General features: G+C 40.8%; 1 protein-coding gene across 3 annotated transcripts; it reads left to right on the forward strand.

Annotated features, from left to right (window-relative positions):
• The first annotated feature begins 18,215 nt into the window (after window positions 1-18,215).
• Window positions 18,216-115,838, forward strand: LOC128657287 (gastrula zinc finger protein XlCGF17.1-like). Of its 3 annotated transcripts, XM_053711570.1 has the most exons (7): window positions 18,216-18,334; window positions 19,907-20,024; window positions 35,024-35,129; window positions 48,820-48,966; window positions 49,213-49,339; window positions 51,195-51,278; window positions 114,393-115,838. In XM_053711570.1, the coding sequence occupies exons 4-7, from the start codon at window positions 48,952-48,954 to the stop codon at window positions 115,232-115,234; spliced, it is 1,068 nt and encodes a 355-aa protein (XP_053567545.1). In that variant the 5' UTR covers window positions 18,216-18,334; window positions 19,907-20,024; window positions 35,024-35,129; window positions 48,820-48,951; the 3' UTR covers window positions 115,235-115,838. The 3 variants fall into 3 exon arrangements, with proteins under 3 accessions (XP_053567545.1, XP_053567547.1, XP_053567546.1); XM_053711572.1 differs by lacking the exon at window positions 35,024-35,129; XM_053711571.1 differs by lacking the exons at window positions 18,216-18,334; window positions 19,907-20,024; window positions 35,024-35,129 and adding an exon at window positions 20,038-20,307.
• The last annotated feature ends 28,341 nt before the right edge of the window (window positions 115,839-144,179 follow it).

Raw genomic sequence — 144,179 nt, forward strand, 5'->3', positions numbered from 1 at the left:
TAGAACACAAGGACCGAAGAAAAGAGATCCATACACAGGAAAACATGTCCCCAAAAAGGACTCGAGGAACACCCTCATATCCCTGACCCTGTACTATACCCTAAGGTACTCCAGGAAAACCATGAGTTCCCCGTTGCCTCATATTAGATCTAGACCTGCACGCTAGACAGCAGAGACAGCAGAATTAGGATAACTATCTCAGCAGTTAGTAACGAGTTCTCCAAAAAGAACATGAACCGTCTGAACAGGAACTCCCAATGACCAGCTTCCAGGTAGAAAGCTGACTCACTGTTGCTAAACCCAAACACCGAAAGGCATTTCAAAGCTTGCTAACATCCATTCAAAGTGCAATTAGCTGTAGCTGGATACACCCTCAAAGTGCAATAGCTGTAGCTGGATTCAACTGCAAACCTTCCAAGGGCTCACAGCCCTACGAATATTGGGCTCCAATGAGCGCCCCCTCCGAGCACCGGACGCCAGTGGAAAAGAGGAGGACATCCACAGACATCCCACAAAGGAGAGAACCGACTCTAAAGAAAAAGGTCAACCCTGCATAGAGTAACTGACCCCCAATCTTCCCTCTAGGATAATGGTCCTAACCCAAAAGCTAGTCAGAGAGCAAAGACAAGAGTCCCAGACTTCCGAAAGAGAAGGGAAGAAGGCCCTCAGACCCTCAGCATCCAAATATAAGAATAGCAGGAGCCCCATAGAGCCCTCTTAGAGTAACACAACTGAGCAGAGGAAGAACATGCACACGCATCCAGACCATATGATCCACCCAAGGCAGGAAGGAAGGAAACTCCGCCACCACAATAAAATGCTTAATAGGCTAAAGAGTCAGCGTCCGGAAGAACATCAAGTTAAAAAAAGTGCAAATCATTAATCACTCAGCACACCAGACCACATAGGTCACACACATCTCCCAACTCCAAAGAATGGAATAATGGTTCTGAGTCCCCGGGACCTGAAGAACCATGATGACGTCTGCAAAAACAGAGCCGTATCCCAGACGAGTAGCCCAAACAACCAACCTAGATTGGCACTCATAAACCTCCGTTCGGAGGGGTTGCATTTAAACCACAGGCCTCATACTTAAGTAGGATCCGAGCCTGGAGTCCATAAAATAGGCCAAGTGACATTCAGAATTCCGCAGGATTACTCAGCACCACAAAGGTGACATGAACCCTGGTAACTGCCGAAAAAGCATCCGACCACTACCTGCCTGGTATAATGACACTCTAGAACTGCCCAAGGTCCAAGAAAATTTGTACCGAAGGATCGATAAATGAACTAGAAAAACAAAATTCTATTATTCAACAAGTGCGCAACTTCTGAGGAAGTACCCACACAACCTAAATCGCAAGTATCTGTTCCAGAGAAGAACGTTTATAAAAACGAAATTCTAACAAACATGAGCTTAAAAAACAAATTAAACACATCCATCCGGATCAAAAAATAAAATCAAAGCTGCACCCATCGTGTGAACGCCCAAGGTGAATGAGGACGACAACGAGACCAGCCGATTAAAATCCCCATGCACCCAAGCTCAGAACTGTAATCGAAAAACATAAAGAAAAAGAAAAACGGTGACGTTAAGGAGATTGGCTTCATCCCCAAATGTCATATCCATTTTGCCATCCCGCTTCTAAGGCCTCGGATCCCTCGGCCCGCTAGGACTGGGATCCTCCAACATTGCCAATACATGTCTTAAAAGAACACGAAGGCGAGCTAGCCTATAATGGAAGGCAAAATCATCCCTCGCCGGATCAGCTGAAGACCCTGGCCCCGAGATAGGGGCCCCTGAAGCCTCAGGGGCCAAGGCCAACCCTTCCCCAGAAGGCTGAACTGAATCTGGTGATGCCACGCTCAACGGACCCTGGTTAATGGAACACAGACAGTATCTTAGAAATATTTCACTTGGGAGATATAAATTATTCAGCACCATAGAAATGGCCATGCGGAACCCTGCCATAACCTCTGGAGGAAACAAGCCACCCTCTGGAGAAGGAGTAAGGCCATAGGGACACCTGCTTGCATAGCCGGGAAATGGACTGGGGCACTCACTTCACGGGTCATGGAAACCTCGGAGGTGGATGGCTCAACGCACTCTAAGCTCCCTGCTTTGGGAGAAGAGAGTACTCTAGAACGGCAATCGGAACATAACTGATGGGCATTGATTACCCTGGCCATTTCATATTCATCACAAGACACATCCTTCGTGTCTCGCATATAAGAATCCTCCATAATCTTGGGATTACAAAAATGATAAAAAAATCTAACTGGCACCCTTTAACACCCCCAATGACTGGGGCACTCACTACCTCCTGTGAACCAGACAACCCACGAGCAAGACTCTCTAGGTCACACACAGTCAGCATACGGAAGTGAGAAACAACGTAACTGCACCCGTCACAAGGTACACCATGCCAGTCTCGAAAAAGGCGCACAATCTTGAAATATCGCGTCATTAATAGAAAGCCGTAATATTCCGTAAAGAGGCTGACACTTCTCTGCCAACCTCCTGTGATGAAAGGCAAAGAATGACTGGGGGATGAGGGAAGTAGGGGAAGTATTTAAGCCTTTGGCAGGGGTGTCTTTGCATCCTCCTGGTGACCAGGTTCTGTATTTTCCCAAAAGTAATGAATGCAGCTGTGGACTCTTCCCTTTCAAGAAGAACATATTTGACACCTTCTAACCTTTCAATAAGCTCTGGTATTAGAGGAAGTGGATATCTATTTTTAATAGTTCTTTTGTTGAGCTCTCTATAATACACTATATGTCTTAATGAAAATCCTCGCCCCTGCAGGTGAGGTAGAGGGTCTGTTAAATCCTTTTCTCAGGTTATCATCTATATATGACTTTAGATGTTCTAACTCAGGTTTTGATAGGGGGAAAATGTTTCCACATGGGATATCTGCACCTGGTAGAAGCTCAATAGGTCAATCATATATCCTATGTGGGGGGAGATTCTCTGATTCTTTCTTATCAAATACATCAGAAAAATCTATGTACTCTGGAGGAATATGTAATTCAGTAGTTTGTAAAATCGGTAGTGAAGAATAACAAGTGTTAACATAATAGTCAGAGTTTAGTTCGATAGATGATGTTGACCAACTGATTTGGGGGTTATGTAAGGTTAGCCATTTTAAACCTAGGATTAAAGGAAAAATGTGAGATGGTATAACATCAAAGCTGACGAATGTGTGCTTGAGTGGAGATAAGTATAGGGATTGTTTCATGTGTAACAGGACCAGAGGAAATTACATTGCCGTCAATAACTCACAGAAAAACAGGTGTCTGTTTTTTTACCAGTGGCATTTTATTAGCGTTAGTGACATTTTTATCAACATAGAGGCAGCACCAGAATCAATCATTGTGTTGGCGTTGACTCGTAGTTGGTCCCACTGCAAGAGAAGTGGAAGAGAGCAGTGATTCGGATTAGATATATGTGTATTCAAACAATCATTATAAATCTGAGTCTTACCTCTGTTTTCACGGTGTAATATGGGACACTCTTTCACTGCATGCTCTTCAGATACGCAATGCATACATAGATTGTTATTGCGTCTTCTTAATTTTTCTTGTGAAGTCAATTATCCCTTTAAGAAGCCGATCTCCATAGGTTCTGAGGTTGATTTATGAGTTTATGAAGTGCTAGTGAAATAAGAGTATTTCTTCACATGAGAATCAAATGGGGTTTTTTCCTGTCTTCTCTCCGTAAGACGCCTATCTAATGTGATGCTCAAGTTAATCAGTTCTTCTAGGGTAGCTGGCAGTTCGGCGTGTACACGCTTACATTTTATGGCATCAGATAAACCCAGGCGAAACTGGTTTCTAAGTGACAGGTTGTTCCATTGAGAATCTTTTATCCATTTTTAAAAATCTGTTATACACTTTTCAACCAGCCGCCTTTTTTGTTTCAGAGATCTCATAGTAGTTTCTGCTGTTATCTATTTGTAAGAACCATTGTATAAATGTGCTAAGATGTTAAAAAATGAATCTAGTGAATCTAAAATTGTATCATTAGTCTCAAAGTAACTGTTAGCCCATATATGAGGTTCACCTCTGAGGTAAGATATAGTTGTCAGAACCTTAGCACGGTTTGTGGGATAGGTATTAGGCTTCAAGGCAAAAAGCAAAACGCAAGCATTTCTAAATTCCCTGAATTGGGACCTATCCCCATAGAATTTATCAGGGGGACTTACATGGGGTTCACTTGAGTGAATTTTTGTTTCAGTAACATCTTTTATATAACCCTTAAGAGTATAATTATCTTGTTTTAAAGTATGAAGTCCATCAGTTAATAAATCTACTCTTTGTGTGAGGGACTGAATTTGGTTGACTAGCTCTGCTGGGTCTATTTTTTGTGGGCTTGGTATTATTGTAAAGAACAATTTTTCTGTAAGATAAAAAATGAATTTTTATGAACCTCAACTGCAGAGGTGGTTTGAATTTGGTTTCTTGTTGCAGTCTGATTACTAAAAATAAACATAAATTACTCCCTTGAGTAATGTTTAATCTCCAGTAGTCAGGAGACAAGTTTATTGTGAGGTTAGGTAAATGTGAAAACACTATGGCTGCCACCTGTGTGTGAACACCAAATACATACAGCAGTGTTTTACATGATCTGTAACCATGATACATATATATTAGTGTGCTTAATCAAAGTTATGCGCATAAGATATATTAATAAACCAAAAACACAATGAAGCTGAAAGGTATAATTTGAATTAATTAAGAAAGTATAACATGAAAAATGAATTAAGAATTAGCGTATATTCTTACTGTGCACAGGTGAGATAACTGGACAATCCTTCAGTTTAATTCCGTTACAGGTAAGGAGAGAAGAGGAGCTGACAGGCAGGTAGATGCTGCGATCGCTCTTCAGCATGTGACGTCACTGCCTGACTGTGTAGGCTTCTGGAATAGCTGACCTGGCAGCGTTGTGAAGATTGGGGCTCATTGCGGTCCACAGCTGAGACTCCAATAGCAGCGGAACGGATAGAATCCGTTATGACTCCAGAGTAGACACGTTCTCCAGGAGAGGATATCAGGAAATACGGTTTAAGTATTAGAAGCAGGCTTAGGCTCAGCAACGTCCTGCTAAAGCTATAACAAGACAAAATACCAAGCAAAGTGCAGTGTAGGAGGAAATTATTTATACAGGAAGTATGTGAGGAGCCCTTCCCACTAGTTAAAGGGCAAGCAAAAGTATGACATGACAAAAGTGTATTATATAACAGTTATGCAAAACTGGGGAATGAGTTATAAAGGGATTATCTATCTTTATAAACAATAATAACATTCTGGAGTAGACTGCCCTTTTAATAAAATAATTTTAACACAAGGGTAAATATATATTTTTTTTATCCTTTCTACATTTAATTTGTTTAACAACTTTAGGTTCAGCTTATCCAGCTCCTCCAGCAGCAGCCAGCAGTTTGGATCTCCCGGGAAATGATGGTGGAGCGCTTGTTGTAGTGAGCCGGGTGGGAGGCTTTCCCTGCGATGCACTCAAAAATGTCATTGATGAAACAAGTTCATTAGTTTAAAATGTCATGTGATATATTTTCTAGTTTATTATTGCTGTATACACAATTCTACATTTGATTGCTCTATCTATAAGTTATCATATAGGGAGGATATTTTGCTATTGCTGATGATACACACACCCTATGCCCCATACTACAGTTAACTGCCTGCAAAGCACTTATAATCAGCACAGGATGAGCTGAGGAGCTGACAGTACCCGGCTTATTACTGTAGCTCTAGGATTAGACAGCTTTGATTAGTAATGCATTATTTACTGCCCTCTAGGCTCACCAACAAGTGTCATTTAATTTTTTTTTTTTTTTTTTTTAAAAAAAACTATGACTGGGTCTATTAATATTACAAGTGTATATATATATACATCTACTTTGTTTGTTGGGAAGTTTAGGAGCCTGTCCTGTCTTTGGGCTGCGTTCACAAGTCCGGAGGGGGATCCCTCTGGTCTGAGGATGCTGGGGCCCCCTGAATCCATTTCCCCCGACAGATCCCTCCTAACCGACAGCCCTAAAGCTGGCTTCAGTTGCAACAAGACGGTACTGCAGGCTGTGAGCCTCTTAACATATTATTAACTACGTGCCTACCTGCCCCAGTGCCCACTCAGTAAAAACACGATTCAATAAGCACCTACACGATAATAGGGAAAGGAGTTTCAAACGGCTGCAGTAATAGAAAAGCTACTACACTTACCAGTTACCTCGCAGTCGCAGACAGTCACAGAGTTCTGGCGGGTAAAAGTAACATTAATATTGCATCTAAAATGTATCAATTTCAGGAGCAGAGCAGCTATTAGCCAATAATTGCAAAGTACTGCACTAAAAATGTGCCGGTTGTCAATTTGAAAGCACTGCACTGGCCAGAAAAAAAAAATCCTGTTGAAGAAAAATCTATGCTTGACGGACCTGGCCATTCTTTTTCTGCAGGCAGGCTCCAGTTTCTGTGATAAGATCGCAGATTGCACTATGTTCTGCCTTGGGGGTCTCTACTGAAACCTTTGACAGGTTAAACTGGACTTTCCTAAATAGAACACTACATCATTTTGGTTTAGGAGAAATAATGATTAAAAGGATATTACACCTTTACTCTGAGCCCACAGCTAAAGTTAAAGCAAATGGGGTGCTTTCTCCAGGCTTTCCGATCTCAAACGGTACCAGGCAGGGCTGCCCGTTATCCCCTATAGTATTTATCTTGACAATGAAATCCTTAGCTTCTCACATAAGACATAACCCAAATATAACAGGAGTACATATAGGCCCTAATGACTACAAAGTATCAATGATTGCCGACGATGTTCTACTCACTCTTTCGTCTCCCACAACATCCATACCGCAACTTCTAACTGAATTTGACACTTTTGGCGACTTATCCAAATTTCTGATTAACAAACAAAAATCTGAAATTCTCAATATCTCTCTCACTCAGCAAGAATTCCAACACCTACAAACTATATGCCCATATAAACCCCAAACCTCCCAATTGAAAAACCTAGGAGTACAATTAACCCCAGACATTCTGCAACTATTTGATAAAAACTACAAAACATTACTCACCTCCACGCAACACACACACTACACACTTGGCAGGATAAACCACTCTCATTGTGGGGGAGAATCCAAGCGATTAAGATGACGGCACTTCCAAAAATACTTTACATTTTCCAAACCGTCCCAATCACGTTACCTAAATCCTACATACAACAGCTCCAAAGACTTATCAATACTTTTATATGGGGATGAACACGTCCCCGTATAAACGCAACTACCATGTACCAATCCTTGAGAGGGGGAGGGGATAAGAGTACCTAAACTAGAAACCTATTATCGAGCAATAGTAATACAACATATATTAGACTGACATAGCAAAAAAGAAGCTAAAGCCTGGGTCTCTTTGGACTCACAAATTCTCAGAGCCCCTAACCCAGGGACCATCTGCTGGATACCTAAAAACCTAAAACCACCTATATGCCATAAGTTACCCTTATATAACCATCTTTAATAACTGTGACTATTTGACCAAAACTGTTCACACCACAATTCACTCTAACCCCAATATCCCCAAACATGGAGTTCATGGGAGGATATGAACCAATATGGAAAACAACAGTATTATGGGAAATACCCGACACCATACCTATCATAAAAGTATTAGACCGGGGGAAATTAAAACCAAGGACTGACATGCAGGATGTTTTAAACAGGGCATTCACCTCTTGGCTTAAACACTCCCAATTACAACACTTCCTGCAAAATAACAACTCTAAACATAATCTTGCTAGAATCCCCACCCTCTTTGAACACCTATGCCTAACAGCTATCCCACCCAGAGGTTCTCTTTCCCTATCAAAAACAATACTTGACGCAGCCAGCCAACCTCAATTACCTCTATACACCTTGCAATGGCATAATGAACTAGGTTCTCAACTAGACGATAAAGAATGGGAAAAGATTTACAGTAATACACGCAAATCCTCCACATCATCACGACTACTAGAATTACATTTTAAAGTACTCCTACGTTGGTATTTAACACCATCCAGACTCCACAAAATCTACTCCACCTCCTCCCCGCTATGCTGGAGAGGATGTAAAACCAATGGCACTATGATCCACATGTGGTGGCAATGCCCTAAAATTACCCCTTTTTGGAAGGAGATTGAGAAAACACTAAGATTATTACTAGGACCAGTGGAAGCTAGCTGAAGACATCGGTAAGCCAATAAAAAAGAGGCATATTTGTGCAGCCACCAATCAGCAGCTAGCTCCCAGCTCATGAGCCTCCCTATGTATACTTTTCAACAAAGGATAACAAGAGAACTAAGAAAATTAGATAATAGAAGTAAACTGGAAAGTTGCTTAAAGTGTATTCTTTTTTCTGAATCATGAAGGAAAATATTTGAGTTCTGTGTCCATTTAGGACAGAATCTTGAGATTCTAAAGTCTCAAGCTGTTTACTGTCCTCTATAATGACTTTTTGTTTTGGATTGCTGAGACACCTGCACACATTAAATGTTTACACAATAAAAGATAAATTAAAAGCTATGAACCATATTAAACCCCTGATGTAGTGTTCCCTGTATGTGACCAACAACTCCACATACACATTATAGTAACTACACTGCTCTGTGCCTATAAACCTTATTAAACCCATGATTTAGTGTTCCTTGTGACCAATAACACAACATACAGATTATAGTAACTTCAAAGCTATGTGAATATAAACCTTACTAAACCCCTGATGTTGTGCTTCCTGTATGTGACCAACAACACCAAATACACATTATAGTAACTACACAGCTCTGTGCCTATAAACCTTATTAAACCCCTGATTTAGTGTTCCCTTTATGTGACCAACAACACCACATACACATTATAGTAACTACAGAGCTCTGTGCCTATAACCAGTGTTCTCTACAGAAACTTTTCCAGCCGGGTGTACACCAAACACATTGCCCACTGGTCCAGGTATATAGACAATATTTTCTTTGTGTGGGATGGTTCTAAAGCACTGTTACATGAGTTTATTATTCAACTTAATACAAATCCTTTGGCTTATATTTGACTATGGCTTCAGATGATTCACAGATAGAATTTCTTGACTTAACAATAAAGAAAGTCAATGATAGTCTGGAAACAGATACCTATAGGAAGCCCACAGCTACCAATAATATCCTAAGTGCAGACAGCCATCATCATCCAAATACTATAAAAAGTCTACCTACAGGCGAATATTTAAGGATACGTAGAAACAGTTCGTCATTAGAGTCTTTCAATAAAGCAGCATTGGAACTCAGATACAGACTCCTATTTAGGGGCTATTCCAGAAAGTCTCTAACAAGAGCTTATCATAAAGCCTTAAACAGAAATAGGCAGGAGCTTTTAAAAAAAACATTGGCGGGGGCAGAGCCAACCACCGCCATGACAGGACGCATCTTAGCAGAGCTCCAGAAATTAGTGTAGTATTTGTGCCTATTATCTAAGCTTATCTGTCTTTCATGGGGCATAACCTACCCAGCTATAAACAGAGGATCCCTACTAAATGCTGGCAGATTTAAAAAACTGTGACTTAGATGGCGGGACGGATTTAAGCCCGACAAGAAAGCTACATGGTGGCTGACAGCACAAGCATGGGAGCCATAGAGGATATCTAGTTTGCAGCCCCTCATTCCTAGAGACCTGTATTGTCTAACGACCTGATCCAAAGTCGCAAGCTACTACGCAGCCTTCTCTCCTTTATGGCAGCGTGAGCCGGGAGTGCAGTATCACTGTCCAGTGTCTATCTTAACGTGGGGGCCGCCGTACGCCTTAACAAAACATTGCTCAAAGAATCTTCAGAATGAAAGACCTAGCCTACCTCCTCGCTGAGCTTAGCTCCCGACTCGACCGGCAACGAGCAGATCTACTTCTCACCCTCAGAGCTGTGGTCAATTGCCCTAACGGGGAAACCCATGAGCAAGACTCACCAACTGGCCAAACCACAGCACTCATAGTGCGCAGCGCTGAGCAGACTTCACAGCAACAGCCACACATCACCCCTACAGAGCAGCGGAACGTGGAGCCGGATCAGGAGCTGTCTCACACTCAGAGCCAGAAAGTTGCGGGAGTCCATGAGGGGATATGCGGCAACGATCCAATTACTCCAGTATGTACTTCGCCTCAGAGGAAGACATGGCCCACGCTAGCTCCAGACTTACTCTCCATACAGGTCATGTTCACTACCCTCTGGAGACCGCACTGCACTCAAGACTGCTAGTCGTGGTAATAATTCTTTGCCTGCAATCTTTAACCCATATGGGGCTCTGGAGCTGTTTGTTAACGGGACTCTATTATAGGCAGACCAGCAAAGTTGGGATCGGCTAAGGTTAAAAGAACTGTAACAGGGCTGCCCACCAAGTATCTACAAACAGAGATACATTCGTGAGACTCACCAGCCCAAATCTAGAATGATGCTCCTTAGAGACTGAGCTTGGAATTATTTGAGAGCTCCATTTCGGGACTTTAGATTTTCACTACTGTTACTCTTAGTTATTGTTTGAGGCCCTACCAGAATAACTTTATTACGCAATGTTCTGCACACTATATTTTCAGCAGAGAGCTCATACTCGCATATGGGAACAAACTAGATAAATGTGATGTGGGTTGGTTGAAGTATATCTTGCTTTACTAGCGAGGTTAGCATGTTCTTTTTCAGATTCATTGTCTCTAGGACATTATATAGCTTCGGTTTATTATATGCTCATAGTTAAATCTAATAATTTATGTCTAAGCATTGTTTCCTATTGAACGTCAGCTTGTATATATTTTTGCCCCACACTATTGGACATATTTAGTGTTGTTAACACCTTCATATAATGTTTTGAGATGTGAGATTATTGCTTATAACAGTATTGTCCATTTACCTCATACACCCTTAGACAAAAATTTGGATGTCATAATGACTATCCTCAAGTGAACATCCATATGTGTTTTCTAAACAATAGAGGATGCCTGCATCTATACTATATGTATACTTATAATATGCTTTACTCAGGTGCATAGGTACTGGACTGTAGTTCGCTCCTAATACCCCTCTCTTCATAAGATAAGCGCTATAATTCACAAGGTTAACCTTTAACCTGCACTATTAGGTTTTATGAAGCTGCATCTTTTTACACTCTGTTCTAGATATTATCACTGTTTTAATTAAGACACTTTTATTATAGCATTATAGTACTCATGGAGGACATAAGATTTTAGCCTCTAGTATTAAGATGCCTAATTAACGAGTTCTTCCACTTAATTATCCTATATAAAGTGGCACCAGGTAGTATCATATTAGCACTATGCATAATGGGACGGGTGTAGATTTCTATATGATTTGACTCCAATGGGATTAATTGGCTTACCGAAACGGTACTTATTTCCAGTCTAGGATATGGATCTAGAGATGAACATATTGTATGCAAGATATTGCCATAACAAATCTATAGAATCTAGCCTCTTCGCTAACTACACTTCATACAAATTATATACAGGTGTTTCTAATAATTAGTTAAACTATTTTAATGACTAAGTTACTGTTTATGGTTATATGTATTCTCTGCATCACTCATTAACGTATTTATATTATATGCTCTATTTTCATCTCATGTAGGTGAGACAACTTTAATCCCTTACAGGAGGTTGCTAATTCAATACTTTAACCCATATATTGCCATGAGCTTAAGTTTATACAAAGCTTTCACACAGTGAGCAAAGGTATTTCCATAATTTGGTTCCCACCCATCCATGCGGTGCCCATATTTTCTACTGTTATGGTTATAGGTAGTGTGTATTACATGGGTTAGTGAACATCATCTTCTCCATGGTCTTACAGAGACAGTCCGTATTACTTCTTGATTGTCATGTTATTTTCATCTATCACCTCCATCTGACCCCTCTCCTCCCTTTCCCGTCGGCATTTATTACCTGCGGGTCATACCCCTACTCCTTTAACCCACATCGCCTATAGCTGGCATCTCCCCAGGAGAGGGGCTCATGTAGCAGTCCTCTACTCTCCATGTATATAAATATCTTCCCCTGTTCGTATCCGTTATAGGAAACTATCCTTACTTTTACATACCCTAGCTTAAATTTACTCATGGGGTAAATAGAGGATATCTCCACTAAAAGTGTACTTGAAAGCCCTGAGATCCAATTGCATTTACAAACTCGACTTGCTAACTGGCTCCGCCCTCCACTCCCCCCCCTACTCTATTTTGATCGGCTCTCGCCCGCTGCATTCCCCCTCCCAATAAAACTATAGAGCTAACTGCTCCCTGGCCCTAATCTTATCTGGATATCCTAATTTACTTTTATATGGCACAGAGAGGACCATCTTTGTTTATACTACATATATGATATTCTATTATAAAACTGAAGTCTCACTATAGATAGCCCAAATTTTATAATAACGCTTGAGATATATAGATACATAATGCTTTCTCTACATGGTTTTCTCTGCCATACCTTTCAAATTATACTATGTATACACTTATCTGTAAATGTTTTGGGGCATACCCTATATTTTGTATTTGTTTATGACTTCAATAAATATTGTTATAAAAAAACAAAACATTGGCACATTTTACAAGCTTATGAACAACTTCAGTCAATTATCCCTGACAAACCCAAAGGTAAAGACCCTGAAGTATTAGACTCTTATCGTCCAATTTCCCTACTGAACTCGGATTATAAACTATTCACCTCTAATATAGCAGATAGATTAAAGATAGTTATGAACCCGTTAATTCATGCGGATCAGGTTGGCTTCATGGCTCAAAGAAATATGTCAGCAAATACGCGTAAAATTTTTGTTTTAATAGACTCCCTTCTAGACTCCACAAACAAGATTGATCAAGACTCTGCTATTTTAGCGGTTGACGCCCATAAAGCATTTGATTCAATTATTTGGGACCATTTGTTTCATGCTATGATGAAGTTTGGGTTTAAAGATCAGTTTCTGAAATGTATTCGTGCTTTGTATAGCAAGGCAACTTCTATATTAATGGTTAATGGTTCAGATACTAGACCTTTTCCGATTTCTACAGGAACACGGCAGGGGTGTCCAATTTCACCACTACTATTTAATTTAGCAATTGAACCTTTTGGCAGTTACTCTTAGAGATAACTTAAAGGGGATCATGACAGGCAATAAGTTGGTTAAACTTTTACTATACGCAGATGATCTGATATTGTTTCTAAACGATGTCCAAAGGGAAATACCCAAGATCTTAGATATTATAGCAGAATTTGGTTCTTTTTCAGGCTTTACAATTAATGTAACTAAATCAGAACTTCTATGGTTGAATAAATATCATCAGAACCAGTATACACCTCCATTCAAAGTAGCAGCGCAATTAATTACAAATTTAGGAATTAAGATTAGTATTAACCCGGGGGATTGGTATAGGTTGAATTATCCACCCTTATTCGCAAAAATTAAAGTTGATTTGATGAAATGGGATAACCTTCCGCATTCAATTACTGCGAGAATTAATCTAATTAAAATGATAATCCTACCTAAGCTCTTATATTTTATGCAAAATATTCCTATGAATATATCAAAAAGGAATCTTAAGTATCTGGATCAACTAATGAGACGATTTATTTGGGGGAAGGGTACTAATCGAATCTCTCTGTATAAATTAACACAGTTAAGACAATTTGGTGGATTGGCATTACCTAGTTTTGCTCTTTATAACAGTATATGTCTTGCAAAAATTGCAATGGACTGGCTTACGGGAGGGAGCTATATGGCATTTAGTGAAGCAAAACAAAGTTTAGTTCATCTTTTTTCCTTGAGTGCCTTACTCCACTGTCCTAAAAGAGAAATTCCAAGGAAAATAAAAAATAAACAAACACTATACCATATTATAGTTGCATGGCAGGACCTACGACGTAGACTATATTGCGATCCCTATATTTCTGACTTGCTTACTATTAGAGGCGATTCACGTTTTTCCCCTGGGTTGTGTAATCAAGTATTTAGGAAATGGGCCAATGATGGGCTTGTTTATTTAATTCAACTCAAGGAAACTGAATCGTATAATATAAACTCATTTGAAAAGAGCGTTTTCAAATGCAGAATCCTGATTTTTACGCATATCTTCAAGTTAGACAATGGTTTCTTGAAATTGTTAAAGGTAGTAAAGCTTCCTGGATACACCCAGGAATAAAAATGGGTCTGGCACTTTATAAGGCAGGTAAACGTTCTATTAAGTTTTGGTATAATATGGTTCTTAGTAAAACAGGAGAATCTAATATTATAGAGATATGTTCAAAATGGCAATTAGATATCCCAAATTTGGATGAAGATAAAGTAAAACATAGTATAACTGTCTTAGATGAGGCCACACTCTCTGCAAACTGGCGAGAAATTCATGTAAAACATCTATATAGAGCGTATATTACGCCAGCTAGAATAAATAAATGGTCATCAGAAGTGTCAAATGTATATCCTCGCTGTTGTTCAACCGAAGATGACCTGATCCACATGTTTTGGAATTGTCCAAAAATCACACAATTTTGGAAACGTGTACAATACTGGTTATTTATTATTATCAAGTATTTGTAGAGCGCCAACAGATTCCGCAGCGCTAATTAAAGTGATAGCCATAAAATTTTCAATAGAATTGCAACATATAATCTTTTTATTAGATACATCTGATAGATCGATTAATAGAGATTTTTTTGATATAGCAATTTTGGGTGGGAGATATTTGATTCTTAAAAATTGCAAGCAGAACAAGGCACCCACCATAAATAATTTAACTTTCCTCCTGCAAACACAATATATAATAGAACAGTTTGATAACGCAAATAACTCAGAGATGCAGCAAAATAAATTTATTATAAAATGGATGGACTTCATTAGACAATAAAAAAATGCTAATATACAGAATCAGTTATTAACACCATTAGAAAATCAGATAATATGACACAAGATAAGTAAGAATAGCTGATTGGGCTGGTCTTCTCTCCCCTTCCTTTTTTTTTTTTTCTTCATTTTTATTTTAATTTTGTTTGATTTTTTCGGGTTCTCCCTCTCCCAATTCCCTCAAGTTAGGAATTTTATAAACAAATCTCTGGTGGTTCTAGTCTTTCAAATAAAATATAGGTCGAATTAGTGAAATTAATAAGGGAACCTGTAAACAAGAAAAGGTATTTGTAATTGTAAATTTCCCTTATTATATTGTTTTGTTTAGTACATAAATTGTTTTATTTATTTAATTAATCTTGATATAGGATTAAGATTCTGTCATTTATTGTTTTGTGAAAGAGAAAAGAAAAAAACATGTAAAATTGGGTATATTGTTGCGATTTGTTGAATGTCAATTTTCTCTCCTATCTTTACATGTTCTAAATGATAAAGTTGCTTTCCTTTTTTCTTTGTACTTGTATAACATGACCTTTAATAATAAAAGAGATATATTTAATATTTTAGAGGTTCCCTCTAATTCACAAATAAACGCCCTCCCCAGTACATTATATAGACACATATTATAAATAAGTTCCCTCTGACTCATAAAGCTACCTCCCCAGTACCTTATATACAAATATATAATATTATAAAGAGGTTCCTTTTGACTCATACACACAAGCCCCTCCCGAGTGCCTTAAAAAAAGATTATATTATAGAGAGATTCCCTCTGTCTCACTCATACACAGCTCCGCATTCTTATAAGTAGAGACTTATTTTAGAACACAGGTCTTCTGGTAAAATGGAAAACTTGTGAAATTAGCTTCCCACGTCACTTCCTGTGATGGGGGATCAGCTGTTTCACAAAGTTTGACAATATTGCGCATGCGTGCCAGCATCATTACATACCTGGCCACATACGTCATTGCTACAGTTTCAAGATCCGTGAAATTCCTGGACCCTCTTTAGCACGCATGCGCGGCATTTAAAACTGTCAATATGTGCCCTGCTTTGCAGTACGTTTATACGCATTCCCATTACAGTTATACAGTGACATTAAAGAAATGAATTGTTCAAAACTGTTTGCTTGTTCATATAATATTGTTTTACACAGGAGCTCCCTTTTAAGCTGTTATATAAAAAATAAAAATCTATAACTGGAAAGGGAATGCGTATTAACATATGCAAATCGGGGGCGGTATTGACATTTTCAAATGCTGCACATGGGTGGTAAAGAGGGTCCAGGAATCTCACAGATCTCAAAACTGTAGCAGTGACGTATGCGGCCAGGTAAGTAATGATGCTGGCACGCATGCGCAATATGGTCAGACTGCGTGAAACAGCTGATCCCACGTCACAGGAAGTGGCATGGTTCGCTAATGTCACAAGTTCGCCATTTTCCCAGAACACCGGTGTAGTGTCGAAATATGCGACCCGACAGAATGTGCGACCGTGATGTCACCACATTCCTCAGCGCACACGTGACTGGTTGATCACCAATCACCTGCTAGAGACACCTTCTTCCGTCACGGTCGCACAGTCCGTTGGGTCGCCTGACTCGCACTACTGTCACTAAGTGACCTACGCATTGAAGGCATCCGAGTGCTCACATTGATCCGGGTGGGAAAATTATACAAGCAAAGGAACTTCACTATTGCATTGTGTTCTTTTATTCTCCTAAAGCAACTTATCTCTAAAGCTCTACACCGGGCAGAGTGAAGATGTTGCTTGTGTATGAGGGTGACATAAAGATCTATAGCACAGAGAGCGGCTGCCTGGTGACTGAGTGCAAGGGGAGAAGGCGACACGAGAATAAGTAGGTGTGTGTAGTAGAGACATGAACCCAGAAAGTGAATATGCAGAGAGATTCAAATAGAAATACTTCAGAGCAGTTCCCTCTGTCTTATGTACATTGCTTTCACGCAATTTAAAGAAAATGGTAAATTAAACATCTCATTAAAGCCCTGTGTATATAAAGTAAGCTACACACGCACACTGTGCAAAAATACAGTTACACACACATTAATCAAATGATTTACTGACCTGGTTAGTAACTGCTTACAGTGAATACGAGCTACCCGTATAGAAAACAGGAAAATAGTAAGGTCTAGATTTATTATAGCTGAGGCGTACAGGGGCGAGTATACGCGCCCCTGTACGCCTCAGCTCGCCTGTGGCGGGCCGAAATTACCCGCAGGTATTTGGCATTGCACACGAGCGCAATTTTGCACTCGTGTGCAATCCCGCCCCCTGCCCGCGCACAGCCAATCACGCGCGGGCAGGAGCTGTCAATCTCCTCGGTCGGACTCGACCGAGGAGATTGAATTTCGCCAGTTTAGAGGTGGCGAACAGCTTAGGGAAGCAGCGGTCTTGTGACCGCTGCTTGATAAATCACGGCGAGCAAGTTCTAGTGAGAACTTGCTGCCGTAGGGCTGCTGTAGGGGCTCCATAAATCTAGCCCTAAGTACTTTTACCCTCAGCAAAAAGTCTGCCTTGATGTCACTTGCATGGGACACGGATAAATGAAAATCACAAAAGAACTACAATACCCAATATGCATATACACACACACACACAGCGTCGACACAAGTAATCCCAACACGCACTGTTGTTATATCTTTCCTGGAATCAGAAGCAATTAAAATACTGGTCATGCATTGCAGCGGCTGTAGTTAGCAGTAAGCGTCCATTGGAGTAATAGACGGGACCGCGAGGTTGATTGACATTTTGGTTCAGTGATGGGAGACTTTGTATCTCTTGCTCCCTCTAGTGGCTGTGCAGTGATATAACGGAATGTGGCTGAATTCTTCGGGGATATCGTATGTGTATAAAAGAATGTATATGGAATAATTTAAAAAACATTTTATTATTAATTTACAGGAACCCTGCGGTGCAGCAACACACTATATATATAAGTAAATCGCATATAATATAATGATATAAGTGTGTATTTATATATATGTGACAATGAAAAAATCCAACCACATATCGTTATATCACTAAACAGCCACTAAGGGGGAGCAGAACAAAAAGTCAATCAAACAGCCGCTGCAGTGTAATACCGCGAATCATGCTGGAGTTTTATTCCGTCTAATTTCTTCAAAAATTTCACAGCAATGTTGTGATAAATCTGTTTTTGTCCACAGATAGTTTTTGTAAATGCATGATGGGTATTGTAGTTCGTTCGGGATTATTTACGTACCCGCGTCCCATGCCAGTGACGTCACAGCAGACATGCTCGATGGGGTTAAAGTATTTTCCTGTGATCTCCCTCCCTGATTCCTGGTAGTTTACGCTCACTATAAACTGTGTAACTAACCAGGCCAGTAACGAAGCCATGATATAATAATGTGTGAGTAACCTTATGTGTATACTGTCTGTATGTAACTGTTTGTGTAGTTTTATTTCATATACAGGGCTGTAAAGATACATTTATTTTGTTCTGCACAGTAAATCATTACGAGAAAGTAATTTATATGAGGCGAACTTCTAAAGTAAGCTGGAGCTGTGTATAAAATAAGTGAGCTATCTCTATAAAATATATCTGTAAATAAGCTACTGGGAGGGGTCCTTGTGTGTTACTCATAGGGGATTCCTATATAATATATATATGTACATAAGAAACTGGAGAAATTAACTGTGTGTGAGTCAGGGTCAACTTATTTATAATGCCATATATTCTGTATGTGTAAGGTACTAGGGGATGGCTGTGTGTATGAGGCAGAAACAAACTCTAATATTAAATAAGTGTATATAAGGTACTTGGAAGGGGGCTGTGTATGTGAGTCTGAGGGAACCTCTCAATAATTTTATGAGGTGCAGGGGGAGTTAGTTGTGTGATGAAGGTAAATAATAATGGTTTAGCTCTCCCCCCACTCACACTGACACCCACTGCAATGTAGTATGCAACTGTAAAGACACAAACTATAATTATTATTAGTGGATTGTCACCAATTATTTACTTAATTCGGTTATCAATGCAAACTTATTTCTAAACAGGCTCAGTCTTTATATGCAGCTTTAATTTATTTATTTTTTAATCTGCGTGGGTAATTCACAGAAAAAAATACTGACATTGATGTTTAAATATAAAGATGTGCCAAAAGTTGGCTCAGAAATATGTTATTAATCACATAAACAATGTGTATTTTTAGAACACAGGTCAGTTTGATTTATATTTTTGATAATCACTGTCTCCTGTTGGATTAGTCAGTTCTATTCCCTTTAATTTCTTTGTGACCAGAGTGACACTGAATCCTGGTCTGTTTATGATTCTTAGATATGGATGCTGGGCATCCACAATTCACGTTTCCTCCTATGACAATGAAATGTACATGAGACCTCTATCTCTCTGGCTATGTTTAGGCTCCTGTTATTGTGAAAATCACGTAGAATACAGATCAATTGTTTGCCAGTAAATAAGAAACATTATAAGAATATCTGACAAAGTTCAGTTATGTTGAACAACACCATATCTGACAAGACCGAGAACCAAACCAAAGATCTTCCTGATGCACACAGAAATAAGCAGGACGTCACGTGAACAGCACCTTGTCAGGGTATCTGTGAAGTAACCTTAAAAAAACTACAGATATATCATAGAATCTAATATTTCATGTTAGCTAAAATATCTAATTTGATATGAATTGGTCTCACTATGAACCCTGCCCCCTCCTTGCTGTTTAAGACAAGCTAGGTACAAAGGGAAAAACATTTGGTTAAATTAGTGAAATCAGATTTCTTCAAAGCAAGCATTTATAAGGAGGAGTTTTTCCTATCTGTAGGCAATGGTCGCTAGTTGTCCCTATGCCTAACAGTAACATATTAGATATGTAGTTGCTGAATTTAATAAGTAGCTATACAGTCAATTTAAAATGTCCACATTATTTCAAAATTAATAACCTATTCTTTTTATTTTTTTCAGGCATCTGACAAGTACATGTGTGGTTGTCCAATAAATTGTGTCATCCCCAAGGCAGAACATACTGCGATCTGCGATGACATCGCAGAAAATGCAGCATGTCTGCAGAAAGAACTGGCAGGTCCGTTGCGCTTAGATTGTTCCTAAACTCAATTTTTTTCTGCCTCACAGTTTATTCCTCCCACCTGTAATTGTCTAACTAACTGATTGGCCAATATTAGTCACTCTGATCAATGATTGGCAGTAATCTGACAAGTTGTTTGCACTCCTTATACTTAGCAACTACCGGCACGTTACTGACAATAAGTTTGGTGCAGTGCAACCAGTGAAGGATTGATGCACTGTTTGTCTGAACTTTAACCGCCAAAATAGGAGGAGTTGCTTTGACAGCTCTGGGATCCGAGGTGAGTAAGTTAGGGTGTTTCATATCACACTGTGCTATAAGCTTACTACCAGTGCACTGTTTGACCAGACTAGCATTGCATTTTACCGGTCAGTCTGCCATGTGCCCCCCAAATATTATTCCTTCTTTAGATCCCTGTCTTGCCAATAATCTTGCAGGAGGAGATGGTGGCCACTAATCATTATTTTAATATCACCGTGCTGAAGCCGTTATGTTTGCAAAGGAGTCTATGTGCACCGTGCCTCCCTTTCATCCCTGTAACATCACAGCTTTTTCTGACATCGTAATTAGGAAGGGAAGTAGCGATGTCCACAGTTCGGTATTAAATAAATGGGCAGCTTTCACTTTCACCGGTAAGTTAATTGTAAAAGGTTTTCGCCTGCTCTATGAACACTTTCAATTAGTTTCATCCGAGAAATCGCTAGGCAATCACAATAATATATAGTTTTAAAATAGCCTTATGTATGGCTGTTATTGCATGAAATTCTCAACGGCAGAAAGGAGAGTCACTGTTATTTGTTATGTTTGTTCTGGGGTAGAATATACAATTACTGTGGTGGCAGGGGCTATTCTCAAACTTTATTACCTGTGTTATTGCTCACAGGAGGGTGCTCACACTGACAGGCTTCCTACTGCAACACTGACTGACAGCTAGCAGAGAAACTGATATTGTACAGCAAACTGCATACCAGCTCTGCCCTGTTTTATTGCAATTCCAGCACACTTTTTATGCTCATTCTATACAGATCGTTATCTGCTCTGAGAGGACACTTTCAGAGTTCCGATCACTCACAACTACAGTGATTTATAGCTGACTACTGGGACTCAGTAAAGAGACTCAGTGTTTTCTTTTTGTTGTGAGTGATCAGAACTCTGAAAGCCTAAACTTTGCAATGGGGGTCAAGTGGATGTCAGACCCTTAAAACACAGAGTATAACCATCTATATACTAGAAGATGGGTGAGGGGTGCTGTAGTAATTTACTTTATGATCTATGTTGCTATAGCAACCACTGACACTGATCTGTTAATCGGCATAAAGGGGCGGCACAATGCATTGAGTGACAGCTAACTCTGTTGCCTGCACGTCTTCAGATAGAGAGGATGAAGCTGCAGATTCACTGATGTGCGCACAATCAGAAATACAGGTCGGTCGTGGACTCAGTGAATTACTGGAGCTCTACAACTTAAATTTTCGTGGGCAGTGGAACTTATATATATTTTTAAAATATCTCAAAATGCCTAAAAAATATGTAACAGATGCATATTGAGAAAAAAAAGATAACTTTAGATGTACAATGAGAATGTTGCAAGAGGAAAAACGACTATAATGTCCCTTTAAAAAACTTTCTTGATATATTAACACCTTGTTCACTGTAATTGTCTTTAATGTCCAAACAAACTATATATATATATATAGCCCAGAGAAGTGCATTTCTGCTGAAAATATGTGCATGATTTTCAACAAAAGATGTCAAAAGAACAAAGTATATTTGATCATAAAAGTGGATTTAAAAGTGTCTTAAAGGAACAGTAAAGTCAAAATTAAACTGTCATGATTCAGATAAGGCATGAAAATTTTAAACAAGTTTCCAATTTACTTTTGTCATCAAATTTTGTTTTGTTCTGTTGGTATTCTTTGATAAACCTAGGTAGGCTGATTTCTTAGCCTCTCCAGGTATGAACAATTTGTGATGCTACATGTGAAAGTTTACCATGTTTTAAAGAAATGTTTTATTTGTTTATTTTGTTCTAAATACATACACGCGTGTTAAAACTGAATTTCATTTAAAAATGACCTGCAGAAAAATTTTCACTACAAAAAATCTCATCGCAGAAAGTGAAAAAAAGTTCTGCCTCGGGGTGTGTCATTATTATTATTATTATTATTATTATTATTATTCTTTATTTATAAAGCGCCAACAGATTCCGCAGAATTGTCCATGGGTACAAAAATAAAAGTACTGTACAATACAATATAAAAGACACCAGACAAAGTTTAACAAACAAATACAGGGAGAATTGAGGGCCCTGTTCCCATGGGAACTTACAATCTAGATGGGTAGGAGGGGGAGAAAAAGGAGGTGGGGACTGCAAAGGTGAGAATGATGTTAGTGTGGAGTTAGATTGGGGCAGAAATTAGGCAAGTGAAATTAATTTGTTACCGAGTTAGGTAATAAGCTTCTGTGAACGGAAAGGTCTTTAGGGAGCATTTAAAGGAGGAAAGGTTAGGGGAGAGTCTGACAGCTCTAGGAAGTGCATTCCAGATGGTTGGTGCCGCACGAGAGAAGTCCTGTAGCCTAGCATGAGAGGAGGTGATGGTAGAAGATGCAAGGAGCAGGTCATTGTTGGATCTTAGGGTGTGGGCTGGAGTGTATTTGTTGATGAGTGAGGACAGGTGGGGGGGCTGCGTTGGTAAGAGCTTTGTAGGTCAGGATGAGAATTTTGAATTTAATTCTACTGTGGATGGGTAGCCAGTGAAGGGACTTGCAGAGAAGTGCAGCAGATACAGAGCGTCGGGAGAGGTGGATTAGCCTAGCAGAGGCATTTAGGATGGATTGAAGAGGGGAGAGAGGGAGGCCAGTTAGTAGGTTATTACAGTAGTCAAGTCGGGAGATTACCATGGAGTGGATTAGCTGTTTAGTAGTTTCAGCATTAAGAAACGGACACATTTTGGAGATATTGCGTAGGTGGTTGAGACAGGAGGAAGAGAGTAATTGGATGTGGGGTATGAAGGACAGATTGGAGTCAAGTTTAACTCCTAGGCAGCGGACTTGGGGTGATGGGGAGATAGTGGTGTCACCAACAATGATTGAAAAGTTGGGAACCGGGGTAGAATTAGAGGGGGGGATTAGAAGGAGCTCAGTCTTGGACATATTGATTTTTTTTGTCATATGTTTTTGTGCACTCAGCAAGAGGTGTACTGAATGTGAAATATGCTGTGTTTGTGTTAATATAGGAAAATAATCAAATGCAACTTTAAATGCATTTTAAAATAATACTAGTATGATGCTAGAAGGATACTCATATCTAATATCTATGAATGCATGCTAGATTATATTAAATGGGATATATATGCTGACCAGATAAGTTTATTAATACAAGAAATTATAGTATATTAAACATTTTAAGGTGAGATATAGTAAGCTGTTAGCAATATTGATAATGAGACTGCATTTCTGGTTGTCTGCTGCCCCCTAGGGGATTAAAACTGGTATGACTGTTTAAAACATATGTTCCCAGTAGGCCAATCAAATGTTTCAGTTTGAAGGGCCAATCAGAGACAAGCACCATGGTGCGTATCCAACATTCACTAATTATTACAAAAAAAGGGCAGGGCCTATCACTTAAAAAGCTCATGCATAGGAGAAAGAAGGGTCTTTGTTTGCTAAAAGTTTGACTGATAACTTTGCTTCCATTTTGGGACACAGTCACTATAAGCAAAATTGGGCTACCTTTTCTTATCCATATTGCAAAATATCTCTTATTTTATGAGGTAAAATTGGACTTATGGGAGAAAGCTGAGACATTCAATTGGTTTATGTGGTTACGTATGACTGTTCTATATTTTTAATATTTTAAACAAAGGTATTCTAAGTATATAGTTAAATTGCAGCTAGTAATTTAAAAAAACATATTTTTTGTTTTAAGATATATCCATAGCCCTGTGTAAATTAGAACCAGTCATAATCGGTGCTAAATAATTTATTTGCTAGACAGGGTTTTACACTCCAGATTTATAAGTTAGTCATTTATAGTTAACTCTTTCTGAACTGTACATAAACTGGTTATTAACTGGTAGTTATTAATTAAGCATAGTAAATTGGTAATCCATATTGGGCACTGAACTAGAGTTATTGGTTAATAACAGAAGATTCTAGTATTTTATTGTGGTATTTTAATGCGATTATTGTGAGTAAAGTTAATTTTAAGGGTATATCTTTTATGATCTTTGTAAGGAATATTATAACAGCATAAGTGTGTATAATCTGATTTATAATCTGGTTTCTATAAATATAATTCAATGTGTTTATAACTTTAACTAATTTTTAAAGAATTTAGGAATAAATATTGATTTTAATTGTTTCGTATATACATTTTAATTGGAGGTTATTTTAAAGAATAATTATTAAATAAATTGTATTGTAACCCTAGTATATACTGACAACCTGGTTTTGTCATCAGAATGGGATAATATTTGTAGCTAATCACCAGAAATCTCATTAATCTTGTCACCTTAAAGGGACATATTGGTTGGTAGTATGCTCAAGGTGTACAAAAGTTTGCACTGATCACTGTTTAAAAACCTGCTTAAGCCTTGTTGTTAATAACAAGATTAAAACAAAGTGCTCATGCCGAGTGTATTTGCTTACATGGGCACTGGTTGGTAAATAAGCTCCTTGCACATGTTGCTGATCTCATCTTTAAAAGTGGCTAAATCAGTTTGTATTTTTGTAACCCATTTTGCATTACACAGTGTTTCTGTGAGTTGGGGTTGTAAAACGCTAGTATACTGCCGACTTCCATATGTCCCTTTAATTACCTAAAACAGTGTTCTCTACAGGACTTTTTAGTGGGTACACCGCCCAGATGATTTTACTGATCACCAGCTTAAAATTATAGTCCATGTTAAGCTAATATAAGATGATATTAAAAATGTTCAATTTTTATTGCAAAAAATATAATTGAATACATTTATATTAAATCATGCTATTAATTTGTGCTTTTGATAGCTAAAAATAATATATTAGAAAATATTACACTGCTTCCACCTGGCTACTTCACAATGACACACCGGCTGGCAAAGTTTTCTGTGGAGAACACTGGAATATTTACAAGTTTAATAAGGTTTATAGGCACAGAGCTGTACAGTTACTATAATGTGTACGTGGTGTTGTTGGTCACATATAGGGAGCACTAAATCAGGGGTTTCATAAGGTTTATAGTCTCAGAGCAGTGTAGTTACTATAATGTGTATGTGATGTTGGTCATATACAGGAACACTAAATCAGGGGTTTAATAAAGTTTATAGGCACAGAGCAGTATAGTTACTATAATGTGTATGTGGTGTTGTTTGTCACATACAGGGAGCACTAAATCAGGGGTTTAGTAAGGTTTATATGCACAGAGCTGTGTAGTTACTATAATGTGTATGTGATGTTGTTGGTCACATACAGGAACACTAAATCAGGGGTTTAATAAGGTTTATATGCACAGAGCAGTATAGTTACTATAATGTGTATGTGCATACAAAGAGAGAAGCGCTCTACCAGGAATGAACAACAGCTCAGTGGCTTGTTCTATGGCGATTTACCACCCGGAGGCAGCTTCTTTTAGACCAGTGTGCTTTTCACAGAAGAAAACTTTCCTGAAGTATATCAGTCTGATCCTGCCAAGTAAGGTCAGTCCAGCCCCGAAATACCAGGCAATTCTCCTCTGAACAAGGAACATGACAACCCCAGACGATCGTTTCGGCCTCCTATGGGCCTCGTCAGTGAGGTGCAGCCACATTCCTCTAAGCACACTGGGCAAGGAGTCCACGTCTGGTTTCCCCCATCACCCATAGGGAGACTTCCCCAGGGTTATAATAATTTGCATACAAAGAGAGAAGCGCTCTACCAGGAATGAACAACAGCTCAGTGGCTTGTTCTATGGCGATTTACCACCCGGAGGCAGCTTCTTTTAGACCAGTGTGCTTTTCACAGAAGAAAACTTTCCTGAAGTATATCAGTCTGATCCTGCCAAGTAAGGTCAGTCCAGCCCCGAAATACCAGGCAATTCTCCTCTGAACAAGGAACATGACAACCCCAGACGATCGTTTCGGCCTCCTATGGGCCTCGTCAGTGAGGTGCAGCCACATTCCTCTAAGCACACTGGGCAAGGAGTCCACGTCTGGTTTCCCCCATCACCCATAGGGAGACTTCCCCAGGGTTATAATAATTTGCATACAAAGAGAGAAGCGCTCTACCAGGAATGAACAACAGCTCAGTGGCTTGTTCTATGGCGATTTACCACCCGGAGGCAGCTTCTTTTAGACCAGTGTGCTTTTCACATAAGAAAACTTTCCTGAAGTATATCAGTCTGATCCTGCCAAGTAAGGTCAGTCCAGCCCCGAAATACCAGGCAATTCTCCTCTGAACAAGGAACATGACAACCCCAGACGATCGTTTCGGCCTCCTATGGGCCTCGTCAGTGAGGTGCAGCCACATTCCTTTAAGCACACTGGGCAAGGAGTCCACGTCTGGTTTCCCCCATCACCCATAGGGAGACTTCCCCAGGGTTATAATAATTTGCATACAAAGAGAGAAGCGCTCTACCAGGAATGAACAACAGCTCAGTGGACTCCTTGCCCAGTGTGTCCAGACGTGGACTCCTTGCCCAGTGTGCTTAGAGGAATGTGGCTGCACCTCACTGACGAGGCCCATAGGAGGCCGAAACGATCGTCTGGGGTTGTCATGTTCCTTGTTCAGAGGAGAATTGCCTGGTATTTCGGGGCTGGACTGACCTTACTTGGCGGGATCAGACTGATATACTTCAGGAAAGTTTTCTTCTGTGAAAAGCACACTGGTCTAAAAGAGGCTGCCTCCGGGTGGTAAATCGCCATAGAACAAGCCACTGAGCTGTTGTTCGTTCCTGGTAGAGCGCTTCTCTCTTTGTATGCAAATTATTATAACCCTGGGGAAGTCTCCCTAAGGGTGATGGGGGAACCAGACGTGGACTCCTTGCCCAGTGTGCTTAGAGGAATGTGGCTGCACCTCACTGACGAGGCCCATAGGAGGCCGAAACGATCGTCTGGGGTTGTCATGTTCCTTGTTCAGAGGAGAATTGCCTGGTATTTCGGGGCTGGACTGACCTTACTTGGCGGGATCAGACTGATATACTTCAGGAAAGTTTTCTTCTGTGAAAAGCACACTGGTCTAAAAGAGGCTGCCTCCGGGTGGTAAATCGCCATAGAACAAGCCACTGAGCTGTTGTTCGTTCCTGGTAGAGCGCTTCTCTCTTTGTATGCAAATTATTATAACCCTGGGGAAGTCTCCCTAAGGGTGATGGGGGAAACCAGACGTGGACTCCTTGCCCAGTGTGCTTAGAGGAATGTGGCTGCACCTCACTGACGAGGCCCATAGGAGGCCGAAACGATCGTCTGGGGTTGTCATGTTCCTTGTTCAGAGGAGAATTGCCTGGTATTTCGGGGCTGGACTGACCTTACTTGGCGGGATCAGACTGATATACTTCAGGAAAGTTTTCTTCTGTGAAAAGCACACTGGTCTAAAAGAGGCTGCCTCCGGGTGGTAAATCGCCATAGAACAAGCCACTGAGCTGTTGTTCGTTCCTGGTAGAGCGCTTCTCTCTTTGTATGCAAATTATTATAACCCTGGGGAAGTCTCCCTAAGGGTGATGGGGGAAACCAGACGTGGACTCCTTGCCCAGTGTGCTTAGAGGAATGTGGCTGCACCTCACTGACGAGGCCCATAGGAGGCCGAAACGATCGTCTGGGGTTGTCATGTTCCTTGTTCAGAGGAGAATTGCCTGGTATTTCGGGGCTGGACTGACCTTACTTGGCGGGATCAGACTGATATACTTCAGGAAAGTTTTCTTCTGTGAAAAGCACACTGGTCTAAAAGAGGCTGCCTCCGGGTGGTAAATCGCCATAGAACAAGCCACTGAGCTGTTGTTCGTTCCTGGTAGAGCGCTTCTCTCTTTGTATGCAAATTATTATAACCCTGGGGAAGTCTCCCTAAGGGTGATGGGGGAAACCAGACGTGGACTCCTTGCCCAGTGTGCTTAGAGGAATGTGGCTGCACCTCACTGACGAGGCCCATAGGAGGCCGAAACGATCGTCTGGGGTTGTCATGTTCCTTGTTCAGAGGAGAATTGCCTGGTATTTCGGGGCTGGACTGACCTTACTTGGCGGGATCAGACTGATATACTTCAGGAAAGTTTTCTTCTGTGAAAAGCACACTGGTCTAAAAGAGGCTGCCTCCGGGTGGTAAATCGCCATAGAACAAGCCACTGAGCTGTTGTTCGTTCCTGGTAGAGCGCTTCTCTCTTTGTATGCAAATTATTATAACCCTGGGGAAGTCTCCCTAAGGGTGATGGGGGAAACCAGACGTGGACTCCTTGCCCAGTGTGCTTAGAGGAATGTGGCTGCACCTCACTGACGAGGCCCATAGGAGGCCGAAACGATCGTCTGGGGTTGTCATGTTCCTTGTTCAGAGGAGAATTGCCTGGTATTTCGGGGCTGGACTGACCTTACTTGGCGGGATCAGACTGATATACTTCAGGAAAGTTTTCTTCTGTGAAAAGCACACTGGTCTAAAAGAGGCTGCCTCCGGGTGGTAAATCGCCATAGAACAAGCCACTGAGCTGTTGTTCGTTCCTGGTAGAGCGCTTCTCTCTTTGTATGCAAATTATTATAACCCTGGGGAAGTCTCCCTAAGGGTGATGGGGGAAACCAGACGTGGACTCCTTGCCCAGTGTGCTTAGAGGAATGTGGCTGCACCTCACTGACGAGGCCCATAGGAGGCCGAAACGATCGTCTGGGGTTGTCATGTTCCTTGTTCAGAGGAGAATTGCCTGGTATTTCGGGGCTGGACTGACCTTACTTGGCGGGATCAGACTGATATACTTCAGGAAAGTTTTCTTCTGTGAAAAGCACACTGGTCTAAAAGAGGCTGCCTCCGGGTGGTAAATCGCCATAGAACAAGCCACTGAGCTGTTGTTCGTTCCTGGTAGAGCGCTTCTCTCTTTGTATGCAAATTATTATAACCCTGGGGAAGTCTCCCTAAGGGTGATGGGGGAAACCAGACGTGGACTCCTTGCCCAGTGTGCTTAGAGGAATGTGGCTGCACCTCACTGACGAGGCCCATAGGAGGCCGAAACGATCGTCTGGGGTTGTCATGTTCCTTGTTCAGAGGAGAATTGCCTGGTATTTCGGGGCTGGACTGACCTTACTTGGCGGGATCAGACTGATATACTTCAGGAAAGTTTTCTTCTGTGAAAAGCACACTGGTCTAAAAGAGGCTGCCTCCGGGTGGTAAATCGCCATAGAACAAGCCACTGAGCTGTTGTTCGTTCCTGGTAGAGCGCTTCTCTCTTTGTATGCATATAATGTGTATGTGGTGTTGTTGGTCACATACAGGGAGCACTAAATCAGGGGTTTAGTAAGGTTTATAGGCACAGAGCTGTGTAGTTACTATAATGTGTATGTGGTGTTGTTGGTCCCAGGGAACACTAAATCAGGGGTTTAATAAGGTTTATAGGCACAGAGCTGTGTAGTTACTATAATGTATATGTGGAGTTGTTGGTCACATACAGGGATGGTTAATAGTTTTTAATTTATCTATCTCTTATTGTGTAAACATTTACTGTGTGCAGGTGTCTCAACAATCCAAAACAAAAAGTCATTATAGAGGACAGTAAACATCTTGAGACTTTCTAATTTTGGGATTTTGTCTTAAAGGGATTTGAAACCCAACATTTTCCCTTCATGATTCAGAAAAATAATTCATTTTAAACCACTTTCCAATTTACTTGTATTATCTAATCTAATCTTAGTTCTCTTGGTATCCTTTGTTGAAAAGTATACATAGGTATGCTCAGGAGCTGGGAGCTAGCTGTTGATTGGTGGCTGCACAAATATGCCCCTTTTTTATTGGCTTACCGATGTCTTCAGCTAGCTTTCAGTAGTGCATTGCTGCTCCTTCTGCAAAGGATGCCAAGAGAACTAAGCAAATTAGATAATAGAAGTAAATTGGAAAGTGATTTAAAATGAATTCTTTTTCTGAATCATGAAGGGAAAATGTTGGGTCTTAAATCCCTTTAAGACACAATCCCGAGATTTGAAAGTCTCAAGCTGTTTACTGTCCTCTATAATGACTTTTTGTTTTGGATTGTTGTTTACACAATAAGAGAGAGATAAATTAAAGCTTGTAAAAAAGATGATGAAAAAACAGGTAGTAGGTTCCTGTATAACATTTTGTTAACATTGATGACCTTATCTATTGTTTCTTCTTGTAGCCTCAGACACAAAACAGAAACCCTCTGATTTTCTTCTCTGTTCTGTTTTTTTTTTTCTTACCTCTCAGTCTTCATGTACAAAATATATGTTTGTATAATTACTTTACAAAAAAAAAGAAGTTTGAATGTGGACAGAGGAGGAAGGAGACAGCAGGGAGCAGACAGGACAGAGGATGCAGCATGAAGGAGGGAGGACAGATGATGCAGCATGAAGGAGGGAGGACAGAGGAGGAAGCATGAAGGAGGGAGGACAGAGGAGGAAGCATGAAGGAGGGAGGACAGAGGAGGAAGCATGAAGGAGGGAGGACAGAGGAGGAAGCATGAAGGAGGGAGGACAGAGGAGGAAGCATGAAGGAGGGAGGACAGAGGAGGAAGCATGAAGGAGGGAGGACAGAGGAGGAAGCATGAAGGAGGGAGGACAGAGGAGGAAGCATGAAGGAGGGAGGACAGAGGAGGAAGCATGAAGGAGGGAGGACAGAGGAGGAAGCATGAAGGAGGGAGGACAGAGGAGGCAGCATGAAGGAGGGAAGACAGAGGAGGCAGCATGGAGGAGGGAAGACAGAGGAGGCAGCATGGAGGAGGGAGGACAGAGGAGGCAGCATGAAGGAGGGAGGACAGTGGAGGCAGCATGAAGGAGGGAGGACAGTGGAGGCAGCATGAAGGAGGGAGGACAGTGGAGGCAGCATGAAGGAGGGAGGCCAGAGGAGCCAGCATGAAGGAGGGAGGCCAGAGGAGCCAGCATGAAGGAGGGAGGCCAGAGGAGGCAGCATGAAGGAGGGAGGCCAGAGGAGGCAGCATGAAGGAGGGAGGCCAGAGGAGGCAGCATGAAGGAGGGAGGCCAGAGGAGGCAGCATGAAGGAGGGAGGCCAGAGGAGGCAGCATGAAGGAGGGAGGCCAGAGGAGGCAGCATGAAGGAGGGAGGACAGAGGAGGCAGCATGAAGGAGGGAGGACAGAGGAGGCAGCATGAAGGAGGGAGGACAGAGGAGGCAGCATGAAGGAGGGAGGACAGAGGAGGAAGCATGAAGGAGGGAGGACAGAGGAGGAAGCATGAAGGAGGGAGGACAGAGGAGGAAGCATGAAGGAGGGAGGACAGAGGAGGAAGCATGAAGGAGGGAGGACAGAGGAGGAAGCATGAAGGAGGGAGGACAGAGGAGGAAGCATGAAGACACAAAACAGAAACCCTCTGATTTTCTTCTCTGTTCTGTTTTTTTTTTTTTCTTACCTCTCAGTCTTCATGTACAAAATATATGTTTGTATAATTACTTTACAAAAAAAAAGAAGTCTGAATCTGGACAGAGGAGGAAGGAGACAGCAGGGAGCAGACAGGACAGAGGATGCAGCATGAAGGAGGGAGGACAGATGATGCAGCATGAAGGAGGGAGGACAGAGGAGCCAGCATGAAGGAGGGAGGACAGAGGAGCCAGCATGAAGGAGGGAGGACAGAGGAGGAAGCATGAAGGAGGGAGGACAGAGGAGGAAGCATGAAGGAGGGAGGACAGAGGAGGAAGCATGAAGGAGGGAGGACAGAGGAGGAAGCATGAAGGAGGGAGGACAGAGGAGGAAGCATGAAGGAGGGAGGACAGAGGAGGAAGCATGAAGGAGGGAGGACAGAGGAGGAAGCATGAAGGAGGGAGGACAGAGGAGGAAGCATGTAGGAGGGAGGACAGAGGAGGAAGCATGAAGGAGGGAGGACAGAGGAGGAAGCATGAAGGAGGGAGGACAGAGGAGGAAGCATGAAGGAGGGAGGACAGAGGAGGAAGCATGAAGGAGGGAGGACAGAGGAGGAAGCATGAAGGAGGGAGGACAGAGGAGGAAGCATGAAGGAGGGAAGACAGAGGAGGAAGCATGAAGGAGGGAAGACAGAGGAGGAAGCATGAAGGATGGAAGACAGAGGAGGAAGCATGAAGGAGGGAAGACAGAGGAGGCAGCATGGAGGAGGGAGGACAGAGGAGGCAGCATGGAGGAGGGAGGACAGAGGAGGCAGCATGAAGGAGGGAGGACAGTGGAGGCAGCATGAAGGAGGGAGGACAGTGGAGGCAGCATGAAGGAGGGAGGACAGTGGAGGCAGCATCAAGGAGGGAGGACAGTGGAGGCAGCATCAAGGAGGGAGGCCAGAGGAGCCAGCATCAAGGAGGGAGGCCAGAGGAGGCAGCATGAAGGAGGGAGGCCAGAGGAGGCAGCATGAAGGAGGGAGGCCAGAGGAGGCAGCATGAAGGAGGGAGGCCAGAGGAGGCAGCATGAAGGAGGGAGGCCAGAGGAGGCAGCATGAAGGAGGGAGGCCAGAGGAGGCAGCATGAAGGAGGGAGGCCAGAGGAGGCAGCATGAAGGAGGGAGGACAGAGGAGGCAGCATGAAGGAGGGAGGACAGAGGAGGCAGCATGAAGGAGGGAGGACAGAGGAGGCAGCATGAAGGAGGGAGGACAGAGGAGGAAGCATGAAGGAGGGAGGACAGAGGAGGAAGCATGAAGGAGGGAGGACAGAGGAGGAAGCATGAAGGAGAGAGGACAGAGGAGGAAGCATGAAGGAGGGAGGACAGAGGAGGAAGCATGAAGGAGGGAGGACAGAGGAGGAAGCATGAAGGAGGGAGGACAGAGGAGGAAGCATGAAGGAGGGAGGACAGAGGAGGAAGCATGAAGGAGGGAGGACAGAGGAGGAAGCATGAAGGAGGGAGGACAGAGGAGGAAGCATGAAGGAGGGAGGACAGAGGAGGAAGCATGAAGGAGGGAGGACAGAGGAGGAAGCATGAAGACACAAAACAGAAACCCTCTGATTTTCTTCTCTGTTCTGTTTTTTTTTTTTTCTTACCTCTCAGTCTTCATGTACAAAACATATGTTTGTATAATTACTTTACAAAAAAAAAGAAGTCTGAATCTGGACAGAGGAGGAAGGAGACAGCAGGGAGCAGACAGGACAGAGGATGCAGCATGAAGGAGGGAGGACAGAGGAGGCAGCATGAAGGAGGGAGGACAGAGGAGGCAGCATGAAGGAGGGAGGACAGAGGAGGCAGCATGAAGGAGGGAGGACAGAGGAGGCAGCATGAAGGAGGGAGGACAGAGGAGGCAGCATGAAGGAGGGAGGACGGAGGAGGCAGCATGAAGGAGGGAGGACGGAGGAGGCAGCATGAAGGAGGGAGGACGGAGGAGGCAGCATGAAGGAGGGAGGACGGAGGAGGCAGCATGAAGGAGGGAGGACGGAGGAGGCAGCATGAAGGGGGGAGGACAGAGAAGGGAGAATAGAGCAGGCAGCATGGATGAGGGAGGAGACAGCAGGAAGGACAGAGGAGGGAGGAGAGAATAGTGAACATGAAGCAGGGAGGACACAGGAGGGGAGGATAGAGCAGGGAGGGAGCCAAGAGGGAGCATGAAGCAGGGAGGACCGAGGAGGGTAGAGCAGGCAGCATGGAGGAGAGAAGAGGGAGCGTTAAGCAGGGAGGAGAGAGGAGGGGAGGATAGAGCAGGCAGCATGGAGGAGAGAACAGGGAGAGTGAAGCAGGGAGGACAGGAGGGAGTGTAGAGCAGGCAGCATGGAGGAGAGAAGAGGGAGCGTTAAGCAGGGAGGACAGAGGAGGGAGGATAGAGCAGACAGCATGAAGGAGAGAAGAGGGAGCGTGAACCAGGGAGGATAGAGGAGGGGAGGATATAACAGGCAGCATGGAGGAGAGAAGAGGGAGTGTGAAGCAGGGAATACAGAATATGGGAGGATAGAGCAGACAGCATGGAGGAGAGAAGAGGGAGCATGGAGGATAGTGGAGGGAGGATAGAACAGTCAGCATGGAGGATAGAGGAGGGAGTGTTAAGCAGGGAGGACATAGGAGGGAGGATAGAGCAGACAGCATGGAGGAGAGAGGATAGAAGAGGGAACTTGAAGCAGGGTGGTCAGAGGAGGGAGAATAGAGCAGGAAGGAGGCAGCATGAAGCAGGGAGGACATAGGAGGTAGCATATGCAGGGAGGATGTAGCAAAAAGGAGGCAGTTTTACCAAAGGGAGGAAGCAGCATGAAGCAGGGAGGATGAAACATAAAGTAGTTTTAGAGGATGGAAGAGGGAGTTTTACAGGAGGGAGGGGAAATGAGGGAGTTTTGTAGCAGGAAGCATGGAGTTTTAAAGGATGGAGGTGGGAGTTTTGGAGGAAGGAGCAAGGATGTCACTATTCGCCATGTTATTATTTCTCCTCCTCTGCCTACAGCTCCCTTTTAAAGGGACAGTCAACACCAGAATTGTTGTTTTTTAAAAAGATAGATAATCCCTTTATTTCCCATTCCCCAGTTTTGCATAACCAACACAGTTATAATAATACACGTTTTACCTCTGTAAATACCTTGTATCTATGCCTCTGCAAATTGCCCCCTTATTTCAGTTCTTTATATAGACTTGCATTTTAGCCAATCAGTGCTCACTCATAGGTAACTTCACGTGCATGAGCTTAATGTTATCTATATGAAACACATGAACTATCACCCTCTAGTGGTGGAAAAACTGTCAGAATGCATTTAGATTAGAGACGGCCTTCAAGGTCCAAGAAATTAGCATATGAAACTCCTAGGTTTAGCCTTCAACTAAGAATACCAAAAAGAACAAAGCAAAATTGGTGATCAAAGTAAATTGGAAAGTTGTTTAAAATTGGATGCCCTGTCTGAATCATGAAAGTTTTTTTTGGACTTGACTGTCCCTTTAAAGCTGTTCTCTTATTTCACCCCTTGACAGGTGCTGATTGGTGAATCTGTATTCTAATACTGGGAGCCGCGATCTTGGAGAATTTTCACAGCTTTATTGTTGGCTTCAAGTTGGCACACATAATACAGAACATAAGGTTTTACATTTTTGCAAATTTTTTTTTGTTTGCCTCTGTGTGTTGTTTCTGGGTTTAGGATATAGATATATATATATATATATATATATATATATATATATATATATATATATATATATATATATATATATATATATATATATACATATATATATATATATATATATATATATATATATACATTTAAGCTACTGAAGGGGGTGCTGTGGTATGAGGCAGAGTGAATCTCTCTATAATATGATGTATCTGTACATAGTATTCTGGGGAGGGGGCTGTGTGTGTTTGTATATAAGGTACTGGGGAAGAGGCTGTATATGTGAAGCACAGGGGACCACAGTGTTATATATCTGCATATAAGATACTGGTGAGTGAGCTGTGTGTGAGGCACAGGGAACCTCAATATTATATATCTTTATATAAGATACTGGGGGGGTAGATGTGTGCGTGAGGCAGAGGGAAACTCTATAATATTATACGTCTCTATATCTTGGCCTTCCCTGTTAATACTTACCAGTAAAGAACCCCTCCACAAAGGGGCGTAGACAGAACCACCACTCCACTGATTTACCTATAAAGGTAAATCTCAGGCACCTCCCTTCCTAGTTGTGTCCATAAGGTGGACAGAGCTAGGAAACTCTTCCTAAGCAAGGCTTCTGAAGATGATCCTTTTTGGTAGTAATTTATGGCACCAGAGGATTTTTATGCTTTATGCATGTATCTGCATTTTTGCACCCAAGGATGTCTCAGGCCACTGGTTTAGTGTGCAGCGTTAAGTTTCTCCATCCAGAGTAACAGTGTAGAGGCCGTCATGATCCGCAATATTACATTGTGGGGGTCTCGCCAGGGGACTGCTCCGAGTATGCACGTGTGTGCTTTAAATTTAGCCTATGCGTGGGCCATTTCCTATTGAGCTAGATGTTTTTATAATCTCCCCTATGAAGATATAATTTGTGAGGATACAGCCTCTGGATGTTTGGAGCCTGTTTGTTCATATCTATATTTTCAGGTGTCAGGAGCTTACCCGGAGCCCCTCTGGTCTTGGCAACTGCCAAATTAATAATATTTTCTCCATCTCGACGTCCCCATCAATGCACTACTTACCCCCTTCACTGCGCTTAGGTTCTGTGCTGTATTTGATGGCATCAGAACGAGACTCCCATTGGAGCCTATGGAAGCGCACTCTTGTGAGCGCAATGCTTCCATGCGATGCAAACGCGAGGTCGTCTTCACATTGCACCTAACTCGTAATACCAGCGCACATTAGCGTGGGCTAGTATTACAAATTGAAGAGCAAATAGTTCTTCAGCGAATGCAATATTTTGCGCTCCACATATAATCTGGCCCTAAGTGATTAAAATGCAAGTTTGTAAAAAGCACTGAGGTAAGGAGGACAGTCTGCAGAGGCTTAGCTACAATGTAATCATAAAAGGCTGGTTGGTTATGCAAAACTGGGGAATAGGTAATAAAGGGGTTATCTATCTTTTTAAAAAATACAAATTTTCAAGTAGACTGTCCCTTTAATGCAATTGTATTCATTAGTCAATTTTGTCAGTTTAGGGGACCTATTTTTTCACTTTAATATGCTATTTATAATGGCTGGACATATACTGGGTACCACTGAACACAATGAGGTAGGATAAACATACTCACAAGGCTTTCCAAGGAGTATTTTCATGGACTTTAAAACAATGCAAATATAGGTAGCAAAACATTTTTTAATGTCACTGTTAATTGGCTGACAGAAATTAGCGCTGCAGAATCTGTTGGCGCTCTACAAATAACCGATAATAATAAAGAAGGCCCATCCTAATTGGCAGCAACTGGATAAATGTACAATATCAAGTGATATACTACTGGCATAAAGCAGCCAAAGTAGCAATCGTATATAGCACAAACCTATTGGGCACTATAGTCATAATGATATCTCTAGAGCAGCTGTAGCCCTTCACCTTGTGATGGAGTTAGTTTTCCTCATGGGCTGTCTTGATTAGAAGACTTGGGACTACAATTAGGTACAACTAAGCCCATCATCCTGGTGATTTGGAGCAATTTGTCATCGGGTAACCTTGAAACTGAACTGATACAAATCACCAGTCTCCAAGTGTCCTGTATGAGTGGTGATAGGGAACAAGCTAGATGCTGGTGAAGTGTTAGTGGGTTTACTGAGGGGGTCTGTCTAGCTGTACAGAGTCTCTGCTGGGAGATGCACATCTCTATGCCTGCAGTACTTGTACTGACAATCGCACTACTCATCAGACCTGCAGATACTTCTAACCCACCATTGGGTTTCAGGCTGTGTGCAAAGTCCGCTGGAGCAGGAAGCCCAGTTCCTCTTTACATTCCCAAGCATGCCATATATATTTATCACAAATATTATGCCTCTGCAGGTGCAAACTTTCTAATTTTGACCGTGGCTGCATGCAAATACCAGGACCTAGAAATCATTGCAGCAGCATAATAGTTTGTTCTGTCTTACTGTTTTGTGACTTATGATATTACATTTCTCTGTTTTGTATTATTTACTTTACCTTAAAGTGAAGGTAAACTTTTACAAATCAGTGCCCGCTTTTGAAAAATACTATTAAAAACACAGGGGCACTTTTATTCATAAAAGTTTACATTGCACCATATTTTGAAAAATACTTACCTTTTATCTTCTGCAAAGCCAGATCGCCGATTCCCCCCCCCCCCCCCCCCCGCATGCAGATCCTCTGTACATACGTCACAAATGACGAAACCAGCTTCCTCCAACTACGGCGTGGCCTCACGAAATGGACACTCTGGGGGGAATCCATGATTGGAGGAAGCCGGTTTTGTCATTTGTGACGTATGTACAGAGGCCCTGGGGGTGTGGGTTTTGGCGATCCAATTCCGAAGATAAAGGTAAGTATTTTTCAAAATACTCTGCAATGTAAACTTTCATGAATGAAAGTGCCCCTGTTTTTAATAGTATTTTAAAACCGAGCACAAATTCATGAAAGTTTACATTCACTTTAATTACCTACATATGCTGACAGGGTAGTCAGTGTTCTGAGGAGATTGGGCGAATAGGCCTTGTATTAATTAAGGGCCAGATTATGAGTGGAGTGCTAATTAACGTTCCCGCTTAAGTGTTAATTGCACTAAGACTAGTAGTAAGCTTTTTGTTTTAGTCGGATTGCGCTCGTATTATTGAATTGAAAGTAAACTGTTTTCATTCGTGTGCTACCCTGACAAAATATATATCTATGTATCCATACAGAGAACATATTCTGCTATGTGCAGAACATTTGAATGCTAAATATTTACAGTAAACACACACTTTATTAAAGGGACATGAAACCCAGATTTATTTATTATTTCTTCTAATTTAGAAAGAGCATGCCATTTTAGACAACTTTCCAATTTGCTTCTATTATTTAATTTGCTTCCTCCTCTTGTTATCCTTTGCTGAAATGTTTATCTAGGTAAGCTCAGGAGCAGCAAAGAACCTAGGTTCTAGCTGTTGATTGGTGGCTGAATATAATATATATATATATATATATATATATATATATATATATATACCGATTGTCATTGGCTCACTCATGTGTACATAAGTATTTATGTGTTTATATGTCTGTAAATTAAGAAGAGGAGATGCTCAATAACAAATTTCCAAAATCTTTATTATAAACAAATTTGTTAAAAAACTTCCAGGAAGAAACAAGAGGGTGTGATATAGCGTAGCACCACAGGCTTACGCGTTTCGGCTTACGCCATAATCATAGCCTAAGGTGCTGTGCCAAACCCACAACTTAAAACAGGGACAAAAAGACCCTATTGGTTAAAATAATATAGGCCCTAGACACACTGGCCAATGAAGGACACGTATGGGATGCAATACATAACGGAAGCGTTGCGACAGTTAAGCAATACCAATGACTATGAAGTTCTGCCTAGGGATCCAACAATACGGTTCAAAAATGAATTTAAGGACATATTAGATGATGGTGGGGAATACTGCTTTCTGGATGAGAAAACAGCAGAATATATGGATGTCAAATTCCCATGGTGGTTCCACCATCTCCCAAAAGTTCACAAGTCCCTAACTGAGATAAAAGGCCGTCCCATAGTCAGTGGTATTGACTCTCTGTTGGAACATACCTATCAATGGTTGGATTCTATTCTACAACCTCTAGTCACTCTTGTTTCTTATATACAAGACACCAAACATGTTTTGAATCTTTTAAGGTTAACTGGAAACAGGGCTCTATATGGCTTACCATAGATGTAGTTTCACTGTACTCCTCGATTCCTCACTCAGAAGGTATCAAAGCTATTTGACTTTTTCTACAGAAATTTTCTGATTATTCAAGAATATGTTATCAGGGTCACGCAATTCCTACTTACTCACAACTTCTTCAAATTTGAGGATAATTTATATCTCAAAAGATGTGGCACAGCTATGGGGGACAAGTTTGCCCCCTCCTATGCCAATTTATATCTAGGCTGGTGGGAGCTGGTGCACATCTTTGGGGATTGAAATCCCTTCAGGTCTTATATAGGACTTAACAAACGCTTTATTGATGACTTGTTGCTGATTTGGTTGGGACCTGAGGAATTGATACCTTGCTTTGTGGACTATTTTAATAACAATAATTTGGGCCTTCGGTTCACCTTTGAACATGACTCAGTAAAGATCAATTTTCTTGATCTTACACTCATAGGTGGTTCTGATGGTAAGGTGATGACAAGGGTGTATCGAAAGCCGATTTCTGGAAATACTCTCCTTCATGCCTTTAGTTGCAATCCCAGGCATGTAACTTTTGCTGGGGCTAAGGGACAGTATACCAGAATAAGCCGGAACTGTAGTGAACTCAAAGATTTTCTTGTAGAAGCAGACAATTTGGAAAAAAGACTTAGGGATAGACAATATCCACAAAGAGATATATTAAGAGCTAGGCTGTCTGTGGAAACTGAGCCGATGCATACCTTTATAAAAGAAAAATGTCCAGATAAAAGTAAAGGAGGTTTTGAGGGTATGCACTTTGTAACCAATTATAGAGCTCAATATCAAGATATTTGTAATATTATTAAAATATATTTTTCTATCCTTGCTGCAGATGATGGTCTTTCTACAGTAATTATAAAGGGTATGAGGTGTTCCTACAGGGAGTGTCGTACTCTAGGGTCCATCCTGTCCCCCACCCATCTAAAACCTATTACTCAATCTTTGTCTTCATGGCTTAGACATTTGGGTATGTTCAAGTGTGGACATAGGAAATGCAAACCATGTGACCATGTTCATGTTACCTCAACTTTTAAATCTGAAATCAAGGGTGAAGTTTTTGACATAAAATCATGTCTTAATTGTACCTCTACTGGTGTGATATATTTGATTAATTGTGTCCAATGTAAGGTCCAAGATATTAATTTGCGCATTAGGGGAGCACTTGTCAACTATAACAGCTGGGAAGTCTTCCACTCCCTTGGTCCAACATTTTGCAACACAACATAACAGCTCTCTTAATACCTTTAGTTGGTGTGTCATTGAAAAGGTTAAAACCCCTAAACGTGGTGGAGACTTATAATTACTTTTAGCAAAAAGGGAGATGTATTGGATTGGGCACCAGGATCCCCTATGGTCTGAACTCCAGATTTGATCTAATACATTTTTCGGAGTAATTTAATATAGCAATAGTTATAACATCATTCAGATGCATTTTTTTTAACCCTTTGTGGCTTTACATGTCACTTATACCAGTTTGACAGTAATAGCTAATTGTAATGTGCCTAGCATCTTATATGATGTGGCGGATTTAGGTTTAAACTCAAATTTAAATCTGGATTTTACATTGTATTACACTGCATGATGGTTCTGAAAATATGCATCAGATATGTTTTTTTGTTTTTTGTCATTTAATTTCCTTATTTTGTTTATTTTATTTTTCTTTAAATTATTTAATTGCATATTTATTTGCTGTTTGGATCTTATGTTATTCATTATTATTATTTCTCTTGTTAAGTGTATCCAGTCCACGGATCATCCATTACTTGTGGGATATTCTCCTTCCCAACAGGAAGTTGCAAGAGGATCACCCACAGCAGAGCTGCTATATAGCTCCTCCCCTCACTGCCATATCCAGTCATTCTCTTGCAACTCTCAACTAAGATGGAGGTCGTAAGAGGACTGTGGTGTTTTATACTTAGTTTATTTCTTCAATCAAAAGTTTGTTATTTTTAAATGGTACCGGAGTGTACTGTTTATCTCAGGCAGTATTTAGAAGAAGAATCTGCCTGCGTTTTCTATGATCTTAGCAGAAGTAACTAAGATCCTTTGCTGTTCTCACATATTCTGAGGAGTGAGGTAACTTCAGAGGGGGAATAGCGTGCAGGTTTTCCTGTAATAAGGTATGTGCAGTTAAAATATTTTTCTAGGGATGGAATTTGCTAGAAAATGCTGCTGATACCGAAGTAATGTAAGTAAAGCCTTAAATGCAGTGATAGCGACTGGTATCAGGCTTATTAATAGAGATACATACTCTTATAAAAGTGTATTTTAAAACGTTTGCTGGCATGTTTAATCGTTTTTTACATATGTTTGGTGATAAAACTTATTGGGGCCTAGTTTTTTCTACATGGCTGGCTTGAATTTTGCGTATAAACAGTTCCATGAGGCTTCCCACTGTTGTAATATGAGTGGGAGGGGCCTATTTTGGCGTTTTTTTTGCACAGCAAAAATTACAGACACAGACATCCAGCTTCTTCCTGCATGATCCAGGACTTCTCTTAAGGGCTCAAAAGGCTTCAAAAGTCGTATTGAGGGAGGTAAAAAGCCACAGTAGAGCTTTGGCAGTTGTTGTGACTGTTTAAAAAACGTTTTTGTCATTTGTTATTCCGTTTTTGGTATTAAGGGGTTAATCATTCATTTGCAAGTGGGTGCAATGCTCTGCTAACTTATTACATACACTGTAAAAATTTCGTTAGTGTAACTGCATTTTTTCACTGTTATTTCAAAATTTGGGAAAATTTGTGTTTCTTAAAGGTGCAGTAACGTTTTTTATATTGCTTGTAAACTTGCTTTAAAGTGTTTTCCAAGCTTGCTAGTCTCATTGCTAGTCTGTTTAAACATGTCTGACACAGAGGAACCTACTTGTTCATTATGTTTGAAAGCCATGGTGGAGCCCCATAGGAGAATGTGTACTAAATGTATTGATTTCACCTTAAACAGTAAAGATCAGTCTTTATCTATAAAAGAATTATCACCAGAGGGTTCCTATCGAGGGGGAAGTTATGCCGACTAACTCTCCCCATGTGTCAGACCCTTCGCCTCCCGCTCAGGAGACGCACGCTAATATGGCGCCAATTACATCAGGGACGCCCATAGCGATTTCCTTGCAGGACATGGCTGCAATCATGAATAATACCCTGTCAGAGGTATTATCTAGATTGCCTGAATTAAGAGGCAAGCGCGATAGCTCTGGGGTTAGGAGAGATACAGAGCGCGCAAATGCTGTTAGAGCCATGTCTGATACTGCGTCACAGTATGCAGAACATGAGGACGGAGAGCTTCAGTCTGTGGGTGACATCTCTGACTCGGGGAAACCTGATTCAGAGATTTCTAATTTTAAATTTAAGCTTGAGAACCTCCGTGTATTGCTTGGGGAGGTATTAGCTGCTCTGAATGACTGTAACACAGTTGCAATTCCAGAGAAATTGTGTAGGCTGGATAGATACTATGCGGTGCCGGTGTGTACTGACGTTTTTCCTATATCTAAAAGGCTTACAGAAATTATTAGCAAGGAGTGGGATAGACCCGGTGTGCCCTTTTCCCCACCTCCTATATTTAGAAAAATGTTTCCAATAGACGCCACTACACGGGACTTATGGCAGACGGTCCCTAAGGTGGAGGGAGCAGTTTCTACTTTGGCAAAGCGTACCACTATCCCGGTTGAGGACAGTTGTGCTTTTTCAGATCCAATGGATAAAAAATTGGAGGGTTACCTTAAGAAAATGTTTATTCAACAAGGTTTTATTTTACAGCCCCTTGCATGCATTGCGCCTGTCACTGCTGCGGCGGCATTCTGGTTTGAGGCCCTGGAAGAGGCCATCCATACATCTCCATTGAATGAAATTATTGACAAGCTTAAGCTAGCTAACTCATTTGTTTCTGATGTCATTGTTCATTTGACTAAACTAACGGCTAAGAATTCCGGATTCGCCATCCAGGCGCGTAGGGCGCTATGGCTTAAATCCTGGTCAGCTGACGTGACTTCAAAGTCTAAATTACTCAACATTCCTTTCAAGGGGCAGACCTTATTCGGGCCTGGCTTGAAGGAAATTATTGCTGACATTACTGGAGGCAAGGGTCATACTCTTCCTCAGGACAGGGCCAAATCAAAGGCCAAACAGTCTAATTTTCGTGCCTTTCGAAATTTCAGGGCAGGAGCAGCATCAACTTCCTCCGCTTCAAAACAAGAGGGAACTGTTGCTCAATCCAAGCAGGCCTGGAAACCTAACCAGTCCTGGAACAAGGGCAAGCAGGCCAGAAAGCCTGCTGCTGCCCCCAAGACAGCATGAAGGAAAGGCTCCCTATCCGGAAACGGATCTAGTGGGGGGCAGACTTTCTCTCTTCGCCCAGGCGTGGGCAAGAGATGTTCAGGATCCCTGGGCGTTGGAGATCATATCTCAGGGATATCTTCTGGACTTCAAAGCTTCTCCTACACAAGGGAGATTTCATCTTTCAAGGTTATCAGCAAACCAGATAAAGAAAGAGGCATTCCTAAGCTGTGTGCAAGACCTCCTTGTAATGTGAGTGATCCATCCAGTTCCGCGGACGGAACAAGGACAGGGATTTTATTCAAATCTGTTTGTGGTTCCCAAGAAAGAGGGAACCTTCAGACCAATCTTGGATCTAAAGATCTTAAACAATTCCTCAGAGTTCCATCATTCAAAATGGAAACTATTCGGACCATCCTACCCATGATCCAAGAGGGTCAGTACATGACCACAGTGGACTTAAAGGATGCCTACCTTCACATACCGATTCACAAAGATCATCATCGGTTCCTAAGGTTTGCCTTTCTAGACAGGCATTACCAATTTGTAGCTCTTCCCTTCGGGTTGGCCACTGCCCCGAGAATTTTTACAAAGGTTCTGGGCTCACTTCTGGCGGTTCTAAGACCGCGAGGCATAGCGGTGGCTCCGTATCTAGACGACATCCTGATACAGGCGTCAAGCTTTCCAATTGTCAAGTCTCATACAGAGATAGTTCTGGCATTTCTGAGGTCGCATGGGTGGAAAGCGAACGTGGAAAAGAGTTCTCTATCACCACTCACAAGAGTCTCCTTCCTAGGGACTCTTATAGATTCTGTAGAGATGAAAATTTACCTGACGGAGTCCAGGTTATCAAAACTTCTAAATGCTTGCCGTGTCCTTCATTCCATTCCTCGCCCGTCAGTGGCTCAGTGCATGGAAGTAATCGGCTTAATGGTAGCGGCAATGGACATAGTGCCATTTGCGCGCCTGCATCTCAGACCGCTGCAATTATGCATGCTAAGTCAGTGGAATGGGGATTACTCAGATTTGTCCCCTCTACTAAATCTGGATCAAGAGACCAGAGATTCTCTTCTCTGGTGGCTTTCTCGGGTCCATCTGTCCAAGGGTATGACCTTTCGCAGGCCAGATTGGACGATTGTAACAACAGATGCCAGCCTTCTAGGTTCGGGCGCAGTCTGGAACTCCCTGAAGGCTCAGGGATCGTGGACTCAGGAGGAGGAACTCCTCCCAATAAATATTCTGGAGTTAAGAGCAATATTCAAGACTCTTCTAGCTTGGCCTCAGTTAGCAACACTGAGGTTCATCAGATTTCAGTCGGACAACATCACGACTGTGGCTTTTATCAACCATCAAGGGGGAACCAGGAGTTCCCTAGCGATGTTGGAAGTCTCAAAGATAATTCGCTGGGCAGAGTCTCACTCTTGCCACCTGTCAGCAATCCACATCCCAGGCGTAGAGAACTGGGAGGCAGATTTTCTAAGTCGTCAGACTTTTCATCCGGGGGAGTGGGAACTCCATCCGGAGGTGTTTGCTCAACTGGTCCATCGTTGGGGCAAACCAGAACTGGATCTCATGGCGTCTCGCCAGAAAGCCAAGCTTCCTTGTTACGGATCCAGGTCCAGGGACCCGGGAGCAACGCTGATAGATGCTCTAGCAGCACCTTGGTTCTTCAACCTGGCCTATGTGTTTCCACCGTTTCCTCTGCTCCCTCGACTGATTGCCAAAATCAAACAGGAGAGAGCATCAGTGATTCTGATAGCGCCTGCGTGGCCACGCAGGACCTGGTATGCAGACCTAGTGGACATGTCATCTCTTCCACCATGGACTCTACCTCTGAGGCAGGACCTTCTAATACAAGGTCCTTTCAATCATCCAAATCTAATTTCTCTGAGACTGACTGCATGGAGATTGAACGCTTGATTCTATCAAGGCGTGGCTTCTCCGAGTCAGTCATTGATACCTTAATACAGGCTCGGAAGCCTGTCACCAGGAAAATCTACCATAAGATATGGCGTAAATATCTTTATTGGTGTGAATCCAAGAGTTACTCATGGAGTAAGGTTAGGATTCCTAGGATATTGTCCTTTCTCCAAGAGGGTTTGGACAAAGGCTTATCAGCTAGTTCTTTAAAAGGACAGATCTCTGTTCTGTCTATTCTTTTGCACAAGCGTCTAGCAGAAGTTCCAGACGTCCAGGCATTTTGTCAGGCTTTGGTTAGGATTAAGCCTGTGTTTACAACTGTTGCTCCCCCGTGGAGCTTAAACTTGGTTCTTAAAGTTCTTCATGGAGTTCCGTTTGAACCCCTTCATTCCATTGATATTAAACTTTTATCTTGGAAAGTTCTGTTTTTGATGGCTATTTCCTCGGCTCGAAGAGTCTCTGAGTTATCTGCCTTACATTGTGATTCTCCTTATCTGATTTTTCATTCAGACAAGGTAGTTCTGCGTACCAAACCTGGGTTTTTACCTAAGGTGGTTTCTAACAGGAATATCAATCAAGAGATTGTTGTTCCATCATTGTGTCCTAATCCTTCTTCAAAGAAGGAACGTCTTTTGCATAATCTGGACGTAGTCCGTGCCTTGAAGTTTTACTTACAGGCTACTAAAGATTTTCGTCAAACATCTGCCCTGTTTGTCGTTTACTCTGGACAGAGGAGAGGTCAAAAAGCTTCGACAACCTCTCTCTCCTTTTGGCTTCGGAGCATAATACGCTTAGCCTATGAGACTGCTGGACAGCAGCCCCCTGAAAGGATTACAGCTCATTCTACTAGAGCTGTGGCTTCCACCTGGGCCTTTAAAAATGAGGCCTCTGTTGAACAGATTTGCAAGGCTGCGACTTGGTCTTCGCTTCACACCTTTTCAAAATTTTACAAATTTGACACTTTTGCTTCTTCGGAGGCTGTTTTTGGGAGAAAGGTTCTACAGGCAGTGGTTACTTCCGTTTAAGTGCCTGCCTTGTCCCTCCCATCATCCGTGTACTTTAGCTTTGGTATTGGTATCCCACAAGTAATGGATGATCCGTGGACTGGATACACTTAACAAGAGAAAACATAATTTATGCTTACCTGATAAATTTATTTCTCTTGTAGTGTATCCAGTCCACGGCCCGCCCTGTCCTTTTAAGGCAGGTCTTAATTTTAATTAAACTACAGTCACCACTGCACCCTATGGTTTCTCCTTTCTCGTCTTGTTTCGGTCGAATGACTGGATATGGCAGTGAGGGGAGGAGCTATATAGCAGCTCTGCTGTGGGTGATCCTCTTGCAACTTCCTGTTGGGAAGGAGAATATCCCACAAGTAATGGATGATCCGTTGACTGGATACACTACAAGAGAAATAAATTTATCAGGTAAGCATAAATTATGTTTTTTTGTAAGTTGGAATATATAATATACTTTTTGTATTACCTGCTATATTTATATGACTTGTTAGAGGTTCAAAGTTTTTTTATTTATAATTTAAATTGAACATTATATACACATCATATATATGAAGTAAATGTATCTGTTCTGTGTATATAAATGTGAATATCAGCTGTTACTAATGTTTTCAATTGTATCCCATACGTGTCGTTCATTGGCCAGTGTATCTTAGGGCGTATATTATTTTAACCCTGTTTTAAGTTGTGGGTTTGGCACAGCACCTTAGGCTATGATTACGGTGTAAGCCGAAACACGTAAGCCTGTGATGCTACGGTCTATCACACTCTCTTGATTCCTCCTCTTATGAGTTGGATTATAATAAAGATTTTGGATTTTTTTTTATCGAGCATCTCCTCTTTCTTGATTCTAAGTTCCATTTACCAGTTGGATTGCTCGCTGTTCACTGAACTTACTGCGAGCCTCTACCTGGTCCTGTAGCTGCTTTTCTCTTTCACTGAGAGTCCCGGACCTGTGACGTCATTGACGCTGACACACGCAGAATACTTGCGACATGATCGGTTGTGGATCGGAATGATCGCTGGCAGTGAGTCCCTGGTAATGCGGCGTGTTGCTTTCCTGTTTTCCTATATGGATATGTATAAGGGATTTATAGAAAGTGAACTTTGTTACGTAGGAGCTTTATAAGGTTTTGGTGACTTTTATCGCAGTGTTACCCTGGTGTTGTAACTGATAAATTGGTTTTGATATTTATATGACTGGTTCCTTCATGTTCCCTACTTTATATGTCTGTATATACATATATATATATATATATATATATATATATATATATATATATATATATATATATATATATATATATATATATACTGTAACGAGGATCTTTGGCAACCACTGTCTTCTAGGGTTTAAATGCAATAGAGGACAATACAGTTAAAGTTTTCAAAACTTTATTTTCTTCCAAAATAGCAAGGTGACAGCAGCATACAGTTTCTTCACATGTAAGGCAAAAGGACAGTCTTCTCTGCACAAGCTTTCAAAACAGCAAACCTTAGCAACACAAATGTCCTTTACAGAATGTAACAGCAAACAGAAATCCAGCAAAACGTTTAGTACCTCATATTTTTCACAATACACCATATCAGGCCTCCTGCCTTGCTGTAATCTACTTAGCTAAATAAATGCGTCCCTTTTAAACCCTAGGAGCAGTATTCATGAGTTTAATTGTCTTTAGCAGCTGTAGGGTATTCACAACTAAAAAACACTAATCGCTTCCCTGGGGTTTCTTAGCAAAAATGGTAAAGTGAAATGTATTAAACTTGGTCTAATATATACTTCCTCTATCACCAAACCAGACTCTGTCACAAGACACATATATAGATATATACAGACATATAAATATACATACATATATATCTTTAGACATGTATATGTATGTATCTCTATGTTAAAACCTGCCTTTTTTTCTGATATCTTTGAGCTTTTGTACGCAATATTTTTTTACTAGATAGTGTTATTATGAGGTGTAACTATACTTTGTAATGTATTTTGTGCAACTTTTCTGTTTCGTGAAACAGTTAACAAAAGATCTGACGTTGCAGTAATCATTCTAGCGTAAATTGCGTTTACTTTCAACTCGTAATACCAGTGGTAAGCCTGACGAGCGCAAAACCCGCAATAAACCCCTTATTGCTTGCATGCAAACGTTTGCAGTACACTAGTATTTCTGTAATAAGGATATGTCTTCTTGTGTCTTTACTTTAGCATTTACACTTCCTCTCTTGTTTAGATTGTTACTGCGGATCACAAGGTGGGTACCTGTTACTCCATGTCACATACCTCACTGAGAGACCACAGCCAGACTCACTGACTTGAACCCAACAAGACGACGACTGAGAAGAACCAAGCCTTAGAGATCTACATGCTGACTAGGGGGGTGAGCATGATTAGTCATATTGTTACTTATCTGCTGCTGTGTGTGACGTCTGGTGCTGAGCGGCTTTTATACCTCACACACAACACAACCTCAGGGGAAGTGAGCACATTGACCATATGCGCTGTACATGGTCTCTGGCCTAACTCTGAGTTTATTCATGGTCATTGTCACAGTTTGCGTTTTGTGGTTTACACTTTACAAGTTTAATTTGGTTTTTGATGGTTTTTATTTTTTTTTAATTGTAAGGAACAAATGGAGTTTGATGAAGTTGCAGTTTATTTCTCGGAGGAGGAGTGGGGCTGTTTAACTGAAGAACAAAAAGAGCTTTATAAGTATGTGATGATGGAGAATTATCAGACCCTCAGGTCTCTAGGTAATAATTTATATAACTCTACAGGGGATGTGACAAATAGGAAAACACATATAAGTGACACATAATCTGGGCTTGTGTTAAAATGGTATAAAATCTGTGTGTTATTTATTACAGACATTTGTTACTTAATAAAATTATTCATGAGATATTCAGTCCTGTGTACCTTGCACTGCTCCCTGAGGTCCCACCACCATGTATGAAAAGATAAAGTTACCCCTCACAAAGATGAGGAAAACTTAATACCACTGCGCTGAATCAACATCTTAAAATAGTTACTAAGTAGACAGATACAATACTTAAAGGGCCACTAAACCCAAAATCTTTTTTTCATGATTCAGATAGAGAATACAAATGTAAACAACATTACAATTTACTTCTATTATTTATTTTGCTTCATTTTTTATATATCCTTAGTTGAAGAAAAAGCAATGCACATTGGTGAGCCAATCACACGAGGCTTCTATGTGCAGCAACCAATCAGCAGCTTCTGAGCATATCTAGATATGCTTTTCAGCAAAGAATATCAAGAGAATAAAACAAATTAGATAATAGAAGTAAATTAGAAAGATGTTTAAAATTGCATTCTCTTTCTAAATCATGAAAGAAAAAATGTGGGTTTAATGTCCCTTTAAGTTAGAAAAAGATCCAATCTTTTGCATTGTGTATTATTTCTGATTTTTTATTGTTATTTTTTTAATGCTGTTTTCTGATACTGCACTTATTTTGTTTCACATACACCTGATCAACGTATATTGTTCAGATAGGGCTACTGTGTGCTATTTGTATACTTTTATATGCTATAAAATGTTTTTATAATTGAAGTATCATATCTGTCTACTTAGTAACTATTTTAAGCTGTTGATTCAGCGCAGTGGTATTAAGTTCTCCTCATCTTTCTGAGGGGTAAATTTATATTTTCATAGTCTGTTTTTATACCACTTGCTTTATAGTTTTTTTTGTACAGCACAGAGATTACCTTTCTTTGATTTTTTACATTCCCACCACCATTTATACATCACACACTGTGCTACTGGCCCATATTGATCCTGTCATACATGTGCGTGATGTCATAACACACAGTGAGTGCCTAGAGTCATAGGCTCTTCATTATAGCTCTGGTTGCGGGAAGCAGCGGCTCGTGGGGCTCAGTATCTGGCTACTGTCACCACTCATAGGGGCAGGTGACCCTTATTTCCAATGCAGGGTCTCATGTCACTGTAAGCTGCAAGTGATAGACATAGAAACAGAGACCTTATTATCTTTATATGTAATATTCACCTTTTGTCAATATTTAGTGAGAAGCCTCATATCCCTATCACTGGCAGGTGGTTAAAATGGCAAAAGAGACCCACCCCCAAATAACACACACAGAGCATGATGATAATTATGATATATATATATATATATATATATATATATATATATATATATATATATATATATATATATATATATATATATATATATATATATATATATATATATATATTATACAAATCTCTTACATTAAAATTGGGTTATAGAAATATGAAAATGAGAAAATCAAACTGGGTTATATAACATATATTTTTATACATGGTTTAAAGACACATATAATACACTGCAGTGTATTTCAGATTTTATTAGAAGAATGTTTACAATATACTTTATAATTGCAAATGTGTTTTTTTATTTTTTTGCTATAAAATAAAATCTTTTACTCTAAACCTATTTGTGATGAAGTTAAAATAACTTTCAGCAGCAGGACCTGTGAAGCTTTGTTTTACTTAGTAACCAGCTAATGGTAATTTTATTTATTTTTTGGCACCATATAGTGGTTTCCTTCTCACATTATCTGTGATTTATGTCTATACAGGATATGTTTGTGTGAAACCTTTACTTGTTACACAGATTGAGCATAGAGAGGAGCCGTATGTGAGCAGTTTTCCAAATAACAAAGGTGAGTAATAAATTCCTATGTGACAGTTTACCATGAAGTAACTTTTCTTGTTTAGTAAATGAAAGTGATGGTAAACTCACGCTTATGAATTTTAATACTTTGGATGTACTGCTCGATATGTGCACAGTGATGCCTGAATATTTTTTTAAATAAACTTTTTTTTTCTCAATTAAAATATTACTTTGAGTGCTAACGACGGCTCTGAGCCATTGCAAATTGTGTCAGTCAGGTGCTAACGACGGCTCAGAGCCGTCACTAGTACTCTCCCACCTTAAGGGAGATCTGGAGCTCCCACCCGCTCCTACCCCGGTAATCGGGCCTGTATAGTGACAGGCATCGCCGGGGCTTCACGTTTTGTGCAGTGACGTCATGCGCAATAACGTGATGATGTCACCGCGCAAGTTTATTGAAAAATCACAATGACAAGTATAGAGAAAGGGGGCATGCTGCTTAGAAGCCAGTTTCTCAGGCATCTAAGCAGCTACAGACCGCCAAGACCCACCGTTGGAAAGGTAATAGCCTAACCTTTCCAACTATATAAGTCTTGGGGATCTGGAAAAAAAAGTTAAAAAAAATATATATATTAAAAAAAATAAAAATAAACTCAAATCAGCTTAGCACCCAGGTGGGAAATTGCTTAGCACTCAAAGGGTTAAAGCAACTCCGTTACCTGCGCCCCAGCCGCCTCTGTCTGAGAATTTGATTTAAAGCAGAATCGCCAGAACAAATGTAGTTTTAGCTCCGATCTTACTGCTGCTTATAGTGAACAGTGAATCTTCCTGTCAGTAACAATTCGCTGTTCACTGCAGTAGTGAAAACAGCACATGTTTTTTTTTTCTTCTAAATTGAAGGGCTGAATGCTTTCCTGAATAGTGCCCTAATGTACTGCAACAACCCCCCCACTGTGTGCTTATAATCAATAAGGAATATGTAGCACCTTATAAATTAAAAAAAATAATAATTATAAATGTTCTTTTACTTTAAAAATACTTTTAATGACTATAGTTTTAGTGCTGTTTTCACCGCTGCAGTGAACAGTGAATTGCTACTGACAGGAAGATTGACTGTTCACTATAAGCAGCGGTGAGATCGGAGCTAAAACTGCATTTGTACAGTAGTAGTTCTGGCGATTCTGCTTTAAATCACCAGCATGTGAGCGTGCTTATACTAGACTCACATAGGGTGTATTGTGCAGTCCATATTGGACGATGCACCTGTCTGTCAAATTGAGATTGCAGAAATTCTTAGACGGAGGCGGCTGGGCACAGGTTGTGGAGTAGCTTTAAAAAGTAATATTTTCATTGAAAAAAACTTTATCTTAAAAAAAATTCAGGCATCACTGTGCGCATATCGAGGAGTACATCCAAAGTATTAAAATTCATAAGCTTGAGTTAACCATCACTTTAATCTGCTGTGGATCATATATCTTGGCTCACCCTAATAGCACTAACCAACAAAGAGTTGTTTCCTTTTAAAGAGGAGGGACAGAAACACAGAGCCTCCCCTGACACTTAATGTTATTCTTTTTATTCCGCTCGTCTAATAAGATGGGCAGTTAGCACTATTATGTGGTAACGTATTTATTTACTGGTGCAAATACCTGTATCTGGTATTTATGTGTTACTAGTAGTAACTGGAGTTGCTGCTTTCTTTCTTTTTTTTTTTACTACGCCATTATTATCCACATTTATAAGAAAATTTTGATTTTGTTCTAAATTTCTGAGAGTCTATTGAGAAGATACATGTATAGTATTAATTGTATGTTTTACTCTTTCACAACCCTTAGATAGCCAAGTGCCTTAACCACTAAATATGCTGGTCCCATATGTTCTTTATGCACTAGTTTCTGTAGTTTCTGTAGTTCCACTAATAACTCTTTGGGTTTATTGATCACCATGTTCAACCTTCTTCTGATAAGTTATGTGGAGCCTTATACAGATGTTCTATCTGAATGTAAGAACCTTAGTTACCTCCCTTATTTATTGACAAGGGGAGTTTGATCCTGAAAATAGACCTTTTTAGGAACTTATTTGCTTTGTTCCATCTTTGTTTCTGCATATTAATAATACTGTAAACCACTTTGGCCTCTTCTGATTGGTCTTCATTTAGGAAAAGACGTGGGTTTCCAGGTTCTCATCCACTGATAGAAATGTTTCATGTTAATTCGTAAAAAGCTTAGCAACATTTGTTTGATCTGAGGTCTAACATGCAGCTTGAACGGTCTGATCTGAGGCATCATGTGACAAATCACCTCCATGTGACGTATGGGATATACAATCCTACCAGGAGGGGCAAAGTTTCCCAAACCTCAAAATGCTTATAAATACACCCCTCACCACACCCACAATTCAGTTTTACAAACTTTTTTTTTTTTTTTTTTTCATTTTAACAAATAGTGATAACACATAAATAACAATTTCTGAGTCACGCAGGACCAATGCATATCCAAAAAAAAAAAAAAAAAAAAAAAAGAGAAACATATACATCCAAAATTCCGGGTCAGCATCGCCCCTATCTATTTCACAAATTCAATTCAGCTAAGATGGCTAATTTTCAAATAACTAACAACCCCTCGGGGTAAGAAGAAAAGAAAAGGAAGGAAAAAAAAAAAAAAAAAGAGAGAACATAACCCCCCCCCCTCCAGAATCACTATATACCATCATATTACCTGGGGATCAATTTTTAAAGGCGACTAATCTATCACCGCCTCATTGGTAATCCAAGTATCAGGAAAAACCTGAAGAATTACTAGTTCCGCAAAACTAATTGAGGCCACAAACGGTTTTAAAATCTGCCTTTGAAGGGAGCTTGAATATAACTTAATAACCGGTGCCCATCCAACCAAGAATTCCTTAATTTTTCTTTCAGATACTTGCGACAAATGAAAAGATTAAAAAATAATCTGAGCTTGAATGTCTCTTAAGACAAGTGACAGGCTCGGGGGGCTCTTTGTTATCCATTTTTTAAAGATGTTGAATCTCACTATTAATATAATGGTATTTAAAATGCGCATTTTAACACTCCCACCTATTACTGGAAAGAGTAACACAATGTCCTCAAAAGAAAAGAGGATGGAGCTTTCAAAGACTCTATTATACCAAAATTGGACTTTCGCCCATAATTGAGAAATTTTAGGACAGGACCATAACATATGGCGGAAATCTGCACAAATGTATCGACAATGCTCACATTTAAACACTTTGTTGGGGAAAAATTTAGACAATATAGCCGGAGAGAAATAACAATTATTTAGTAATTTCAGGTGAGATTCTTTCCAACTCACTGGAACGGGTGAACTGGCCACTAACGAGAGGCTTTTACATATTTTTCTGCGATCTATTGAAGGAATATAAGGGAACCAAAATCTAATGAATCTATCTTCATCTAGGACCCCTTGTTTGGTCAACATAATATCATAGATTAATGAGATAGATGCATCACCAACAATACATTTTTTAATACACATCTTAACCTCCGACCAGTTACCACTCCTATCAGGGCACCAATTTTGCGATCTAACAAAATGCCGGATCTGAAAATAAGCAAAGCGGTTTGACCAGGAAAGAGAATACTGCTCCTTAATGGACTCCCAAGAAAGCATCTGTAGCTCATCATTAAGAAGTTGGTGTACATATTCTAAACCTTTCACCTGCCACTCATGAAAACACTTCTGGTCAACACCAGGAGGAAATAATGGATTCCCCTTGATGGGTAAAAATTCGGAAAGGGAAGGATCCATTTTTAACAGTTTACAAAACCTATGCCATGCCACAATTATATTCCTAAAAGACAGAAGTGAAGACACCCCTGCTGGTAGAGAGCGAGGGGTACAATGCAATAGAGCTTTCAAGGACCACGGTTTAATCATGTATGCTTCACTATCCAGAGTAGTGACCAAATTAGTCTGAGAAATCCAGTCAATTGCCATTTTACATAAAGATGCATAGTTATAAAATCTAAGACAGGGTAAAGCTAACCCAGCCTCCACATATTTATGAGAAAGCCTATTTAACGAGAGTCAAGGTTTTTTAGATTTCCAAATAAACTTTGAAAACCCAGAAGACAGCTTCTCGAGATCTTTATTTAAAATCAAAAGTGGGAGATTTTGTAGATGGTACAGGATTTTTGGAAAGATTATAGTTTTGATCAGATTAATTGAAGCCGACAACAATAAAGGAAATGAAGCCCAAATCTTTAGATCATCTAGTATTTTCTGAAAGAGCCAACCGAAATTGGCCTGATACCACATTTTAGGATTACTATTAATTTCTAATCCCAGATACTTCACGATCTTTACTTCCTGAAAGATTGTGAAGGGAAGATCAGGACGCTGCTGACCGAGCCACATCAATTCACTCTTCTGCATATTAATCTTGTAGCCCGCAAATGAACTAAATAGATTAATTGTATGAATCACTTCCGGGATAGTGACGGCCGTTTTATTCAAAAATAAAAAAATGTCATCTGCATATAGCAAAATTTTCAAATTTTGGTCTCCCAAAGGAATCCCCGGTAAAATTTCATGAAGTTTAATAGCTAAGGGTTCCAAAACCATATTAAAGAGCAGGGGTGAGAGTGGGCAACCTTGCCTTGTTCCTCTGGGTAGAAGGATCTTAGGAGAGATCATACCATTGACCAGCAAATAAGAAACAGGTTTCTGGTAAATCTTTTGTACAAAATTGAAAAAATTACCCGAAAAGCCAAATTTAGATAGAGTGGTAAACATATGTCTCCAAGAGATGCAGTCAAACGCTTTGACTGCATCTAGGGTAAGGACCGCAATATCCTTAAACTCCTTCCTCTTCTTACTGATCTGTATTCCATATAAAATCAACTAATGTTATAAGTTTCCTTATATTTTTAGCAGAACTCCGGGATGGCATGAAGCCAGCCTGATCTGGATGAATCAGTTTATCTAGACACTAGACTAATCTATGGGAAATAATAGAGGCGAGAATTTTATAATCCGTATTAAGGACGGAAATAGGCCTATACGATGTAGGATCTTCCGAGTTTTTCCCTTTTTTCAGGATCAGAGAAATATTGGCTGCTGAAAAGAATGCTGAAATAGCACTACTATTTAAAAAATAACTATTGTATAAGTTTCCTAAAATAGGTATAACTTGCCTGGATAAGCTTTTATAGAACTACGCTGGTAGACCATCAGGCCCAGCTGCTTTATTAAGTTTTGCCTGGTCTATAGCCTTATCTCCTCAGCCGAAATAGGCTCATTCAGCAATTCGAGATCTTCAGTTGAAATTTTAGGGACAATAATCTGTGACCAAAAGTTCATCTGATTTTCTTCATTAAACTCCCCTTCAGCATATAATTGCTGGTAAAATTCTAAAAAAATTCTCAATCTCATCTACCTCAGAGGTACGTCTGCCCCTGTATTGGATCATGGGGATCAAGTTCTTCTTGTCCCTAGCTTTAACCAATCTTGCCAGATTTTTAGCTGAGGACCCATGAAAACCCCTAAACCGTAGGTTAATTTTTAACTCCTCCTCCTGATGTTTTTGCATTAAAAAGACATCTCTCTCCTTCTTACTATTTGAATATGTGGACCAGCTCTAGAACGATCACCACAAAATTTCTTAAAAGCATTTCGCACTTGATTAGACAATTGCCTATCCCTGGCTCGGGATTTCTTATATCTTACATCCAAGAAGCTCTTAATGTCACCCCTTAGTACAGCTTTGCCTGCTTCCCAAAAAACTTCTATTTTATGTGAGTATGAAGCATTGAACCTAGCATATTCCTCCCACCTATGTTCTAACTAGGACAAAAATCTAGGATCACTATATAGGTACCGCGGGTAAAAGAATCTGGGGAATTTACTTTGAGTTCTATCCTGAGAATGCAACACAAGAGAAATTATGGCATGGTCCGAAATTGCGATCTCTCCGATCCCTGACTCCGGTTTGCCCAACGAAAGTGACTCCGCAGCTAGGAATAAATCTATACGCGAGAATGTTCTATGGGCTTTTAGATTCACAGGTAAAACTCCGCAGATCTGGATTCTGTCTCTGCCATATGTCACAAACCTGTAATTTCTGGCAGAAGTTTAAAAAATACTTAGAACTTCTACTGTTCTCCCGTAAATTTCTACCTGCCAGCCTGTCCAATTCTGGATATAAGGTCATATTAAAGTCCCCGCCAATGACCAAATTCTCTTTAACGTACGGAAACAACTTAATTTTAATCAAGTCCCAAAAGACCCGATTAAATTTATTAGGACCATAAATATTGCACAATGTAATTTTGACATTATCTATACATATGCGAAGAATAATAAATCTGGCCTCAGGGTCAATTTCAGTCTGAATAATCTTATAGTCTAAGGATTTATTAATAAGCATCGCCACCCCACATTTCCTACCTCTAGCCGGAGAAGAAATCACTTCTCCTACCCATTTTATCTGTAATTTCTTGGCTTCCATTTCTTCGAGGTGAGTCTCCTGCAAAAACGCGATATCTGGTTTACTTCTAGCAAGAAATTTAATAATCATCTTACGTTTAATGGGTGAAGAGACCCCACCCACATTCCACGATACTAGTTTGAGCTTCATGCACTAAAAATAACTAATAACCCCCTGGACCTGAAGGAAGAGAGGAAGGTGGGGGAGAGAGGAGAGAGAGGAAAAAAAAAAAAAAAAAAAAAAAAACTTTGCCTCCCCATGGAGGTGGTGAAGTAAGTTTGTGCTTGATTTTCTTCTGTGATATGTGCTTCTCAGCATTTTGAAGCCCGATTCCTCTCAGAGTACAGTGAATGTCAGAGGGATGTGAAGGGAGTATCACCTATTGAATTCTATGGTTTTCCTTGCGGGAAATCTTTTCATAGGTTCTCTGTTATCGGTAGTAGAGATTCATCTCCTACCTCCCTTTTCAGATTGACGATATACTCTCATATTCCATTACCTCTACTGATAACTGTTTCAATACTGGTTTGGCTATCTGCTATATGTGGATGGATGTCTTTCAGTAAGTATGTTTTCATTGCTTAAGACACTCTCATCTATGGTTTATGTATTAATGTAAAGTTCTAAATATATGTATTGTACTTATATTTGCCATAAGTCAGGTTTATGTATATTTCCTTTTGCAGACTATCAGTTTCAAAATTGGGAAAAACATATTTAGGAAGTTATTTTTTTCTTACCTGGGGTATAGTATTTTCTTCGAAATTGTCTGTTTTCATTTAAATTTCTACCCAAGGTTGTGAATTTTATCAACATTAATAGGGAAATTGTTGTTCCCTCTTTGCGTCCTAATTCTAAGAATTCTTTGGAGAGATCCTTACGTTCTCTGGATGTTGTAAGAGCGTTGAAATATTATGTTGAAGCTACTAAAGATTTCAGGAAGACTTCTAATCTATTTGTTGTCTTTTCTGGTTCTAGGAAAGGTCAGAAAGATTCTGCCATTTCCTTGGCATCTTGGTTAAAGCTTTTGATTCATCAGGCTTATTTGGAGTCGGGTCAGGCCCCGCCTCAGAGAATCACAACTCATTCTACTAGATTAGTCTCCACTTTGTGGGCTTTTAAGAATGAAGCTTCAGTTGATCAGATTTGCAAAGCAGCAACTTGGTCTTCTTTGCATACATTTACTAAATTCTACCATTTTGATGTATTTGCCTCTTCGGAAGCAGTTTTTGTTTCAGTTTGATTCTTCTGCTTTTGTTTTAAGTTTTTTTTCTTTTCAATTATGAGAAACTTATTTTTTGGGTTGTGGATTTAATTTTTTCAGCGTAAAAGGGCTGTTATTTTGTTATCCCTCCCTCTCTAGTGACTCTTCTGTGGAGTTCCACATCTTGGGTATTACTATCCCATACGTCACTAGCTCATGGACTCTTGCCAATTACATTAAAGAAAACATAATTTATGTAAGAACTTACCTGATAAATTAATTTCTTTCATATTGGCAAGAGTCCATGAGACCCACCCTTTTTATGGTGGTTATGTTTTTTTGTATAAAGCACAATTATTTCCAGTTCCTTTTTTGATGCTTTTTACTCCTTTTTCTATCACCCCACTACTTGGCTATTTGTTAAACTGTGGGTGTGGTGAGGGGTGTATTTAGAGGCATTTTAAGGTTTGGGAAACTTTGCCCCTCCTGGTAGGATTGTATATCCCATACGTCACTAGCTCATGGACTTTTGCCAATATTAAAGAAATGAATTTATCAGGTAAGTTCTTACATAAATTATGTTTTTTCCCAATTGTCCTTTTCACAGAGGAAAACTTTCTTGTTGTATATTAATCTTATCCCGCCTAACAAGGTCAGTCCAGCCCTGAAATACCAAGCAATTCTCCTCTGAACAAGGAAAACAGAAACCCCAAACAATCGTTTCAGCCTTCTCTGGGCCATGTCAGACTCATATACTTCCGGAAATTCTTTCTCTGTGAAAAGCACAATTGGGTAAAAGGAAGCTACTCCTAGGTGGTAACCGGGCCATAGAACAATCTATTGATTTGTTGTTCATTCCCGGCAGACTGCTTCTCTTACTGCTTGAATTTGCATTATGTCCCTTGGGAATAGTCTATTTAAAGGACCAGTCAACACATTAGATTTGTATAATCAACAAATGCAAGATAACAAGACAATGTAATAGCACTTAGCCTGAACTTCAAATGAGTAGTAGATTTTTTTATAACAAATTTCAAAGTTATGAATATTTCCACTCCCCTTGTACCATGTGATAGCAATCAGCCAATCACAAATGCATATACGTATAGTCTGTGAATTCTTGCACATGCTCAGTAGGATCTGGTGACTCAAAAATTGTAAATATAAAAGACTGTGCACATTTTTTTTAATGGAAGTAAATTGGAAAGTTGTTTAAAATTACATGCTGTATCTGAATCATGAAGATTTTATTTAACCTGAGTGTCCCTTTAAGGCTAATGGGGAAACCAGACGTGGACTCGCCGTCCAATGTATTAGAGGGATATGGTTGCACCTCACTGACAAGGCACATAGAAGCCCGAAACAGTTGTCTGGGGTTGCCATTTCCCTTGTTTAGAGGAGAATTGCCTGGTATTTCGGGGCTGGACTGACCTTACTTAGCGGGATCAGACTGATATACTTCAGGAAAGTCTTTCTCTGTGTAAAGCACAATTGGTCAAAAAGAAGCTACTCCCAGGTTGTAACCGGGCCATAGAACAAACCATTGAGCTGTTGTTCATTCCTGGCAGACTGCTTCTTTTTCTGTTTGAATAGTCACTTCATTACCTATACTTGTTACAGACGAGCTTTGTTTAAATCACTACATAAATAGTTTTATAACTAAGTTTTCTAAAGACATACCTTGTTAGTTTAAAACATCCTCTGGGCCAGCTTAATCCTTCTTATCATGCAAATGTTACAGAAATAGTAAAGGACATACACAAAGAAATGTAATATTCACACAATACACCAGCAACAGTGTTTTTCACAGAAAATTTGCCAGCCAGGTGTCATTATCTAGCAGCTGTATGGGATCAGTGTAATGCTATAAAATTTTTTCATATTTAGAAATAGTACTTAAGGTATCCTAAGCACAAATTTATCACATAATTTAACTATATTTTGATTTAATAATAATTTGTGCACCAAAAAAAATATTAGCTAGTTTTAGTTTAATATTTGCTTAAATAGCCTAATATATTTATTACTCATGTTCTTTAGTATTATCTTTTAAATAATTTGCATTTCTCTTGTAAGATGTATCAAGTCCACGTATTCATCCTTACTTGTGGGATATTCTCTTTCCCTACAGGAAGTGGCAGAGAGAGCACCCACAGCAGAGCTGTCTATATAGCTCCCCCCTTAGCTCCACCCCCCAGTCATTCTCTCTGCCTGCTTAACTGCTAGGAAGGGCAAAGAGCTATGCGGTGACTAAAATGTTAGTTTTTTATTTCTCAAGCAAAAGTTTATTATTTTAAATGGTACCGGTGTGCACTATTTACTCTCTGGCAGAAAAGGGATGAAGATTTCTGCAAGGAGGATGATGATCTTAGCACTTTGTAACAAAGATCCACTGCTGTTCTCACAAGGCCTGAAGAGTACTGGAAAACTTCAGTTGGGAGAACAGTTTGCAGGCTAAGCTGCATATGAGGTATGTTCGGTCTATATTTTTCTAGACAGACTGTGTTAATTCTAGAAAAGACTGGCAATATCCCCATGAGGGAAGGGTAAGCTGTATTCAGACATTTTAATAGGAATTTCAGCTTGCATGAAGGGCTCATTAGTTACTGAAGGGCCTAAAGGGCTGGTGACACTGTTAGGAAAAAATGTTTTGTTTATTGATGCATTTATAACGTTTTTTGAAGGGACTAAAGGGGTCATTGTGGCTTGGTTTTGAGTTTTGTAACTCACATGGTTAATTAAGAGACACTCTGGTGTTTCTCTGATAGGCCTCAAAACATTGAGTGAGGTGGGAGGGGCCTATTTTCGCACCTCAGTTGCGCAGTTTCCTTTCCTCTGAGACATATCACTGCTTCTCCTGAGGTTCCTGCTGTGTTTGAGGGCTGTTAAAGGAGTTTTTTCCCCCCACAAATTGTTCTGAAGGGCAGGTAGGAGCCACAGCAGAGCTGTGGCAAGGTGCTGAAAGTCTTTTTTACTGGGTTTAACGTTTTTTCAATTTCTCAGATTTGCCTTTCTAGACAGGCATTACCAGTTTGTGCTCTTCCTTTCAGGTTAGCCACGGCTCCAAGAATTTTCACAAAGGTGCTAGGGTCCCTTCTGGCGGTTCTACGACCTCGGGGCATAGCAGTGGCGCCTTAACTAGATGACATCTTAATCCAGGCGTTGACTTTTCAGCTAGCCAAGTCTCACACGGACATTGTGTTGGCTTTTCTGAGATCTCACGGGTGGAAGGTGAACATAAAAAAGAGTTCTCTCTTCCCTCTTACAAGAGTTTCCTTTCTAGGGACTCTGATAGATTCGGTAGAAATTAAAATATTTCTGACGGAGGTCAGAAAATCAAAACTCTTAACCACTTGCCGAACTCTTCATTCCATTCCTTGGCCATCTGTGGCTCAGTGTATGGAGGTAATCGGACTCATGGTAGCGGCAATGGACATAGTTCCTTTTGCCCGCCTACACCTCAAACCACTTCAACTATGCATGCTGAAACAGTGGAATGGGGATTATGCAGATTTACCTCCTCAACTGCATCTGGACCAGGAGACCAGAGATTCTCTTCTCTGGTGGTTGTCTCAGGACCACCTGTCTCAGGGAATGTATTTCCACAGGCCAGAGTGGCTCATTGTAACGACAGATGCCAGCCTACTAGGCTGGGGTGCAGTCTGGAACTCCCTGAAAGCACAGGGCTTATGGTCTCGGGAGGAATCTATTCTTCCGATAAACATCCTAGAACTGAGAGCGATATTCAAGGCACTTCAGGCATGGCCTCAGCTTGCTGCGGCCAAATTCATCAGGTTTCAGTCGGACAACATCACGACTGTAGCTTATATCAATCATCAAGGAGGAACAAGGAGTTCTCTAGCGATGATGGCGGTAACCAAAATAATCCGATGGGCAGAGGATCACTCTTGCTTTCGCTCAGCAATCCACATTCCAGGAGTAGAGAACTGGGAGGCGGATTTTCTAAGTCGTCAGACTTTTCATCCGGGGGAGTGGGAACTTCATCTGGAGGTATTTGCTCAGCTGATTCAGCTATGGGGCACACCAGAATTGGATCTGATGGCGTCGCGTCAGAATGCCAAACTTCCTCGTTACGGGTCCAGGTCCCGGGATCCCAAGGCGGTACTGATAGATGCTCTAGCAGTACCTTGGTCCTTCAATCTGGCCTACGTATTTCCACTGCTTTCTCTCCTCCCACGTCTGGTTGCCAGAATCAAGCAGGAGGGAGCTTTGGTGATTCTGATAGCACCTGCGTGGCCACGCAGGACTTGGTATGCAGACCTAGTGGGCATGTCCTCGGTTCCACCGTGGACCCTGCCAATGAGGTGGGACCTTCTAATCCAAGGTCCGTTCTCGCATCCAAATCTAGTTTCTCTGCGTCTGACTGCTTGGAGATTGAACGCCTAATTCTATCAAAGCGTGGGTTCTCTGAGTCGGTCATTGATACCCTGATTCAGGCTAGAAAACCTGTCACCAGGAAGATCTATCATAAGATTTGGCGCAAATATCTTTATGTGAATCCAAAGGTTACTCGTGGAGTAAGATTAGGATTCCTAGAATATTGTCTTTTCTCCAAGAAGGTTTGGAGAAGGGATTATCAGCTAGTTCTCTTAAAGGACAAATATCTGCTTTGTCTATTCTACTAAACTTTTAGTCAGGCTTTGGTCAGAATTAAGCCTGTATTTAAGCCTGTTGCTCCACCTTGGAGCCTAAACTTAGTCCTTAGAGTTCTTCAAGGGGTTCCGTTTGAACCTATGCATTCCATAGATATTAAGCTTCTATCTTGGAAAGTTTTGTTCTTAGTTGCTATCTCTTCGGCTCGAAGAGTTTCTGAGCTATCTGCTTTACAGTGTGATTCCCCTTATCTTATTTTCCATGCAGATAAGGTGGTTTTGCGTACCAAACCTGGGTTTCTTCCTAAGGTTGTTCCTTCTCTGTGTCCTAATCCTTCATCAAAGAAGGAACGTCTGTTGCACAATCTTGATGTGGTTCGTGCTTTAAAGTTCTACTTACAAGCAACCAAAGATTTCCGTCAAACATCTTCATTGTTTGTTATTTATTCTGGTAAACGGAGAGGCCATAAGGCTACGGCTACCTCTCTTTCCTTTTGGCTGAAAAGCATCATCCGTTTGGCCTATGAGACTGCTGGACAGCAGCCTCCTGAAAGAATTGCTGCTCATTCTACTAGAGCTGTGGCTTCCACATGGGCTTTTAAAAATGAGGCTTCTGTTGAACAGATTTGTAAGGCGGCGACTTGGTCTTCGCTTCATACTTTTTCCAAATTTTACAAAATTGATACTTTTGGCTATTTTTGGGAGAAAGGTTCTACAAGCAGTGGTGCCTTCCGTTTAAGGTCCCTGTCTTGTTCCTCCCTGTATCCCACAAGTAAGGATGAATCCGTGGACTCGATACATCTTACAAGAGAAAACATAATTTATGCTTACCTGATAAATTTATTTATCTTGTGATTTATCGAGTCCACGGCCCGCCCTGTTTATTTAAGACAGGCATATATATTTTTATTTTTAAACTTTCAGTCACCACTGCACCCTATGGTTTCTCCTTTTTCTTCCTAGCCTTTGGTTGAATGACTGGGGGTGGAGCTAAGGGGGGAGCTATATAGACAGCTCTGCTGTGGGTGCTCTCTCTGCCACTTCCTGTAGGGAAGGAGAATATCCCACAAGTAAGGATGAATCCGTGGACTCGATACATCACAAGAGAAATAAATGTATCAGGTAAGCATAAATTATGTTTTTCCTGGTATATTCTTTAATATTTTTTTTCATCATTTTTCTTTCATAAAATGGTGAGAGTCCACCCGATCATCACATGTGGGATTACACTTCAGTCCACTAGGAGGAGGCAAACACACCTACATAAAAAGTTTCAAAAATTGTAAATGTAATGTAAGGTGGCGCAATCTGAATTGCTAATTCCCAATAAAGAATTTAAAAAACAAATATAAAACTTCCTTGAACTCAATATATAAAGATTATAGATCTTATGATATGTACAATCGAGCACCTGTATATTATATACTCCTGTTAAAAGTAAACCAAACTTGGCAATTAATAAAAATGTTTATTTCGTTAAAATTATCATAAAAACAAACAACTCCAAAAAGTATACTTATGAATAAATGTATCCGACACCGGTGTCAATAAATATGTGTGTCTATATATAAAAGTATGTGATTCTACAAAATAAAATGTCACATGAATTACATATGTAAAAGAAAACAGTAAATCATCAGCAACAACACATATGTTGCAATAGTGTGCAAATTGGAATAACGGCAACAATGTATTACATAAGAAATCGTAACAATAGCTATAACAATAGTATAAGCCGCTGTATTAATGCAGCAATGACCAGTAAAAAATCCGTAGTGATTTAATAGACTGTCCCAGTGTTGGTTGTTCAAATTTTAAAGATGTATAGTGATGTACGTTGATGCATATGTATTTGTTCGGCTTGGTAGCCCAGATTGTTACCTGATAGTGCTCCGTATGGACGCACTACTGATGTAGTGAGCAAAGGAGTCCCTCAGTCATTCGAAAGGATCCGACTTGTGATCTCACCTGCAGTCTCTATGCTGCGCTTTGTGTATCTGTTTGGTCCTTCGAAAGGAGTCGGCTTGGGATCTCACCTGTAGTTTCTTTGTTGCGCTCAAAGTGTCTGTTCCGGTACTCGCTGTTATAGCGGTTTCGCTCGTGAGCTTCTTTGCTGTGTATCTTCACCTTGCCACAATCAGTATGTGTACATCTTGTCTCTCAGAGATATCCGATCTTGCAGATATAGTTGGTCCGTTTAGGACGTCTTTGCTGTGAATCTTCACCACCTTACCTCGGTCTGTGATATACCGTTCGTCTCAATGAGGTGGCAGTAATAAGAGTTTTGGTCCGGGAGTGACTAAAAACGTTTACCACTCCACACCTTGTATCCTCAATCGATAAGTCTGGTAACTTTTTTTGGGATACTTTTTTAAAGGTGAGCCATATTCCCCCACCGGCCATAACAGTCACCACTTTTCTGAAACACCCCTACATAACAGAGCTTTAATCTTTTTCACTCTCCTAGAATCCCTCAGTCAGTTTTATGCGTTGAAATAAAGTGAGTAGAGTTGAGCCACGCAGTAAGAAATCTTTTCTTAGTGTGGAGATGTCACAGGCCTCTCAGGTGAAATGTGGATTTATTTCTCAATCCCCTGGTCTACAGTATGCTGCTTCTTGTGAGATCCTTGGGACTGAGTTGCACTGCCTCAGATGTGCTCGTCTAGAACATTACACATGATCACATAGCATGGGGACATATACACACACTACTCAAATTTTATATATGCAATTTGAGCACTTCTTAATTTTACACATTTTTTTCCTTCCTAAGATAGGGAGAGTCCACAACTTCATTCCTTATTGTTGAGAAATACAACACCTGGCCACCAGGAGGAGGCAAAGACACCCCAGCCAAAGGCTTAAATATCCCTCCCACTTCCTCATTACCCAAGTCATTCTTTGCCTTTCGTCTCGTTAGGAGGTGGCAGAGAAATGTGAAAAGATTCAGAGAGTCCTGAAAAAGGGTATCTGCCCTTCGAGGTAGGACTGGAGTTTTAAGTAGTCATGTTAACCTCTCAGTGAGAGTATTGATGAAAGTTAGTCTGGATTTGCAGGGAAAGTTTTTCTGCAAAACCATCCAGACTACTGCTAACAGCTCCTAAGCAATCAGTGTTGACGAGTTTCACTGCCTGCTTTCTCTCACTCAAGTCCATGTCAGGAGCGCTTCTAGAAGACTGTCACACTTGAGAGGCTGTGTTATGTTCCACAGCATGGATCCTGGAGGTAAGATTGTTTAAATTTTTACACATAAAATGCTATAACAGGGTCACAGTGTAGCTTCTTTATACCTTTTATAGGATCCAGAGTTAATATCCTCTGCAGGGGGTTTATTGAATAGTTTGGGTTAATTAATCAGTGTCACCTAGATTACAAGTTTTGTGCTATAGAGGGTGCGAAACGAACGCAACAAAAGTTGTGTTATTTCACCCTCCATAGCGCTGCCATTACAAGTTTTGAAAAAGCCGTCTTGTGCATGCGATATGGTGGTTTTAAGCTCCATACCGCACAAAATACAAACACTGCTTTGACATGCTTGTGCACGTTTTCCCCATAGATATCAATGGGGAGAAAGTGTTAGAAAAAACATAACACCTACGATCGCGGAATGAAAATCTACATAACGCAACCCTATTGATGTCTATGAGGAAAAAAGAGTTAAGTTTAAACCTAACATCCTAACATAAACCCCATGTCTAAACACCCCTAACCTGCTGCCCCCGATATCGACGACACCTAAATAAATCTATTCACCCATAATCTGATGCCCCGACATCGCCGCCACCAAAAAAATTCTATTAACTCCTAATCTGCCGCTCCCGATATCGCCGCCACTATACTAAAGTTATTGACCCCTATTCCCCCGCACCCCAACATCGCCCACACTATAATAAAGATAACCACTATTCCGCCTCTCCTCGTCATCGCCGCCACTAAATAAAGTTATTAACCCCTAATCCTTTGGCCTCCCACATCACTGCCACTAAATAAACCTATTAATCCCTAAACTGCCAGCCCTCCACATCGCCAAAAAATATGAAACTATAAACCCCTAAACCTAACACCCCGTAACTTTATATTAAAATTACAAGATCCCTATCTTTAAATAAATAAAAACCTACCTGTGCAATAAAAAAAAACTAAATTTAAATTAAACTAACTACAAATTAAATAAACTAAATTATAAATTAAAAAAAAACCTAACACTACTATAAAAATTAAATCTACAATTACAAAAAAATTAAAAAAATTCTAAAGTACAAAAAATAACAAACAAAATTATCCAAAATAAAAACAATTACACCTAATCTAATAGCCCTATAAAAATAACAAAGCCCCCCAAAATAAAAAACATCCCTAGCCTAATAAACTACCAATAGCCCTTAAAAAGGCCTTTTGTAGAGCATTGCCCTAAGTTAAACAGCTCTTTAAAAAATACAAAGACCCCCCCAACAGTAAAACCCACCACCCAACCAACCCCCCAAAATAAAAAACCTAACTCTAACAAAAACCTAATAAAAAAAACATAATTTAAAGGGACACTGAACCCAAATTGTTTCTTTCGCGATTCAGATAGAGCATGAAATTTTAAGTAACTTTCTAATTTACTCCTTTTATCAAATTTTCTTCATTCTCTTGGTATCTTTATTTGAAATGCAAGAATGTAAGTTTAGATGCCGGCCCATTTTTGGTGAACAACCTGGGTTTTCCTTGTTGATTGGTGGATACATTTATCCACCAATAAAAAAGAGCTGTCCAGAGCTCTGAACAAAAAAAAGCATAGATGCCTTCTTTTTCAAATAAAGATAGCAAGAGAATGAATAAAAATTGATAATAGGAGTAAATTAGAAAGTTGCTTAAAATTGCATGCTTTATCTGAATCTCAAAAGAAAAAATTTGGGTTCAGTGTCCCTTTAACTCCCAAATATCAAAGTTGGGATGTTTTTATTTTATATGGGCAAACTGTGTTCAGGGAGAGGACCACCTTCTGCAGAAGTGAGATACCCAAGACTTCTGATTTTTGTTGGTTAATAAGGAAGTGGGACAAGCTACCAAAGGTTTTAAATTCATGTACTAGTGCCAGTATGGAATAGGTGTATGGAATTGTTTTTATTTTGGATAATTTCGTTTGTTATTTTTTGTAATTTAGTGTTTGTTATTTTTTGTACTTTAGCATTTTTTAATTTTTTGTAATTTAGTATTTTTTATTTTTAAATTGTTTTTTAGTACGGTTAGGTTTTTTAATTTGTAATTTAGTTTATTTAATTTGTAGTTAGTTTAATTTTAGTCTGATAGTTATGTTAGTTTAATTTATAGTTTAATTAATCTTGTAATTTGAATATAAAGTTAGGGGGTGTTAGGTTTATAGGTTAATAATTTAATTTTAGTTTTTGGCGGTTTATGGGTTAATAGGTTTATTTAGTGGCAGTGATGTGGGAGGCCAGAGGTTTAGGGGTTAATAGCTTTATTTAGTGGCAGCAATGTCGGGGAGCAGCGGAATAGGGGTTAATAAGTTTAATATAGTGTTTGCGATGCGGGAGGGCCTCTGTTTAGGGGTTAATAGATAGTTTAAGGGTGTTAGTGTACTTTGTAAAACTTTAGTTATGAGTTTTGTGTAACAGTTTTTTTGCGTAGAACTCATAACTACTGGTCTCAGATTGCTTAACGGATCGTGTTGGTATAGGCTGTAACGCAAGTTTTTTAGCCTCACCGCAAAACTCGGAATGGCAGCGCTATGGGAATCCCATGAAAAACATCATTTTTTCGAGTGCGGGACTCGTAATGGCTGCGTTGCTGTTTTAACGCTGAAATGGCAATTTTTTTCAGCGTTTAAAACTTGAATGCAAAACTCGGAATCTAACTGTGTATTAATTATTTACATGCTGCTTTGTGTGATTTTTTTTCCTGGGCTGATAGACTGTGTGTTTTTGGCTGGAACAAACAGGTTTCACTTTTAAGTTTCACTTTCATTTTTTAAAGTGTGGCACAGCTCCTATTACTTGCTGTGCTTGTAATAACAGGGGAAGTACTGTCTTGCAATCCATGTGACCGGGTGTGGTCTACGTTCATTTCCTCTATTCCGGCTGAGACTTGAACCTGAGGAGAGCATTTCCTCTGTTAACTGTCTGGGTCTAGGATTTGGTGAGTGCCCCAGCCATTGGGAGTATAAAGGTGGAGTTTTCTACAATAAAAAAATGCTTTTATTTGTGTCCTTCTGTGGGTATAACCTTAGCTATGAAGGACTCTGACATGTTAGAAGGTATTCCTTCTGTACTTAATCATACCTGTTTATATTGTGAGGAGGCCGTGGTTTTCCCGCCCACTCAATTATGTTCCACATGCCTTGACACCGTTATAAAGTCTAAGAAGGGAGACAAGCCTGCTGAGGCTCTAAGTCCTACTGAGCTGTCTACCTCTCAGGACTCAGAGTCCCGTGAGATTACTACCCTTGCTACATTATCCACTCCACATGCAGTTCCCCGTAGCACATCTAATCCTCCATCCGGAGGTGGACTTTGCTGTGCAGTTACAAACGGCGGTATCTGCGGCCCTCAGTGCATTGCCTCGCTCTAACAAACGCAAGAGAAAGGTTAAACATAGCTTTCCTGGCCCGGAGTCATCTAAATATTTATCGGATTTAGCTATTATTTCCCAGTTATCCGATGATGAGTTAACCTCTTTAGCTTCAGAGGATGAACTTTCTGGGTCAGAATCCTTAGCGTCTAAGCCTCCTGCTGCGGAGGATTCGTCCTTTAGATTAAAATTGAACACTTGCGTTTTTTTATTAAAGGAGGTTCTATCTACGTTAGAGGTTCCAGAAGCCGCACTGCCTGAAGAACCTATGATACCTAAATTAGACAGAGTTTACAAAGACAGGAAAATTCCTTTGACTTTTCCGGTGCCGGTTAAAATGACAAACAATATTAAGAAAGAATGGGAAAGAATTCGTTGTTCCTTTTCCCCCTCGTCTACTTTTAAAAAGTTGTTCCCGGTCCCGGACTCTCAGCTGGATTTGTGGGGCTCTATTCCTAAGGTGGATCGTGCTATCGCTACGCTTGCTAAACGTACTACTATACCTCTTGAGGATAGTTCTTCCTTCAGAGAGCCGATGGATAAGAAAATTGAAACCTTTCTTAGAAAGATTTTTCAACAAACAGGATTTTTGTTTCAACCGGGGGCTGCAGTTGCTGCGGTTGCTGGAGCGACTACCTACTGGTGCGACTCTTTGTCGGAACTCATTGAGGGGGAGTCTCCCCTTGAGGATATTCAAGACAGAATTAAAGCTCTGAAAATTGCTAATTCTTTTATCTGTGATTTGCGAAACATGCAAATTATTTGCCTAAATGCAAAGGCCTCTGGCTTTGCAGTCCTAGCCCTCCGGGCTCTCTGGTTGAAGTCTTGGTCTGCGGATATGACTTCTAAGTCCAGACTCCTTTCTCTTCCCTTCAAGGGAAAGATTTTATTTGGTCCAGGCTTGGACTCCATTATTTCTACGGTTACCAGAGGCAAGGGTGCGTACCTACCACAAGATAAGAAGAACAAGGGGCAGATTCCTTCTCTCGAATCTGTCTACCAGACCAGAAAAGAGGGATGCCTTTTTAGGGTGCATTTGGGATCTATACTCCTTAGGAGTTGTTGACCCGGCGCCTATCGAAGAAAGAGGTTTGGGGTTTCAAACCTTTTCGTGGTCCCAAAGAAGGAGGGAACTTTCCGCCTAATTCTGGACCTAAAGTGCTCAAACAAATATTTCAGTGCCCCTTCTAGATGGAGACGATAAGGTCCATCCTTCCTTTAATTCAGGAAGTTTATGACCACTATAGATCTGAAGGACACTTACCTTCATGTTACAATCCACAGGGAACACCTTCAGTTCCTGAGGCATGCATTACTGGACCAGCACTTCCAGTTCATTGCCCTTCCATTTGGCCTAGCTACTGCTCCAATAATCTTTACAAAGGTTCTGGGTGCTCTTCTAGCCATTGCCAGAACTCAGGGTATTGCAGTAGCCCCATACCTGGATGATATTCTGGTGCAAGCACCATCCTTTCGTCTTGCGGAAGAATTCTCGGAGTCCCTTCTCGGTCTTCTTAGATAACAAGCTAAAGATGGGTGCACAATGCAGGGCAGCGGCTTCAAAGGCTAATAAGATACTAGCATGTATTAAGAGGCATTGATTCAAGGGAGGAAAGCATAATTCTGTCACTATATAAAGCCCTGGTAAGACCTCACCTTGAGTATGGAGTGCAGTTCTGGGGACCTATCGCAAAAAAAGATATTGCAGAACTAGAAAAAGTTCAGGGCCACAAAGCTAATAAGAGGATTGAAGAATTTAAGCTATGAGGAGAGGCTAGCCAAACTGGGTCTGTTTTCTTTAGAAAAAAGGAGCTTGAGAGGTGACATGATTACTTTATATAAATATATTCAAGGCCCATATACAGAGATGGCAGAAGCTCTGTTTATTCCAAGAAAATTGTTTGTGACAAGAGGTCACAATTTAAGGTTGGAGGAAAGGAGATTTAATCTCCTGCAATGGAAACGTTTTTTCACTGTAAGAGCAATAAAATTGTGGAACTCATTACCAAAGGAGGTAGTGAATGCCAATACTCCAGATACATTTAAAAATTGTTTGGATACATTTCTGTCTATAAACAAAATTCATAGATATGATTGCTAGTATTAAATGGGTCACCATTTGGTGGGATTATTTTAAGCTTAACTGGAGCTTTTATAAGTATTTTAGATTTGTATAGGTTGAACTCAATGGACTTCGGTCTTTTTTCAACCTCATCTATTATGTTACTATATTACATGGATGGAAGATAAACTTGGAAAAGAGTTCTTATCCCAAGTACCAGGGTGGAATCCCTGAGTACTATAATAGACTCCATATCCATGAGCATATTTCTAACAGACGTTGCAAGCTAACTTCGGCATGTCTTGCCCTTCGGACCTCCTTGAGTCCCTCTGTGGCTCAGTGTAGGAGAGGAGATTGTGACTACGGATGCAAGCCTATCCAGATGGGGAGCTGTTTGGGGTGCCAGGAAGGCACAGGGGTTGTGGACTCAGGAGTCCTCCCTCCTAATCAATATTTTGGAACTACGGGCAATCTTCAAGGGCTTGAAGGCTTGGCCACTTCTGGGTTCGTCCCAGTTTATCAGATTCCAATCAGACAATTTAACCTAGGTGGCTTACATCAACCATCAGGCAATGAAGGAAGTATCTCAGATTCTGGAGTGGCTGTTCGCTGTCAGCAATCCACATTCCGAGTGTGGACATCTGGGTGGCGGATTTTCTCAGCAGGCAATCCTTCCATCTAGGGGAATGGTCTCTCCATCCTGAAGTGTTGCAGAGATATGCAGCAAGTGGGGGACACCGGAGATAGATCTCAAGGCATCCCGTCCCTCTAGAGAAGGGCCTTTTTGCTAGTTAAAGAATCCAAAGTGAAGAGGAAAAAGTGCGCTTCCAAGCCCATATGTTACAAATATAAGTCTTTATTCAAATCATGTAGACACATGTAAAAACATGTACACAATAAAAATGGTCAGCACAAAGGTGCAGGATACAGGTAGATGAACAGGTGCAGACAGCAAACGTTTTGTGCATATGCGCACTTGGTCACTGCTTGTCTGTGCACCTGTTCATGTTCCTTAAATACAAAATTCAAAGAGATACAACTCTAATAACTTTTGAATACCTGTAATCACCTAAAACACAAGGAGCTATAGAAAATGTACATATGTGTTTAACATTCAAATATATATTAATGCTAAATAGACAAACTATATTACTATATATATTAGAAGAAAATTAATCTAAATTATTAACTTGTATATATGATAAACCCTCTATTAGTTTGACTATACTACTTTGTTTATAAAAATAGAAAGCATATGTATGAATGCACAATATATATTAGAGGCTTAGAAAGACAGATCTTATTGTATTAAACTATTTAGCAAACAGATTAAGATCTCTCCTCATGTTAAGACCCAGTGGATGACTTGTTTGTAAATTGGACATCCATAGAATTTTTCTTTTGTCAAGAGACATTTCTCTGTCTCCTCCTCTTCTCCAGAGGGGGACAAAATCTATACTCTGGATCATTAGGGCCGATATGTCAGAATTATGTGAAGTTTTAAAATGTCTGGCTACTGGTGTATCAGAGTAGTCATCTTCAATGGAGCACAAATGCTCTAAAAATATTTCTTTTAAAGGTCTGTTCGTTTTTACCTGTGTATTGTTTTAAACACATTTTGCATGTGAGGAGATAAATCACATGTGTAGTTACACAGTTTATATAATAATTAATTCTGTAATCCTTATTCGTAAATGTGGATGCAAATTTGTCTCCTTCACATACAAAATCACATGTTTTTTTTGTAACCAGCATTTCGTATTCTTAGGTTTAAGGTCAGAAGCAGAAAGATGGTTGGCAATAGTTTTACCCTTTTTAGAAATAAAGTCACAGCCATCTTGCATTATGACTTTGAGAATTGGATCAGAATAAAGAATGGGTATAGATTCTTTTATGATGTTACAGATCTTATTGAATTCTAGACTATATGTGGTGATAAATTAAATTTTTTTGACTCTCCTGTTTTGATTTGTTTTTGTATTTAAGCAAATCTTCTCGTTTAGTGTTATCTACAGTTTGTTTTGCTTTCATCAAAACCTTTTCAGTGTACCCCCTTTCTTGTAGTCTTTTTGTGACTTCTTTTGATTGCTTCTGATATTCAATATCAGTGGTACAATTTCTCTTAATTCTAGTATATTCCCCTTTAGGGATACCCCTGACTACGTGCCTGGGATGGCATGAATTATATTTGAGAATTGTATTTCCTGCAGTCGGTTTTCTCAATACAGTAGTACAGGTAGCCCTCAGTTTACGCCGGGGTTAGGTTCCAGAAGGAATGGTTGTAAATCGAAACCGTTGTAAATTGAAACCCAGTTTATAATGTAAGTCAATGGGAAGTGAGGGAGATAGGTTCCAGGCCCCTCTCAAAATTGTCATAAGTAACACCTAATACATTATTTTTAAAGCTTTAAACCCTAATAAAATAATCACACAACACAGAATATATAATTAAACTAAGTTAAATGAACAAAAACATTTGCTAAACAGCATTATAAACCTAATTAAATAATCACACAACACAAACTTCACTTGCATTTTTCTGCAAACAGTTCTTTCTATGCATTCCAATCTGGACTGATTTATAGACAGGAAGATCTTGTTCCTTTGAAATCTGCTCGAAAGCTCAGCTTGCTTGGCTTTGCTGCAACACAAGCGGACAGCTCCACCTACTGGCTATTTTAATAAATGCACTGCTTCTCAATGCTTTTCAATAGCAGTCACATGACTGGAAAAAAAGGTTGTTATTCTGAAACGGTGTAAATTGAACCGTTGTAAAACGAGGGCTACCTGTATTAATATAGAGTTTATCATTGCTGGATAGAGTTAAGTCTAAGAAATTAATCTGTCTGTCACTGTGCTCACTGGTAAAAACCAGATTGCAGTTGTTATCATTTAAATATTTACAAAAGTTGTCTGCTTCAACCTCATTCCCATCAAATATGAATAGAAGATCATCAATATATCTAAAAAATTTAGAAATTCTACCCCTATAAGGATTTCTATCTCCATAGACGTGGGACAGCTCCCACCAACCCATGTAAAGGTTGGCATAAGATGGGGCGAATTTTGCCCCCATAGTTGTCCCACGTCTCTGGAGATAGAAATTGTTTTGAAACATGAAAAAATTATGGCTCAAAAGATACTCTATAGCCCTCAAAAGAAAAACTTTTGTTGATGGTGCAAAATCACTGTACTGTTCTAAAAAATATTCTACAGCATTAAGGCCTTTATCATGTTGTATAGTGGTGTAGAGTGAAGATACATCTACAGTAATAAATCTGTATGTGGGTTTCCACTGTACATTCTGAATTTTATTTAAAAGTGCTGTGGTGTCCTGAATATAACTTGGTAATTTCTTAACAAAGGGTTGAAGAAAGGAATCAATTAATTCTGACATTGGTTCATTTAAAGAATCAATACCCGCTATAATGGGCCTCCCTGGTGGACATTTTGAATCTTTATGAATTTTGGGAAAATAATGAAATATAGGAATGACTGGAGATTGAGGAATAACTTTTTCTTGAATAGATTTGGTAATAATGTTGTTATGTCTTGCATAGAGAACCAAATTGGTCAGTTCATTCCTATATTAGTGGGGTTCTCTCTCAGTTTGGTATACACTTCTGTGTTATTGAGTTGTCTAAGAGACTCGGCAACATAGTCCTCCCTGTCAAGGACTACTACGTTGTCGCCCTTGTCAGACTGTCTGATGACTAAATCATTATCTTCTGCTAATGTTTTTAATGTTTCCCTTTCCTTCTTTGTAAAATTTGTTTGAAATATATTGTGTTTTGACATTTCAATAGTGTGTAATTGTCTTAACTTTTCTTCTATTGTTTTTTGAAAAATATCCAAAACCTTGGGCCTCCTGTGTACAGGATAGAAATAACTCTTGTTCTTAATGTGTTTTAAACAAATATCAGATTCCTTTGTTAAGCCTTGTGTATCCTTTGGCCCTTCCTGCTGTAACTGTTCAAGGTCTCTTACACTACACCAATCTGAAAATTCACTTAATTCTTTTTGTGCTGTGCTATTCATTTCTACAAGATTGGTGTCTAAGTCTATTGCATCTTGTTCCTGATCTTCACTCATTCCATAGTAGTGTTTGCGCAAAGTAATCTTGCGAACAAACCTATTAATGTCAAGTATAGTTTCAAAAATATTGAAGTGACTATCAGGAACAAAATTCAGACCTTGTGAAAGAACTTGAGTTTCAATAGCATTTAAATTTTTAGATGACAAATTAATTACATCAGTCTTTAAGCATATTTCCTTTGTGTGTTCTGGGACCGTGTTGAATATGACTTGTATGTCACTCCCTTCTTGGGATTCTCTTCCCCTCTCATAGCCTGATTGATTTTTCCTTTTCCCCCTTCTTCCTCTGTGTGTTTTTTTCTTCTTACTGATGTTACAGTCAGTGGTGTCTCATTTTTTGAAACTGAACTACTGATTTCACCTTCTGCTCCTAGGCCCTCCTGTGCCATAGATAATGCATATGAGTCCTCTATTGCCTCTCCATCTGAGGAATCAATCTCATACTCTGTGTCTGAAAATGTTTTTTTTACCTTTCTTATTGGCATTAGTGTTTTTGTTCTTATTTTATCTTCTATTGGACCTTGGTTTACTTTGAACATCTTGGCTCCAACGATACACTTGTTTCGAATCATAGTCCTTTTTGTCTCTCATCATCTTTCTTGATTTAAACTGCCATAACTCTTGTTTAAATGCAATCATGTTTTTTTCAAATTGCTGGTCATATTTTCTAAAATTTTCATTATGTTGATGGCACCTTAATTTACTTTGAATATCTTTCAATTCTATCATGATGTTTTTCCTTTGTTCTTTCTTATATTGAATAAGTATATTAATGAGAGCAAAGGAACAAGTGTCCAGTATAGTTTTCCACTTTTCTATAAAATCAGGATCATTAACTATGAATGAAGGGAACTTGCGTATGCGCAACCCTCTGGGTATACGTTTTTCATGAATAGAAAGTAAAAATGATCTAATATCTAGGTCCAATTTAATATCCCTTTTACGTAGTGCATCAATATAAAAAAATAAGCTGTCTAATGTATGTACAACATCATTATACATTTCTGATTAATCCAAAGTGAAGAGGAAAAACATAATTTATGTAAGAACTTACCTGATAAATTCATTTCTTTCATATTAGCAAGAGTCCATGAGCTAGTGACGTATGGGATATACATTCCTACCAGGAGGGGCAAAGTTTCCCAAACCTCAAAATGCCTATAAATACACCCCTCACCACACCCACAAATCAGTTTAACGAATAGCCAAGAAGTGGGGTGATAAGAAAAAAGTGCGAAAGCATAAAAAATAAGGAATTGGAATAATTGTGCTTTATACAAAAAAATCATAACCACCACAAAAAAGGGTGGGCCTCATGGACTCTTTCTAATATGAAAGAAATGAATTTATCAGGTAAGTTCTTACATAAATTATGTTTTCTTTCATGTAATTAGCAAGAGTCCATGAGCTAGTGACGTATGGGATAATGACTACCCAAGATGTGGATCTTTCCACGCAAGAGTCACTAGAGAGGGAGGGATAAAATAAAGACAGCCAATTCCTGCTGAAAATAATCCACACCCAAAAAATAAAGTTTAAATGAAAACATAAGCAGAAGATTCAAACTGAAACAGCTGCCTGAAGTACTTTTCTACCAAAAACTGCTTCAGAAGAAGAAAACACATCAAAATGGTAGAATTTAGTAAAAGTATGCAAAGAAGACCAAGTTGCTGCTTTGCAAATCTGATCAACCGAAGCTTCATTCCTAAACGCCCAGGAAGTAGAAACTGACCTAGTAGAATGAGCTGTAATCCTCTGAGGCGGAGTTTTACCCGACTCAACATAGGCATGATGAATTAAAAATTTCAACCAAGATGCCAAAGAAATGGCAGAAGCTTTCTGGCCTTTTCTAGAACCGGAAAAGATAACAAATAGACTAGAAGTCTTTCGGAAAGTCTTAGTAGCTTCAACATAATATTTCAAAGCTCTAACAACATCCAAAGAATGCAATGATTTCTCCTTAGAATTCTTAGGATTAGGGCATAATGAAGGAACTACAATTTCTCTACTAATGTTGTTGGAATTCACAACCTTAGGTAAAAATTCAAAAGAAGTTCGCAACACTGCCTTATCCTGATGAAAAATCAGAAAAGGAGACTCACAAGAAAGAGCAGACAATTCGGAGACTCTTCTGGCAGAAGAGATGGCCAAAGGAACAAAACTTTCCAAGAAAGTAATTTAATGTCCAATGAATGCATAGGTTCAAACGGAGGAGCTTGAAGAGCCCCCAGAACCAAATTCAAACTCCGAGGAGAAATTGACTTAATGACAGGTTTTATACGAACCAAGGCTTGTACAAAACAATGAATATCAGGAAGATTAGCAATCTTTCTGTGAAAAAGAACAGAAAGAGCAGAGATTTGACCTTTCAAGGAACTTGCGGACAAACCTTTATCTAAACCATCCTGAAGAAACTGTAAAATTCTCGGAATTCTAAAAGAATGCCAGGAAAAATGATGAGAAAGACACCAAGAAATATAAGTCTTCCAGACTCTATAATATATCTCTCTAGATACAGATTTACGAGCCTGTAACATAGTATTAATCACAGAGTCAGAGAAACCTCTTTGACCAAGAATCAAGCGTTCAATCTCCATACCTTTAAATTTAAGGATTTGAGATCCTGATGGAAAAAAGGACCTTGCGACAGAAGGTCTGGTCTTAACGGAAGAGTCCACGGTTGGCAAGAGGCCATCCGGACAAGATCCGCATACCAAAACCTGTGAGGCCATGCTGGAGCTACCAGCAGAGCAAACGAGCATTCCTTCAGAATCTTGGAGATTACTCTTGGAAGAAGAACTAGAGGCGGAAAGATATAGGCAGGATGATACTTCCAAGGAAGTGATAATGCATCCACTGCCTCCGCCTGAGGATCCCGGGATCTGGACAGATACCTGGGAAGTTTCTTGTTTAGATGAGAAGCCATCAGATCTATTTCTGGAAGTTCCCACATTTGAACAATCTGAAGAAATACCTCTGGGTGAAGAGACCATTCGCCCGGATGTAACGTTTGGCGACTGAGATAATCCGCTTCCCAATTGTCTATTCCTGGAATATGAACCGCAGAGATTAGACAGGAGCTGGATTCCGCCCAAACCAGAATTCGAGATACTTCTTTCATAGCCAGAGGACTGTGAGTCCCTCCTTGATGATTGATGTATGCCACAGTTGTGACATTGTCTGTCTGAAAACAAATGGACGATTCTCTCTTCAGAAGAGGCCAAGACTGAAGAGCTCTGAAAATTGCACAGAGTTCCAAAATATTGATCGGTAATCTCACCTCCTGAGATTCCCAAACCCCTTGTGCTGTCAGAGACCCCCACACAGCTCCCCAACCTGTAAGACTCGCATCTGTTGAAATTACAGTCCAGGTCGGAAGAACAAAAGAAGCCCCCTGAACTAAACGATGGTGATCTGTCCACCACGTCAGAGAGTGTCGTACAATCGGTTTTAAAGATATTAATTGAGATATCTTTGTGTAATCCCTGCACCATTGGTTCAGCATACAGAACTGAAGAGGTCGCATGTGAAAACGAGCAAAGGGGATCGCGTCCGATGCAGCAGTCATAAGACCTAGAATTTCCATGCATAAGGCTACCGAAGGGAATGATTGTGACTGAAGGTTTCGACAAGCTGAAATCAATTTTAGACGTCTCTTGTCTGTCAAAGACAGAGTCATGGACACTGAATCTATCTGGAAACCCAAAAAGGTTACCCTTGTCTGAGGAATCAATGAACTTTTTAGTGAATTGATCCTCCAACCATGATTTTGAAGAAACAACAAAAGTCGATTCGTATGAAATTCTGCTAAATGTGAAGACTGAGCAAGTACCAAGATATCGTCCAAATAAGGAAATACCACAATACCCTGTTTTCTGATTACAGATAGAAGGGCACCGAGAACCTTTGTAAAAATTCTTGGAGCTGTTGCTAGGCCAAACGGCAGAGCCACAAACTGGTAATGCTTGTCTAGGAAAGAGAATCTCAGAAACTGATAGTGAGCTGGATGAATCGGAATATGCAGATATGCATCCTGTAAATCTATTGTAGACATATAATGCCCTTGCTGAACAAAAGGCAGGATAGTCCTTACAGTTACCATTTTGAATGTTGGTATCCTTACATAACGATTCAATATTTTTAGATCCAGAACTGGTCTGAAGGAATTCTCCTTTTTTGGTACAATGAAGAGATTCGAATAAAACCCCAGCCCCTGTTCCAGAACTGGAACTGGCATAATTACTCCAGCCAACTCTAGATCTGAAACACATTTCAGAAATGCTTGAGCTTTCGCTGGGTTTACTGGGATACGGGAAAGAAAGAATCTCTTTGCAGGAGGTCTTATCTTGAAACCAATTCTGTACCCTTCTGAAATAATGTTCTGAATCCAAAGATTGTGAACAGAATTGATCCAAATTTCTTTGAAAAAACGTAATCTGCCCCCTACCAGCTGAGCTGGAATGAGGGCCGCACCTTCATGTGGACTTAGAAGCTGGCTTTGCTTTTCTAGAAGGCTTGGATTTATTCCAGACTGGAGATGGTTTCCAAACTGAAACTGCTCCTGAGGATGAAGGATCAGGCTTTTGTTCTTTGTTGAAACGAAAGGAACGAAAACGATTATTAGCCCTGTTTTTACCCTTAGATTTTTTTATCCTGTGGTAAAAAAGTTCCTTTCCCACCAGTAACAGTTGAGATAATAGAATCCAACTGAGAACCAAATAATTTATTACCCTGGAAAGAAAGGGAAAGTAGAGTCGATTTAGAAGACATATCAGTATTCCAAGTTTTAAGCCATAAAGCTCTTCTAGCTAAAATAGCTAGAGACATAAACCTGACATCAACTCTGATAATTTCAAAAATGACATCACAGATAAAATTATTAGCATGTTGAAGAAGAATAATAATGTTATGAGAATCATGATCTGTTACTTGTTGCGCTAAAGTTTCCAACCAAAAAGTTGAAGCTGCAGCAACATCCGCCAAAGATATAGCAGGTCTAAGAAGATTACCTGAACACAAATAAGCTTTTCTTAGAAAGGATTCAATTTTCCTATCTAAAGGATCCTTAAAAGAAGTACCATCTGCCGTAGGAATAGTAGTACGTTTTAGCAAGGGTAGAGATAGCCCCATCAACTTTAGGGATTTTGTCCCAAAACTCTAATCTGTCAGACGGCACAGGATATAATTGCTTAAAACGTTTAGAAGGAGTAAATGAATTACCCAAATTATTCCATTCCCTGGAAATTACTTCAGAAATAGCACCAGGAACAGGAAAAACTTCTGGAATAACTACAGGAGATTTAAAGACCTTGTCTAAACGTTTAGATTTAGTATCAAGAGGACCAGAATCCTCAATTTCTAATGCAATTAGGACTTCTTTAAGTAAAGAACGAATAAATTCCATTTTAAATAAATATGAAGATTTATCAGCATCAACCTCTGAAACAGAATCCTCTGAACCAGAAGAATCATTAGAATCAGAATGATGATGTTCATTTAAAAATTCATCTGGATAAAGAGAAGTTTTAAAAGACTTTTTATGTTTACTAGAAGGAGGAATAACAGACATAGCCTTCTTAATAGATTCAGAAACAAAATCTCTTATGTTATCAGGAACACTCTGAACATTAAATGTTGATGGAACTGCAACAGGTAATGGTATTTTACTAAAGGAAATATTTTCTGCATTAACAAGTTTGTCATGACATTTAATACAAACAACAGCTGGAGGAACAGCTACCAAAAGTTTACAGCAGATACACTTAGCTTTGGTAGTTCCAGCACCAGGCAGCGGTTTTCCTGAAGTATCTTCTGACTCAGATGCAACATGAGACATCTTGAGACATCTTGCAATATGTAAGAGAAAAAACAACATATAAAGCAAAATTGATCAAATTCCTTAAATGACTGTTTCAGGAATTGGAAAAAATGCCAAAGAACAAGCTTCTAGCAACCAGAAGCAATGAAAAATGAGACTTAAATAATGTGGAGACAAAAGCGACGCCCATATTTTTTTAGCGCCAAATAAGACGCCCACATTATTTGGCGCCTAAATGCTTTTGGTGCCAAAAATGACGCCACATCCGGAACGCCGACATTTTTTGGCGCAAAAGAACGTCAAAAAATGACGCAACTTCCGGCGACACGTATGACGCCGGAAACAGAAAAGATTTTTTGCGCCAAAAAAGTCTGCGCCAAGAATGACGCAATAAAATGAAACATTTTCAGCCCCCGCGAGCCTAACAGCCCACAGGGAAAAAGTCAAATTTTTTAAGGTAAGAAAAAATGATTGATTCAAATGCATTATCCCAAATATGAAACTGACTGTCTGAAAATAAGGACTGTTGAACATCCTGAGTCAAGGCAAATAAATGTTTGAATACATATATTTAGAACTTTATAAAAAAAAGCGCCCAACCATAGCTTAGAGTGTCACAGAAAATAAGACTTACTTACCCCAGGACACTCGTCTACATGTTGTAGAAAGCCAAACCAGTACTGAAACGAAAATCAGCAGAGGTAATGGTATATATATAAGAGTATATCGTCGATCTGAAAAGGGAGGTAAGAGATGAATCTCTACGACCAATAACAGAGAACCTATGAAATAGACCCCGTAGAAGGAGATCATTGCATTCAAATAGGCAATACTCTCCTCACATCCCTCTGACATTCACTGCACGCTGAGAGGAAAACCGGGCTCCAACCTGTTGCGGAGCGCATATCAACGTAGAATCTAGCACAAACTTACTTCACCACCTCCATAGGAGGCAAAGTTTGTAAAACTGATTTGTGGGTGTGGTGAGGGGTGTATTTATAGGCATTTTGAGGTTTGGGAAACTTTGCCCCTCCTGGTAGGAATGTATATCCCATACGTCACTAGCTCATGGACTCTTGCTAATTACATGAAAGAAAAGTGCACTTCCAAGTTCCATGTTTCAAAACAATTTCTATCTCCAGAGACGTGGGGCAAGAGTCGGCCCATCTTACGCTAACCTTTTCATTGGTTGGTGGGAGCTGTCCCACGTCTGTGGAGATAGAAATCCTTATAAGAGTAGAATTGTTCAATTTTTTAGATATATTGATGATCTTCTATTCATATTTGATGGGAATGAGGTTGAAGCAGACAACTTTTGTAAATATCTAAATGATTACAACTGCAGTCTGGTTTTTACCAGTGAGCACAGTGACAGACAGATTAATTTCTTAGACTTAACTCTATCCAGCAATGATAAACTCTATATTAATACTACTGTATTCAGAAAACCGACTGCAGGAAATACAATTCTCAAATATAATTCATGCCATCCCAGGCACGTAGTCAGGGGTATCCCTAAAGGGGAATATACTAGAATTAAGAAAAATTGTACCACTGATATTGAATATCAGAAGTAATCAAAAGAAGTCACAAAAAGACTACAAGAAAAGGGGAACACTGAAAAGGTTTTGATGAAAGCAAAACAAACTGTAGATAACACTAAACGAGAAGATTTGCATAAATACAAAAACAAATCAAAACAGGAGAGTCAAAAAATTAAATTCATCACCACATATAGTCTGGAATTCAATAAGATCTGTAACATCATAAAAGAATCTATACCCATTCTTTATTCTGATCCGATTCTCAAAGTCATAATGCAAGATGGCTGTGACTTTATTTCTAAAAAGGGTAAAACTATTGCCAACCATCTTTCTCCTTCTGACCTTAAACCTAAGAATACGAAATGTTGGTTATAACAAAAAAGATGTAGACGTTCCATATGCAGAACTTGTGATTTTGTATGTGAAGGAGACAAATTTGTATCCACAGTTACGAATAAGGATTACAGAATTAATTATTATATAAACTGTGGAACTACACGTGATTTATCTCCTCACATGCAAAATTTGTTTAAAACAATACACAGCTAAAACGAAGAGACCTTTAAAAGAAAGATTTTTAGAGCATTTGCGCTCCATTGAAGATGACTACTCTGATACACCAGTAGCCTGACGTTTTAAAACTTCACATAATTCTGATATATCGGCCCTAATGATCCAGGGTATAGATTTTGTCACCCTCTGGAGAAGAGGAGGAGACAGAGAAATGTCTCTTGACAAAAGAGAAATTCTATGGATGTTCAATTTACAAACAAGTCATCCACTGGGTCTTAAAGGGACAGTCAAGTCCAAAAAAAACTTTCATTTTTCAAATAGGGCATGTAATTTTAAACAACTTTCCAATTTACTTTTATTAACAATTTTGCTTTGTTCTCTTGGTATTCTAGTTGAAAGCAAACCTAGGGAGGCACATATGATAATGTATAAGCCCTTGAAGGCCACCTCTATTTTATTTACTTTTCACAGCAGAGGAGAGCAAGCTCATGTAGGCCATATAGATAGCATTGTGATCATGCCCGTGGCTAGTGGCAGACACTGCACTAATTGGCTAAAATGCAACTATATGCAAATAACTAAAAGTCATGTGATTAGGGGCGGTCAGAAGATGCTTAGGTACAAGTTAGTCACAGAAGTAAAAAGTGTATTAATATAACAGTGTTGGTTTTGCAAAAAAACTGGGGAATGGGTAATAAAGGGATTATCTATCTTTTTAAACAACAAAAATTCTGGTGTTGACTGTCCCTTTAACATGAGGAGAGATCTTGATCTGTTTGCTAAATAGTTTAATACAATAAGATCTGTCTTCCTAAGCCTCTAGCTTTCTCTAATATATATTGTGCATCCATACATATGCTTTCTATTTTTATAAACAAAGTAGTATAGTCAAACTAATAGAGGATTTATCATATATACAAGTTAATAATTGAGATTAATTTTCTTCTAATATATATAGTAATATAGTTTGTCTATTTAGCATTAATATATATTTGAATGTTAAACACATATGTACATTTTCTATAGCTCCTTGTGTTTTAGGTGATTGCAGGTATTCAAAAGTTATTAGAGTTGTATCTCTTTAAGAATTTTGTATTTAAGGATCATGAACAGGTGCACAGACAAGCAGTGACCAAGTGCGCATATGCACGAAACGTTTGCTGTCTGCACCTGTTCATCTACCTGTATCCTGCACCTTTGTGCTGACCGCTTTTATCGTGTACATGTTTTTACATGTGTCTACATGATTTGAATAAAGACTTATATTTTTAACATATGGGTTTGGAAGCGCACTTTTTCTTCTTCACTTTGGATTCTTTTACTTCCTATAGCACGTTTGCAGACGTGCTGGAAAAAGTTGCAGCTGCCTATTTTTTACCCTCTCTCCATTGAGCCTTACGACATACATCATTGAATCTGGCTGCAGGACCTCTGAAGCGCTCCGTTGTGCAGGTTTGTGTCTCAGTCCTTTTTTGCTAGTTCCCTGAGGGGACAGATTTCGGCCCTGTCTGGGTTTTTTTTTCCAGAACTTTATTTATGTATATACTGGATCCATTACAACACAGAAAGATATGTGCAAAAATAAACAGTCATAAGGTATATAAGATGCAACCTTCTCTCTAACCGCCTGGGCGGGGAGAGCGTCACCAGAAGTATGTTAGTATCCATGTCATTACAGAGTCCAGCATCATTTTCTAATTTTTAAACAAATAAAATTACAATAAACATTAAACATAAAATAACATATCACAAAAACATGGAATGGAAGAAGGAATGTTGTGCCTTCCACTCCAGGGAGGGGGAGGGGAGGGGGGGGACCACACCCTGGCACAGGCAACACAGGAGCGATGTGGAAGTCTCCCAAAGTCTGCATAGGGCCAGGCTAATGGGCTAGAGGCGAGGGGAGAGAGGTCCTCATCTCCACGATCAAACTGTAGGGAGGAAAGGGGATGGGCACCACCTACCACGAAGATTCTCCTCCATCATAAATAGGGAATTACGGAAAGGATACAGAATCCTATTCCTCACTTGTGGAGATAAATAAAGTAAGTAAGGTTCCCATTTATAGATAAAAGCTTTGATTCTCCTTTCTAGATCTCTCTGCACGTCTGCCTGTTCTAAGAGTACTTGGGTTTGTATGGTGTGCAATAATTTCCGAAAGGGAGGAGCTCTATTAGACACCCAATATTGTAGGATTAATCTCCTAGCAAGGAGTATCACAGAGTAAAGAAATTTCTGGCGCCCCGTTGTAACATCGAAATCATGCAGAAAGATAATGTTGGATGGTGTTAAGTCAACCCTCTCAGTCAAGACCTTCTGGAGCCAAAACTTTAGTTTACCCCACAATTTAGTGAGTTTGGGACAATCCCAGGTGAGATGCGTAATGTCAGGGGATTCGAGGGAGCACTTGGTGCATTTGTCTACTGCCTGCGGAACCATTTTAGCTCTTAGTTTTGGAAGAATGTATGCCTGATGGAGTAATTTGGTGTGAGCTTCTCTCGAGTATGCGGAGAGAGTGGCCATGTGAACTTTTGAAAAACTTTCTGTCAGGTCTGGTAGGGTAATTGAAATGTTTCTTGTCTCCTGCCATTTGTTGTGGATTGTCTGTAAGACCGGCTGCTCAAGATGGGCTGCTATTTCATTGTAGATGCTGGTGATGGAATGCGAACCCTGCTGTGCAACACGGAACAATTTGTCTATAATGGAATTTGTATTTGTGAGTTGGTTAGATGTGATGAGAGACTGAACATAGTGTCTGCATTGGAAATAGGCAAACATAGTGTTAGATGGGATACCATAAGTTTCTCTCAAACTTTGGAATGGAAGGATCTGAAATGTGGTAGTGTTAAGCATTTGTGCAATGGATGTCAGTCCTGAAGTCTGCCAGTTTTGGAAGGCTCTGGTGGCATATCCCGGAATAAATTCAGGGTTTCCTTGTATTGGTAGATATTTAGACACCTCTTGGTTTATTTTCCAAAATCTACACATCTTGTGCCATGCCCTTAATGGGTCGTGAAACAGTATATTTTGAGAGATGTGGGAAGGAAGGGAGGCCAACTTAGCATGTGGCAAATAAGCCACATTGAAAGGTGTGACAATGTCAGATTCCACAGCAGGGCTGACGTAATCAGATCTGGTGAGCCACCCTATAACCAGCTTGGCTAGCGTTGCCCAGTTATACCATAGAATGTTCGGAAAATTGAGACCTCCCGCACCCAATGACATTGATAGTTTAGTTTTGCTAATCCTATGTTTCCTCTGATTCCAGACAAAGGAAGCAAAAGCAGAAGAGATGGTTTGTATGTCTCTGTTATGGAGTAGCAGAGGAAGCATTTGCAATGGGTATAGGATTTTTGGCAGAATAATCATTTTAAGCAGGTGGATTCTACCGTGGAGAGAAAGAGGGAGTCCCCTCCAACTTCTAATAAGATCTTGTGAATTGGCTATGACCTTGGGGATGTTGATATGATATATACGTGCGGGGTCGACATGTAGCTGTATGCCTAAGTATTTAAAAGAGCCGGTTGTGATATGTAGATTTGTGTCATTAAGCGTAGTGCATTTACTATTCTGGAGCCATGTCACCTCCGATTTGTCTACGTTTATTTTATAACCGGTGAATCTACCAAACTGTGACATGATTTCTAACACTGTAGGCACATTTAGGGATGGGTTGCTTATATACATTAACAAGTCATCAGCAAAGAGAGCTAAATGCAGAAGTTGTGAATGAACCTGGAGGCCAGCACAGTGCTGCCATATGTAACAGGCTAAAGGTTCGATGGCTAGGTCGAAGAGGAGTGGGGATAGCGGGCAGCCCTGCCTAGTTCCTCTCTCTTCTAAGTTGGAAGGAGGGGGTTATTTACGATGATGGATGCCGAGGGAGCATTGTATAGTCTTTGTATTATCTCAAATAAATGACCTTTGACACCGAACTTCGCAAATGCAGTGTATAGGTGATCCCATTCTACCCTATCAAACGCTTTCTTAGCGTCTACCGCGAGCAAGCAGGCGTCAGGCAATGGGGTATCTTTTGGGAATCTCTGGGCATGGTGGTAGTGTTCAATAATTGCACGGGTTTTTCTCAAGTTGACTACTGAAGAGCGATGTTTAACAAATCCCGTTTGATCTGGATGGACCAGGGAGATCGGCCGGTAAGATGAGGGTATAGTAGGGTCTCTATCAGGCTTGGGGATAACACAAATATTTGCATCTGAGAATGCCCCTGAGAGATATTCAGAGAATAGTGTCGCCAACGTAGGGGCTATTTCAGGAGATAGAATTTTGTAATATTCCGCAGGGAGACCGTCAGGTCCCGCCGCTTTGCCAAGTTTGATGCGTTTAATAGTGTTTGTTACTTCTTGCAGCTGGATAGGGGCGTTTTAGGGAGGACAACTGATCTGGCGTCAAGGTAGGGACAGTTACAACGCTCCAGAACGAGCGTTTATCAGGCTCTGAGACCTCCTGCCTATTGTATAGATTAGTATAGAAAGCGACAAACTCCTGCATAATTGCAGGGGTGTCTGTACAGAGTCCTCCCTCTGTAGCCAGCGCTGGGATATAGGATTTGGGTGCAACCACTTTGACCATATTAGCCATGGTTTTACCGGCCTTATTCCCATACCTATAGAACTTCCCTTGCCTATGTATCGCATATGCGTTGTCTACCATTTGAATATGCGTGTCTCTTTCCTGTTTGAGATCGTAGTAATGCTGTCTAGTTTGGCGTGTGGGGTGGGACAGGTAAGTGTTGTATGCTTCTGTGAGATTGGTTAGCATCTGATCAGTTATCTTTTTGGTCTTAAGTCTATGGTGTGAGGTATAGGCCGTGATTCTTCCTCTCAGGACAGCTTTTGATGTATGCCAAAAAAGGTCTGGGTTGCTCCGGTGCTGTGCGTTATCTGCACTATAGTCTATCCAATAGGAGCGCAATTGCTGGCGGAAATCAGCGTTATTATAAAGATAGGAGGGAAATCTCCATGTCTTCTGTGAGCTATTTGGGGAGGCAAAGTCCAGTAGCAACATGATGGGTGCATGGTCTGAGATGGTAACAGGGTATATCTTAGTAGAGGGGATATGTGGTGTGAGGGCAGGGTTTGTCAGAAAGTAGTCGATCCTGGACATTGTGTGATGCTATTTAGATATGCAAGTATAGTCTTTTTCTGTAGGGTTGCGCAATCTCCATAAGTCTACCAGTCCCAAGTCTTCCCTAAGCCTCTTAGTGATTTTTGCTTCAGCTTTTTGTCTGCGGGATGTAGTGCGTAAGGTCGGGAGGGCCTTGGGTTCTACAAATCTATCAATCGGTAAGAGTTGTGTCATGTTAAAGTCCCCCCCCCCCATAATAATTTGGAAGCCCATTCCTTTTTGCTAGTTTAAGTTTTAGTTGGTGCCAAAACTGGGGTGAAAGAGTATTTGGGCCATAGACATTACAGAGTAGGTATGTCTTGGTTGCTATACACAGGTTGGTAAGTATGTAACGGCCTTTGGTGTCTAAGTATGTGTCCTTGAAAGTTAAAGAAAGTCCCTTCCTGACCAAGATAGCCACCCCCCTTTTTCTTCCCTCTTTGGGCATGTTTATGACCTGTCCCACCCATCTAATCTTGAGCTTATCGTGTTCTTCCTGAGTTATGCGAGTCTCCTGCAGAAGAGCTATATCAGTATGTATTGAATTTAAGAAATGTAGTATTTTACTACATTTAGCGGGAGAGGTGATACCTCCAACATTCCATGAAACTGTTACACCTCAACGCCATAAGATAGGCAGAGAGAAATAAATTAGTCTGGACATGTTTTGTTTTTCTAAAAATGGGGCTACAAGGTGGAAAACGTGTTATTTGCATGACATAGTAGGGGGTCAATTTATCAGACCTCCTAGTAATCTGCGCCAGGGTGCTGTACTCACAGTTAGGAGAAGGGAGAAGAGGCCCAAAGATCAGCCTACTCGGCCGCCAAGTTTCAGGTTGTCGCTGGGGTAGAGGTTCCCTGGAGTGGAAGTGGAGTTGCTGTTGAGGGTGTAAAGACACTGGCATTAGCAGAACATATAATAGTATCCCCAAAAACCCCTGACACAAACAGGACACTCCAATGGTGCTCATAGACATAGTATTCATGTAGGAGTAAGAAACCTTTACCAAGCATGTTTTGAAGCATTTAGTTAGAGCATCAGAAGAATGTGGAGTGGTCAGGAACAACCGAGTACATAAAGGTATATGTGGCGGTGAGGGCAGCCTGGGGTTTAGAGGTTTAAGGATGTATACCATAACTATCATATAACTTCCATTGTTCCCCAGTGGGTATGAGCTAATTAGGAAATATAGCTTAAGGCTTCCTAAGGGTGGCCCATGAGGGTGAATAATAACAAGGACAAGAGGTACAACCTCAAGGGGCCAGGGGATAATCCTCCACACTAGCCAGTTTTGTAACATAAAACTAAGCAGATGTAGTCGGTCAAGTGATTAATTGCCCAAATGTCTGTGAAAATGTGTCTTGCACGTCTTAATGTCCTGGGTAGCCTTAAGGTAATATGGATATAGGAGAAAATGTGTGACTACTGTCCCTAGAGTCAGGCATTTGAAAATGTGGAGTTCCAAAACGACAGGGAGAAGCAAGCGGGCAGGGAATAGCAGTAGGTGGTGTATGGACCCATAGGTCAAGTCGTAACCTGAAGAGGCCTGCACAGGTGAAATGGACAATATAGGTGTGTTTAACTGCAGGAGTGTGTGCCCTTTACTGTAGGTAGATAGAGGCAAGTCCTCTCCTGGCGCAGATGCCACTGGGCAAAAGGATGTGTGTTCCCTCCCCTGAACCCCAAACAGTAATATATACTTGTAAAGACATTAAAATATATAGAACAGTGACTACTGTTGTATCATACAGTGACAAAGCATAACATTTAACATAATGAACTGCAATAATAAAAGGTAAAAGTGTAAACTTTCTATAACTTATAACTTTGGTCATCCAACACAAAAGACTAGAGATGGAAAGAGTCTTTTTCGGCTCCATTACTAATTGGAGTAACCAGTAAATCTTGGACCATCGGAGCCGGTCATCTTTCAGAGGGTCTGTATCCATGGTTCCTCCAAGACAGACAAGCTCCCCATATCTCTGTCCCTCCATGAGGAGACAGAAGAGGAAGGGAAAAAAGAGCATAGTGTCCAAGTATCTATAGTCGGTGTACTTCATCCTGAGTATCTTTGTCTAGATATGACTGCAGTTCGTTAGGAGTACGAAAGTACTTAGGCCCAGCAGGTGTTTGCAACCTCAGCTTTGCCGGGTACAACAACATGGCTTGTTTCCCTTCTTTATGTAAACGGGAGCACAGTGGGGCAAAGTTCCTGCGTAATTTAGTCACTTCAGCTGAGAAGTCCTGGAAAATTAGCAGCCGTTGCCCTTCAAAAACAAGGTCCCCAGAGTGGGCTCGGTATGCTCTCAGCAAGGCAAGTTTTTCTTGGTAATTGAGACATTTGAAAATTACCTGCCTCGGACGAGAGTTCAGGGTCTCCAGGCCTTTATCTGGGCCTAAGCGGTGTGCACGTTCAACATCCAGGGGCAAGTAGTCTGCATTCATTTTTAGCAGCTTAGGGAGAGTTAAGGCAGTGAATTCCAGCAGATCTTTGTTTTTTATCGTTTCCGGGACCCCCACCACCCTAAGGTTATTTCTCCGACTGCGATTTTCGAGGTCATCAACTTTCTCCTGAAGTGCCTGGTTTTAGCGTTGAAGTTGCCTTACTGCGGCAGAGGTGGACGTCTGCCTGTCCTCCACATCAGATATGCGTTGTTCAGCGTGAGTGAGCCTGGTGGAAAATTGGCGCACTTCACTAATGAGGGTATCAACCCCTGCCTGGATTGATTCCATTTTGGGTAAGAAGAATGACTTAAGCTCTTGAAGCAAGGCAGCTGAATCTGTTGTGATCGCGTTGGAGGACCTGGGGGAGGGTGGGGATTCCATGTGTTGATCTGTTATCGGTCTTTTCTTTTCTGAGTGCTTGCCCCTGGAGGCCATCTTTCCTGCCGACGAGTGGAGAACAGGCGTGAAATATTGATCAAGCTTCATACAAAATCTTCACTAGCCTTTTACAGTGTTATTGATGTTTACTTGTTACGACAGTAAGTGTTCCCCAGACGGCAGTATAGAACAAAATTTCGGCAGTTACATTAACAAGCCCAAATAGCTGAAGGTATAAAACTTTTATTATGTGGCACTTCGCCCCCTTCCCCCTCCTTGATAGCGCCTCAGCAAATCAGTGTCCAGTCTGAACAAGAAAGGTTGTGACTCCTGAAGTATAGATGGCTTTACTGGGTACTACAGCTATCTGTTTCCCCTGAATGGCAGTTTCAACAGGTGCAAGAACAGTACCAAATAGCTGAAGGTATAAGACTTCTAGTGTGCAGCCTCTCCTGTTTTTTTGTTGTTTTTTTTTTTGCTTTTTTTTTTTTGGTTCTCCTTCTTTCCCTCTGGAAATTTGCAGCTAATCAATGTCCAATCTGAACAATAAAGGTTGTAACTCCTTATGTATAGGTGGTTTGACCAGATGTTATAGCTATCAGTGCCCCCTAGATGGCAGTACAGGACAAGATTTCAATAGTTGCAATAACAGCACCAAATAGCTGAAGGTACAAAACTTTTACCATGCAGTGTTTCTCCCTATTTCCCCTCTTTCTGAAGATATTTTAGCAGATCAGTGTCCAATTTGAACAATAAAGGTTATTACTCTTCGTGTACAGGTGGCTTTACTGAATCTGTGCTCCCTAGAGCCAGTCACATACAATGTTTTAATTGAAAGCAATAACCGTTACAGGTCCCTGTGCATGTTTGACCGGAATCAAATTAATAAACACCAGTTGCCCAGGTTTTATAGTGTTGGTATCTCTGGGAAGGGTCTGCAGGAGGCCATATAATAAGAAGGGAGGGGAGAGGGGCCACGTTAAATCAAGTGAAGAGGACCTCCTGTGTAGTGGCTGCCTTGGTATTACAATGCGGTGGTAAGCTTTACAAAACGGTTTATACCCTCCTGCCAGGCATCAACTGAAAAATCTGCAGTTCATATCAGACCCTTTGCCGGTTGTAAAAGGGGTACTTGGCCTAGGACAGAGTGCTGTGTTATTGCGCTTTTTCTGTGCCCCCGGATCTATGTTAGCCTGCCCTGCCTCCTCTCACCTCCGTGTCACCACTGCCTTCCTATGTGATAAGTATAGGGCACCGGTCCAGGACCTTAGCCAGCTCACCACCTCCGGTCTCCTGCTGAGTGTAGCGGTGTCCTCACAATGTGCCTAATTTGTCCGTTGCGACTTTGGAAGGAGGAGGCCGCGATCCAAAATGGCGCTCACCCTTTGCGCTCCATTGCGCACTCTTTCTTTCTGGGGGCAAGGGCAATGGATTAGCCCTTCACACTTCTTCGTCCGTTGGGGTTGAGGTGTACAATAACCTCCAACAAGGCTAATGTGTGTGGGGAACGTGCTGGCAGCAAATATTAGCGTTTTTTAGGAGCCTAGTATGCGGAGCTCTCTGTGTTTGCTGCCAGTCCGTTGCTCCGCCCACCGGAAGTCCCGGCCCTGTCGGTTTTATTGCACAAGAGACTAGCTGAGCTTCCAGAAATGCAGTCCTTTGTTAAGGCTCTGATTAGGATCAAACCTGTGTTTAGATCTGGGGCTCCTCCTTGGAGCCTAAATCTTGTTCTTCAGGTTTTGCAACAGGTTCCGTTTGAGCCTCTGCATTCCGTTGACATTAAATTGTTATCTTGGAAGGTTCTCTTTTTATTGGCTATAGCCTCTGTGCACATAGCTTCTGAGATCTCCGGTTTGAAATGTGAGCCCCCTTATCTGATTTTTCATGTAGATAAGGCAGTTTTACGTACAAAATTAGGTTTTCTTCCTAAGGTTGTGTCAGATCGCAACATCAGTCAGGAGATTGTGGTTCCTTCCTTGTGTCCTAATCCTTCATCAAAGGAATGCTTACTTCACAATTCGGATGTGGTTTGCGCCTTGAAGTTCTATCTTCAGGCTACTAAGGAGTTTAGACAATCTTCTTCTTTGTTGTCTATTCGGGGAAGCGTAAGGGGTTGAAGTCTACTTCAACTTCCCTATCTTTTTGGTTAAGGAGTGTCATCCGCTTTGCTTACGAGACAGTGGGACATCGTCATCCTGAGAGGATAAAGGCTCATTCCATTAGAGCAGTGGCTTCCTCTTGGGCCTTTAAGAATGAGACCTCTATGGATCAGATTTGTAAGGCGACTACCTGGTCCTCCTTACATACTTTTTAAAAATTTTTACAAGTTTGATGTTTTTGCTTCAGCTGAAGCAGCTTTCGGGAGAAAAGTTATGCAGGCTGTGGTGCCCTCAGAATAAGGTCCGCCTCTTCCTTTTTGTTCCCTCCCGTTATTCATTCAGTGTCCTCTGGAGCTTGGGTATAGTTTTCCCAAAAGTAAGGAATGAAGCCGTTTACTCTCCCTATCTTAGGAAGGAAAAGATAATTTTCTTCTAAAATGGAAAGAGACCACAGCTACATTCATTACTTTTGGGAATTAAGAACTTAGCCACCAGGAGGAGGCAAAGACAACCCAGCGAAAGGCTTAAATACTCCTCCCACTTCCCTCATCCCCCAGTCATTCTTTGCCTTTCGTCCCAGGAGGTTGGCAGAGAAGTGTCAGAAGTTTGTTTCGTCTCATATGGAGGGTATTACTCTTCAACATGGGACGGGAGTTTTAAGTAATCCTGTCAGTTCCTCAGTGAGGACCTGGATGAAAGTTAGGGTCCGGAGATGCAGGGAGAGTCTTTCTGTGAAACTCCCGACTCATGTTAACAGCTCCACAAGGAATCTGCGTTGACTATCTTCGCTTCGCTGCTTGCTTTCTTCTCTCAAGTCCATGTCGGAGGCGACTATCCGTCACACGTGAAGGGCCGTGTTCTTGTTCCTGTAAGATCGTTTCAATTTACTTCTTCAGAATGTACTGTAACTCATTTGTTTCCTGTGAGGTACATATCTTGCGGGACTTATAAGATGTATACAGGGTCTCAGTGAGACTCCTTTAGGGTCTTGAAATCAAGAGTTAATATCTCCTGAGGGGGATTATTGAACAGGGGTATTTTTTTTTTTTATTATTTTTTTTTATAAATATTTTTATTGAAAAGAGGAAAAATAAGAAACATATACATAGTGTGTAATACAAATAAAACATCAAATTTTCCAGTTTCCATTTTCAAATTAGTCCTTAGTAAACAGATAGTGTTATAGTATCAAGGAATCATATATCTCTACATGTCCAGCAAGGCTCTATGGCCTGTCAATTAAGATCAGCAGTATTCAATCATCAGAAGAGGAAAAGAAAAGAAAAAAGAAAAAACACAACATCAAATAAGGAGTCGATCACATCCAATTATTCTGGATTACTCTACAAATGCATCTGACATGTGCAGAGCAATAGGAATAAACATTAGTTTTCAGTGTGTCACGGTGTCACGGCTCGTCCTGTCCGAGCCAGTAGGCAGCTTCTTGTGTCCCCCATTTAGCTATGTGTAGAGCATGATCTGCATCTTTCTCGCTAGGTGTATGAAGGCCTCCTATGTTAATCAGTCATGTCGCGCTCATCTATTATTACAATCCATTTAGTAATATCACTGGGGGATACTATTGTTTCTCCAACATAGGTGTGTCCGGTCCACGGCGTCATCCTTACTTGTGGGATATTCTCTTCCCCAACAGGAAATGGCAAAGAGCCCAGCAAAGCTGGTCATATGATCCCTCCTAGGCTCCGCCTACCCCAGTCATTCTCTTTGCCGTTGCACAGGCAACATCTCCACGGAGATGGCTAAGAGTTTTTTGGTGTTTAAATGTAGTTTTTATTCTTCAATCAAGTGTTTGTTATTTTAAAATAGTGCTGGTATGTACTATTTACTCTGAAACAGAAAAGAGAAGAAGATTTCTGTTTGTGAGAGGAAGATGATTTTAGCAAACGTTACTAAAATCGATTGCTGTTTCCACACAGGACTGTTGAGATGAAGTAACTTCAGTTGGGGGAAGCAGTTGGCAGACTTTTCTGCCTGAGGTATGATGGCCACATTTCTAACACGACTTGATAATGCTGGAAGGCTGTCATTTTCCCTATGGGGACCGGTAAGCCATTTTCTTAGATTAAGTATAAGAATAAAGGCTTTATAAGGGCTTAAAAAACTGGTAGACATTTTTCTGGGCTAAAACGATTACTTGCTAAGCATATTTGACAGATTATAGCGCTTTATAGTTATTATAATCTTGGGGATTGTTGTTAAAAAACGGCAGGCACTGTATGGACACCTTTTTCAGATGGGGGCCTTCTATAGTCATAGGCAGAGCCTCATTTTCGCGTCACTAATGCGCAGTTGTTTTTGGGAGGCAAGGCATGCAGATGCATGTGTGAGGAGCTAAGATCCACTGAAAAAGCTTATAGAAGGCGTCATTTGGTATCGTATTCCCCTCTGGGCTTGGTTGGGTCTCAGCAAAGCAGATTCCTGGGACTGTATAGGGGTTAAATGTAAAAACGGCTCCGGTTCCGTTATTTTAAGGGTTAAAGCTTTCAAATTTGGTGTGCAATACTTTTAAGGCTTTAAGACACTGTGGTGAAATTTTGGTGAATTTTGAACAATTGCTTCATACTTTTTCGCATATTCAGTAATAAAGTGTGTTCTGTTTAAAATTTAAAGTGACAGTAACGGTTTTATTTTAAAACGTTTTTTGTGCTTTGTTGACAAGTTTAAGCCTGTTTAACATGTCTGAACCATCAGATAAACGATGTTCTATATGTATGAAAGCCAATGTGTCTCCCCATTTAAATATATGTGATAATTGTGACATGGTGTCCAAACAAAGTAGGGACAATGATGCCACAGATAATAATAGTGCCCAAGATGATTCTTCAGATGAGGGGAGTAAGCATGGTACTGCATCACCCCCTTCTGTGTCTACACCAGTTTTGCCCACACAAGAGGCCCCTAGTACATCTAGTGCGCCAATACTTATTACTATGCAACAATTAACGGCTGTTATGGATAATTCTATTGCAAATATTTTATCTAAAATGCCTACTTATCAAAGAAAGCGCGATTGCTCTGTTTTAAACACTGAAGAGCAAGAGGACGCTGATGATAACGCTTCTGACATACCCTCACACCAATCTGAAGGGGCCAGGAGGGAGGTTTTGTCTGAGGGAGAAATTTCAGATTCAGGGAAAATTTCTCAACAAGCTGAACCTGATGTTGTAACATTTAAATCTAAATTAGAACATCTCCGCGCACTGCTTAAGGAGGTATTATCTACTCTGGATGATTGTGACAATTTGGTCATTCCAGAGAAATTATGTAAGATGGACAAGTTCCTAGAGGTTCCGGTGCCCCCCGATGTTTTTCCTATACCCAAGCGGGTGGCGGACATAGTAAACAAGGAATGGGAAAGGCCCGGCATACCTTTTGTGCCTCCCCCTATATTTAAGAAATTATTTCCTATAGTCGACCCCAGAAAGGACTTATGGCAGACAGTCCCTAAGGTCGAGGGGGCGGTCTCTACTCTAAACAAACGCACTACTATTCCCATAGAAGATAGTTGTGCTTTTAAAGATCCTATGGATAAAAAATTAGAGGGTTTGCTTAAAAGAATGTTTGTTCAGCAAGGTTACCTTCTTCAACCAATTTCATGCATTGTTCCTGTCACTACGGCAGCGTGTTTCTGGTTCGAAGAACTAGAAAAGTCGCTCGATAAGGAATCTTCGTATGAGGAGATTATGGACAGAGTTCATGCACTTAAATTGGCTAACTCTTTTATTCTAGATGCCGCTTTGCAATTAGCGAGATTAGCGGCGAAAAATTCAGGGTTTGCTATCGTGGCGCGCAGAGCGCTCTGGCTAAAGTCTTGGTCAGCGGATGTGTCTTCCAAGACAAAATTGCTTAACATCCCTTTCAAGGGCAAAACACTGTTTGGTCCTGATTTGAAAGCGATTATTTCAGACATCACCGGAGGAAAGGGCCACGCCCTTCCTCAGGATAGGTCTTTTAAGGCTAGAAATAAGCCTAATTTTCGTCCCTTTCGCAGAAACGGACCAGCCTCTACTTCTACATCCTCTAAGCAAGAGGGTAATACTTCTCAACCCAAACCAGCCTGGAGACCGATGCAAGGCTGGAACAAGGGTAAGCAGGCCAAGAAGCCTGCCACTGCTACCAAAACAGCATGAAGGGATGGCCCCCGATCCGGGACCGGATCTGGTGGGGGGCAGACTTTCTCTCTTTGCTCAGGCCTGGGCAAGAGATGTTCAGGATCCTTGGGCACTAGAAATAGTTTCTCAAGGTTATCTCCTGGAATTCAAGGAACTACCCCCAAGGGGAAGGTTCCACAGGTCTCAATTATCTTCAAACCAAATAAAAAGACAGGCATTCTTACATTGTGTAGAAGACCTGTTAAGGATGGGAGTAATTCATCCAGTTCCAATAAGAGAACAAGGGATGGGATTTTACTCCAACCTGTTCATAGTTCCCAAAAAAGAGGGAACTTTCAGACCAATTCTAGATCTCAAGATCCTAAACAAATTTCTCAGGGTTCCATCATTCAAAATGGAAACCATTCGAACGATCCTTCCTACCATCCAGGAAGGTCAATTTATGACCACGGTGGATTTAAAGGATGCGTACCTCCATATTCCTATCCACAAGGAACATCATCAGTTCCTAAGGTTCGCTTTTCTGGTCAAGCATTACCAGTTTGTGGCACTTCCTTTCGGATTAGCCACTGCTCCGAGAATTTTCACAAAGGTACTAGGGTCCCTTCTAGCGGTTCTAAGACCAAGGGGCATTGCAGTAGTACCGTACTTGGACGACATCCTGATTCAAGCGTCGTCTCTGTCAAAAGCAAAGGCTCATACGGACATCGTCCTAGCCTTTCTCAGATCTCACGGATGGAAAGTAAACATAGAAAAAAGCTCTCTTTCCCCGTCAACAAGAGTTCCCTTCTTGGGAACAATAATAGACTCCTTAGAAATGAGAATTTTTCTGACAGAGGTCAGAAAATCAAAACTTCTAAGCTCTTGTCAAGTTCTTCATTCTGTTCTTCGTCCTTCCATAGCGCAGTGCATGGAAGTAATAGGATTGATGGTTGCAGCAATGGACATAGTTCCTTTTGCACGAATTCATCTAAGACCATTACAACTGTGCATGCTCAGACAGTGGAATGGGGATTATACAGACTTGTCTCCGACGATTCAAGTAGATCAAAGGACCAGAGATTCACTCCGTTGGTGGCTAATCCTGGACAACCTGTCACAGGGAATGAGCTTCCGCAGACCAGAGTGGGTCATTGTCACGACCGACGCCAGTCTGGTGGGCTGGGGCGCGGTCTGGGAACCCCTGAAAGCTCAGGGTCTATGGTCTCGGGAAGAATCTCTTCTCCCGATAAACATTCTGGAACTGAGAGCGATATTCAATGCTCTCAAAGCTTGGCCTCATCTAGCAAAGGCCAAATTCATAAGGTTTCAATCAGACAACATGACGACTGTTGCATATATCAACCATCAGGGGGGAACAAGGAGTTCCCTGGCGATGGAGGAAGTGACCAAGATAATTCAATGGGCGGAGGATCACTCCTGCCACTTGTCTGCAATCCACATCCCAGGGGTGGAAAATTGGGAAGCGGATTTTCTGAGTCGTCAGATATTCCATCCGGGGGAGTGGGAACTCCACCCGGAAATCTTTGCCCAAATAACTCAATTATGGGGCATTCCAGACATGGATCTGATGGCGTCTCCTCAGAACTTCAAGGTTCCTTGTTACGGGTCCAGATCCAGGGATCCCAAGGCGACTCTAGTAGATGCACTAGTAGCACCTTGGACCTTCAACCTAGCTTATGTTTTCCCACCGTTTCCTCTCATTCCCAGGCTGGTAGCCAGGATCAACCAGGAAAGGGCTTCGGTGATCTTGATAGCTCCTGCGTGGCCACGCAGGACTTGGTATGCAGACCTGGTGAATATGTCATCGGCTCCACCATGGAAGCTACCTTTGAGACAGGACCTTCTTGTTCAAGGTCCATTCGAACATCCGAATCTGGTTTCTCTCCAACTGACTGCTTGGAGATTGAACGCTTGATTTTATCAAAGCGTGGGTTTTCAGATTCTGTAATAGATACTCTGATTCAGGCTAGAAAGCCTGTAACTAGAAAAATTTACCATAAGATATGGAAAAAATATATCTATTGGTGTGAATCTAAAGGATTCCCATGGAACAAGATAAAAATTCCTAGGATTTTATCCTTTCTACAAGAGGGTTTGGAGAAGGGATTATCTGCAAGTTCTCTGAAGGGACAGATTTCTGCGTTATCTGTTTTACTTCACAAAAGGCTGGCAGCTGTGCCAGACGTTCAAGCGTTTGTTCAGGCTCTGGTTAGAATCAAGCCTGTTTACAGACCTTTAACTCCTCCCTGGAGTCTTAATCTAGTTCTTTCAGTTCTTCAAGGGGTTCCGTTTGAACCCTTACATTCCGTAGATATTAAGTTATTATCTTGGAAAGTTTTGTTTTTGGTTGCAATTTCTTCTGCTAGAAGAGTTTCTGAGTTATCTGCTCTGCAGTGTTCTCCGCCCTATCTGGTGTTCCATGCAGATAAGGTGGTTTTGCGTACTAAGCCTGGTTTTCTTCCGAAGGTTGTTTCCAACAAGAATATTAACCAGGAGATAGTTGTACCTTCTTTGTGCCCGAATCCAGTTTCAAAGAAGGAACGTTTGTTACACAATTTGGACGTAGTCCGTGCTCTAAAATTCTATTTAGAGGCCACTAAAGATTTCAGACAAACTTCTTCTTTGTTTGTTGTTTATTCTGGTAAAAGGAGAGGTCAAAAAGCAACTTCTACCTCTCTTTCTTTTTGGCTTAAAAGCATTATCCGTTTGGCTTATGAGACTGCCGGACGGCAGCCTCCTGAAAGAATCACAGCTCACTCCACTAGGGCTGTGGCTTCCACATGGGCCTTCAAGAACGAGGCTTCTGTTGACCAGATATGTAAGGCAGCGACTTGGTCTTCACTGCACACTTTTGCCAAATTTTAAAAATTTGATACTTTTGCTTCTTCAGAGGCTATTTTTGGGAGAAAGGTTTTGCAAGCCGTGGTGCCTTCCATTTAGGTGACCTGATTTGCTCCCTCCCTTCATCCGTGTCCTAAAGCTTTGGTATTGGTTCCCACAAGTAAGGATGACGCCGTGGACCGGACACACCTATGTTGGAGAAAACAGAATTTATGCTTACCTGATAAATTACTTTCTCCAACGGTGTGTCCGGTCCACGGCCCGCCCTGGTTTTTTTAATCAGGTCTGATTAATTATTTTCTCTAACTACAGTCACCACGGTATCATATGGTTTCTCCTATGCATATTTCCTCCTGTACGTCGGTCGAATGACTGGGGTAGGCGGAGCCTAGGAGGGATCATATGACCAGCTTTGCTGGGCTCTTTGCCATTTCCTGTTGGGGAAGAGAATATCCCACAAGTAAGTATGACGCCGTGGACCGGACACACCGTTGGAGAAAGTAATTTATCAGGTAAGCATAAATTCTGTTTTTCTTTCCACAATTGTATCATAAGTTCATGTACGTCTGCGGTCCCCTGTTGAAGGTGGTGGTATCTTTCTAACTGCAGGAGAGTGTCAACTTGTTGACTCCACTCCGATACCGTTGGGATAGTGCGCGATTTCCAATATTTGGGAATCATCATTTTAGCACTGTTCAGCATAATCAACAATAGCGCCCTGCTTTGTTTGCTCTCTAGTTTGGGTAGTGACAAGTACAATAGTGTTTTAGGGCTATTCTGTAGTGCCTTCCCTATTGTGCGTTCTATCTGGGTTAGTACATTCACCCAATATGTGTCTAATTTGGGGCATTGCCACCAAATGTGTGTCAGTGTTCCCTCCTCTCTGCAGTCTCTCCAACACTTTCCTGAAGCTGTCTTGTAGATTTTATGTAGCTTGTGGGGCGTAAGGTACCACCTTGACATAAACTTATAACTTGCTTCCTGTACTCTTACCGAGATTGAAGCTCTTTTAGTGACTTGGAACGCAGCGTGCCAGTCTTTGATATCTATCTCCATTTGCAATTCTTTTTCCCATGTCTTGGTGTATGTCGGAAGTGTGTTTGACTCCTCCAGCACCAGAAGTCTGTATGTTAGTGCAATAGTGTGTGTTAATGGGGAGTCTCGTAGACACAGGCCTTCAAATGCTGTCACCTGTCTCGTTAGTGTATATTTGTGGCGGTGAGTCGCAAGATAGTGGGTGATCTGGGAGTGTGCCAGCCAGTCCATGTGTGCACCTATTGTTGTCTCCCTCAGGTCTGTCAATGGTTTTAGCTTGTTTCCCTCTAGGAGAGATAGTAGCGTAAGGTCTTTGAAGGGGATCATAAGCTCTGTCTCTTTTCCTCTGTAGTTCCAGGGGAGGTCGTTATTCTGGTATATGGAGGTCAATGGCGCATCTATGGATGAGATATTCGAGGTTGTGTGTATGATTTTGCCCCATTGGGTGTAAAAGTCTGAGAAAAGGGGGAACACGATGGTGGCTTTGTGTCTATACTTCTCCAAAACCCACACCTGCAGACCAGCATTCCTTGTGTCGAGTATGTCACAGTCTAATTGTACCCACACCTTGTTAGGGTCATTGTGGCACCAATCTATCAGCCTCTGCAATGTGATGGCCTGTTTGTAGGTATTTATGTTGGGGATCCCAAGCCCCCCTCTGTCTCTAGGAAGGTATAATGTTTTCCTCGCTATCCGCGGCTTGACGCCCCCCCAGATGTATTGCTCCATGAGGTTTTGTATCTTATGTAGAAAGCCTATCGGCAAAGGTATAGGAGTAGTCTGCAATAGGTATAGCAGTCTGGGGAGCACGTTCATTTTAATAACATGAATTCTGCCTATCCATGATATCGATTTTTTTTTCCAGCTAGATAGATCTGTGATTAGTGTGGATTGAACAGGGGTATTTTTAATCATGTTTGTTATGTGATTCAACCTGTTTTTGTGTAGTGTTAACTGGTCTCATGGCTAGGAACATAAAGGCCTTTGGAAGTGACGCGACCTTATGGTTGGGCGTGCTTTTTTGGACTGTACGGTTCACCTACCTTCTGGTCTTCCATTTCTGCATTCCTGACCGTGTGGCAATGGAGAAATTCTGGTCTGCCGGTGTCTGGTTCATAGCAGGTAGTGAGTGCCCCAGCCATTGTGGATGTCAGGTGATGTTTAGATTTTGTTTTCTTTTAGTCCATATTTTATATTCTCTATCCAGTTATGGAGGATTCTGATGCTAAGACTGTTCAAATTTCAGATTCTTCTTCTTGAGAAGAATGCAAATTGGCCCCGTTGACACGTGTCAATCAGTATGTCATATTAGAGCGCCTTGTTCCTAGGGCTCGGGGAATCAAGGGACCGCTGAGCCATCCGCCTCTGGGGTCCTGTCCTCCGAGAGGCAAGTTCCCTACCACTTCCTATTACTACACATGCGGGTAACCCAGTTTATGTTTATCCCTCCTTGCAGGGTGGCTTGTTCCCCCCGGAGGTTGCAGCACGTTTTCGTTTTCACATACTTTTGACGATTATGCGTCTGCAAAGCCCAGACATTTATTTGCGATTGTGCTCGTGCCCTATTGTCCCGGGTCTCCCGGCTTTGGAAGTGCCTTTCCAGTTCCCTGCGGGTGTAGCTGTGTCTGCGTGTTGTGCCTTTCGTTACAGGATAGTGTGCCTTAGTTTTTTACTCAGACACGTTTTTGAGTTATTGGAGGATCCTATCCTTAATAGATATGGGAATCCGAAGTCTTCTACTTCGAATGGCTCACCTCATTAGACATGAGGGGATGATGTAATCTCCTGATTTGTCTGCTTTTTGAGATCTTTCCCAGTTTTATTGGAAGATCAGGGTTCTGTTTGGCTGGTCCTGCGGGTCTGCCTGTTTCTTCTTGGGTGTTAACCTACGGGTTGCCTTATATTTTCTTTTATCCGATAAGGATGTCTTTTATTTTTGATTATATGTTTCCTTCGGAAACTTTCTCTGGGATCGATTCTCGCCGTTTACTTCTGCAGAAGTTTGTTAAGGGACATGTTGGTCCTATGTTTGGGCAACTTGACAGTTATGATCCTGACTGCAGGCTGGTCCTGCTTGGGTTCGGATCTTCTGTCTCTTGGCTTGTTTAGACACGTGGTGGCAGTTCTGCCTGGCTGGTTCGGTTGAGGTGCCGAGTGCTCACTTTATTATTTGTGTTTTCTTGTTTTTATTTTACAAGTTTCAGCTAAGCATTCTAAGAGGACTTGTGGGTCAGTGAGGCAGGAAGGATTGTTTCAGTCTTTATTAGCCTTCAAACTGGTTGACTGGGTCAGTGGAGTTCCACTGCGTCACTTTCTCTTTTGCTTCCAATACTCTCGGGACCTAGAGTTTTTCTTCCTCACGTGGGAGGATTGGGGGCTTAGCACCTCCTTACCGCTGGTTTGGGCAGTTTGGCCTTTCTGAGGCTCTGGAAATTGTCCTTTTGGACTTGTTCCTTCAGTGGTTCTCTTCTTCATTGCGACCATTTGGACTTTGTCCATTTCTCCATGTGGGTTAGATCACCTTATGGGGACCTGGTTTTCCCTTAGGGAGATGGTTGTTCCCTTTTAGGGACATTGGGCAGTGTGGTCTCCTTTGGGCTCTGCTTAGGGGGTGTTTAAGTTCAGGGATATTGTTTGTTTTAAACAATTGGGGGCTCGGATCTATCATCGCCCTTATTCCGGTTGCAGAGGCTTTTGCTCAGTGTTTTCCCTTGTGGAATCCGTTGCGGGTTGTTACCGGACCTTTAGGATCTAGGGCAGGTTCAGGTTTCTCCAGTTCCAGGGAACTTGGCCTATGACCTTTGGTCTGGCTAGTTAATCTGGTCACGGTTGGCCAGGTTTTCTGAGTGCCGATGCTCATTGGGCTCGCCTTGCGCTTTTATGATCTGTTTCCCTTGGACAGTTTGCTGAAGTAACCTGATGGCTTCGGAGATTTGATCTCTTGTTCAGCCTGTGGCTTTGTGTCTTGTGGGCAGGTGCTCTGTCTTTAATAGCCCCTTTTTCTTAGGAGGGGGGGCTTGTTCACCTCATTTCGGAAGTGTGGTCCCTGTCTTAGGGCTTCTCCTCCTGTTTGTCAGGAGGACAAAGGGCTCCTCCCCCTGTTTGTCAGGACCCTTTTAGGTTTTTTTTTGTTGTCCTTTTCTGGATTTTTGTGGTGATCTACGGTTTCCCTTTTGTTTTTTCTTGCCCTATCTCTTTGGGAGTTTTCGACTGTTGTTCCCTTCGCTTTTGAGGGATGTGTGGTTGGGGACCGACTGCTGGGCGATGGTGTCTCCTGGAGGACTGTTGGTTCAGTTGAGTCTGATTTGCGGTCTCTAGCTAGGCTTAAGGGCTATCTGCAGGTCAGTGTCCTTGGGGCTGTTTCCTTTTCAATGTTTTCTTGGCTTCGGACGAAGCAGGGTTTGTTGATTAGTGGTTTTCAGGCCTGGTGCCCTCAGAATGGGCCGCCTCTTGAACCCTCCCGTCTTGGTATTCAATGTCCTCTATAACGTTTGGTATTGTTTTCCCAAAAGTAATGAATGCAGCTGTGGACTCTTTCCATTTTAGAAGAAAAACTTAAATTATGCTTACTTGATAATTTAATTTTCTTCGAATTGAAAGAGTTCACAGCCACCCACCAGTAATTTTTATGTGGGGGCGTCTGTATTTTTTTCTTCTGGCACCTTTCACTCTGCCATTTCTTATACTGTTCCTTGGCCCTTGGCAGTATGACTGGGGGATGAGGGAAGTGGGAGCAGTATTTAAGCCTTTGACTGGGGTGTCTTTGCCTCCACCTTGTGGCCAGGTTCTTAATTCCCAAAAGTAATGAATGCAGCTGTGGACTCTTTCCATTCGAAGAAAATAAAATTATCAGGTAAGCATAATTTAAGTTTTATGCTTACCAGATAAATTCCTTTCCTTCCGGATAGGGAGAGTCCACGGCCCCCGCATGTTTTTTCTTGTCTATGGGCGGTCCCCTATTATTTATTTTATTCTTCTGGCGCCATTTATACCCTAATGTTTCTCCTACTTTTCCTTGTTCCCTCGGCAGAATGACTGGGGTAATGAGGAAGTGGGAGTGATATTTAAGCCTTTGGCTGGGTTGTCTTTGCCTCCTCCTGGTGGCCAGGTGTTGTATTTCCCAACAGTAAGAAATGAAGCCGTGGACTCTCCCTATCCGGAAGGAAAGGAATTTATCTGGTAAGCATAATTAGTTTTTTTACATTCTGACACTTAAGAATAGCAAGGGAGGCATTAGAGCTCCGCAGTAACACCAGAGACTTTAATGCAGCCTCTCTCACTTACCTGCACTAAATTTTATCTTTTTACTAATCTCCGGTAGTGCACAGCATGCTAAGTTAACTTTCTGGTCTGCTCACAAGGGCTTTGACTAACGAGTGACTCATACAGTGCTAAAAGAGGGTATTAAAGTCAGATTATTCTTCTTCTAAGGATAAGTATTCTGATATTCAGGCCGAGGGTGTGGGTGAGGATGTGTCCTTCAACTTTAGGCGAGGATGTGGGTGAGGATGTGTCCTTCAACTTCTGGCTAGAACATACCCCATGCCTTATTACAGGAAGTGTTAAAGGCTGTAGAGGTGGATGACTCTCCCACTCTTGAGAACCCAGCTACTAAGATGATTGAGAAGATTCTCAAGCCAGCTCCTAAGCAACCCTCCTGTTTCCCTGTGCCTAATTCAGTCACTGAACTAATGACTAAGGAATGGAATAAGTAATATTAGTAGAATGTAGTCAACACTATGCAGGTGCAGACCATAGAGGAGGCTTACCAATCCTATCCACACTAAATACATTTAAAAAAAAAAACAGCTGCTTAAAATATGTAAAATTTACCTTTAATTTATTACACAGAGTCTAACCATTGACAAGCAACATTATAGGCATATTAGCCCTTAATCATGCTTACTCCCCCAATACCTTAAAGGGACAGTGAAGTCAAAATTAAACTACCTTGATTCAGATAGAGCATGCAATTTTAAACAACTTTCCAATTTTCTTCTGTTATCCAATCTGCCTCTTTCTAAGATACTAAGAGGACAAAGCAAATTTGATAACAGTGGTAAATTGGAAAGTTGTTTAAAATTGCATCCTCTTAATGAATCATGAAAGTTTTTAATTTTGACTTTACTGTACCTTTAGTCAGTCTTTAAATATTTTCACGCAAGGTGCCACAATTACGCAATACATGTTTAGTTAAGTTAGATTAAGCTGTTTTAGGAGAAAGGCTTTCAAAAAAATTAAAAAACATTTTACTGTGTAAAATATATTTGAGTTGGGAATTATATAACCACTAGTTTGCATTATAAAAAGGTTATATATTCACTTATGTGGTTAAAAGGTTTATTATGGTGATAATGTTAATGAACGCTAGGTGGCACTTTTGTTTTGTGTAATTTTGGAGCCTTGTGTAAAGATAATTAAATACTGGTTAAGTGATTGGGGGTTAGCATGTTTAAAGGCTATTGTCAAGCCTGAAATGTTTCTTGTTGGACCCTGTGTAATAAATTAAATTACGATCCATTGTTTATGGATTTTTTTTTTATGTATTCAGTAAGGAATGGAACTAATCAGGTATGCCTTATGTTCCATATGCCAAATTCAAAGCCAAGCTCCTGCTACTGCCTTCCATGTTGGAGGTTTGGGAAATTTTTGCTCCATTTTTAAACGATCATCTGGGGTTGCCGTGTTCATTCATTCAGTGAAAGATTACCTTGTATTTTATCGCTAGTATTACCTTTTTAGGCGGGATTAGGCTGATTTGCTTCAGTAAAGTTATCTGTTAAAGGCACAATTGGTTTAAAAGAGGCTATACCTAGGAGGTGACCTACTAAAGAAAATGCTTCTGAGTTGTTGGTTCCTGGTTAAGCATCTCTCTCTCACTCTTTCTCCTTCATCTCCAAACCACCCTCATACCTGTATGGGGGGTTGAATAGGTAAGGGCAGCTTAGGTTAATAGTGCATTTATCCACTATTTTTAAAATATTATGTATTCTTAATATTCTTTTAACTGTTATATATAAATTAATATGTATTTTTTTACTTCTTTGTTTTACTGTTAAATTAAAAATATATTTTAAAATTCATATTTATGTTATAAAAGTAATTAGTATTACTATTGTATTATTACATAACAGGCATGTAGTTATGTAATACTATAGTTATAATGCAGCTGTCTTTTATAGAATAAATGTCTATTTTAAAAATATATTTATATTCAAAATAATAAACGCATCAAGCAAGGATATCAACATTTCAATTTATGTATCAAAATGATATATCCAATACTTAAACTAAACAAGTGATATCGCAGATGCACATATCTTTTTATATCTTGTACATGCAATTTTTAACATTGCTTTTACTTATTGTAATAAATTGCATTTGAGTTGGAGATGCCTGTCTTCTATTTTTCCTTTTAACTACATGACCATGCATTTTATTTCAAATATTGTAGATACAGTATAGTATAGTGTAGTAAGGCCTTGCATTGATATTCAATATTTAAAATGTTATGCATGTATATTGCATAATGCTTTAAGTATTGCATATAAATTAAAATGCATATATGTTAGCTTGTTGTGTTTTATTAGTGATAACAGATATATATGTTGATAAATATTCATGTTATACTAATCCGTAGCATTAAATTATATTTTTACATAACAGGCATGCAGTTATGTAGAACTATAATTTAGTTATACTGTCTTCAATATCAAATAATAAACACAACAAGCAATATTAATTATATTTTAATTTATATGCAAATATTTAATTTATATGCATTCTACTTAACAATGCATCATTTTAAATATTGAATATTTATGTGTAGGGCTCTAGCTTCTACAGTTGGTTTTAGGTTATGACAGTTTAAATAATATGCATAGTCATGTACAATGCATATTGTTTAAAGTATTGTATATATTCTGTCTGAAATAATAGCAAGCAGCCTTTAAATACCTTTAGAGATATCTACAATACTTTTAATAATCTGCATTGTACATAACACAGAGATATAAAGCAAAACCTCGCCAGCCTAGCTGGATAACTGAATTGAGCCCCGGTCCACCGCTTCTTAAAAGGGGTGCCAATTGTGCAGGGGTTTAAGTCCCCCTTATAGTTGTCAGTAATTTATGAGTCACCTAGGGATACCACTTGTACCTTCTTGGAGGAATGGGGAAAACTTCAATTCCCGTTTTGCCAGCACTCTGGTGGATGGTTGCCGGCAATTTAGTGCATCTCTGTGACACATTATTTAAACATTTATTATAATTTTATCGACAAAGCTGCATAATTATAATGGGGAGGTTTACTATTTAGTATAGTTTATTATAATGACCTAGTTTTTTGACAGTAGGCAGTATGTGGGAGTTAGCTGGGGCATTTCAGAGGAATGTCAGTTAGACATTACTTAAGTGTAGACAGTTTTAGGGACTTAGCTGGGCATTACAGGGGTATGTTCTAAGGCGTGACGTAGGTGTAGGCGGTCAGGGACAGTTAGGTGGGCTGTGCAGGGGGAGTGTAAGTTATCTGATATGTAGATATAGGCATTCAGGGGGGAGTTAGTGGGACGTGCTAGTGGGAGTAGCCTACACTTTGATTCGGACACATAGACACAAGATCAATATGTTCAAATAAGCGAAGTGCAGGTTGTGAGGAGGGTAGCGGCCATATTTGTCTCGCCAGCTATCAGCTGCCAAGACTACATCATCTGAGGTAGTTAGTGTATATGTAATAAAACTTATTTCCCCATCTCAATATTTGAGTTTCAGTGAGCGCACTGTCTGCTCCATGTATGCCCACTTCAAATAGGGCCCCCTACCCGCAGGAAAATGCCTATGAGTGGCGATGTTGGCGATGCGGGTGGTGACATCACGTTCCCATTGACTTCTATGGGAGAGACATCGCCGCTTGCCGGCATTGCTCAGCCATGCCCATTTTCCTTGAATATCTTGACGGACCGTCGGACTGCAAGGCCAACAAGACCAGTAAGGCAGTCTCTCTCAACGCTAATGCTTTGAATATCAGGACATAAGGTTGATTGGTAAAGCAGATGTGAACTCTCTGCCCAATGTGCTTAGAGGAATATGGCTACACCTCACGAAGGCTTAAATGATTGTCTGGGGTTGCCATGTTCCTTTTTCAGAGAAATATTACCTGGTATTTCATGACTGGTCTGTCCTTTTGTAGGCAGTATCAGACTGATTTGCTTCCGGAAATTTCTCCTTTGTGAAAGGCACAATTGGGCTGCTGCTCCCAGGTTGTGATCCTTAAAAGAACAAGATGCTGAGCCATTTTCAAGATACTGAGCACTTTTCTCTCTCTGTCTATTTCTACCCTTGCCAGGTGAACCAGTATTCCTTTGGAGGATAGTACCTCTTTCAAAGACCTCATGAAGTGTAAACTTGAAGGTTTCCATAGAAGGTCTTTTTTAAGCTGGCAGATTTCCTGTTTCTACCAGCTTTCAGTATACCATGTGCTAATGGCTAGTGAATTATCCTTTGAAACAAATCTAGGATTGTCTGAAATTCTTTAAGAATCCATGGAAAGTACAGCAACCAGGATTGATGAAAAACGTATGAAGAACCAGGAAAACAGATGATACTATAGTTAAAACGTCCACTTTATTGGATATACATTATAAAAAGTTGTAAAGGCACAGCAACACAGACTTTGACAGCTGACACGTTTCCTGCCTCAAGCGGCACTTTATCAGGAGGGTTAGGGGGATAGAGAGAGATGGACAGAGATAGAGGGATAGGTATATTTCTTAACGTAAACATTTTGGCCCGAGTACACAGGCTTTAACACTAGTTCTAAATAATACGCTAGATTACAAATAAACCTTTCTCCAACATAGGTGTGTCCGGTCCACGGCGTCATCCTTACTTGTGGGATATTCTCTTCCCCAACAGGAAATGGCAAAGAGCCCAGCAAAGCTGGTCACATGATCCCTCCTAGGCTCCGCCTACCCCAGTCATTCTCTTTGCCGTTGTACAGGCAACATCTCCACGGAGATGGCTTAGAGTTTTTTAGTGTTTAACTGTAGTTTTTCATTATTCAATCAAGAGTTTGTTATTTTCAAATAGTGCTGGTACGTACTATTTACTCAGAAACAGAAAAGAGATGAAGAATTCTGTTTGTATGAGGAAAATGATTTTAGCAACCGTAACTAAAATCCATGGCTGTTCCACACAGGACTGTTGAAAGCATTAACTTCAGTTGGGGGAACAGTTTGCAGTCCTTTGCTGCTTGAGGTATGACACATTCTAACAAGACGATGTAATGCTGGAAGCTGTCATTTTCCCTATGGGATCCGGTAAGCCATGTTTATTACGATTGTAAATAAGGGCTTCACAAGGGCTTATTTAGACTGTAGACATTTTTTGGGCTAAATCGATTGATATTAACACTTATTTAGCCTTGAGGAATCATTTATTCTGGGTATTTTGATATAATTATATCGGCAGGCACTGTTTTAGACACCTTATTCTTTAGGGGCTTTCCCAAAGCATAGGCAGAGTCTCATTTTCGCGCCGGTGTTGCGCACTTGTTTTTGAGAGGCATGGCATGCAGTCGCATGTGAGAGGAGCTCTGATACTGATAAAAGACTTCTGAAGGCATCATTTGGTATCGTATTCCCCTTGGGTTTGGTTGGGTCTCAGCAAAGCAGATACCAGGGACTGTAAAGGGGTTAAAGCTTAAAACGGCTCCGGTTCCGCTATTTTAAGGGTTAAAGCTTCCAAAATTGGTGTGCAATATTTTCAAGGCTTTAAGACACTGTGGTGAAAGTTTGGTGAATTTTGAACAATTCCTTCATGTTTTTTCGCAATTGCAGTAATAAAGTGTGTTCAGTTTAAAATTTAAAGTGACAGTAACGGTTTTATTTCAAAACGTTTTTTGTACTTTCTTATCAAGTTTATGCCTGTTTAACATGTCTGAACTACCAGATAGACTGTGTTCTGAATGTGGGGAAGCCAGAATTCCTATTCATTTAAATAAATGTGATTTATGTGATAATGACAATGATGCCCAAGATGATTCCTCAAGTGAGGGGAGTAAGCATGGTACTGCATCATTCCCTCCTTCGTCTACACGAGTCTTGCCCACTCAGGAGGCCCCTAGTACATCTAGCGCGCCAATACTCCTTACTATGCAACAATTAACGGCTGTAATGGATAATTCTGTCAAAAACATTTTAGCCAAAATGAACCCTTGTCAGCGTAAGCGTGGATGCTCTGTTTTAGTTACTGAAGAGCATGACGACGCTGATATTAATATCTCTGAAGGGCCCCTAACCCAATCTGAGGGAGCCAGGGAGGTTTTGTCTGAGGGAGAAATTACTGATTTAGGGAACATTTCTCAGCAGGCTGAATCTGATGTGATTACTTTTAAATTTAAATTGGAACATCTCCGCATTTTGCTTAAGGAGGTATTATCCACTCTGGATGATTGTGAAAATTTGGTCATCCCAGAGAAACTATGTAAAATGGACAAGTTCCTAGAGGTGCCGGGGCTCCCAGAAGCTTTTCCTATACCCAAGCGGGTGGCGGACATTGTTAATAAAGAATGGGAAAGGCCCGGTATTCCTTTCGTCCCTCCCCCCATATTTAAAAAATTGTTTCCTATGGTCGACCCCAGAAAGGACTTATGGCAGTCAGTCCCCAAGGTCGAGGGAGCGGTTTCTACTTTAAACAAACGCACCACTATTCCCATAGAGGATAGTTGTGCTTTCAAAGATCCTATGGATAAAAAATTAGAAGGTTTGCTTAAAAAGATGTTTGTTCAGCAGGGTTACCTTCTACAACCCATTTCATGCATTGTCCCTGTCACTACAACTTCTACCTCTCTCTCTTTTTGGATTAAAAGCATCATCAGATTGGCTTACGAGACTGCCGGACGGCAGCCTCCCGAAAGAATCACGGCTCATTCCACTAGGGCTGTGGCTTCCACATGGGCCTTCAAGAACGAGGCTTCTGTTGATCAGATATGTAGGGCAGCAACTTGGTCTTCACTGCACACTTTTACCAAATTTTACAAGTTTGATACTTTTGCTTCTTCTGAGGCTATTTTTGGGAGAAAGGTTTTGCAAGCCGTGGTGCCTTCCATTTAGGTGACCTGATTTGCTCCCTCCCTTCATCCGTGTCCTAAAGCTTTGGTATTGGTTCCCACAAGTAAGGATGACGCCGTGGACCGGACACACCTATGTTGGAGAAAACAGAATTTATGTTTACCTGATAATTTTCTTTCTCCAACGGTGTGTCCGGTCCACGGCCCGCCCTGGTTTTTTAATCAGGTCTGATAATTTATTTTCTTTAACTACAGTCACCACGGTACCATATGGTTTCTCCTATGCTATTATTCCTCCTTAACGTCGGTCGAATGACTGGGGTAGGCGGAGCCTAGGAGGGATCATGTGACCAGCTTTGCTGGGCTCTTTGCCATTTCCTGTTGGGGAAGAGAATATCCCACAAGTAAGGATGACGCCGTGGACCGGACACACCGTTGGAGAAAGAAATTTATCAGGTAAACATAAATTCTGTTTTTCAGAAATATCTAGGTCACTAATCAAGCTTCAAATAAAAACAATGAGAGTAGTAAATATGATATGCCACATGGAGTGTGGATGGGACAAGGCAAGTTATCTCAATTGTATTTATTTCCTTTTTCTTTTTGTCTTTTCTTACAATTCTTATTGACTGTACTGTAAACTGTTATTAGATAATATAATTGACATGACCTCTAGAAATGCTGATAGCTTATCTCCACCATCTCCTACTCTTTGACTACCATCATGAGAAAGAAGAGATAACATTGAATGTGGTCGATTTCACTTTTATTGTTAGTATTTTAACATAAGAAAATCAACCAACAACTGTGAATTAATTGTAAATGGTGGAGCTGCATCTATAAAATTGTGTTAACTCAATTTTTTTTCTAATAAGTTGGTTTCAACAAAAAAAAGTTTACAACATTAATTTATATTTATTGTAGTGATTGACAAATATGGAATGCAGAGGCATCCTTAAAAATAGTCCCTAATGTCTAGTAAACTGCACTTAAGCCTTAGCAGCAAGGCTGAGGATGAGGAAATGTCTAGGGGTCATAACCTGTCCCTTAAGCTTATGGCAGACAATCATTCAGAACAGTTAAAATGTTTTCAAAAGAAAATAATTATGCCAATAATAAATATCATTTTCATTTTTCTTCTAAACAGATGAATTCACAAACTGCAGTTATCCTAGTCATGGTCAGAGTGCAGATGCTTCTTGCAATCTTTTAAAAAATCAAAGAAGTCACAAAGGAAATTTATGTTCTGAATGTGGGAAATGTTTCACAGAGAAATCATTTCTGTTTCACCATCTGAAATCTCATACAGGAGAGAAAGCATTTTCATGTTCTGATTGTGGCAAATGTTTTATTCGTGAATCAGATCTTATTATGCATCACAAAATTCACATAGAAGAAAAGGCATTTTCATGTTCTGAGTGTGAGAGATGTTTTACTCGAAAATCAGATCTTATTAAGCATCACAAAATTCACACAGGAGAAAAGGCATTTTCATGTTCTAACTGTAGGAAATGTTTTACTCTGAAATCAGATCTCATTAGGCATCACACAATTCACACTGGAGAAAAGGCATTTTCATGCTCTTACTGTGGGAAATATTTTACTCGGAAATCAACTGTTATTAGGCATCACAAAATTCACACTGGAGAAAAGGCATTTTCATGTACTGAGTGTGGGAAATGTTTTACTCGAAAACCAGAGCTTATTAAGCATCACAAAATTCACACAGGAGAAAAAGCATTTTGTTCTGATTGTGGCAAATGTTTTTTTCGTGAATCAGATTTTATTATGCATCGCAAAATTCACACAGGGGAAAAGGCATTTTCATGTTCTGAGTGTGGGAAATGTTTTAATCAGAAATCACATCTTTTTGCGCATCACAATACTCACACAGGAGAAAAAGCATTTTCATGTTCTTACTGTGGGAAATGTTTTACTCGGAAATCAACTGTTACTAGGCATCACAAAATTCACACAAGAGAAAAGTAAATTTATGCTTATGCTTACCTGATAAATTAATTTCTTCTACGATACGACGAGTCCACGGATTTTATCCTTACTTGTGGGATATTAACCTCCTGCTAACAGGAAGTGGCAAAGAGCACCACAGCAGAGCTGTATATATAGCGCCTCCCTTCCCTCCACCCCCAGTCATTCGACCAAAGGTTTAGGAAGAGAAAGGAAAATCTAAAGGTGCAGAGGTGACTGAAGTTGTAAAAAATAAAATATAATCTGTCTAAAAAATGACAGGGAGGGCCGGGGACTCGTCGTATTGTAGAAGAAATTAATCAGGTAAGCATAAATTTACTTTTCTTCTACATGATACGACGAGTCCACGGATTTCATCCTTACTTGTGGGATACAATACCAAAGCTACAGGACACGGATGAAACGGGAGGGACAAGACAGAGACCTAAACGGAAGGCACCACTGCTTGAAGAACTTTTCTCCCAAAAACAGCCTCAGAAGAAGCAAAAGTATCAAATTTGGAAAAAGTATGAAGAGTCTACCAAGTTGCAGCCTTGCAAATCTGTTCAACAGAAGCATGCCAGGCGGATGATACTCCTCAGCCAAAAAGAAAGAGAGGTAGCCATAGTTTCTCCAACATAGGTGTGTCCGGTCCACGGCGTCATCCTTACTTGTGGGATATTCTCTTCCCCAACAGGAAATGGCAAAGAGCCCAGCAAAGCTGGTCACATGATCCCTCCTAGGCTCCGCCTACCCCAGTCATTCTCTTTGCCGTTGTACAGGCAACATCTCCACGGAGATGGCTTAGAGTTTTTTAGTGTTTAACTGTAGTTTTTATTATTCAATCAAGATTTCTGTTTGTATGAGGAAAATGATTTTAGCAACCGTTACTAAAATCCATGGCTGTTCCACACAGGACTGTTGAGAGGAATTAACTTCAGTTGGGGGAACAGTGAGCAGTCTTTTGCTGCTTGAGGTATGACACATTCTAACAAGACGATGTAATGCTGGAAGCTGTCATTTTCCCTATGGGATCCGGTAAGCCATTTTTATTCAGACAGTAAATAAGGGCTTCACAAGGGCTTATTAAGACTGTAGACATTTTCTGGGCTAAATCGATCATATTTACACATATTTAGCCTTGAGGAATCATTTAATCTGGGTATTTTTTGTAAAATAATATCGGCAGGCACTGTTTTAGACACCTTATTCTATAGGGGCTTTCCCTAATCATAGTCAGAGCCTCATTTTCGCGCCGGTATGGCGCACTTGTTTTTGAGAACAGCATGACATGCAGCTGCATGTGTGTGGAGCTCTGATACATAGAAAAGTCTTTCTGAAGGCATCATTTGGTATCGTATTCCCCTTTGGGCTTGGTTGGGTCTCAGCAAAGCAGATTCCAGGGACTGTAAAGGGGTTAAATATAAAAACGGCTCCGGTTCCATTATTTTAAGGGTTAAAGCTTCCAAATTTGGTGTGCAATACGTTTAAGGCTTTAAGACACTGTGGTGAAATTTTGAACAATTCCTTCATACTTTTTCGCAATTGCAGTAATAAAGTGTGTTCAGTTTAAAATTTAAAGTGACAGTAACGGTTTTATTTTAAAACGTTTTTTGTGCTTTGTTATCAAGTTTATGCCTGTTTAACATGTCTGAACTACCAGATAGATTGTGTTCTGACTGTGGGGAAGCCAAGGTTCCTTCTCATTTAAATAGATGTGATTTATGTCATAAAAAATTTAGTAAAAATGATGCCCAAGATGATTCCTCAAGTGAGGGGAGTAAGCATGGTACTGCATCATCCCCTCCTTCGTCTACACCAGTCTTGCCCATACAGGAGGCCCCTAGTACATCTAGCGCGCCAATACTCCTTACTATGCAACAATTAACGGCTGTAATGGATAATTCTATCAAAAACATTTTAGCCAATATGCCCACTTATCAGCGAAAGCGCGACTGCTCTGTTTTATAAAATACTGAAGAGCATGAGGACGCTGATGATATTGTTTCTGAAGGGCCCCTACACCAGTCTGAGGGGGCCAGGGAGGTTTTGTCTGAGGGAGAAATTTCAGATTCAGGAAAAATTTCTCAACAAGCTGAACCTGATGTGATTACTTTTAAATTTAAGTTGGAACATCTCCGCGCTCTGCTTAAGGAGGTGTTATCCAATTTGGATGATTGTGATTATCTGGTCATTCCAGAAACACTATGTAAAATGGACAAGTTCCTAGAGGCCCCGGGGCCCCCCGAAGCTTTTCCTATACCCAAGCGGGTGGCGTACATTGTTAATAAAGAATGGGACAGGCCCGGTATACCTTTCGTACCTCCCCCCATATTTAAAAAATTGTTTCCTATAGTCGACCCCAGAAAGGACTTATGGCAGACAGTCCCCAAGGTCGAGGGGGCGGTTTCTACTCTAAACAAGCGCACCGCTATACCCATAGAAGATAGTTGTGCTTTCCAAGATCCTATGGATAAAAAATTAGAAGGTTTGCTAAAAAAGATGTTTGTTCAGCAAGGTTACCTTCTACAACCAATTGCATGCATTGTCCCTGTCACTACAGCCGCGTGTTTCTGGTTCGATGAGCTAGAAAAGGCGATTATTAGTAATTCTTCTTCTTATGAGGAGATTATGGACAGAATTCGTGCTCTTAAATTGGCTAATTCTTTCACCCTAGACGCCACCTTGCAATTGGCTAGGTTAGCGGCGAAAAATTCTGGGTTTGCTATTGTGGCGCGCAGAGCGCTTTGGTTAAAATCTTGGTCAGCGGATGCGTCTTCCAAGAACAAATTGCTTGACATTCCTTTCAAGGGGAAAACACTGTTTGGCCCTGACTTGAAAGAGATTATCTCTGATATCACTGGGGGCAAGGGCCACGCCCTTCCTCAGGATAGGTCTTTCAAGGCCAAAAATAAACCTAATTTTCGTCCCTTTCGCAGAAACGGACCAGCCCCAAGTGCTACGTCCTCTAAGCAGGAGGGTAATACTTCTCAAGCCAATCCAGCCTGGAGACCAATGCAAGGCTGGAACAAAGGAAAGCAGGCCAAGAACCCTGCCACTGCTCCCAAGTCAGCATGAGATGCGGGCCCCCGATCCGGGACCGGATTTGGTGGGGGGCAGACTCTCTCTCTTCACTCAGGCTTGGGCAAGAGATGTTCTGGATCCTTGGGCGCTAGAAATAGTCTCCCAAGGTTATCTTCTGGAAGTGATTCATCCTGTTCCATTAAAAGAACGAGGGATGGGGTTCTACTCCAATCTGTTCGTAGTTCCCAAAAAAGAGGGAACGTTCAGACCAATCTTAGATCTCAAGATCCTAAACAAGTTTCTCAAGGTTCCATCGTCCAAAATGGAAACCATTCGAACAATCCTTCCATCCAGGAAGGTCAATTCTTGACCACGGTGGATTTAAAGGATGCGTATCTACATATTCCTGTCCACAAGGAACATCATCGGTTCCTAAGGTTCGCATTCCTGGACAAGCATTACCAGTTCGTGGCGCTTCCTTTCGGATTAGCCACTGCTCCAAGGATTTTCACAAAGGTACTAGGGTCCCTTCTGGCGGTGCTAAGACCAAGGGGCATTGCTGTAGTACCTTACTTGGACGACATTCTGATTCAAGCGTCGTCCCTTCCTCAAGCAAAGGCTCACACGGACATAGTCCTGGCCTTTCTCAGATCTCACGAATGGAAAGTGAACGTGGAAAAGAGTTCTCTATCTCCGTCGACAAGAGTTCCCTTCTTGGGAACAATAATAGACTCCTTAGAAATGAGGATTTTTCTGACAGAGACCAGAAAAACAAAACTTCTAAACTCTTGTCGGATACTTCATTCCGTTCCTCTTCCTTCCATAGCGCAGTGCATGGAAGTGATAGGTTTGATGGTAGCGGCAATGGACATAGTTCCTTTTGCGCGCATTCATCTGAGACCATTACAACTGTGTATGCTCAGTCAGTGGAATGGGGACTATACAGACTTGTCTCCGAAAATACAAGTAAATCAGAGGACCAGAGACTCACTCCGTTGGTGGCTGTCCATGGACAACCTGTCACAAGGGGTGACCTCCTGCAGACCAGAGTGGGTCATTGTCACGACCGACGCCAGTCTGATGGGCTGGGGCGCGGTCTGGGGATCCCTGAAAGCTCAGGGTCTTTGGTCTCGGGAAGAATCTCTTCTACCGATAAATATTCTGGAACTGAGAGCGATATTCAATGCTCTCAAGGCTTGGCCTCAGCTAGCGAGGGCCAAGTTCATACGGTTTCAATCAGACAACATGACGACTGTTGCGTACATCAACCATCAGGGGGGAACAAGGAGTTCCCTGGCGATGGAAGAAGTGACCAAAATCATTCAATGGGCGGAGACTCGCTCCTGCCACCTGTCTGCAATCCACATCCCAGGAGTGGAAAATTGGGAAGCGGATTTTCTGAGTCGTCAGACATTGCATCCGGGGGAGTGGGAACTCCATCCGGAAATCTTTGCCCAAATCACTCAACTGTGGGGCATTCCAGACATGGATCTGATGGCCTCTCGTCAGAACTTCAAGGTTCCTTGCTACGGGTCCAGATCCAGGGACCCCAAGGCGACTCTAGTAGATGCACTAGTAGCACCTTGGACCTTCAAACTAGCTTATGTATTCCCGCCGTTCCCTCTCATCCCCAGGCTGGTAGCCAGGATCAATCAGGAGAGGGCGTCGGTGATCTTGATAGCTCCTGCGTGGCCACGCAGGATTTGGTATGCAGATCTGGTGAATATGTCTTCGGCTCCACCATGGAAGCTACCTTTGAGACGAGACCTTCTGGTTCAAGGTCCGTTCGAACATCCGAATCTGGTCCCACTCCAGCTGACTGCTTGGAGATTGAACGCTTGATCTTTTCAAAGCGAGGGTTCTCAGATTCTGTTATTGATACTCTTGTTCAGGCCAGAAAGCCTGTAACTAGAAAAATTTACCACAAAATTTGGAAAAAATATATCTGTTGGTGTGAATCTAAAGGATTCCCTTGGGACAAGGTTAAGATTCCTAAGATTCTATCCTTCCTTCGAGAAGGATTGGAAAACGGATTATCTGCAAGTTCCTTGATGGGACAGATTTCTGCCTTGTCTGTGTTACTTCACAAAAAGCTGGCAGCCGTGCCAGATGTTCAAGCCTTTGTTCAGGCTCTGGTTAGAAACAAGCCTGTTTACAAACCTTTGACTCCTCCTTGGAGTCTCAATTTAGTTCTTTCAGTTCTTCAGGGGGTTCCGTTTGAACCCTTACATTCCGTTGATATTAAGTTATTATCTTGGAAAGTTTTGTTTTTGGTTGCAATTTCTTCTGCTAGAAGAGTTTCAGAATTATCTGCTCTGCAGTGTTCTCCTCCTTATCTGGTGTTCCATGCAGATAAGGTGGTTTTACGTACTAAACCTGGTTTTCTTCCAAAAGTTGTTTCTAACAAAAACATTAACCAGGAGATAGTCATGCCTTCTCTGTGTCCGAAACCAGTTTCGAAGAAGGAACGTTTGTTGCACAATTTGGATGTTGTTCGCGCTCTAAAATTCTATTTAGATGCTACAAAGGATTTTAGACAAACATCTTCCTTGTTTGTTGTTTATTCTGGTAAAAGGAGAGGTCAAAAAGCAACTTCTACCTCTCTCTCTTTTTGGATTAAAAGCATCATCAGATTGGCTTACGAGACTGCCGGACGGCAGCCTCCTGAAAGGATCACAGCTCCTTCCACTAGGGCTGTGGCTTCCACATGGGCCTTCAAGAACGAGGCTTCTGTTGATCAGATATGTAGGGCAGCGACTTGGTCTTCACTGCACACTTTTACCAAATTTTACAAGTTTGATACTTTTGCTTCTTCTGAGGCTATTTTTGGGAGAAAGGTTTTGCAAGCCGTGGTGCCTTCCATTTAGGTGACCTGATTTGCTCCCTCCCTTCATCCGTGTCCTAAAGCTTTGGTATTGGTTCCCACAAGTAAGGATGACGCCGTGGACCGGACACACCTATGTTGGAGAAAACAGAATTTATGTTTACCTGATAAATTACTTTCTCCAACGGTGTGTCCGGTCCACGGCCCGCCCTGGTTTTTTAATCAGGTCTGATAATTTATTTTCTTTAACTACAGTCACCACGGTATCATATGGTTTCTCCTATGCAAATATTCCTCCTTAACGTCGGTCGAATGACTGGGGTAGGCGGAGCCTAGGAGGGATCATGTGACCAGCTTTGCTGGGCTCTTTGCCATTTCCTGTTGGGGAAGAGAATATCCCACAAGTAAGGATGACGCCGTGGACCGGACACACCATTGGAGAAAGTAATTTATCAGGTAAACATAAATTCTGTTTTTCTGACCCCTACACTTTCCGGAATAAACAAGGAATAATGAAGATGGTTGATGGAAATCCTTAGTCGCCTGTAAGTAAAACGTCAAGATACGGACCACGTCCAGGTTATGTAACAGACGCTCCTTCTTAGAAGAAGGATTAGGACACAAGGAAGGAACAACAATTTCCTGATTAATATTCTTATTTGAAACAACCTTAGGAAGGAAACAAGGTTTGGTACGTAAAACCACCTTATAAGAATGGAAGATAAGATAAGGTGAATCACATTTTAACGCTGAAAGCTCAGAAACTCTACGAGCAGAAGAAATAGCAACCAAAAACAAAACTTTCCAAGATAACAACTTAATATCTATGGAATGCATAGGTTCCAACTGTGAGTTCTCAGAAAGGACAACACTGTGTCTGTATGAGATTTCATCAGATGATAAGTCGATGCCTGAATTAAGATATCATCCAGATAAGGCGCCACTGCTATGCCCCGTGGTCTGAGAACCGCCAGAAGGGACCCTAGAACCTTTGTGAAGATCCTGGGTGCTGTGGCCAACCCGAAGGGAAGAGCCACGAACTGAAAATGTTTGTCCAGGAAGGCAAACCTTAGGAACTGATGATGATCCTTGTGAATAGGGATATGAAGGTATGCATCCTTCAAGTCCACGGTAGTCATATATTGACCCTCCTGGATCATTGGTAAGATTGTTCGTATAGTCTCCATCTTGAATGATGGAATTCTGAGAAACTTGTTTAGACACTTGAGATCTAAAATAGGTCTGAACGTTCCCTCTTTTTTGGGAACCATGAAAAGATTTGAGTAAAACCCCTGGCCCTGTTCCAGTTTTGGAACGGGACAAATTACTCCCATGGGAGAGAGGTCTTCTACACAGCGTAAGAACGCCTCTCTTTTTATCTGGTCTACAGACAATCGTGAAAGATGAAATCTCCCTCTTGGGAGAAAATCCTTGAATTCCAGTTGATACCCTTGGGTCACGATTTCCAGTGCCCAGTGGTCCTGGACATCTCTTGCCCAAGCCTGGGCAAAGAAAGAAAGTCTGCCCCCTACTAGATCCGGTCCCGGACCGGGGGCCGCCCCTACATGCTGTCTTTGTAGCAGCAGCGGGTTTCTTGGGTTTTTTACCTTTGTTCCAAGCCTGGTTGGGTCTCCAGATGGATTTGGATTGAGCAAAATTCCCTTCCTGCTTTGTGGAGGAAGAGGAAGCAGAGGGTACTCATTTAAAATTTAGAAAGAAACGAAAATTATTTTGTCTACCTCTCATCTTAGCAGACTTATCCTGAGGCAAGGCATGACCTTTACCTCCAGTAATGTCAGAAATTATTTCTTTCAACTCAGGCCCGAATAGGGTCTTACCCTTGAAAGGAATAGCTAAAAGTTTAGATTTTGATGACACATCAGCAGACCAAGATTTGAACCATAACGCTCTACGTGCTAAAATGGCAAATCCTGCATTTTTCGCCGTCAATTTAGCAATTTGAAAGGCGGCATCTGTAATAAAAGAATTAGCTAGCTTGAGAGCCTTAATTCTATCCAAAATGTCCTCTAAAGGGGTCTCAACCTTCAGAGACTCTTCTAGAGCATCAAACCAAAAAGCTGCTGCAGTAGTCACTGGAACAATGCAAGCTGTAGGTTGTAAAAGAAAACCCTGATGAATAAATAATTTCTTTAGAAGACCCTCTAACTTCTTATCCATGGGGTCTTTGAAAGCACAACTGTCCTCAATAGGTATAGTTGTACGCTTAGCCAGGGTATATATAGCTCCCTCCACCTTAGGGACCGACTGCCAGGAGTCCCGAATGGTGTCTGATATGGGAAACATTTTCTTGAAAGTAGGAGGAGAAAACGTTATACCCAGTCTGTCCCATTCCTTTTTAATAATTTCCGAAATTCTTTTAGGAACTGGAAAAACATCAGTGTAAGTAGGCACCTCTAGATATTTGTCCATTTTACACAATTTTTCTGGTGGTATCACAATAGGGTCACAATCATCCAGAGTCGCTAAAACCTCCCCAAGTAACAGGCGGAGATGTTCAAGCTTAAATTTAAAGGACATGATGTCCGAATCTGTCTGAGGTAACGTATTTCCTGAGTCTGAAAGTTCTCCCTCAGACAGCAATTCCCTGACCCCCAACTCAGAGCCCTGTGAGGGTACATCAGAAATACTCAATAAGGCATCAGAGGATTCAGTATTCACATTTAATACCTGATCTACTGCGTTTACCCTGTAACACTGGTAATTTAGATAATACCTCTGTAAGGGTAGTTGACATAACTGCAGCCATATCCTGCAGAGTAAAAGAATTAGACGCACTTGAGGTACTTGGCGTTGCTTGTGTGGGCGTTAAAGGTTGTGACACTTGGGGAGGATTGGATGGCATATCCTGATTCTCTTCAGACTGAGAATCATCCTTAGGCACACTTTCTTTACCTAAAATATGTTTTTTTACATTGTAAGGCCTTTTCAGTAGAAGAGGTACACAAAGTAAGAGGGGGTTCCACAATGGCTTCTAAACACATAGAGCAATTAGTTTCCTCAATGTCGGACATGTTGAACAGACTAGCATAAACCACAATAGTCGTTAAACACTTTATTTATTGATTTGAACAATTTTTCTAAAAATTTGTACTGCGTCTTTAAAAAATAAAAAAGCGCACAATTTTTCTTAAACTGCCTAAACGTTTAAATAACACTATGCAATTAAATATACCTATTCAATTGATCCAAAAATTATTGCACCCTAAGAGCAAAGGGTGAATTTAACCTTTAAAAGACATTTTATAGCACAAAAAATATTTTATTGAAAAAAATGCCCCCTGCCCCCAGGGTACTGACTCGACAATGAAAATAACTTGACAATGATCCGGTGCACAGAACACCAGTATAGGCCCCACCGGAGCTAATGCCTGCTGACTTCTCAGTCAGAGTACACTGCGCGTCTGAGCGTGCAAAAATAGGCCCTGCCCATCATGGACGTCGATCATATCAGTCTGTATAACCGCATGGGAAGCGGTTTGCAAAGTAAACCATGTGGTCCCCTAAAAACCTTACTGTAACACTGCAGCCATACTGATTATTTGTTATGTTCAAATAAAAAACATCAAGCTGCCTCTTCCAGTGTCCTATTGATTGTTTCCAGCCCAGTACTATATCAAATACAAACAGAAACACAGAATTTTCAGTAACACCCTTTATGTACAGGTCTACTGCTTACCCCTTCCCTTGCAGGGAAAAATGTCAGCCAATTCTGATATACTAAGTCTCCTCAGAAGTAAAAGACTGAACATACCTCAGTGCTGCTTGTAGCATGAAACCGTTCTCCACACTGAAGATTTCTCTTGCACTACCTTCAGATCTCTGTGGGAACCATTGTGGATCTTAGTTAAAACTGCTAAGATCATCCACCTCAGGGCAGAAATCTTCATCTCCAAATCTCCCTGAGAAAAATAGTACTCACCGGTATCATTTAAAATAAAAAACTTCTTGATTGAAGAATCTAAAACTAACACCTCACTTTACCTCTTCCTATTACTAACACAGGCAAAGAGAATGACTGGGGGTGGAGGGAAGGGAGGAGCTATATATACAGCCCTGTTGTGGTGCTCTTTGCCACTTCCTGTTAGCAGGAGGTTAATATCCTACAAGTAAGGATGAAATCTATGGACTCGTCTTATCATGTAGAAGAAAAAGCATTTTCATGCTCTTACTGTGGGAAATGTTTTACTCTAAAATCAACTCTTATTAGACATCACACAATTCACAGAGGAGAAAAAGCATTTTCATGTTCTGACTGTGGGAAATGATTAATAAGAGTTGATTTCTGAGTAAAACATCAGAAAATTCATACAGGAAAGAAATCATTTTCATGTTCTGAGTGTGGGTAATGTTTTATTCAGATATCAGATCTTATTATACATCACAAAATTCACATAGGAGAAAAGGCATTTTCATGTTCTGTGTGTGGGAAATGTTTTACTCAGAATTAACGATGCAGAATCTGTTGGTACTCTACAAATAACTGATAATAGTAATAATAATACATCAACTCTTATTACACATTACAGGAAAGAAAACATTTGCATGTTCTGACTGTGAGAAATGTTTTGAGATTCAGATCTTATTATTACGCATCACAAAATTCAAACAGGAGAAAAGTAATTTTCATGTTCTGTCTGTGGTAAATGTTTTACTCGGAAATCATATCTTATTATGCATCACAAAATTCACACAGGAGAAACGGCAGTTCCATGTTCTGAGTTTGGAAAATGTTTTATTCAAAAATCATGTCTTATGCATTACAAAATTCACAAAGACTAAAAACTATTTTCATGTTCTTACTGTGGGAAATGTTTTACTCTGAAATAAACTCTTATAGATCATCAGAAAATTCAGAGGAGAAAAAACATTTTCATGTTCTGATTGCAGGAAATGTTTTAGTCATAAATCAGTACTTATTACTCATCACAAAAATCACACAGAAGAAAAATCATTTTTATTTTCTGTCTGTGGGAAATGTTTTACCCGGAAATAATCACTTATTGATCATCAGAAAATGCATACAGGAGAGAGCATTTTCACGTTCTGACTGAGAAATTTTTACACAGAAATCGCATTTTATGAATAAGAAAATTAATACAGGAGCACAAGCATTTTCATGTTGTAACTGTGGAAAATGTTATACTCTGAAATCACACCTTATCAGACACTAAAAAAATTCATATAGGTGGGAAGGGATTTTTATGTTCTGAATGTGATAAATATTTTGCTCCGTAATAATTTTTTCTTACTCATCAGAAAATTTATATTAAGGGAAATCAGAGCTTAACCTTTTCATTACAGAGATACGTAATCAACATCCATACAATGTCTAGAGTGCTAGTGATGACTACATGGGGACCTCTGGTGGATGCACTTTTTAGTTGTTTGATGCCTCTGCATCTCAAGTGCATCTCAAGTGGTTACAAAGTGGCCCAGTGTGTTTTTAATCCATAGGGGAATTTGGGGTCCCTATATAGGTCTGAGTAGTCAAGTGATTGCCTGGCACAAAAGTGAATTTATTTCAGTTTTCATGGGAGGGTGTCCTATGTGTAGATCAAAAATATATACATATACCCAAAGGCCCTTATTTATATGAAGATAAACCCATCTTTTAACTGTAGGTACTGTTGAAAGAATTAGAGTCAGGTGGTCACTGAGATGACAGTGTTTCCCTAGCTGGAATTTAAATTAACCTAATGCATAACTGAACAGGGTGAGTGAGCCCCTTTGTTAAAATCAAAGTGAGAGAGGCCGCAATGGATCCTCTCCCCTCTATTTGTTTTCTCCGTTGAAACATTGGCTTTAGACATCCAAAAAAACCAGATGATAAAGGGTCTCTTCTCTATGTGGTACATAACTGAGTCTGTTTGTAGATAACCTGACATTCTTTTTAATGGAAACCGAGAAATCCCTTCCAGTTTTGTTTGACTTGTTTCAATACTTTTCCTATTATAAACTAAATGTTGATAAAACGGGAGTTTACCCCTAAATCTCCCTGAAAGACAGACTCAAAGTTTACAGGTCCTATTCCCATTTAAATGGTGTAGTAGTGGATTTTAGCATCTTGGTGTGCAATCACATAATTTTACTTGGTTAATTGAAAAAAAATCATGGAACTTTCTTACCAGAACTTAAATGTTCTTTTTCTCGCCCAAGATTTAAGGAGGTTTCTTGGATGGACAAAATCTCTGCTTTCAAGATGATACTACCAGAAATGACCTATTTGTCCCGCTGTTTACCCCTGAAATTCCCAATGGCCCTATTAGATAATTACCCGTCATTATTGAACCAATATATATGGGCAGGTAAATATCCTCGTATTATACAAGGAATATTCTCCCTGCGCTGGTATGTAAAAGTTTCTTTCCCCAAAGAGGCTCCCTCCAGACTATACAGAAGAAATGCAAAAAAATGGGAGAGGATAGAAGCACTGAGATTGCTATTAGCACGTGGAGAAAAAATACATCTTTTTGTATGTATGTACCAGGTGTTGTTATTGCAATGTATTATAATAATGTAATATAAATGTAATAGAAATAAATATAGTTAAAAAACTCTCTATAAGTATAAAATGTGTGTGCCCAAAGAAGCTCTATACTAAATATGCACAAACAATTTCATTACACCATAAAAGTTAGCCCTATGAATACAAAAATAATTACTAAAAAGATTACTAGAAAGTGGATTATAAATTGATTTTAATAAATATGCAAAATAAAGTGCTGTGAAACAGGGGATCTATCCCAAATTCATGCAGAAAATACAAACAATGTCTCATAGGTTGGCCAACCTTAAAATAATAAAATCAGTCTTTTTATGTAAAACTGCTATTTTCACTCACTTGATTAGGACATTACTCGGTCTATGTAAAAACAAAAGTTCCAGGCATTGGAGGTAGTTATGTGTGTCATACAGATATTACCTCGGATTCCAGAAATAAGTGACAATGGTTCCTTTAATACATGATGTTTGTTAATGGACACATTGGTTGGTTTGCAGGTTCCTTCCTATCCGATCTTGGAGTCCTTGAATTTTTTTCTAGCATGCGACGGTAACTCTGTTTGTTACTCCATTCACGTGACTAGGTTCTGTGACTCTACGGCAAGTGGAAGGGTCCCAACCGTAGTGTCACAGAACCTAGTTATGTGAACGGAGTAACAGATGAAGTTACCGTTGCACGCTAGAAAATCTTCAAGGACTAGTTTTGTGGCATAGACCTCTATATTGGTGGCTCCTCACCCTTCTCCAATGCATGGGCTCCCAGAGTCAAACCCTAGATCTTGAGAGAATGTCGATATAGCTGTAATGGAAGACTTGTATAATTAAACAGACTGGGCCTCTTACGAGTTTTCCAGACTTAAAATTTCCTCCTAAATTGCGTTTTGATGGATTGCGAATTTGAGTTTTCATACGTAGTTGGGATTTCTTTAAAGATAAGCCTAGATTACTTTCTCTCTGGAAAGCAAGATGGAAAGTGGGAGCTCAGAAATGGAGCCCTCACTCTGTGTGCTACCAATATTTATTAGACTACCCAACAAAAGAGACTGATAAAAAAAACAATGGAGTATAGCCATTAAGGCGACAAGAACAGCTATTCATTGTGTTACTCTTTTCAAGTTGTACTACAAGTTGTTGACACAGTGGCATTGGTTTCCCTATAGACTTCATAGAGTCTCCAGATCTCATCTCATCCAGTTGGGACTGACATGCATATTTGGTGCTAATGCCCTGTCATAGTACGTCTGTGGTGTGAGGTATTTAATTTGTGTGCTAGATTAGATTTATCAACTAATCCTAAAACCAAACTATGTGTACTTCACTTAGCATTGCCCAAGTTGTCAAAACCTAAGACATTTGTTTATATGTATATGTCATGATGTTAGTGAAACTGTCTTTAGCCAGATTTTGGAAACAGCAGCCAACCCCAACATTACAGAAAGTGATAGATATTGTAGATTATATTAGTTTTATGGAAGAAACGTTTTTTTGTTTTTTTTTAAATAGGGGAATCCCAGACTTGCAATGTGCAATTTGGGAACCATGGCATTCACTTACCTCTAGACCAGCATCTTAACTTGTATTATACATTATACTCTTTTGAAAGGTCCTGGGAGGCCCAGTCGAGAAATCCCTCCCCTCCCGCTTTTTTTTGCCAGGAGACTTTGGGCAACTAATGTTTTGCCTTTCCGTATATATAAGCTGATGACATAGAAAAATAAACTCGGCTTTGTTTCTCCAACATAGGTGTGTCCGGTCCACGGCGTCATCCTTACTTGTGGGATATTCTCTTCCCCAACAGGAAATGGCAAAGAGCCCAGCAAAGCTGGTCACATGATCCCTCCTAGGCTCCGCCTACCCCAGTCATTCTCTTTGCCGTTGCACCGGCAACATCTCCACGGAGATGGTTAAGAGTTTTTTGGTGTTTAAATGTAGTTTTTATCCTTCAATCAAGTGTTTGTTATTTTAAAATAGTGCTGGTATGTACTATTTACTCTGAAACAGAAAAGAGATGAAGATTTCTGTTTGTAAGAGGAAGATGATTTTAGCAAACGTTACTAAAATCGATTGCTGTTTCCACACAGGACTGTTGAGATGAAGTAACTTCAGTTGGGGGAAACAGTTGGCAGACTTTTCTGCTTGAGGTATGACTGGCCACATTTCTAACAAGACTTTGTAATGCTGGAAGGCTGTAATTTCCCCTATGGGGACCGGTAAGCCATTTTCTTAGATTAAGTAAAAGAATAAAGGGCTTTATAAGGGCTTAAAAAACTGGTAGACATTTTTCTGGGCTAAAACGATTACTTTGCTAAGCATATTTGGCAGATTATAACTCTTAATAGTTATTATAATCTTGGGGATTGTTGTTAAAAAACGGCAGGCACTGTATTGGACACCTTTTTCAGATGGGGGCCTCTTCTAGTCATAGGCAGAGCCTCATTTTCGCGCCACTAATGCGCAGTTGTTTTTGGAAAGCAAGGCATGCAGATGCATGTGTGAGGAGCTAAGAACCACTGAAAAAGCTTATAGAAGGCGTCATTTGGTATCGTATTCCCCTCTGGGCTTGGTTGGGTCTCAGCAAAGCAGATACCTGGGACTGTATAGGGGTTAAATGTAAAAACTGCTCCGGTTCCGTTATTTTAAGGGTTAAAGCTTTCAAATTTGGTGTGCAATACTTTTAAGGCTTTAAGACACTGTGGTGAAATTTTGGTGAATTTTGAACAATTCCTTCATGTTTTTTCGCATATTCAGTAATAAAGTGTGTTCTGTTTAAAATTTAAAGTGACAGTAACGGTTTTATTTTAAAACATTTTTTGTGCTTTGTTGACAAGTTTAAGCCTGTTTAACATGTCTGAACCATCAGATAAGCGATGTTCTATATGTATGAAAGCCAAGGTTTCTCCCCATTTAAATATATGTGATGATTGTGACATAGTGTCCAAACAAAGTAGGGACAATGATGCCACAGATAATGATATTGCCCAAGATGATTCCTTAAATGAGGGGAGTAAGCATGGTACTGCATCATCCCCTTCAGTGTCTACACCAGTTTTGCCCACACAAGAGGCCCCTAGTACATCTAGTGCGCCAATACTTATTACCATGCAACAATTAACGGCTGTTATGGATAATTCTATTGCAAATATTTTATCTAAAATGCCTACTTATCAGAGAAAGCGCGATTGCTCTGTTTTAAACACTGAAGAGCAAGAGGACGCTGATGATAACGGTTCTGACATACCCTCACACCAATCTGAAGGGGCCAGGAGGGAGGTTTTGTCTGAGGGAGAAATTTCAGATTCAGGAAAAATTTCTCAACAAGCTGAACCTGATGTTGTAACATTTAAATTTAAATTAGAACATCTCCGCGCACTGCTTAAGGAGGTATTATCTACTCTGGATGATTGTGACAATTTGGTCATTCCAGAGAAATTATGTAAGATGGACAAGTTCCTAGAGGTTCCGGTGCCCCCTATGCTTTTCCTATACCCAAGTGGGTGGCGGACATAGTAAATAAGGAGTGGGAAAGGCCCGGCATACCTTTTGTTCCTCCCCCTATATTTAAGAAATTATTTCCTATAGTCGACCCCAGAAAGGACTTATGGCAGACAGTCCCCAAGGTCGAGGGGGCGGTCTCTACTCTAAACAAACGCACTACTATTCCCATAGAAGATAGTTGTGCTTTCAAAGATCCTATGGATAAAAAATTAGAGGGTTTGCTTAAAAAGATGTTTGTTCAACAAGGTTACCTTCTACAACCAATTTCATGCATTGTTCCTGTCACTACGGCAGCGTGTTTCTGGTTCGAAGAACTAGAAAAGTCGCTCAATAAAGAATCTTCGTATGAGGAGGTTATGGACAGAGTTCAAGCACTTAAATTGTCTAACTCTTTTATTTTAGATGCCGCTTTGCAATTAGCTAGATTAGCGGCGAAAAATTCAGGGTTTGCTATCGTGGCGCGCAGAGCGCTTTGGCTAAAGTCTTGGTCAGCGGATGTGTCTTCCAAGACAAAATTGCTTAACATCCCTTTCAAGGGTAAAACACTGTTTGGTCCTGATTTGAAAGAGATTATTTCAGACATCACTGGGGGAAAGGGCCACGCCCTTCCTCAGGATAGGTCTTTTAAGGCTAAAAATAAGCCTAATTTTCGTCCCTTTCGCAGAAACGGACCAGCCTCGAATTCTACATCCTTTAAGCAAGAGGGTAATACTTCTCAACCCAAACCAGCCTGGAGACCGATGCAAGGCTGGAACAAGGGTAAGCAGGCCAAAAAGCCTGCCACTGCTACCAAAACAGCATGAAGGGATGGCCCCCGATCCGGGACCGGATCTGGTGGGGGCAGACTTTCTCTCTTTGCTCAGGCTTGGGCAAGAGATGTTCAGGATCCTTGGGCACTAGAAATAGTTTCTCAGGGTTATCTCCTGGAATTCAAGGAACTACCCCCAAGGGGAAGGTTCCACAGGTCTCAATTATCTTCAAACCAAATAAAAAGACAGGCATTCTTACATTGTGTAGAAGACCTGTTAAAGATGGGAATAATTCATCCAGTTCCAATAGGAGAACAAGGGATGGGGTTTTACTCCAACCTGTTCATAGTTCCCAAAAAAGAGGGAACATTCAGACCAATTTTAGATCTCAAGATCCTAAACAAATTTCTCAGGGTTCCATCGTTCAAAATGGAAACCATTCGAACGAGCCTTCCTACCATCCAGGAAGGTCAATTTATGACCACGGTGGATTTAAAGGATGCGTACCTACATATTCCTATCCACAAGGAACATCATCAGTTCCTAAGGTTCGCTTTTCTGGACAAGCATTACCAGTTTGTGGCACTTCCATTCGGATTAGCCACTGCTCCGAGAATTTTCACAAAGGTACTAGGGTCCCTTCTAGCGGTTCTAAGACCAAGGGGCATTGCAGTAGTACCGTACTTGGACGACATCCTGATTCAAGCGTCGTCTCTGTCAAGAGCAAAGGCTCATACGGACATCGTCCTAGCCTTTCTCAGATCTCACGGATGGAAAGTGAACATAGAAAAAAGTTCTCTGTCCCCGTCAACAAGAGTTCCCTTCTTGGGAACAATAATAGATTCCTTAGAATTGAGGATTTTTCTGACAGAGGTCAGAAAATCAAAACTTCTAAGCTCTTGTCAAGTACTTCATTCTGTTCTTCGTCCTTCCATAGCGCAGTGCATGGAAGTAATAGGATTGATGGTTGCAGCAATGGACATAGTTCCTTTTGCACGAATTCATCTAAGACCATTACAACTGTGCATGCTCAGACAGTGGAATGGGGATTCTACAGACTTGTCTCCGACGATTCAAGTAGATCAAAAGACCAGAGATTCACTCCGTTGGTGGCTGATCCTGGACAACCTGTCACAGGGAATGAGCTTCCGCAGACCAGAGTGGGTCATTGTCACGACCGACGCCAGTCTGGTGGGCTGGGGCGCGGTCTGGGAACCCCTGAAAGCTCAGGGTCTATGGTCTCGGGAAGAATCTCTTCTCCCGATAAACATTCTGGAACTGAGAGCGGTATTCAATGCTCTCAAAGCTTGGCCTCATCTAGCAAAGGCCAAATTCATAAGGTTTCAATCAGACAACATGACGACTGTTGCATATATCAACCATCAGGGGGGAACAAGGAGTTCCCTGGCGATGGAGGAAGTGACCAAGATAATTCAATGGGCGGAGGATCACTCCTGCCACTTGTCTGCAATCCACATCCCAGGAGTGGAAAATTGGGAAGCGGATTTTCTGAGTCGTCAGACATTCCATCCGGGGGAGTGGGAACTCCATCCGGAAATCTTTGCCCAAATAACTCAATTATGGGGCATTCCAGACATGGATCTGATGGCCTCTCGTCAGAAATTCAAGGTTCCTTGTTACGGGTCCAGATCCAGGGATCCCAAGGCGACTCTAGTAGATGCACTAGTAGCACCTTGGACCTTCAACCTAGCTTATGTATTCCCACCGTTTCCTCTCATTCCCAGGCTGGTAGCCAGGATCAATCAGGAGAGGGCTTTGGTGATCTTGATAGCTCCTGCGTGGCCACGCAGGACTTGGTATGCAGACCTGGTGAATATATCATCGGCTCCACCATGGAAGCTACCTTTGAGACAGGACCTTCTTGTTCAAGGTCCATTCGAACATCCGAATCTGGTTTCCCTCCAACTGACTGCTTGGAGATTGAACGCTTGATTTTATCAAAGCGTGGGTTTTCAGATTCTGTAATAGATACTCTGATTCAAGCTAGAAAGCCTGTAACTAGAAAAATTTACCATAAAATATGGAAAAAATATATCTGTTGGTGTGAATCTAAAGGATTCCCATGGAACAAGATAAAAATTCCTAAGATTCTATCCTTTCTACAAGAAGGTTTGGAGAAAGGATTATCTGCAAGTTCTCTGAAGGGACAGATCTCTGCTTTATCTGTTTTACTTCACAAAAGGCTGGCAGCTGTGCCAGACGTTCAAGCGTTTGTTCAGGCTCTGGTTAGAATCAAGCCTGTTTACAGACCTTTGACTCCTCCCTGGAGTCTTAATCTAGTTCTTTCAGTTCTTCAAGGGGTTCTGTTTGAACCCTTACATTCCGTAGATATTAAGTTATTATCTTGGAAAGTTTTGTTTTTGGTTGCAATTTCTTCTGCTAGAAGAGTTTCTGAGTTATCTGCTCTGCAGTGTTCTCCGCCCTATCTGGTGTTCCATGCAGATAAGGTGGTTTTGCGTACTAAGCCTGGTTTTCTTCCGAAAGTTGTTTCCAACAAAAATATTAACCAGGAGATAGTTGTACCTTCTTTGTGTCTGAATCCAGTTTCAAAGAAGGAACGTTTGTTACACAATTTGGACGTAGTCCGTGCTCTAAAATTCTATTTAGAGGCCACTAAAGATTTCAGACAAACATCTTCTTTGTTTGTTGTTTATTCTGGTAAAAGGAGAGGTCAAAAAGCAACTTCTACCTCTCTTTCTTTTTGGCTTAAAAGCATTATCCGATTGGCTTATGAGACTGCCGGACGGCAGCCTCCTGAAAGAATCACAGCTCATTCCACTAGGGCTGTGGCTTCCACATGGGCCTTCAAGAACGAGGCTTCTGTTGACCAGATATGTAAGGCAGCGACTTGGTCTTCACTGCACACTTTTGCCAAATTTTACAAATTTGATACTTTTGCTTCTTCGGAGGCTATTTTTGGGAGAAAGGTTTTGCAAGCCGTGGTGCCTTCCATTTAGGTGACCTGATTTGCTCCCTCCCTTCATCCGTGTCCTAAAGCTTTGGTATTGGTTCCCACAAGTAAGGATGACGCCGTGGACCGGACACACCTATGTTGGAGAAAACAGAATTTATGCTTACCTGATAAATTACTTTCTCCAACGGTGTGTCCGGTCCACGGCCCGCCCTGGTTTTTTTAATCAGGTCTGTTGAATTATTTTTTCTAACTACAGTCACCACGGTATCATATGGTTTCTCCTATGCATATTTCCTCCTGTACGTCGGTCGAATGACTGGGGTAGGCGTAGCCTAGGAGGGATCATGTGACCAGCTTTGCTGGGCTCTTTGCCATTTCCTGTTGGGGAAGAGAATATCCCACAAGTAAGGATGACGCCGTGGACCGGACACACCGTTGGAGAAAGTAATTTATCAGGTAAGCATAAATTCTGTTTTTATTGTCTTCTTGAAGTCTACATTGATATTACTGTATTCTTTTTATTTGAGTGTGTAAACTACCTATTATAGATACTTTATGATTTTTAACTTATCATAATTCTTATTCTGGATCTTCCTTAATAGATCACTACCCTAGTTGAAAATAATGTTTCACCATCTGGGTCCCATATGTTTGAGGATGATTTAAGATAAACATTTAACCAGTAACGTTGAAGTGATCTACAGACTGATTTCTTGTATTATAAAAAACTGTTTTTTCTTACTGTTTATTTATTCTCTCTATTATTCGTATGAAGTACAGACTATTATCTTTGCTACATAGTGATGCAAGACATTTTTCTTATGTATTGTACCTTTCTAGTATTATGTATCATCCTGACTAATTTGTCTTGTTTTGAGATATCTGTACATGTTACTAAAATAACTCAATAAAAATATTAAATTTGAAAAAGAAAAAAAAGTGCAAAAAGCTTCAAAAAGCCCTTGTTTGGATTAAGATAAGACTGTACCTTGAACTTAATTAAATATATATTTCCTTAAAGGGACACTGTAACCAAAATTTTTCTTTTGTGATTCAGATTGAGCATGAAATTTTAAGCAACTTTCTAATTTACTCCTATTATCAAATTTTCTTCATTCTCTTGGTATCTTTATTTGAAATGCAAGAATGTAAGTTTAGATGCCGGCCCATTTTTGGTGAACAACCTGGGTTGTCCTTGCTGATTGGTGGATAAATTCACCCACCAATAAAAAAGTGCTGTCCAGAGTACTGAAACCAAAAAAAAAGCTTAGATGCCTTCTTTTTTAAATAATGATAGCAAGAGAACAAAGAAAAATTGAAAATAGGAGTAAATTAGAAAGTTGCTTAAAATTGCATGCTCTTTCCTTATATTAAAGGGACACTGAACCCAAATTTTTTCTTTTGTAATTCAGAGAGTCCACAGCATCATTCCTTACCATTGGGAAATACAGAACCTGGCCACCAGAAGGAGGCAAAGACACCCCAGCGAAAGGCTTAAATACCTCTCTCACTTCCCCCCTCCCCCAGTCATTCTTTGCCTTTTGTTACAGGAGGATGGCAGAGAAGTGTCAGAAGATTTTGGAGTAGTTCCTTAGGAAGGGTATCTGCCCTTCGATATGGGACTGGAGTTTTAAGTAGTCTTGTCAGCCTCTCAGTGAGAGCATGGACGAAAGTTAGAGTCTGGAGATGCAGGGAGAGTCTTTCTGCAAACCCATCCAGACTGCCTGCTAACAGCTCCTAAGCAATCAGTGTTGATGAGTTTCACTGCCTGCTTGTTCTCTCACTCAAGTCCATGTCAGGAGCGATGCTACAAGACTGTCACACTTGAGAGGCTGTGTTTCTGTTCCACAGCATGGATTCTGGTAAAATCGTTTCAATTTTTACATATGTTGAAAACGCTAGAAGACAGGGTCACAGAATGACTCCTTTTATCTTAATAAAATCATGGGTTAATATCTCCTGAGGGGATTATTGAACAGTGGGGATTAATGAAATGTGATGCTTTGATTTTTTGCTGCTTTTTATGTGAGATTTTATTGGGCTCATAGGCTGTTCATTATAGGGCTGGAAAACACAGGTTTTTACTTTCACTTTGAGCGTTGCGCAGCTTGTAGCTTGTGGTGCTTTTCCTCATAGCAGGGGCGGTCCTGCCTTGCGCACCATGTGACCGGGAGAGGTCTTGCTTCATTTCCTCTTTCCTGACCGAGCTGGTTGTCGGAGAAGACGCTATTTCTCCGCATTGTCTGGGTCTAGGAGGTGGTGAGTGCTCCAGCCATTGGGAGTATAAAGATGCCGTTTTTATCTTGAGAAATAAAGATTGTTTATTTTCTGTGTCCTACTGTCATTAGCTTAAGCTATGAGGGATTCTGAGATATTGGAGGGTATTCCCTCTATTCCAAATTGTTATACCTGTTTATATTGTGAGGAGGCCTTGGTTTGCCCGCCCTCTCAACTATGTTCCATATGCCTTGAAAACGTTATTCAGTCAAAGAAGGTTAACCCTTTTAGTACCCCTGAGCCGTCCACCTCCCGTGAGGTACATACCCAATATTCATCTCCGTCTACACACGCAGCTTCCCATAGCACGCTCAATCCTCCATCTGGAGGGGGTCTTTTGTCATCAGATTTTACCGCACAGTTAAAAACAGCTGTGTCTGAGGCCCTCAGTGTTTGACCTCGTCCTGCTAAAGGCAAGCGAAAGGTTAAACATAGCTCTCCTGCCCTGGGGTCATCATGTAATGAACTTTCTGGGACGGAGTCTGCTGCCTCTAAGCCTCCTGCTGCGGAGGAACCAGCCTTTAGTTTTAAGATTGAACACTTACGTTTTCTTCTAAAGGAAGTCCTGTCTACACTGGAGGTTCCAGAGGCCAAGCTGCCTGATGAACCTTTGATCCCTAAATTAGACAGAGTTTACAAGGACAGGGTAGTGCCTTTAACTTTTCCTGTGCCTGTAAAGATGGCAAACATTATTAAGAACGAATGGGACAGAATTTGATCTTCCTTTTCCCCTTTGCCTTCCTTTACCTTTAAATTTTTTTTACCCATCCCAGACTCTCAATTGGAGTTGTGGGGTTCCGTCCCTAAGGTGGATGGCGCTATATCCAAGCTTGCCAAAACGTGTACTACTATCCCGCTTGAGGATAGCTCGTCGTTCAGAGAACCGATGGATAAGAAGATGGAAACTCTTCTAAGAAAGATGTTTCAACATATGGGTTGTTTATTTTAACCAGCAGCGACTGTTGCCGCAGTTGCTGGAGCTGCTACCTACTGGTGCGACTCCATATCGGAATTGATCGAGGTGGAGGGTTCCCTTAACGTTATCCAGGAAAGAATTAAAGCCTTGACAATTGCTAATTCTTTTACCTGTGATGCAAACATGCAGATTATTTGCCTAAATGCTAAGGTTTCTGGCTTTTTGGTTCAGGCCCGTCGGGCGCTCTGGCTAAAGTCCTGGTCTGCTGATATGACTTCTAAGTCCAGACTTCTTTCCCTCCCCTTTAAGGGAAAGATTTTATTTAATCCAGGCCTGGACTCCATTATCTCTATGATTACAGGGGGCAAGGGTGCCTCCCTATCACATGATAAAAAGAACAAGTCTAAGGGACAAGTTTCTAATTTTTGTTCCTTTTGTTCTGATAAATCCCAATGACAACAGTCCTCCACTCAGCCCGAGCAAACCAAGAGTACTTGGAAAGCAGCTCAGTCCTGGAATAAGTCCAAGCAAAGCAAGAAGCCCACCGAGACAAAATCAGCATGAAGGGGTGGCCCCCGATCCGGCTCAGGATCGTGTAGGGGCAGACTGTCACTCTTCTCAGATGCTTGCTTTAGGGACATGCAGGATCCTGGAGGTCATAGCTCAGGGATGATGGGTTTCAAATCTCATCCACCCAAGGGCAGGTTTCTTCTCTCAAACCTGTCTTCTAGACCAGAAAAGAGGGAAGCTTTTCTGGGGTTCGTGCAGGATCTGTCCTCCTTAGGAGTCATTGTCCCAGTGCCTATCGCAGAAAGAGGTTTGGGATACTATTCAAACCTTTTTATGGTTCCAAAGAAGGAGGGAACTTTCCACCCGATTCTGGACCTAAAGTGCTTAAACAAATTTCTAAATGTCCCCCCGTTCAAGATGGAGATGATAAGGTCCATACTTCCCTTAGTTCAGGAAGGACAGTTCATGACCACTATAGATCTGAAGGATGCTTACCTTCACATTCCAATCCACAAGGATCACTTCCAGTACCTAAGGTTTGTGTTTCTGGACCAGCACTTCCAGTTTATTGCACTTCTGTTTGCTCTAGCTACTGCTCCAAGAATTTTTATGAAGGTTCTAGGGGCTCTTTTAGTCGTTGCCAGAACCCCGGGTATAGCAGTGGCTACATACTTGGACGATATTCTGGTACAAGCACTATCTTTTCGTCTGGCGGAAGACCATTTGGAGTATTTTTGGAGTATTTTCTCTTCTTCGATCTCATGGATGGAAGATAAACCTAGAAAAGAGTTCACTTATACCAAGCACCAGGGTAGAATTCCTGGGTACTGTAATAGACTCCATATCCATGAGCTTCGGCATGTCTTGCCCTCCGGACCTCCTTAAGGCCCTTTGTGGCTCAGTGCATGGAAGTGATTGGTCTCATGGTGTCCAGCTTGGACATCATTCCCTTTGCCAGGTTCTGTCTCAGACCGTTACATCTGTGTATGCTGAGGCAGTGGAACGGCGATCATTAGGATCTGTCTCAACGGATCTCTCTGGACAACCGGTCGAGAGAATAGCTCTCTTGGTGGCTCTGTCCAGATCATCTTACCCGAGGGACATCCTTCTTAAGACCATTCTGGGAGATTGTGACTACGGACACAAGTCTATCAGGATGGGGAGCAGTTTGGGGTGCCAGGAAGGCACAGGGCCTGTGGACTCAGGAGGAACTCTCCCTCCCAATCAACATTCTGGAACTTCGTGCAATCTTCAATACTTTAGGTTTCTCACTGAATTTATTTACAAACAGCTTGTGCAATTATGGCACAAATGGTTGTAAATGCTCCTCTGGGATCCCCTTTGTTCAGAAATAGCAAACATATATGGCTTTGGAATTGCTTTTTGGTAATTAGAAGGCCGCTAAATGCTGCTGTGCAACACACATGTATTATGCCAAGCAGTGAAGGGGTTAATTAGGGAGCTTGTAGGGTTCATTTTAGCTTTAGTGTAGTGTAGTAGGCAACCCAAAGTATTAATCTAGGCCCATTTAGGTATATTTCATGCCACCATTTCACCGTTAAATGCAATTAAATAAAAAAAAGTAAATTTATGCTTACCTGATAAATTGATTTCTTTTACGATATGACCAGTCCACGGATTTCATCCTTACTTGTGGGATATTAACCTCCTGCTAACAGGAAGTGGCAAAGAGCACCACAGCAGAGCTGTATATATATAGCCCCTCCCTTCCCCTCTACCTCCAGTCATTCGGCTGAAGGTTATAGGAAGAGAAAAGGAAAGGCTAAAAAAGTGCAGAGGTGACTGAAGTTTACAAAAAATAAAATAAATCTGTCTTAAAATAACAGGGTGGGCCATGGACTCGTCATATCGTAAAAGAAATCAATTTATCAGGTAAGCATAAATTTACTTTTCTTTTACAAAGATATGACGAGTCCACGGATTTCATCCTTATTTGTGGGAAACCAATACCAAAGCAATAGGACACGGATGAAAGGGAGGGATAAGACAGGAACCTAAACGGAAGGCACCACTGCTTGAAGAACCTTTCTCCCAAAAATAGCCTCAGAAGAAGCAAAAGTATGAAATTTGGAAAATGTGGAAAAAGTATGAAGGGACGACCAAATCGCAGCCTTACAAATCTGTTCAACAGAAGCATCATTTTTAAAAGCCCATGTGGAAGCCACAGCCCTAGTAGAATGAGCCATAATTCTTTCAGGAGGCTGCTGTCCAGCAATCTCATATGCCAGGCGGATGATACTTCTCAGCCAAAAAGAAAGAGAGGTAGCCGTAGCTTTCTGACCCCTACACTTTCCAGAATAAACAATGAATAATGAAGATGATTGACGGAAATACTTAGTTGCCTGTAAGTAATGAGGCACATACCTCCGGGTGGAGTTCCCACTCCCCCGGATGAAAAGTCTGTCTGCTTATAAAATCCGCTTCCCAGTTCTCTACACCTGGGATGTGGATTGCTGACAGATGACAAAAGTGGGCCTCCGCCCAACGGATTATTTTGGATACCTCTCTCATCGCTAAGGAACTCCTTGTTCCCCCCTGATGATTGATATAGGCCACAGTCGTGATGTTTTTCGACTTGAATCTGATGAATTTGGCTGAGGCCATGCTTGAAGCGCATTGAATATTGCTCTCAGTTCCAGAATATTGATTGGAAGTAGAGACTCTACCTGAGTCCAAACACCCTGAGCCTTCAGGGAGTTCCAGACTGCACCCCAGCCTAGAAGACTGGCTTCTGTTGTCACTGTCACCCACGAGGGTCTGCGGAAACAAGTCCCCTGGGACAGATGATCCGGCGACAACCACCAAAGAAGAGAGTCTCTGGTCTCTTGATCCAGATTTATCTGAGGAGATAAATTCGCATAGTCCCCATTCCACTGTCCGAGCATGTACAGCTGCAGTGGTCTGAGATGAAAGCGGGCAAACGGAATGATGTCCATTGCCGCAACCATTAATCCAATGGCCTCCATACACTGAGCCACTGATGGCTGAGGAATGGACTGAAGTGCTCGGCAAGTATTTAGAATCTTTGTTTTTCTGACCTCCGTCAGAAATATTTTCATGTCTACCGAGTCTATCAGAGTCCCCAAGAAGGGAACCCTTGTCCGTGGAACTAGTGAACTCTTTTCTATGTTCACCTTCCAACCGTGAGTTCTCAGGAAAGACAATACTATGTCCGTGTGAGATTTTGTCAAATGATATTTTGACGCCTGAATCAGAATATCGTCCAGATAAGGTGCCACTGCTATGTCCAGCGGTCTGAGAACCGCTAGAAGAGACCCTAGAACCTTTGTGAAGATTCTGGGTGCTGTGTCCAACCCGAAGGGTAGAGCCACGAACTGATAATGTTTGTCCAGGAAGGCAAACCTTAGGAACTTATGATGATCCTTGTGAATAGGGATATGAAGGTATGCATCCTTCAAGTCCACGGTAGTCATATATTGACCCTCCTGGATCATTGGTAAAATTGTTCGTATTGTCTCCATCTTGAATGATGGAACTCTTAGAAATTTGTTTAGATACTTGAGGTCTAAGATGGGTCTGAACGTTCCCTCTTTTTTGGGAACCACAAATAAGTTTGAGTAAAACCCCTGTCCCTGTTCCAATTTTGGAACTGGACAAATTACTCCCATAGTAAAAAGGTCTTTTACACACCGTAAGAACGCCTCTCTTTTTATCTGGTTTGCAGATAACTTTGAAAGATGAAATCTCCCTTTTGGGAGAAAATCCTTGAATTCCAATTGAACATCTCTTCCCCAAGCCTGGACAAAGAAAGAGAGTCTGCCCCCTACTAGATCCGGTCCCGGATCGGGGGCCGCCCCTTAATGCTGTCTTAGGAGCAGCAGCTGGCTTTTTGGATTGTTTACCCTTATTCCAGTTCTGATTGGGTCTCCAGACTGACTTAGATTGGGTAAAATTCCCTTCCTGCTTTGTGGAAGAAGAGGAAGCGGGGGGTCCTCCTTTAAACTTCCGTAAGGAACGAAAATTATTTTGTTTACCCCTCATTTTAACAGACTTATCCTGAGGTAGGGCATGGCCTTTACCTCCTGTAATGTCAGAAATGATTTCCTTCAATTCAGGTCCAAAAAGGGTTTTACCCTTAAAAGGAATAGCTAAAAGCTTAGTTTTTGATGAGACCAAGATTTGAGCCACAATGCTCTACGTGCTAAAATAGCAAATTCTGCATTCTTTGCTGCTAATTTAGAAAAGCGGCATCAGTAATAAAAGAATTAGCTAGCATGAGAGCCTTAATTCTATCTAAGTTGTCATCTAATGGAGTCTCAACCTTAAGAGACTCTTCTAGAGCCTCAAACCAAAAAGCTGCTGCAGTAGTTACTGGAACAATGCAAGCCGTAGGTTGTAAAAGAAACCCCTGATTAACAAATAATTTCTTTAGTAGACCCTCTAATTTCTTATCCATAGGGTCTTTGAAAGCACAACTATCCTCAATGGGTATAGTAGTACGCTTAGCTAGGGTAGATATAGCTCCCTCAAACTTAGGGACCGTTTGCCATGAGTCTCGAATGGTATCTAATATGGGAAACATTTTCTTGAAATTAGGAGGGGGAGAAAACGGTATACCTGGTCTATCTCATTCCTTTTTTTTATAATTTCCGAAATTCTCTTAGGAACCGGAAAAACATCAGTGTAAGTAGGTACTTCTAAATATTTATCCATTTTACACAATTTCTCTGGAGGAATTACAATAGGGTCACAATCATCCAGAGTCGCTAAAACCTCCCTAAGCAACAGGCGGAGGTGTTCAAGCTTCAATTTAAAGGACGTAGCGTCCAAATCTGTCTGAGGTAAAACATTCCCTGAATCTGAAATTTCACCCTCAGACAGTAATTCCCTGATCCCCAACTCAGAACACTGTGAGGGTACATAGGCCTAGATTTAGAGTTCGGCGGTAGCCGTCAAAACCAGCGTTAGAGGCTCCTAACGCGGGTTTTTTACGCACTCCGGTATTTAGAGTTTATTTACCGCGACTCAAAATACACCTAACGCTCAACTTTCTACCGCCACCTCAGACCCAGTAGTAAACATATACCGCACAAAAAAACATCCACGAATCACAAAACAAATATTACACAAAGTACACTTACACTCATACAAACACAACACTATCTTTATTTTTCGTATTTTTTTTTTTTTCTTTAAAATACAAAGGATTAAAGTTGCGAGATCTCGGGTGTTTGAAAAAAATCCACACAAATCCATTTTCCCATTGACTTACATGGACATACGGGAAAAGACCCTCATATACCTACATCTAACGAATAACATTATCACAAACATACACTCATCGATGCATACAAACAATATACACCACATTACATACACAAAATATTTATTTATTACAAAAAGAACACGATTTAGTTACTTTTTCACACAAGCTCATGACGTCACTCACTTTACGAGGAAAACCAGTCTTAGAAAAAAAAATATAGAAATCTTTGGAGCCTCCATTGACTTCTATTGGGAAGACGTGCTCGTGCACGCGAAACCCTCATTTCCCTAACGCACGCAAATAGCGTAGACTGAAAAACTCCAAATACCAGCGCTAGAAAATACATGCTTTTATGCGTTAGACCCAGCTATGATAAATAGATCAAGAAATGACTATTTCCCTATGGTGGATTTATGTTTTTTAATATTAAATATTCACCACACCATAAATATTTTTAACACTTTTA

Source organism: Bombina bombina, chromosome 4 (assembly GCF_027579735.1).
Source record: "Bombina bombina isolate aBomBom1 chromosome 4, aBomBom1.pri, whole genome shotgun sequence".
Classification (NCBI taxonomy): domain Eukaryota; kingdom Metazoa; phylum Chordata; class Amphibia; order Anura; family Bombinatoridae; genus Bombina; species Bombina bombina.

Coding starts and splice junctions, on each gene's coding strand:
- LOC128657287 (XM_053711570.1), top strand. Junction 49,340..51,194: donor TCAGACCCTCAGGTCTCTAG/GTAATAATTTAT, acceptor ATGTCTATACAG/GATATGTTTGTGTGAAACCT. Junction 51,279..114,392: donor CAGTTTTCCAAATAACAAAG/GTGAGTAATAAA, acceptor TCTTCTAAACAG/ATGAATTCACAAACTGCAGT.